Raw genomic sequence first — 101,135 nt, forward strand, 5'->3', positions numbered from 1 at the left:
TGACTAGAACCTATCCTTGTCAGGGTTGGTACAGGGTTTATCCTACACTCGTCATATAAGTATGGGTGTGGGGGAGGATTGAGGTCGTTATCTAACATTGTTGTATAATTTATATATAAACGCATTGGAATTTCATTTCTATGGTTGTCCAGAAGAGGATTAATTACTAGAATGAACTTAGTTTTCTTATTTATTTGAGAAGTACTCTGTGTGTTTTGTATTATATTTTGACGAAGTATTCAAATACAACAAATCAGTGACAGATCTCCTGTGCAATGTCAAATGAAAAAAAAAAACAGTCGTCAGCAAATGCAGCATAGATTTCCCATGCATGGGAAAGGAGAATACTTAATACATAACATCATATACAAAGTTGTTATTAATATCAAAAGAGGGGCGTGGATATTCTTTACCTACATTGCATATACTATTAGATATTGTGTATTCTCGATCTCTGTGAACTTCTCACAGATAAAGAAATAATAATAAATAAATGCAAACCATGTTAACTTATGCAATATTTGTAGCAATGTATGATTAACATATGGATCATTAATATAACATAAAATATTTCCTTTCATAGGAAGAAGTATATTTAATGAAATAAATGAATAAATGTATCCGTCTGGATTCCTTAAATATGTCATGAAGAACTAACAACAACTTACTGACAACTTTTGCTGGGATAATAACTCCTTGTCCCAACAACAAAAACAGAAACCATCGTGATAACGGCACGAAATCATAATTCAAAGCATACACAAATAACATCCGGTATCTTCGGGCATGTCTTGTTGAGATTCAAAGAGCATCAGAATGTATAATAAATTTGTTGCAATCAATTATTTCTGAAATAAATCTGTTTTGATCAAAATTGAAAGGATGGAAAATCTATAATGAAAAGGGTTTGTCACCAACGTAAATATTCTCTTTGACCTAATAGGAAGAGCATTCTAAGATCATTAAACACGGCAAACGTTGGTGGATTGCGCCAAGCAACCTTGATACCAAATTTGGTACCTCACGTATAATGCGGTACATAAAATTTCGAAACAGATAATTACGTTTTTCATAAGTTATCACTCATTTGTGACATATATAAGGAAAATTACCTCAGAGGATAATCTTCTCTGGGGTTTTAAGAGGATTAAAATAATTCCAGCTAACATCAAGCACTGTAATACAATATTGAAATTATAGCAGACCTTCTTAACATTCCAATGAAAAGAATAGTGACTAACAAATTATATTTATCTCCGATACTATGCCCTCATCAGTATACATACACACACACACACACACACATACATACATACACACAAGTACACATATACACACCAACACACACATACAAACACATACACACATAGGTATGTATATGTATGTGTGTGTATCTCTCCCCATGTATGTCTGTATGTATGTGTGTGTGTGTGTGTGTGTGTGTGTGTGTGTGTGTGTGTGTGTGTGTGTGTGTGTGTGTGTGTGTGTGTGTGTGTGTGTGTGTAACAAATGAACAAAGTAAGATATTTTAAAAGATAACATAGAAACACAAACCTGTAGATATACGAATTAGAATGTAGCAAATACATTAGATAAACGTATCTTCTACGTAGATAAAAGTATGTCCAACGAAGACATAAGTATATTCTTCGTAGATAATACGTTTTTCATTCTTTATCACTAATTTGAGACGGACAATAATCCCCTGAAAGCATAACCTCCTCTGGGGGTTTAAGAGAGTTAAAGTAATTCCAACAAACAACAAGCACTGTAATGAAATTACAACATACTTTGTTAAAATTCTGATGAAAAGACTAGTAACTATCTAAGAAACCAAATCATACTGTTGCTGCGATACTTGGGCCTCATCAGCATAGACACACACACACACACGCACGCACGCACGCACACACGCACACCCAAAGACACAAACACGTGTTGCACACACTACATACCCATACAAAAACACCCCCACACAAACACTATATGTGTGCATGTATGTATGTATGTATGTGAGGTGAGGTGAAATGGGGTTTAACGTCGCGTCCAAGATTATTGCACTTGTATAGCGACGTGCATGTACGTGTGTGTGTTTGTGTGGCTGCTTGTACTAGTCCGGACTGATGCCGATTTATAGTGCTAGCTCACTGAGATACCATGCCGCAGTTTAACATGAGTACCCCACTCAGACACAGTATACTGACTCCGAGCCGACCAGTCCTTGTTTTGGCCCCTTAATGCCGAGCGCCAGACAGGGTAACAACAAGTACCATCTTTTAACGTCTTTTGGTATGACGCGGTCGGGGATCGAACCCCGGACCTTCCGCTCTCCGGGCGGACGTTCTACCACTAGACCACGGAGGCGGTCGTATGTATGTATGTATGTATGTATGTATGTATGTATGTATGTATGTATGTATGTAGGTGTGCGCGCATGTAGGTGTGTATGTAATGACAGTAAGTGTGAGCTCTATGTCATTGGTATCACAATATGACTGCACTTCTACATACTCCAGATGACAGTATCATGTACGGAGATGAAAGTATGAAAGTGGACGATAGTATCTAGATGGCAGACTACCATCTACGTAGAAGATACTATCATACACGTAGATGAAAGTATCTTCAACGTAGATGATAGTATCTTCTACGTAGATGATAGTATTTTCTACGCAGATGGTAGTATATTCTACGTAGATGGTAGCATGCCACAAACATCACATCACTTCCAATAAATGTCTTTCACTATGTTGACACCACCCTTTAATGACGAGTGTGCGATAAAGCCTATACCAATCATCCCTTACTTAACAGTTTTGTACGTTTGTCGTCATACACAGTATTTCTCGAATTGTACATGTGAAACGCAAGCTCAACTGACAAAGATCATTTCTAGTCAATTGGCGTCTTGGACACTACGGTAGTAAGGTTATTAAGGTAATCCTCTTCTGGACAACCATAGAAATGAAATTCGAATGCGTTTATATTAGTCTTGCACCATGACCGTGGAATATATTTATTTTATGAAAAAATAATAATCTAGAAATGCATACAAAAGCAAGTCTAGCCAGCTCAAGCTAGCTCTATTCCACAGCATAGGGACTTTTTTTATTTTTAGAGTCAAGAAGGATATTGTGTAATATAAGATTTCAGAGATGTTAGTCTACGTTTATATATACATATAATTATACAACAATGTACGATAACGACCTCAATCCTCCCCCACACCTATACTTTAATGACGATTGTAAGATAAACCCTGTACCAACCCTGACAAGGATAGGTTCTAGTCATTTAACGCCTTTGACACTAAACTTATAAGGTTATTACAATTTACGTAAGAATTTATTACATTTTACCGCAAGTTGAGATTATTACAATTTACGTCAATTTTTATTACAACTTGCGTATTACAATGTACGTCAAATTGTATTACAATTTACGTTGTTATTACAATTTACGTCAAAATTATTACAATTTGCTGCAAGTGTTACAATTTACCTTTTTATTACAATTTACGTCGTAACACAGCGCCTCTGTAGCCTTGTGGTACACTCACTGGGCTATAGATAGGAAGGTTGCGTGTTCGATCCTCGGGAATATAAAGAAAATATTTGTCATTTGATTTTACATTTCAATACATGTTACAATCTGAACCGAAGTTGTATAAATAATATACCCAGGACATTATATAAAATCCATCGGATATTACAACACATTATATAGCAAATATGACTTGAATATCCTATAAAATCCCAGGGACATAACAGCGTCCCTGTTTATGAGATTTAACCCGACCAAAGAACAATAGGATGACGTCACCGGAGGTTAAAACATGAAGAAAGCAAATAGACAACCATGATACGTAGAAAATGCTACACTCGTTTGATACCATTTTTACAAAACGAGTGAACTTTGAATGCTATCTGACCGATTAAAAATCATCTGTCCCTTTATGAGTTTTAGAAGATATTTAAAATTGTCTGTTATCATTCAAAGATGGCTACCTGGTCATGTTGATGCCTTGGTCCAACGTGGAGCCCGTTATAGTAACCAACATCAATACCAAACCACTGCTGAATTCATCAAAACATAAAGAAGAAGTAGAAAACATAAAATGTCCTTGATCCAAGAAGGAATATGTAACCACCTTCAATGCATGCATTCATGGGGGATGAGTGAGTGAGTGAGTGAGTGAGTTGGGTTTAACGCCGCTTTTAACAATATTCCAGTTATATCGCGGCGTGTCAGTTGAATGTTGTGGGAAAGCCCGAAGTGATGCAGGTCTCAGACGTTTACCACTACTCCCCCTGTACTGCATCTGATTCTTTAATATCAGGCTCAAACTACTCCCCCTGTTGTATATCTGATTCTTGAGTATCAGGCTCAAACTACTCCCCCTATTCTATATCTGATTCTGTAATATCAGGCTCAAACTACTCCCCCTGTTGTATATCTGATTCTTTAGTATCAGGTTCAAACTACTCCCCCTATTCTATATCCGATTCTTTAATAACAGGCTCAAACTACTCCCCCTGTTGTATATCTGATTCTTTAATATCAGGCTCAAACTACTCCCCCTGTTGTATATCTGATTCTTGAGTATCAGGCTCAAACTACTCCCCCTGTTGTATATCTGATTCTTTAATATCAGGCTCAAACTACTCCCCCTGTTGTATATCTGATTCTTTAGTATCAGGTTCAAACTACTCCCCCTGTTGTATATCTGATTCTTTAATAACAGGCTCAAACTACTCTCCCTATTCTATATCTGATTCTTTAATATCAGGCTCAAACTACTCCCCCTGTTGTATATCTGATTCTTGAGTATCAGGCTCAAACTACTCTCCCTATTCTATATCTGATTCTTTAATATCAGGCTCAAACTACTCCCCCTGTTGTATATCTGATTCTTGAGTATCAGGCTCAAACTACTCTCCCTATTCTATATCTGATTCTTTAATATCAGGCTCAAACTACTCTCCCTATTCTATATCTGATTCTTTAATATCAGGCTCAAACTACTCCCCCTGTGGTATATCTGATTCTTTAGTATCAGGTTCAAACTTCTCCCCCTATTCTATATCCGATTCTTTAGTACCAGGTTCAAAGTACTCCCCCTATTCTATATCTGATTCTTTAATATCAGGCTCAAACTACTCCCCCTGTGGTATATCTGATTCTTTAGTATCAGGTTCAAACTTCTCCCCCTATTCTATATCCGATTCTTTAGTACCAGGTTCAAAGTACTCCCCCTATTCTATATCTGATTCTTTAGTATCAGGTTCAAACTTCTCCCCCTATTCTATATCCGATTCTTTAGTATCAGGTTCAAACTACTCCCCCTATTCTATATCTGATTCTTTAATATCAGGCTCAAACTACTCCCCCTATTCTATATCTGATTCTTTAATATCAGGCTCAAACTACTCCCCCTGTTGTATATCTGATTCTTTAATATCAGGCTCAAACTACTCCCCCTGTGGTATATCTGATTCTTGAGTATCAGGCTCAAACTACTCCCCCTATTCTATATCTGATTCTTTAATTTCAGGCTCAAACTGCTCCCCCTGTTGTATATCCGATTCTTGAGTATCAGGCTCAAACTACTCCCCCTATTCTATATCTGATTCTTTAATATCAGGCTCAAACTACTCCCCCTGTTGTATATCTGATTCTTTAATATCAGGCTCAAACTACTCCCCCTGTTGTATATCTGATTCTTTAATATCAGGCTCAAACTACTCCCCCTGTTGTATATCTGATTCTTTAATATCAGGCTCAAACTACTCCCCCTGTTGTATATCTGATTCTTTAATATCAGGCTCAAACTACTCCCCCTGTTGTATATCTGATTCTTTAATATCAGGCTCAAACTACTCCCCCTGTTGTATATCTGATTCTTTAATATCAGGCTCAAACTACTCCCCCTGTTGTATATCTGATTCTTTAATATCAGGCTCAAACTACTCCCCCTGTTGTATATCCGATTCTTGCACTGTTCCTGTCGGTCTGTGCGGCTCATGTGAAACTTGGTTCACAAATTCACGACCTTGATCGTTGATGTGGATACTTGGTATTCCATGGCGGCAGATGTTTATACAGGAAGGTTGCAACACTTGCAGCAGTTTTGTCTTTCAGGGGCTTCTATCCACTTGGCAAAATAGTCTACTAAGACAACAATGCAGCAGAAACCTTCATCAGTAGTTGGCAGGCAGGCAGGCGGGCAGGCGGGCAGACAGACAGACAGAATGACAGACAGACAGAATGACAGACAGACAGAATGACAGACAGACAGAACCATTCAATAGAATAGATGGACAAATTATCATAAAATTTATTCATAAATGCTATAAAGATGATATAGTAAAACGTTATCCATACAAAAAGATGCTTTCTACGATTAGGAATTAAAAAGAAAATTAAACAAAGTTTGTCGATATCAGCAGAGACAATCTATTATATGGTCTCTGATATCAGGTATAGCTATAAAAATATAAGATTTAGCAATACATTCATTAAAAAGAGGTGCCCTGATATCGTCATATAATACGCAGTGAAACAAAACCTCCATGATTTCACTAAAATAAAACTAACAGAAGCAGTCCACATTCGCCGCCACAAGCCATCAATCAACAGAGATCAAGGCTATTTCATCCCATCCGCCTACTATGAACTCATCAAGCAATAATTGCTTATCTTTCTGTTGTCAACACTTACTCATATTATCCCACTCATGTATGCAATTGTTGTTACTGTTAATGTATTCTGTACTATGTCCCTCATTCAGTACCGACTGCGAAATAGCAAAATCCACTAATACTCTCTCTCTCCTCATTCAGTCTTGCTCCACAACGGTATACGGATCTATACCGAAAAGTCGCTTTTTACAGTATTGAAGAAGTCGTTATCCATAAAATTATGTCTACCTAATTATCATCAAATCAAGTAATGAATTATGGTATATGCAAAAAGACGTTAGGCAAATGCAATGGAGTGAGGATTTATAACAGATTCATTTTGATATTAAATTCTAAAGTACTCTGCTCTGTCATACTCTTCCATGGCTTGTCAGGGTTGCATAACACACGTTCTGGTACATCTATACTTGTCCTTAGATTGAATACTGTTGGAACTGGGGAATACTGGTGAACATGTTCAAACAGATGCTCCAGAAGAATGTTTTAGTTTGTGTCACTTTCACACAGACAACAGATGACGCATAATGGATGACGATATGCAACATCTGTGGGAAACATCTGTTACCAGTAACCCGAAGTATTCATCTTACTCTTCATCTTTTGAATACCGATGCTTACTTAACTACAATTGATTTGAAAATACATAAGCAGACATTGGCCCGGTTTAGATGCGGTTGTCATAATTTGATAGAATTAGGAAGGACAGCTGGTATTGATAAGAAATGTCCACTGTACATTTGGTTATGATTATGTTGAAAATGAGTTTATTTCTGCTTGTATACGAAACATATATCCTCGGTTTTATAGTAACACATTATTACAATTATTTGTTAGCCTAATGAATTCTAAATGCTCTCATACAATACTCAAATTAGCTACATTTGTATTCCATGCGTTTAGATAATATTCGTCACTGTTGTGTTGTGGACACCATGTGTATACGTGTATATACTGCTGTCTCATGTCCTTTTGACCTGTGGCCTTTGACTTTATTAACTATCTATCAGTATATGAAAGGTATCTTTGGTGGTAAAACCGCTTCCTTTGGGGCGACAGGGTTTGGAATAACAAAATAAACACAAACCCTATCCTAGTAGCCAAAGCAAAGGAAAAGAACATTTGCAAGATTCCAAAAATTTATCACGGGCAACACATATACCACCTTGATGATAATGAAACTCGGACGAATAGTTTATATAACCCAGTTTAGATGAAATATATTTTTTACCAAAACGACTGCAGTAGACGTCTAAGTGATAACGCAGCTTAGCATAATGTGGTCGTAAGTAGGTGTAACTGTACACCTCTCACGCCAAGTTGGATTCAACTATCGGATACTCAAAGCGCTCTCGACTTCATGATAAGTTAGACTTGGCGCAAAGTATTCAAGAAGTATGAATTTAAGTTCGTGGCTTTATTTTGCCATAATGTTTGTTCTAATCTTATGTCACATAAAAAAACAATATCCCGCCGTTAACTTGATGCGGATTATCTTCTCTGCTTTAGTGTATTATTGTTGCAAATCTCCAATAATCGCGATATATAAGTTTGTTCGTATTTATATCCAATTCCGCCACGGTAAAGCTGCAGAGAAAATAGGTAGTCAATCGTAGATTCGAACCTCTTATTAGCCAATCAAAATCGAGTATCCACTAAAATAATGATAGAATGCATAATAAATACATAAAGATCTCTTTGATTATCTCATATGTAATTTGTTATAAAGACGTTATAAAGAATCAATTAATCTCTCATGTGTGTAAGTGTAAGTTTCTTTGAAGAACCGTACATTGTAAGGGATTTAATTTTTCTTATGATTTTTTATTATTTGGAATTGAAACCAATCATTTTACATCTGAGATATTTGAGCTGTTTTAGCTTACAGGTTTTATAAAATATTCCCGAGTCATTCAATTTATCCTATGCACAGAACAGTGTCAGCTTTTTATCGATGTTATCACTACATCGCAGAGTCTATTGGGCCAATAAACAGAACCTTCCATTAACTATGTTACCTTTCCAATATCTTGCCCAGAGTTTTGCCTCTCCCAATGTGTCCACCAATAGCGCTGGCCTCTGTAGAGCTGTCGGGGCGGTCGGGTAGCCTGGTGGTTAAAGCGTTGGCTCGTCACGCCGAAGACCCGGGTTCGATTCCCGACATGGGTACAATGTGTAAAGCCCATTTCTGGTGTCCCCCGCCGTGATATTGCTGGAATATTGCTAAAAGCGGCGTAAAACCATACTCACTCACTCACTCTGTAGAGTTGTCACACCCTTCATGGCACATCGTCCCGATCTGTGTTCGCTCTGCGTGAACTGAAAGTAGAAGACACTGTTATTAACTCTACTCTATTCTATTCTCGTGACAGATTTTAGTGTACAGAGCCACCGCATAGCAAATAAAACATAAATTGCTCAATATACTGATTTGTAAAGATGTGATTTCTGAATCGAGTTTCGTAAAATCAGCATAAGACATGAGAGTGTCATAATTTCTTTATTACCCATCATTTAAAAGCTATATTGTAGGGAATAAGTTACATATAGAGAGCCGCTGTCTTTCAACAAATAGTTAATGGCGTCAACAGCGGCAGAATCTGACGTCACCTCCATATCACGCCATAACGCGGTGGCCGTTACGTCTACAATACTATACACCCACACCCACACCCACACCCACACCCACACCCACACCCACACCTGCACCCGCACCCATACACCAACACACACATCCGCATTAATATCCAGCTCAAAGCATACAAACAGGTAAGCATACAGGACGCTCACAGCAATCTCATGCAGAACATTCACAGCAGTCTCATACAAAACACTCACAGCAATCTCATACAGAACACTCACAGCATTCTCATACAGAACACTCACAACAATCTCATACAAAACACTCACAGCAGTCTCATACAGAACACTCACAGCCATCTCATACAGAACACTCACAGCAATCTCATACAGAACACTCACAGCAATCTCATACAGAACACTCACAGCAGTCTCATACAAAACACTCACAGCATTCTCATACAGAACACCCACAGCAATCTCATACAGAACACTCACAGCAATCTCATACAGAACACTCACAGCAATCTCATACAGAACACTCACAACAATCTCATACAGAACACTCACAAAAATCTCATACAGAACACTCGCAGCAGTCTCATACAGAACACTCACAACAATCTCATACAGAACACTCGCAGCAATCTCATACAAAACACTCACGGCAATCTCATACATGTCATACATCTATACACATATGCGTCCATATACACACAACTTAATTCATCAATCGTGTATACTAACCTACATGTATAACCAGCATACATACTAACATACCAACCTACACACATACCTATATCCATCAAACATAAATCAATCCGTATTATACCTACACAGGTCCATCCATACCTATGTCCGTTCAAACACACCTCAATCCAAATAGAAATGTCATTAATGGTAAAAAGGTCTGAAAGAACAGTTTCACCGAAGTGGTAAACGTCTGAGATCCGCATCACTTCGGGCTTTCCTCCCACATTAAGCTGACACACCGTGATATAACTGGAATACTGTTAAAAGCGGCGTTAAACCCAACTCACTCACTCACTGAAAGAACAATTTGTTTTTAAAAATCGGAGCGCATGCAGCGAATCCGACGAAGAAGTTATTAATTTTGTGACCTTAGCATGGGATACAGCCAAAGGGAGGTTATCACGACAGATGTCGAATGTAAGATAAGGGGAGATTACTCCGAATCATTACAACTATCTCAACAACTGCTTGTTAGGCAGCTCCGAATTTAGGATCTTGAAGTTAGAAGCCTTCCTTCTGAAGTTTGCCTTCTGTCCTCTGATACCTGTACACCAGTCTGGATATGTATGGGTGGAGAGGTAGGAATTGATCTCTTCGAAATCATTCTTTATCTTATCAGATTCCATTTTTCTAATCGAGGCAATACGCCTACAAAGTTCTGTGTCGTCTTATACATCACCATCTCTGTAGTTCTCATGATATCCGAGAATTCATTCTTTACAAAGCTGTTTTTCAACATTGTATGTCATTATGAGAATTTCCTGCTCAAAATCCCAGTAGACGATCCTATACTGATATTGTTAAAACAACATGGGTCGATTGAAAGAACAGAGCAAATGTTTATACACTGCATAGTGGTTGTGAGATTATGACTACCTTTTGTTAGATTATCCACTCACGCTTCCTTTAAAAATCATAGACACGCATTTGTATTATATGACATCTTCCGGTCAGTTAAAACAAATTCCCCAAATACTTGGTAAATTTTGTTTTTGTACAGCTTATTATAAAATTCCCCTGGAAGGTAAATATATCTGATTTTATTTACTCACAGTTTATAATGTGCAGTTACCGAGATGTAGTGTATTGTAATTGGCGAGTCGCTGCATTAAAAACAATAGGTAACATTAATAAAACCCATCATATTATTATCACATTAGATAAAGTAACTATTTTCATATGTTTTAAACAATATAGATTTCCATTAATTTTGTTACATAATGATCATGCATGCATATCAACATTTAACATGAAGAAATATGATTGCCAAACACGTCATAGTGCCAATATAATTATCTTTCTAAAAAAATATTACAGATTTTACAATGAAACATCAGGTGCAGTATTATTTGAAATACAAAGTTAGTAAATTAAACAGAATATTGAATACAAATCTTTTCTAAGTTAAACAAATATTACAGTAAATTAAAGCGTCAGTACCATACATTATGTCAGAAAATAAAGTTGCTGTTGTGCAGTATTTATAAAGTCTAAACGAAATGACTTGATAATGTCCTTCAAATTTATCACATAAAATATTATTATGCAAAAAACCCTGGTTATTTCAAATTATGTAAATAAAATTGGGTGCAATCATCGAAAATACTGTGCTGTATCATTGTAACAATATTATTTGTGAACGACATTCACCGACTGTTGCACAATTAGTGTCAAAACACTTGTATTCTTCAAAACAAATGGGGGGGAGTCACTGAGCATGGAGAGTTATCTGAGCCTACAACGGGGGAGTCATTTGGGCCTAAGGGGGGAGTCATCTGAGCCTAGGGAGTCATTTGAGCCTCCTTCAGCGGCTTGGGGATTCGTAACCTCCTTTCATTGTGACCCGTGACGATTCTGGGGTAGAATAGGTCTTCAGCAACCCATGCTTGCCGTAGAAGGCGACTGTTCTTGTCGTAAGAAGCGACTGACGGGATCGGGTGGTCAGGCTCGCTGACTTGGTTGATGCATGTCATCGATCCCAATTGCGTGGATCGATGCTCATGATATTAATCACTGGGTTGTCTGGCCCGGTTCGATTATTTACAGACCGCCGTCATATAGCTGGAATATTGCTGAGTGCGGCGTTTAACAACAAACCAACCAACCTTTCAATGTATGTATTCACGGGTGATGGCGGAAAGCATATATAACGGCTCGCGAATTCATAACCTCCTTTCAATGTATGTATTCACCGGTGATGGCGGAAAGCAACTATACGGGCTCGCAAATTCATAGCCTCCTTTCAATGTATGTATTCACGGGTGATGGCGGAAAGCATATATAACGGCTCGCGAATTCATATGTGTGTGTGTGTAAGAGAAAGGGAGTGTGTGTGTGTGTGTGTGTGTGTGTGTGTGTGTGTGTGTGTGTGTGTGTGTGTGTGTGTGTGTGTGTGTGTGTGTGTGTGTGTGTGTGTGTAAGAGAGTGTGTGTGTGTGTAAGAGAGAAAGTGTGTGTGTGTGTAAGAGATGTGAGAGAGAGAGTGTGTGTGTGTAAGAGAGAGAGAGAGTGTGTGCGTATATATGTAAGCGATGTAAGAGAGAGAGTGTGTGTTTGTGTGTGTGTAAGAGAGAGAGAGTGTGTGTGTAAGAGAGAGAGAGAAAAAGAGAAAGAGAGAGTGTGTGTGTGTAAGAGATGTAAGAGAGAGAGAGTGTGTGTGTAAGAGAGAGAGAGAGTGTGCGTGTGTGTGTAAGAGATGGAAGAGAGAGAGTGTGTGTTTGTGTGTGTAAGAGAGAAAGAGAGAGAGAGAGAGTGTGTGTGTAAGAGAGAGAGAGAGAGAGAGTGTGTGTGTGTGTGTGTGTGTGTGTGTAGGTGTGTGTGTGTGTGTGTGTGTGAGATGTAAGAGAGAGTGTGTGTCTGTGTAATATAAAAGTACAAAACAAACATATTATGAAAACGAAACTAGAAAACTGTTTTCATAACAATGACTTCCTGAAACAGTTGTTTTTGTTTTCAAGGAACATGGGGTATTAAGTTGACACAATCATAGTGGTATATACATGATATTAATGACATTGATGTATCCACAGTGGTAAAGTTATTAATATTTTTTCATAATTAATCTTTTTAAAGTAATAACTACATACATGTGCATTGTTGTGATATTTTTTTATAATGAAGTAGATCAGTGGAGAAATGTAGATATTGGAAAACTTGAAACCTACAACGTTGTGACTGCGGGTTTTGTAAATCATGAAAAATATTTTTCTATATGAGTTACCTCACTAATACTAATTTGTTTACTCCTGAAGTCCGACACGTCAATAATGCACACTGTCCAAAAGTGCTAATATCTCCCTACACTGATTCGTAAATAACGCAGGGCGACATAGTAGACAGCAATAGTTTGATTTATGTAAATAGTTACTAAGTACCATCCATATTTAAATGAAAATCCACATCTAACCGCACCGAGGACAACATCAGAATCACGTATTAGTTGTAACACTTTGAGACCCGTGAAGATCCGGGGTAGAATAGGTACTCAGCAATCCATGCTTGCCGTAAAAGGCGACTATGCTTGCCGCAAGAGGCGACTAACGCGATAGGGTGGTCAGGCTCGTTGATGCCAATTGCGTGGATCGATGTTCATGATATCAATCACTGGATTGCCTGGTCCACACTCGATTTTTTACAGACCGCCGTCATATAGCTTGAATATTGCTAAGTGTGCCGTTAAACAACAAACAAACAAACAAATGTAACACTTTACTTTGAAATGGAATGTCAACGTCATACGGCTTTCACTCAGCTCAATGTTGTACATAGTTAGTGAGTGAGTGAGTGAGTTTGGTTTAACGCCGCTTTTAACAGTTTTCCAGTTATATCACGGCGTGTCAGATTAATGTGGGAGGAACGCCCGAAGTGATGCAGGTCTCAGACGTTTACCACTTCGGTGAAACCCACGAGCACGGGTATGGTGCTTACAAACCTAGAAACATAATTGGGGCGAACCGGGATTCGAACCCACAATCATAGGTTTTTGGAGTGCCCAAGGGACGCAACTCTGCACAGCGAATCGCGGTGCCTTAGACGACTGGGCCACCCGTGCCCCCTGTACACAGTTAGAAGTGGCGGGTGGGCGAATCAACACAAAACCATCCCTATGATTCTGCCCTTATCTTGAGTAACGAACATGGATTTGTTTCGTTAGTTTCAATAGTTGTATTGCATTTGATTGTATTTTAATAAGATATAGCTGGAGTGAGTGAGCTGGGTTTAACGCAGCTTTTAACAGTATTCCAGTTATATCGCGGCGTGTCAGCTTAATGTGGGAGGAAAGCCCGAAGTGATGCAGGTCTCAGACGTTTACCACTTCGGTGAAACCCACGAGCACGGTGCTGACAAACCTAGAAACATAATCGGGGCGAACCAGGATTCGAACCCACAATCATAGGTTTCTGGCGAGCCCAAGGGACAGCACAGCGAATCGCGGCGCCTTAGACGACTGGGTCACCCGTGCCCCAAAATATAGCTGGAAAATATAAACATCGGCCTGTCCCTTATATTCTGTACATTAATAGCTATGTCTCTTGCGGTTTTTAACAAAATGGTTTATGGCTATTTTTTTCCATTTTGAATGTTTTCTAATGAAGTTTCATAATTTTAAACGAAATCATTCAATAAACATATTGCCACCAAATGTGACAAATTTCTATTTTGTTGGAAAAGTTATATCATTTATATTACGAGTTATTCCTGCTTTTGTGCAAATGTTAGCACAGGAAAGGCCAAGTTATGTGTGACTCCACGTGTGTCCACCCATATAACTTTCTTACATGCGTATCTCGTTCATATATCTGAGAATAGTGTGTTCGCTCAAAGTTTTCTGACAAGCGTTTAATAAAAATATTTGTCGCACAGCACAATTAGGGGGCGAAATGTTTGCGCAAATTTAAGAAAAGGTAATTTTAAGACTATGTTTACTATTATTTCTCTTACATATATCAGAGACCCTATAATAGATTATATTGTATGGTCTCTGCATATATAGATATATATATATATATATATATATATATATATATTTATATATATATATATATATATATATATATGCAGAGACCATCATGTATGTAAAATATATGAAGATAATAGTTTTAGAAATTTACTTTCCCACAATTAAGTACAATTTAAAGGGGCACTGATCTAACGCAATTCCCCGGGACTGGTTGTTGCCTTTGTTATTGTTTTTTTCCCATTGAGTACCCGGATGTATAGCAGAAATCTAGACTAGTTCGCGACCTCTGCTGCGCCATTCGTAAGCGCATTAGTCACTTTTATGGGTAGTAATAAGGGCGTATGGTCACATTGATTTCGAGATAATAAGGAAATGTAGGTATCTTTGTGAGTAGCATCGGTAATGGTGACGAAGTTTTGATAAGTCACTTGCTTGGTAATTTTCGTTTACACTATTTTGACTTGCAACACAAAGTAAATATTTCACCTGAGCATATGCTTTTTTTATAGTGTGTATATCTTTTTACTGTCAAATGTGTAACGAATTTATTAAACGTCTAAATATTCAGTTATTTTACAAAGTGACTGAAAAACATTTCCATCTGTATTATTATGACAACGAATTCCAAACATTTTGATGTTTAATGTCATCACCAAGAGACTGAAAATGTTGCGTTGAAAAGTACATTTCTAAGTTGTTTGGCTTTTAATCCTACATAATAATCTGTTGTGATGTTTGTAGGCCCTTTTGATCGTCTTGATCAATCTGGACAGATTTTTTAGTCAAAATGACTGAAATATTTACACATTTTATAAATTGCCTGGGAGAATCACATTTTACAAATTGACGGTAATATATACACGCTTACAAAGGAAAAGACCCGTGACAACGACGTCTATCGCGCATTGAAGAATTTCCCAACCAAGACGTAGAGAAACAAGAACGAATCGGTTCAAATGAAGGAAAACAAAATGCAAATATCATAATTACAACCTACCAAATTTATGTGTATAAGTTTTAGGCAGCTTCCTTGTTCGAGGAATGTATCCGTGAATATCCACACAAAGGAACAATATCCCACTCGTGTGCAGCTGTACAAAGAAACTTATTCGATATCACGTCTCAGTAACAATCAAATATTTTAAAAAATATATATCGTTTCGGGATATTATAACCCGTGTTCGTTTCTCAACTGATAGCTTGGATTGTTTCAGGTGTTTTACATAGGTGTCAAGTCTCAATGGTCAGCTGAGAAAGCTCACGTGACAACTATTTTCTTAACGTCCACGGTTCCTAAAAATTCCATTGAGTGATAGATAACAATGATCAATCAATCAACGTATTATCAGTTAACCCTTTGAACAAAGTATGTTGTTTTTACATCGGCACTTCGCGCCATGATATGAGTGTATTCCCTTTGTTTTAGTAAACCTAGACATGAAAACACTCACTCTTGACATATCCACTGTGCAAGATAACAGTGATTAATCAATCAACGTATTTTCTGTTAATCCTTTGATGACTAGGAACGATCCGTTAATTTACAAAAAAAAGTAAATCAACTGATCATTCATCTCTTGCTGGACTGCCACGTGCATATTACATAACACACATTTCACCTCATTTCAAACCTGGATTTAGATTAAATAATTACCCCAGACACAATAAATGCCAAATGGGAACCTTTGTCAGGTAATCTAAGTGGTGCTACCACTAATTGTACCTGTAATAAATTCATTAACTGAGCATCAAGTGAATGACGACAAATACACAAGTGTAGGGTTATACGAGAAAACGTGGATGAAAACAAGGGAGTAGTAATCGTATTATCGACGCAAGCCGAAATCCAAAAATGCTTTCACTGCATGGATACCTTTTTTAGTATTAAACTATAACCATCTGGGGTATTTCCAAATGACCACATCCGATGAGCTCCTTTGTTCTTTATGTCTGTTTGTTTAGGCTGAAGAAATTAATTAACAAGCGCCCTTTGTCGAAATCTTTATAGATCACAGTTAACCAATCAGTGTTCAAAAATGCGTAAAACAAATATTGCCTCCAGCCTCCAAGTTTATTTAGCTGTCCTTGCAGACGGTACCCCAGTCTCTGGTCACGCTCAGTTGCGTTGCGTATCATCCGGGTACTCACGGGGGAAAAACAATAACAAAGGCAACAACCAGTCCGTTAGATCAGTGCCCCTTTAACTTTTGAAGGTCTTTCTTGCACCTGATGGTGGCACATCTTACAAAACGACAGAGAGCAGTTTGTGACGTTTCTCAGTGGTCTATCGGGGAACCCTTCGTCTAAAAATAGCGACCAATGAAAAAATATATAACATAGTGTACGTTTAATATTTCGAAGGCATTTACAGCCATCGTCTCTTTGGCCTGTACCGGCTCTTATATTGAGATATGAGGGACGGGGCCCAGCTCTGGCGGCAAGGCAGCTAAACTGGTTCCACTATTGATATGCGCCGTAAGCTTAGCGCTTTTACTACTTTACCTAGACAGGAGCCCAGTCAGAAACGAAGCCGCCCGCGATTGAAAAGCAGTTCTACTGGATAAACTACTTTGACTGAAAGGTAGTTCAACTCGATAAACCTTCCAAAATACTATTGTTATGTCACCTGTTGGTGCAGCCAGACATAGGAAGATTAACTGTTGATCCATATGTGCTTCTTACACCAAGAAAAAATGCTTTCTGTGTGGTAAGTACGATCAATGGCAATGGATTGACAAGGAAAATATTTATGCATTTTGTATCCTGAGTTCATTGTCCATATTTCGTCCACAAGTTGTAAGTTCACCACAAAATAGTGATACCGCGATAACATAACGAGTTGCCCGCCCTTGAGTAGCTAATGTACTTTGTTTACCGAACCCGTCAAAGACAATCGGCACCGATCAATCCTAATTAATGTGTCATAAAAGTTGGACACAGAACAAGAAACATTCTGCGTATTTTGCGTAATAGGTTAGTAAGCGTTCGCTATGACGTTCCATTATAAATTAACTATCGCCATAATATAACATACCATGCAACTGTGACAGTCATTGCATGGGCATCAGCTGGGCTCCATGGAGTAGGTCTATATTGCGGCTGTTGATCTACTGTCCAATATTATTCCACTGAATCCTTAGGAGATAGACATGACCATGACTAAATAAAACGTGACCTCTTTGGTGTCAGCAAATATACGGAGTGAAGTTGCATGGGTTGAGTCTATTGTTTTGAGTGGGTTGTCAATCAGAATTTACGGAATCACTGACAACAGCCTTCAAACAAAACATGGCGCTCAATACGCTCAAGCAGTTTGTTTGCTCAAGCAGTTTGTTTACGGCTTAATACTGCATTGAACTTATGAGGGTCTCTAAAGGCACGTAGCACGCCAATTTCGTAAAGAAAGCTAAGCAGTCTGTGCAAAGGTTTCGTTCCACATCACTTTTATGATATCATATCGCTCATTGTGACGCAAAAGATATGACGTCACATTTGTATCTTAAAAAGCGCCAAATAGCTAGGTTTTGTCGTTTTCAAAACTTGAAGTACATTCTCATTGTTGATTGCTGTCGTGTGTTCTGCTTGATATGTTATGCCACATATCCTTTGACTGTTGTAGTCATTTGTAACCTATGATTGTACATGTATATCATTATCTTAATATGCCTACCGACAAATGAAGTACTATTCTAAAACATTTAGCTTCCGCAGTGATGCGGCTGTCAATTTGGCTGTTTCAATCAGAGGGTGTGTATTGTGATTTGAAACCTCAGATGAAACCGGCGAGATATAGAAAGCGGATTATGACTTTGCCTTGATTTTAAAAGGACATTACAAGCTGCGGTGCACATGTTACAAGCTGATTGGCCCTACTTCTTCAAACACATCACAATACCCTATGACATAATTTGTGAAGATGTGTTGCCAGATACACCGGCGAAACAATTCCCTGTAATGTCAGGGGTCATCGAGTGGGCATAAGCTCCTCTCAGTGATCTATCATAAGCCCAGTGATTTTGAGAGTTTTCAAGATTTGTTTACTAAATATTTTATAGTACTAGTATGTTTTTGCTGAAATTATGGACACATCATGTTCAGGGAACACCTAAAATGGACTTTAGACTATGTACCCATCTAGTGAATGAAACAAGTGCTTTCTGTGTGATGAGCCAACACTTCAACCACTACGCTACCCCCCTCCCCCTTCCCCCTCCAGCTGACCCGTGAAGATCCGGGGTAGAATAGGTCTTCAGCAACCCATGCTTGCCGTAAAAGGTGACTATGCTTGTCGTAAAAGGCGACTAACGGGATCGGGTGGTCAGGCTCGCTGACTTGGTTGATGCATGTCATTGATCCCAATAGTGTGGATCAATGTTCATGATATCAATCACTGGATTGTCTGGTTCAGATATCCAGTAAACAACTTTAACAGAAGTTTCAAAGTGTCAGGAGTGACTGTTCTAGTGGTTATTGTAAAGAATTAGTTCCGCAAGTTCGCTGCATTCCGACTTGTGTATTTCACTATTTTCCTGAATTTGTGTTTCCTGGATTCTTACAAGATTTGCAGCCAGTTCTAAAAGAATTCAGTTTTTCAAAATAAAACTGCTGCCATTCACTTGTGGTGGGAAGTGTTACCTGCACTGGGTGCAACCTGACACTAAAAGTTACCTGCACTAGCAATGTTTTACCGGCACTGGTGCAGCTTGGATATAGCGAAACTGATCCCTGGTCACCTACTATACCCCACGTTCCACACATACACACACACACCACAACCCACAAGGTCCTATTCTCTCCCCTCCCCTCTTGAACAAGTAACTGTCTGAGCAGAGCTCCAGATCTGCGTAAAATACGCATAAAAAATGCAGAAATACGCAGTAAAATAAAATCCAAGCGTATCAAATACGCAAAGAACATAACAGATACGCTACAAAAAAAAAAACTTGTGCGTATCATCAAAATATTGTGAAGTAACCCTGCATATTCGATTAGCAAATCAGCAACTTATTTTGAAATTATAAACGGACATTCCGTCAATCTTGCCCAACTCCACGATGACAGTTACATCATGATCATTTGCCATCCCACTTTCTTGTGGAAGTATCGTGGTATTTTTTAGTCCTATAAAGGTCTCGAACCCACACGACACCAGTTTGCAGGGACTAGATGAATAGTGTTTTTAAATATTTAACTTAAACATGTTAAATACCCACATGTGTAAAAACTAGTGGGTAACAGAAATTTGAATACCCAGATAGAATTACTGATACCCAATGATTTTAAAATGCATGGGTAAAATACCCACAACACCAAAAGCTTATCTGGAGCTCTGTTGTATGTAGTTTTTATATCTGCAAAATCAGTGTTCCTTTCAATTCTCTTTTGTTCTATTTCCAGTGGTATTTTTAAGGCCATGACCATTTATCTTGATCAGCAATCTCAACTGTCAAAAATGACAAATTTTCTTAGCTCACGAATGTTCATTTTACTTTGGCATTAACCCTTTCCATGGTGACTCATAGATTTGAAGCTTGTTATTCCTATCAATGAAAATCTTAATATACTAAACTAAAAATGTTAGGGATCATGAATACTGTAAAACGTGACATTAATGCATCTCCAAAAGAATGCGACCGCTGGCCCCTAGCCAAAAATGCGACTCAATATGAATACGACACCCCCTCCTCTCAAGCATCAGTGGATTTCTATCTGAACAAAATGTCCTCTGTCAGGTTTACAGGAGAATCCTCACCTGAGTGAGACGTTTTACAGTTGTTCTTGTGATTGGCCAGTAAACTACAAATGTTTCTTAAGCATCTGAGAACCCATTACACAGGGATATATACACAAAAATTATCCTCAGCATGATGGGATATTGATTCTCAATAATATAGAATGAGGTCCTTTGGCCAAGAGTGCATTATGATTTTAAGATGCATGGCATTTTGATTGAGTATTATTTTTGTAGACCAATTGTTCAAGGCACAGATGTGATTCACATCATGTGTGTTTGGTTGGACTGATGGTTTGGTATATTCATCAAGGGACTGATCATTTATTATGGGGGTGATGGGTTGGGGGGGACTCAGACCTAGGGCTCCTCTCCAGTGTGTGATCTGGACTGATTACACATGTCTGTTGTTTAATGCCCCACTCAGCAATATATCACGACTATATGACGTCGGTCTGAAAAAAATCAAATCTGTAACACACATTATTTGATTCACATGAGCATCCAGCCATGCAATGGGGATATGATGACATTCATCAACCAAGTCGGCAAGTCTGACAACCCGATCCATTTAGTCACCTCAGACGACAAGCATCAGTTGCTGGGGGCCTGTATTCTTTCCCAGAATCATCACTTTGTGGCACAGACTGTTATTATGGCTGACTTTAAGGAGGATGCAGTTGATAAATGCTCTGCTTTGTCTGTCACTGTTGGCTTCAAGAACAAACTATTACTTTCAGACAATGTTGTGTACCTTCCACAACTCCCAGAAGTGAGCCGACATGACCTCTTGCGGACAGTTCCCATGAGCCTCCTCCACAACGATGGTTACCTGCCACTAGGTGTCGCTGTCAACCAGCAGGATGAGGTCAAGGTTGACCGTCTGCTACTGAAGGTAGGGCAGAATATCAGCTTGAACATCAACTAGGGATGGGACGATACACCAACTGTGCAATCTGATACATATCACGATAAGTTGTTCACGATACTTGTATGTGCTCTTATCTGTGGTGCATAAGCCATCGTTTTCATAGGCAGGATTGCCAAATACCTGGCACAGACTAGTACAAGCAGCCACACACACACACACACACACACACACACACACACACACACACACACACACACACACACACACACACACACACACACACACACACACATACACGGGCATGCACGTCGCTATATAAGTGCAACAATCTTGGACGCGACGTTAAACCCCATTTCACCTCACCTCACTAATCATGCTAATTAGTGTTTGGTGAAACAGCCATTAAAGTAAACATTTAAGGTATGAATGGATATTTTTTACTAAGTGTGCAACTGTGATCGATACTTGTATCGGGAAGTAAAATATCACAATCCACCGATGCATCTGTCTATCATCGCACCACTAACATAAACCCTAAATCCATGCTATTTTATGTACTTTAGTACGAATTAATACAATCTATATTTCACTCAAGTGAAACAACACTTTGTCAGAATTAAATTTAGTCAGCGGAAAGGGGAAGGTCCGGGGTTTGATAACGTGGACGTATCACACCAATTGATGTTAAAAGATGGCACTTTTTTATCCCTTTGAATGGCATTTAGAGTGAGTGAGTTGGGTTTTAATGCCACTTTTAACATTATTCCAGTTATATCACGGCATGTCAGCTTAATGTGGGAGGAAAGCCTGAAGTGATGCAGGTCTCAGACGTTTATCACTTCGGTGAAACCCACGAGTACGGGTATGGTGCTGACAAACTTAGAAACATGATTGGGGCGAACCGGGATTCGGACCCACAATCATAGGTTTCTGGCGTGCCCAAGGGACGCAACTCTGCACAGCAAATTGTGGCGCCTTAGATGACTGGGCCACCTGTGCCCCAAAAGGCATTGAGAAGTGATACACATAATGAAGAGAATTCACTTGATGAAGGAGTAAGCCTTTACTCCGAAACGTTGTGTTCCTCATAATAAAGAAGTTGACATTCATAAATTCTCTTCCTCCTTCTTGATCCCTGCGACCGCCTCCGTGGTCTACTGGTAGAGCGTCCGCCCGGAGAGCGGAAGGTCCGGGGTTCGGTCCCCGGCTCGGTCATACCAAAAGACGTTAAAATATGGTACTTGCTGTTACCCTGTCTGGCGCTCGGCATTAAGGGGCTTAAACAAGGACTGGTCGGCTCGGAGTCAGTATGCTGTGTCTGAGTGGGGTATTCATGTTAAACTGCGGCATGGTATCTCAGTGAGCTAGCACTATAAATCAGCATCAGTCCGGACTAGTACAAGCAACCACACACACACACATACACGTGCATGCATGTCGCTATATAAGTGCAATAATCTTGGACGTGACGTTAAACCCCATTTCACCTCACCACCTCTTGATCCACGCCTGGCATTCAGAATAAAGGGGATAAAACAAGGACTGGTCGGCTTAGTAGGAATGGGCAGTGGAAGTTTAAAGTGTATCACAATATATTGTATAATTATAAATTTTGAATATATATACTTTGCACTTCTCTCTTGTTATCCTATCTACCATATCAACAATGGATGATTATTATTCGTGTTTGTTTTTCTGAGATCTTTTTCCTCCAGGCAGAAGACCTGGACTAATCAAAACAATAATCATGATAATGCCCATTTTCGGAGCACCTTGCTTTTGGGATTATTTCAGTTTTTTTGTTTTTTTGTTTGTTGTTTAACGCCGCAATCAGCAATATTCCAGCTTTATGGTGGCGGTCTGTAAATAATCGAGTCTCGACCAGACAATCCCGTGATTTACATCATATGCATTAATCCAACCATTGGGATACGATGACATGCATCAACCAAATCAGCGAGCCTGACTATCCGATCCCGTTAGTCGCCTTTTACGACAAGCATAGTCGCCTTTTGATTATTTAAACTCTGTTTCTATTCATAAGGCCCACATACAACTTGAGATTTTTGGTATTTCATTCCAGGATGAGGACAGTGTAAATGCCATTGACTTCTATGATAGAACCCCTATCCAGTACGCAGCCCAGATTGGCAACTGTAACATTGGAAGGAAGCTGATCAATGCAGGTAAACCGTACCCAATGCAGGTATACCGTAATGAATGCAGGTTAACTGTACTCAACTCAGGTAAACCGTACTCAATGCAGGTAAACTGTACAGAATGCAGGTAAACCGTACCCAATACAGGTAAACAGTACTCAATGCAGGTAAACCACACTCAATGCAGGTAAACCATACTCAATGCAGGTAAACTGTACTCACTGCAGGTAAACTGTACTCAATCCACGTAAACAGTACTCAATCCAGGTAAAACATATAAAATGCAGGTAAACCATACACAATCCATTTAGGTAAACTGTACTTAATGCAGGTAAACCATACTCAATGTAGGTAAACCATACAAAATGCAGATAAACTGTACTCAATCCAGGTAAACCGTACAAAATGCAGGTAAACTGTAAACAATGTAGCTTACCTGTACATAATGCAGGTAAACTGTACTCAACGCAGGTAAACTGTACTAAACACAGGTAAACTGTACTCAATGCAGGTAAACTGTACTCAGTGCAGGTAAACCATGCTCAGTGTAGGTAAACTACTCAATGCAGGTAAACTGTACTCAATGTAGGTAAACTGTACTCAATGTAGGTAAACTGTACTCAATGCAGGTAAACTGTACTCTATGCAGGTAAACTGTACTCAGTGCAGGTAAACTGTACTCAATGTAGGTAAACTGTACTCAACGCAGGTAAACTGTACTCAATGCAGGTAAATTGTACTCAGTGCAGGTAAACCATGCTCAGTGTAGGTAAACTGTACTCAATGCAGGTAAACTGTACTCAATGCAGGTAAATCATGCTTAAAGTGTGCAGAAAGACCATACTAAAAGCCACACACAAAGCCACACACATACCCACTCACTCACTCACTGGCTCACTCTGTTGTACATTCCAGGTAGTAACATTGACCGTCTGGATGGCTATGGCGTGTCGGCACTGCACATAGCTGCCTGTAAAGGCCACGATTGGTTCGTGAAGCTGCTCATCAACATGGGGTGTTACAGAGATCCCACATCAAGGTAGGCATCAGCTCGACTGGCATGTAATCAGTTCATAGAGTATATCAGAAGAATTCAAAACTAAATGGACAACTATTTTAATTTATTTAAAGACGGCTGAGTGCTTGAGGACTGCTGCATGAAGGCTTGATGATTGGTGGGTGTCCCAGCTGATGAAGTTAATGATAAATAAGTTTTAACATGACACCAGGAACTAGACAAGAATGACATGAAGGGTTCACGGGTTGTTACATCACAGTAGGGAGCCGACAACACACCGGGATTCAAACCCACAATCATAGGTTTCTTGCATGCCCAAGGGACGCAACTCTGCACAGCGAATCGCAGCACCTTAAACAACTGGGCCAGCCTTGCCCCAACTACCTTGATGAACAAAAGAGATTCAAGAGAGAGCTATTGCTATGGGCATCTTTACCAGTGTATGCAGAGATGACGCAGTTTTCATTTTGATTACTGGGCAATTATTTTCCCTTTCTACGCTTAGTAGGGGTCACTTATAAAGATTATAGATTCTTTTGTAAGACCTTGTTCAACACTGTATGACTTGGTATGAAGCTGTATGACTTGGTATGAGTCTGTATGACTTGGTATGAAGCTGTATGAGTTGGTATGAAGCTGTATGACTTGGTATGAGTCTGTATGACTTGGTATGAAGCTGTATGAGTTGGTAGAGTCTGTATGACTTGGTATGAGTCTGTATGACTTGGTATGAAGCTGTATGACTTGGTATGAAGCTGTATGACTTGGTATGAGTCTGTATGACTTGGTATGAGTTGGTATGAGTTGGTATGGGTCTGTATGACTTGGTATGAAGCTGTATGACTTGGTATGAGTCTGTATGACTTGGTATGAGTCTGTATGACTTGGTATGAAGCTGTATGACTTGGTATGAAGCTGTATGACTTGGTATGAGTCTGTATGAGTTGGTATGAGTCTGTATGACTTGGTATGAGTCTGTATGACTTGGTATGAAGCTGTATGACTTGGTATGAAGCTGTATGACTTGGTATGAGTCTGTATGACTTGGTATGAGTTGGTATGAGTTGGTATGAGTCTGTATGACTTGGTATGAAGCTGTATGACTTGGTATGAGTCTGTATGACTTGGTATGAGTCTGTATGACTTGGTATGAAGCTGTATGACTTGGTATGAAGCTGTATGACTTGGTATGAGTCTGTATGAGTTGGTATGAGTCTGTATGACTTGGTATGAAGCTGTATGACTTGGTATGAGTCTGTATGACTTGGATATTAAGCTGTATGACTTGGTATGAGTCTGTATGACTTGGTATGAAGCTGTATGACTTGGTATGAGTCTGTATGACTTGGTATGAGTTGGTATGAGTCTGTATGACTTGGTATGAGTCTGTATGACTTGGTATGAAGCTGTATGACTTGGTATGAGTCTGTATGACTTGGTATGAGTCTGTATGACTTGGTATGAAGCTGTATGACTTGGTATGAGTCTGTTTGACTTGGTATGAGTCTGTATGACTTGATATGAGTTGGTATGAGTCTGTATGACTTGGTATGAGTCTGTATGACTTGGTATGAGTCTGTATGACTTGGTATGAGTCTGTATGACTTGGTATGAGTCTGTATGAGTTGGTATGAGTCTGTATGACTTGGTATGAGTCTGTTTGACTTGGTATGAGTCTGTATGACTTGATATGAGTTGGTATGAGTCTGTATGAGTTGGTATGAGTCTGTATGACTTGGTATGAGTCTGCATGACTTGGTATGAGTCTGTATGACTTGGTATGAGTTGGTATGACTTGGTATGAAGCTGTATGACTTGGTATGAAGCTGTATGACTTGGTATGAGTCTGTATGACTTGGTATGAGTTGGTATGAGTCTGTATGACTTGGTATGAAGCTGTATGACTTGGTATGAGTCTGTTTGACTTGGTATGAGTCTGTATGACTTGATATGAGTCTGTATGACTTGTTATGAGTCTGTATGACTTGGTATGAAGCTGTATGACTTGGTATGAAGCTGTATGACTTGGTATGAGTCTGTATGACTTGGTATGAGTTGGTATGAGTCTGTATGACTTGGTATGAAGCTGTATGACTTGGTATGAGTCTGTATGACTTGGATATTAAGCTGTATGACTTGGTATGAGTCTGTATGACTTGGTATGAAGCTGTATGACTTGGTATGAGTCTGTATGTCTTGGTATGAGTCTGTATGACTTGGTATGAGTCTGTATGACTTGGTATGAAGCTGTATGACTTGGTATGAGTCTGTATGACTTGGTATGCATCTGTATGACTTGGTATGAAGCTGTATGACTTGGTATGAGTCTGTATGACTTGGTATGAGTCTGTATGACTTGGTATGAGTCTGTATGACTTGGTATGAAGCTGTATGACTTGGTATGAGTCTGTATGACTTGGTATGAGTCTGTATGACTTGGTATGAAGCTGTACGACTTGGTATGAAGCTGTATGACTCTGTATGAGTCTGTATGACTTGGTATGAAGTCTGTATGACTTGGTATTGGTCTGTATGACTTGGTATGACGCTGTATGACTTGGATATTAAGCTGTATGACTTGTATGAGTCGGTATGACTTGGTATGACGCTGTATGACTTGGATATTAAGCTGTATGACTTGGTATGAGTCGGTATGACTTGGTATGCGTCTGTATGACTTAGTATGAGTCTGTATGACTTGGTATGAGTCTGTATGACTTGGTATGAAGCTGTATGACTTAGTTTGAAGCTGTATGACTTGGTATGATTGGTTGGTTTGATGTTTAACGCCGCACTCAGCAATATTCCAGCTATATGACGGCGGTCTGTAAATAATCGAGTCTGGACCAGACAATCCAGTGATTGATATCATGAGCATCGATCCACGCCATTGGGACTTGGTATGAAGCTGTATGACTTGATATGAGTCTGTATGACTCTAATGGGTTTTAGGGATCATTGAATCCTGGAAAAGTCATGGAAGAATAATGTTTTTAGAATAGTAGGGTTTTTTTCAAGTAATATGTCAGTGACAGGAAAATATATAAAAACTGAACCATGTTATTCTGAGTTAACCATGCTAACACCTCTCAAAGTTTGGTGGTTTGCTGTGATAGTAGTGTATGAAGCATGCTTGGTGACTCTGTAAGATCTGTGTTCTGTGTATCAGCGATGGGATCAGCCCTATCCACTGCGCGGCAGGCAATGGACGTACAGACACAGTGAGGACATTGCTAGAAGCTGGAGTGGACGTAAATGTCCGCGGTCCAGGGAACCGGACGCCCCTCTACATGGCTGCAGAGTGTGGCCACCTGGACATTGTGAAGGCACTAGTGGACGCGAAGGCCAGACTCAATATTGCAAGTGATTATGGTAGGAATGTTATCCACAAATTAATACATAGAGGTTATCAAGCGGGTGTTTTTGTGGGATGGTAAATATCCTGTATTAGGAATAAACATTGTATTTAGCAAGCCGGGGTGAGCTTATACATAGTGTTTATTCCTAATACAGGATATTTGCCATCCACGAACACACAAGCGTGATAACCTCTTTATCATGTAATGTCATTCTTCAATTTTGTGCTCACAAATCTATTCCCATCTCTCACAAACATTACCTAAGCATTGCAAGTTTTCCTTGTGTGCATTAATATTTATTACGTCAGAGGGTAAGTGATGTGTCAGTCGGACAGTGACAGAAGCCAATATAGTTCCAACTGAAACCTGGTCCTTAGACAGAGACATAACTACATATAAGCAAAACAACAATTGCCTACACAAATTGTTTTTACTTGCCTTTTTTGGGAATCCATTTGTCTGTCTGATAGAGTAACTGGCCTTTATCAAAGGGAAACTACTCTAACCCTAGTCTATGAGACGTCACGGCCACAGTCAAACATTGTTGACAGTCGGCCTGTCCTGTTATAATGTTATGAAGTGCAGTCAGATGTACACACAGTAACAAAATGAAACAAGGTAACAATTCGAACATATTTTGGCCAAATCCAACTCTTTTAATTTGTGGAAAAGGTTCCAAGTCGCAAAGGTCTACAAGCACATATGTGGAAACTGATTCTGTTTGGCTTGTGCCCTCGCAGAATTGTTTCCCAATTTAAATCTCCAAAGTGGCCAAAACTTGTAAAATGCACTAGCTACGTCACAGTTAGACACTGATTTTCAGTATATTAGGCAATTCTTTTGATAATGATAGCAATTATCCCAGTAGTTTCTCCAGATTCCAAAAGGTTAATTCTGACTTGATCGCTGTTTGACAAGGGCGATGCCATGTTTGTTTATAAACACTGAAAGTAGTCCCTACTTGACCTTTGCTGTTTGCATCTCTATCTGCATATCGTTTTTATCCGTTGGCTTTATCCTGCCGAGAAACCTACCCATTATATGATAAAGTGGGATATCTGTGACCTGAAGTTTTTAAATAATTTTAAAACCTAACAAGACAGTTGGGCAGGTGACACACAGATTTGATTTGTGTGATATATTGTTTAATGACAAAAATTATCTAGAACTCCATGGCCTCACTACGAGTCACTAATGTTCGCTTTTCTTTCTGACTATGAATGCATTCCTTCAAACATTTACAGGTTTGAATAAAGATAAAACTTCAGTCATCTTCAGCGTATGCATAGCCAGATCATTTTATACGTGTATCTAAGTACATTTTGCCCAGGCTACGATCAAACTATTCCCAATCAAACATTTTGTACCCAACTCTTGAGACCTACAGTGGGTACCCGGGTAGGGTCTGGTACTACCGGGGTGGGTACCTGGGTAGTAAAAACTCTTCCCAGCCCTACTTCAAGTTATAACATAAGTGAATACGTAAGTAGTCTTAAAATTATCTGTCACACTGTCGGGCAGGTGGAGGAAAGTTTCATGCGGCCCGACAGAAAAGTTACCAGCCATTTATTTCGGACACTGGTGACCTTTGACAAATTTAGTTCAGATTGGTAACCATGGTAACCATATCCATAAACATCAACAAAAATCAGTTTGTGAAGAAAATGAATGTTCCGACATACATGTCTATATGGCATGCGGCTGTTCTACTGTGTTGAATAACACACACGTCTATATGCAGGCCTGACACCGCTGTGTACTGCGGTGTTGAATAACAAGACTGATGTGGCCATCTGTCTCATCAAGAGCGGGGCACGGGTCAACAAGAGTGACTCCAAGAATAACCTCCCCTTGCACCACGCTGTCAGGAACGGGAACATCAGCATCGTCCTGGAGCTGCTTAAGTCAGGTGAGCTTCAATCTTACACGCTGAAACACACGTAAAAACTCAAAAGAAGTTAAGGATCACCCGACTCTTTCATGTTACTACAGTCGTGCCTGGTTTATACGGACACTTGCGTCATTTCACAAGAGTTACTTGCTAACGGGTGTTTTTCCTTAAAGAGACAAATTTCCCTTTTTTTCCCGTGCTGTCACTGCGTGTCGCTTACGTTTCGCTGGTTGACACAACTTTGACCTCTGACCTCCACAGACGCAATATTTATCGAAGGGGATTACATGTATGTACAATAAACAAGCTCGTCTCAAACGTAACTCAGTGTCACTTGGTTAATTGACTTCTCATGAAACAAGGGTTACCACCAGTGGAAGTTTATTGTCCGGATAAGTGAGACAATTTTGTGTGCATTTCAGTGTTTTGTGTATGAAAATGACTGTCCGGTTCCGGAAACTGAATTTCCGGATATATGGGTAAATTTATATAGTAATTATTTCATTTTGAATGACCCGACATGGGTACAATGTGTGAAGCCCATTTCTGGTGTCCCCCGCCGTGATATTGCTGGAATATTGCTAAAAGCGGCGTAAAACCATACTCACTCACTCACTCGTTTTGAATGAAAATCATCCGGGAACCGAGGTTTCCGGATATCTGAAGTCCGTATAAGCGGGGCACGACTGTATAGTTCATCATGCCATAATATAGTAATATGAAAGAATCGGATGGTCCTTAAGTTATATAACTTCTTTTGACTAGTACATGTCAAGTTCTTATAAATAAATTGCAAATAACTCTGTGGCATTTGATTGGCTAACTGAAGCAATTTTGTTTGCGTTTGCGTTTCCGTTTCCTGATTGATGATAATAGACTGGGTGGGGCTTGTGATGCATGTTTATCACTGATTTTGTACTGTTGTCTACAGCTTTTTGAATTAATGATTAAATCATTGAAGTAGTCTTTGAATTAGTTATTGTTTTTACGTTTTTATACCCACAAACACAAATAAAAATTAAAGTCAGTTTGTAAATACACTCACTTAAGAACTCACTGCAACTGCAATAATAATATTTCTAGTGAACATGAGTATCCCACACTCACTCACTCACTCACTCACTTTTATTCTTTAGCCATCGTAGGATATGACATGTTCTCAAACTGATGAGGGCAGCTCTCGATTTGCTCTTATCTACTTTCAGATTGCGATCGAAATATTTTAACGAAGAACTTTGAAAGTCCCATCCACATCGCAGTTCGAATGGGTCATGTCGGTGTGCTCCAAGCCCTCATACAGCAAGGCTGTGACGTGAACCTCTGCGAACCCGTTGGCAACGTCACCCCCCTCCATGTGGCCGTCAACGTTCACCAGGACTTTGTCGTCTTCAGTAAAATATTCTGCCAGCTTTTAGAAGGAGGTTGTATATTAAACTGGCGCGCATTTAGCACCCTAGAAACTCCTTTATACAGGGCATTAGAACTGGATAAGAACGATATCGCCATTTTGTTGCTTGCACATGGTGCTGATCCCAATCTTGCCTCACCCTTTGACATCACAGCGCTGCAGAAAAGTTGCCAGCGGCAGAAAATGAACATAGCAGAAATGCTGCTTAATTGCGGAATTCAGTGGAAACGAGAACGATGGTTGAAGCATTTCAATCAACTTCAAGGGGAGATAACTAACGATTCAAAGGTTAATGATTTGTTGCGCGAGTGGAGGTTCACAACGACCTCCTTGCAGAAGACCTGTCGGATAGCCCTGCGGCATATTCTTGGAGAGAACTTACAGTGCAAAGTCAGCCAGCTGCCGATTCCAGAAAAAATTCAGGATTTCTTGATGCTGAGTGATTTAATGTGATGCTTCCATGGTGCTGTTGTTGATGCAGTTTTAGATGTTGTTTTGATATGTTGTTGCTTAGTGGAGAGCATTTAGTGAACTTCTTCCACTGTTTGTACCTGACGCAAGCTTAGTGCCATTAGCCATCAGGCAGCAGCCAAAACAATGGTACAATCTATACCATATCCGGTTTCAGGTGCTCTTGCGTAACTTCCTTATTAGCGATGCCAAATCTGAAAAGTGAACTTCTCTGCCGATGTTAATTTCTTCAAGATATCATTTACTTCACATAGTCCACTATTTGTTTTCATTCAGTCCCGAGGACCAATGAATGCTGTATTTAATGACGTCCAATCACAGCCTCCGCCTGTCTACTAGTTTAAGTAGACAGGAGCCCAATCTAAACATTTAGCACCTTACAAACTTCTATTTTATCATACTATTGTATCCTATTGTTTGTTTCAAAAGTATTCTGAGTACATGTGACTGCCTTTGTTATAAAGTGTCATGCATTCGGAGAGTACTTTGGTAGCAATGATCAAAATTAAGGGGTCCTCGAGGTGTTCTGTAGTATTTAAATCTAGGGACCTCCTAGACTTTTGACGTTTGACATAGGGTTTATAACAAGGACCCCTTGACTTTCATGCTTAATTCTGAACACTGGGTTGTGTTTCTGGGAGGTTATCCGTATGTGTGACCTTACTACCCGTCAGGTAGGCATGGATGGTTTAAGGTGCTGTAGCTTGTTGTGCGGAGTTGTGTACCTTGTGTCAGGATCCTCTGTTTGTGGATTGAGATCCCAGATTTGTCAACTGCATAGTATTTTGATATTTTGTTACAAAAGTGATATGCCGGTGATGATTTAAAGGAGAGACATTTTTTAGATGATTTTTTAGGCTCATCTTGAAAAGGCTTGAATTTTTAGGTTGGTCTTGAAAAGGCTTGAATGTTTAGATTTGTTTTGAAAAGACTTGAATTTTTCAGGTTCATATATATCTAACAGCCTTAAAATTTTAAGTTGGTCTTGAAAAGGCTGGAATTGTTATGTTCATTTTGAAAAGGCTTGCATTTTACCGGTTCACATTTAAAAGTCTCGAATTTTTAAGTTGGTCTTGAAAAGGCCATGAATTTTGAATTTTGTCTTGAAAAGGCTTTGAATTCTGAAGATTCTGAAGAAAGCCTTGAACATTTGGCAACTGACCATAAGTCTGTATTTTCAGAAAGTGCTTTAGATGAGAACTGTTTTGGGAGTAGGTTTGAGATGTTGTTGACAATGTGTGATGAAAGAGTGAATAGAAGCAGTGTTAACAAGGTCAGAAAGTGACATTGTATTGACCTTATGACGTCACATATTTATGACAGCCAGCCAACCTGATAGCAAGATTGTATTACAATGTAAACTGAAATGGATAAATTTTTGTATAAGTTTGAGGTGTTCTCAACAAACCTAGTCGAGAGAACCTAGTCAACTGACCTTTATAATGTATATGATAATTACAGCTTTAAGAATATATGAAGTGGAGATGTGTTTTAGTTGGCATCCAACGTTATATTTGTGCAGTGCAGGTGCTGTTCAAAAGTTGTACGTCAGATAAAAATGTTAATTCCTCAACTGTTTGTATCAAATAAAAATGTTAATTCCTCAACTGTTTGTATCGGATAAAAATGTTAATTCCTTAACTGTTTGTATCAGATAAAAATGTTAATTCCTTAACTGTTTGTATCAGATAAAAATGTTAATTCCTCAACTGTTTGTATCGGATAAAAATGTTAATTCCTTAACTGTTTGTATCGGATAAAAATGTTAATTCCTTAACTGTTTGTATCAGATAAAAATGTTAATTCCTTAACTGTTTGTATCGGATAAAAATGTTAATTCCTCAACTGTTTGTATCGGATAAAAATGTTAATTCCTTAACTGTTTGTATCGGATAAAAATGTTAATTCCTTAACTGTTTGTTTCAGATAAAAATGTTAATTCCTTACTTATTTGTATCGGATACAAATGTTAATTCCTCAACTGTTTGTATCGGATAATAATGTTAATTCCTTAACTGTTTGTATCGGATACAAATGTTAATTCCTCAACTGTTTGTATCAGATAAAAATGTTAATTCCTTACTTGTTTGTATCGGATAAAAATGTTAATTCCTTAACTGTTTGTATCGGATACAAATGTTAATTCCTCAACTGTTTGTATCGGATAATAATGTTAATTCCTTAACTGTTTGTATCGGATACAAATGTTAATTCCTCAACTGTTTGTATCAGATAAAAATGTTAATTTCTTACTTGTTTGTATCGGATAAAAATGTTAATTCCTTAACTCTTTGTATCAGATAAAAATGTTAATTCCTCAACTGTTTGTATCGGATAAAAATGTTAATTCCTTAACTGTTTGTATCGGATAAAAATGTTAATTCCTTAACTGTTTGTTTCAGATAAAAATGTTAATTCCTTACTTGTTTGTATCGGATACAAATGTAAATTCCTCAACTGTTTGTATCGGATAATAATGTTAATTCCTTAACTGTTTGTATCGGATACAAATGTTAATTCCTCAACTGTTTGTATCAGATAAAAATGTTAATTCCTTACTTGTTTGTATCGGATAAAAATGTTAATTCCTTAACTGTTTGTATCGGATACAAATGTTAATTCCTCAACTGTTTGTATCGGATAATAATGTTAATTCCTTAACTGTTTGTATCGGATACAAATGTTAATTCCTCAACTGTTTGTATCAGATAAAAATGTTAATTCCTCAACTGTTTGTATCGGATAAAAATGTTAATTCCTTAACTGTTTGTATCGGATAAAAATGTTAATTCCTTAACTGTTTGTATCAGATAAAAATGTTAATTCCTTAACTGTTTGTATCAGATAAAAATGTTAATTCCTCAACTGTTTGTATCGGATAAAAATGTTAATTCCTTAACTGTTTGTATCGGATAAAAATGTTAATTCCTTAACTGTTTGTTTCAGATAAAAATGTTAATTCCTTACTTATTTGTATCGGATACAAATGTTAATTCCTCAACTGTTTGTATCGGATAATAATGTTAATTCCTTAACTGTTTGTATCGGATACAAATGTTAATTCCTCAACTGTTTGTATCAGATAAAAATGTTAATTCCTTACTTGTTTGTATCGGATAAAAATGTTAATTCCTTAACTGTTTGTATCGGATACAAATGTTAATTCCTCAACTGTTTGTATCGGATAATAATGTTAATTCCTTAACTGTTTGTATCGGATACAAATGTTAATTCCTCAACTGTTTGTATCAGATAAAAATGTTAATTTCTTACTTGTTTGTATCGGATAAAAATGTTAATTCCTTAACTCTTTGTATCAGATAAAAATGTTAATTCCTCAACTGTTTGTATCGGATAAAAATGTTAATTCCTTAACTGTTTGTATCGGATAAAAATGTTAATTCCTTAACTGTTTGTTTCAGATAAAAATGTTAATTCCTTACTTGTTTGTATCGGATACAAATGTTAATTCCTCAACTGTTTGTATCGGATAATAATGTTAATTCCTTAACTGTTTGTATCGGATACAAATGTTAATTCCTCAACTGTTTGTATCAGATAAAAATGTTAATTCCTTACTTGTTTGTATCGGATAAAAATGTTAATTCCTTAACTGTTTGTATCGGATACAAATGTTAATTCCTCAACTGTTTGTATCGGATAATAATGTTAATTCCTTAACTGTTTGTATCGGATACAAATGTTAATTCCTCAACTGTTTGTATCAGATAAAAATGTTAATTTCTTACTTGTTTGTATCGGATAAAAATGTTAATTCCTTAACTGTTTGTATCGGATAAAAATGTTAATTCCTCAACTGTTTGTATCAGATAAAAATGTTAATTCCTTTCTTGTTTGTATCGGATAAAAATGTTAATTCCTTAACTGTTTGTATCGGATAAAAATGTTAAAATGGGGTGGGGGGGGTAGTAGGCCAGCAATTTGTTTTATCTAACGTGTCAGTGATTTTAATGTTAAAGTCAATAAGTAACAGTTGTAATCATCATGTTTTCTCTTTGAAAAGAAAAAATTCACTATGGTAGATAAAACAGGATGACATCCATGAAAGATTGAGCATGGTCAAATGTCTGGTGTGCTGTGTTTTGATCAACTTTATGTAGTACTACTATGAATTGAGTGTTTTTCAAAGTGTCTTTCTAAATATCGCAACATTTTCACACTTACTGGTAAGGTACCCTAAACTTTTAGGGTGAGTTTGGATGCTTAGTTCAGCATGGGTGGAAACTGGACTTTTATGGTCAATTAATTCCCTTGCCTTGGGAACACTGTCCAACTCTATGTAGAGAAGAAGGACTATATGTCTCTATTGCTATGAGTATTGTTATGTGGTCGGGTAGCAATGTATTCTGTGTGCACATTCAAATTGTTTGGGTCACAATATGGTTGAATTATTGCTAACGTGACTTAAAATTTTAACTCAACCACAAACAATTTACAAGTTGGCTGCCGTTGAAGTGGTAGAATGAAATGATTGTGTAAGGATCAGGGCAGAATGTTAGTTCTAGGGTTATCTAGTTGCAACCAGGTTTCATTCTCAACTCCCTGGGGAGTATACAGAGGCACATTCAAACAAAGACACTTTGTGGGGCGGTCGGGTATCCTAGTGGTTAAAGTGTTCGCTCGTCACGCCAAAGAACCAGGGTTCGATTCTCGACATGGGTACAATGTTGGAAGCCCATTTCTGGTGTCCCCCGCCGTGATATTGCTGGAATATTGCTAAAAGCGGTGTAAAACCATGCTCACTCACTCACTCTTTTACTGTGGAAACTCAACGTAAGAGGAGCCAGTCAATTTCACCCGATTACTGTGCTATTCACAAGACCACATGCCTTTTTATAAGTAGTGGTTCGCTCATAAAGCTATCAAATGATTTAGTGAGTGGTAAGAAGTTTGTAACTGTTCCCATCATGAGCTTTGGTTTTACACTTCAGGAACAAGATGGCCGCTGTGCGAGCGTAATCATCTTGACCTTCAAAGATGGAAATTACAACATGTATAATATTACTAAGGGAAAACTTTTATTGATATCAGTAAAAAGTGGTATTTATATACATGTAGTTACATACACATATTATACAAGTCTTTACAATAACTAAAAAAGTCTTAAGTAATATGAAACAAAAGCTGTATTATTAGTAAAGGGTGGTAATTTTATACATGCTGTTATATACAAATGTCTGCAATGTCTAATCGTCTTCAATTCCTTGCAAGACCGCCTCTCTGGTCAGGTCTGATTCTGCATCATAAATAGGTTCAAGCTGGAGGAGTCTGCTGTCTGGAGGCAATTGTTTACCTGAATGTAGTGCTGTGAATTCCTGGGGGAATGACTGCATTTGCACTATCTAATAGAGATGGTTCTCTATTTGTTCAAAACCGTTCAGCAGTCAAGAGTTGAGTGTCTTCCGGCAAGGCCGACCCATCAAGGGACTATTCAGCATCAGCCACATACACTTCCCAGGAAGTGTACTGCTCTGCATATGGCAGCTTGGTGTATTCACAACAATCGCCACACATAACAGAATTCTTTATCTCTGTATTGTCACAGTCTTTTGTCACTGGGGTAACTGGCCAATGATCATGTGTCTGTTGTAAGAAATCCGGCCCATCTCACAAATGCGATTCCTTGATGAGTTCTCTGAGCAGTTTGCCTTGAGTAATGTCATCGGCAGGATTCCTTGATGAGTTCTCCGAGCAGTTTGCCTTGAGTAATGTCATCGGCAGGATTCCTTGATGAGTTCTCCGAGCAGTTTGCCTTGAGTAATGTCATCGGCAGGATTCCTTGATGAGTTCTCCGAGCAGTTTGCCTTGAGTAATGTCATCGGCAGGATTCCTTGATGAGTTCTCTGAGCAGTTTGCCTTGAGTAATGTCATTGGCAGGATTCCTTGATGAGTTCTCCGAGCAGTTTACCTTGAGTAATGTCATCGGCAGGATTCCTTGATGAGTTCCCGGAGCAGTTTGCCTTGAGTAATGTCATCGGCAGGATTCCTTGATGAGTTCTCCGAGCAGTTTGCCTTGAGTAATGTCATCGGCAGGATTCCTTGATGAGTTCTCTGAGCAGTTTGCCTTGAGTAATGTCATCGGCAGGATTCCTTGATGAGTTCTCCGAGCAGTTTGCCTTGAGTAATGTCATCGGCAGGATTCCTTGATGAGTTCTCTGAGCAGTTTGCCTTGAGTAATGTCATCGGCAGGATTCCTTGATGAGTTCTCCAAGCAGTTTGCCTTGAGTAATGTCATCGGCATGATTCCTTGATGAGTTCTCCGAGCAGTTTGCCTTGAGTAATGTCATCGGCAGGATTCCTTGATGAGTTCTCTGAGCAGTTTGCCTTGAGTAATGTCATCGGCAGGATTCCTTGATGAGTTCTCTGAGCAGTTTGCCTTGAGTAATGTCATCGGCAGGATTCCTTGATGAGTTCTCTGAGCAGTTTGCCTTGAGTTATGTCATCGGCAGGATTCCTCTGTGTGTCAACACATCGCCGGTTTTGTACGTCTGTAAGATTCTGGATTTCTGATACTCGAGTTCCAACAAATACTTTGTATCTACACGATTCTGACTTCAACTAAGCAAGTACAGTTGTAGAGTCACTCCACAATATCGCTCTCTGGTTTGGTAAAGTTAATTCCTTGCACAACACATCAGCTAGATGAGCACCAGTGAGGGCTGCACATAATTCTAGGCGTGGCATAGACAGCTGTTTCTTCAGGGAAACCTTTGATCGTGCCAAAAGGAAACTTATCAGGCCATTATGACGCCCGTTGTTAGGTGATGTCATAGGATAGAGATAGGTGACTTCACGTTGACTAGTGACGTCATCTGGTTTGTTCTATGTAGTTTCCATATTTGTAAAAGTGGGTCAGTGACATTCATGTCGATTGCAGTAAATTTTTAAAAACCGATGTTGTTGTTTCTTTTTATTTGATAATAAATTCCATCCATTTTAGCTGTAATAACGGTAAGGCTATTTTTCAGAGCATTTTCATTTGCAGAAGCCCTTTGTCTTTTCAACTGCCCTCATTCGTAGGGTCGTTAATGGAAGACCTCGGGCTTCTGCAAATGATAATGTCCCGAAGAATAGCATTACCTTTGTAATATAATGGAAGGGGACATAGGCAATGGGAGTCACACATTGTACCAATGTTGCAAATCGAACCTGGGTCTTCTGCACGACAAGCAAACTGTTTAACCACTAGGATATCCCACCACCTTCAAAGTGTCACCTTGAACCACTAATCAGTGTCATTAAGTTATATGAAGCAGTGGTGTAGCCCAATCATCTAAGGCGCTGCAATTCACTGTGCAGAGTTGTGTCCCTTTTGGCAAACCAGGAACCTATGATCATTAGTTCGAATCCTGGGTTGCCTGATTTTGTTTCTAGGTTTGTCGTAAACAGTTCAGACATGCATCACTTCGGTGTTTCCCTTCCACGTTAAGCTGACATGCCGTGATAGGACTGGAATACTGTTGAAAGTGGCATGAAACATTTCACTAACTCACTTTTATCAATAATGGCATGTTTTACCTTTGAAGATATTTTTTTTTATGACATGCTTGTAATCTAAAAATTCTCCAGTCACCGAAATATTGCAAATGCCACATTGCATTTTACCTCTCTTGATATTAAGGGGCACAATAGGCCTAGTTGCCTTATGTCACAGTAACTCACTCCGCAGAGTTGCATCCCCTGGCTGTGCAAGGATCTGCTAATCATGATCCTTCATTTGTCAGGAACATACCCATGCTTGTTGGTTTAACCAAAGTGTTAAATGTCTCTATAATCTAAAAGTGGGTAACATATTTTTATGGAAGATGGTTATTTATCTTGGTGTAGCTGTGTTTGTGTGAATGTGTATTTATTCATGTTAATATTCATGTTCCTGCCTGCATGTATACAAGTGTGACAGTGTGTAATAAGCTCTATGTTCTGTTGTCCATCCTAATGTAATGCTAGATGCATCGTTTGTTTCATGGAGTTTCTTGGCTAATATTAAAGAGACAGAAGAAAAAGCATAGTTTAATCAAACTACAGAGATGATATTCTAAATTCAAGTTTTTGTACTTCTACAAACTTCTCTGTACACAATTCCATGAAACAAGAAATACATTTTGTCTTACCTAATATAATGGGATTGATATATTTAGGACATAACACGTTTTCAATGTAGAGCTAGGTTACCTGCAGATTTAACCCCTCTAAATTGAATTTGAAACCTAAGGTGCAGTGTGAGGTTTCAAATGTTAAATTTAGTGAGGTCAATTTTAATCTTGACTGAAGTGATGGTAAGTGAAAAGGATAGATGAATTGACCATTCTAACTGCAGTTGAAACAACAGAAACCATGGCAACAAGACCGAACATGGGTGTAAAAGATGGCATTACTGAAGCATTGGTTGTTCTTAACCCTGATGGGTTAGTGGGATGTGGCATTCACAGTATTTAGACATTTAAAAACTAGGTCTTATCAGGGTAACATAAATATGCAATGATATTTAATAAATAATGCAATCATCATGGGATTATGTTGTCTTGGTGGAATTTATCCTGTGTTGGGTGATGTGCGATATAGACAGATCATTCAGTAATTAAACAATGGAGATGCAGTGTTTTTTTTGTTGTTTTTGAAAAAGCAAATAGCACAGGTTTCAAACAAGGAAGGCCCAAAGTGATGCAGATCTTGGATGTTTACCACTAGCGTTACAACACAAGGACCACCGGTCTCACACGTGTGGATGACCGATCTCACACAACACGTGTACTGAGTCGCTATATGGCTGAAATAATGCTGATGTGACACTACGTCTTAACTCACTCACTGTGAACTACATCCCCAATTATCCAGTGCATATTTCCATTGTGGTAGGATCAATGCCTGGACCCATTCGCCAGTAATGCTTCATCTCGGGGGGGATGCCACCATTTCTCTCCCTAACTAACCTTGCATAGAATATGACCGCCTCTGTGGTTTTGAGGTAGAGCGTCCGCCCGGAGAGCGGAAGGTCCAGGGTTCGATCCCAGGCCGCGTCATACAAAAAGACGTTAAAAGATTGTACTTGTTGTTACCCTGTCTGGCGCTCGGCATTAAGGGGCTAAAACAAGGACTGGTCGGCTCGGAGTCAGTATACTGTGTCTGAGTGGGGTATTCATGTTAAACTGTGGCATTGTATCTCAGTGAGCTAGCACTATAAATCGGCATCAGTCCGGACTAGTACAAGCAGCCACACACACACATACACGTGCATGCACGTCGCTATATAAGTGCAATAATCTTGGATGGACGTTAAACCCAATTTCACCTCACCTTGCATAGAATATCTCTCTCTTGATTGTAATCTGACCACTAACTGTAGTCTAGTGGTAGAGCGGAAGGTCAGGGGTTCGATCACCAGGCGCGTCATACCAATAGACGTTAAAAGATGGCACTTGTTGTTACCCTCGGCTTTCAGCAAAGCTTGAGTGAGTTTGGTTTAACGCCGCTTTTAACAGTATTACAGTTATATCACAGCGTGTCAGCTTAATGTAGGAGGAAAGCCTGAAATGATGCAGATCTCGGACGTTTACCACTAGGGTGAAACTCATGAGCACAGGTATTGTGCTGACAAACCTAGAAACATAATCGGGGCGAACCGGGATTCGAACCTACAATCATAGGTTTCTGACGTGCCCAAGGGACGCAACTCTGCACAGCAAATCGCGGCGCCTTAGACGACTGGGTCATCCTTGCCCCCGGCAAACCAAAGACTGGAGTAAGTACACTGTGTCCAAGTGCAGTATTCATATTAAACTGCAGCGTGGTATCTCAGTGGGCTAGCACTGTCAAATTCACTTCAGTCTGGAGTAGAACAAGCAGCCACACACACACACACACACACACACACACACACACACACACGCATGAATGCATGCATGCACATCTTTATATAAGTGCAATAACGGTGACGCAACGTTAATCCCAATTTCAACTCACCACCTCACCTGATCGTAATCTGATTTGACTGCTATTTTAGCAGTTATTTTCGTCTTTCGATTACAGTTCAAATTGATGCTATGGTAGCAAAGGGTTCAGGGTATTTTTTGTAACATTAGACCATTGAAGATCCAGGGTAGAATAGGTCTTCATCAACCCATGCTTGCCATAAAAGGCGACTATGCTTGTTATAAGAGGCGACTAACGGGACTGGTTGGTCAGGCTTGCTGACTTGGTTGATGCATGTCATCGTATCCCATATGTGTGGATCGATGCTCATGATGTCAATCACTGGATTGTCTGGTCCAGACTGGATAATTTACAGACCGCAAAACAAAACGTAACAGAATGGATTGATGATTACCATGAAATTGTTGTGAGAAGACTTAATCTTTGTCACACAAAACTGAAACATCCTCAGTTGTGGGTCAGGTGAGCTACAAGACTTCCAACACAACTAAATACACAACTTCTTTATTCATCCTGGTGAAACTAAAACAGAGACTGACCCAAGCAGGGTTGAAGCCGTGAGATCAACATCTGACTTCGAGGAAGCCATGGCAACAAGTGACCTAATGTTCAGTTGCTGACTGAGGACCAGTGTGAAGCATCTCTCAACTCTAGGAGCAAGAATCGTCACATCTTGCGGATGCCTGTGAGTTTGATTTGTTAAATCCTGAGCAGCACACTGATTCTATCCCAGCATTCCTCTCACAGCATCGCCGCATGGCATTGATCACGGACACACACGCTGACTCGACATACTTGTTAGCTGAAGAAAAGACATAGAGTCAACTTGATCATTTGACTTGCACTTCAAGATTTATTTAAAACTAAAACTACACACACAACTCGACTGCCTCTGTAGTTAATGGGACTGCCTCCATGATCTAGTGGTAGAGTGTCCGTCCAGAGAGCAGATCGGGAGTTCGATCCCCGGCTGCGTCAACCTAAGAGATGTTAAAAGGTGTCACTTGTTGTTACCCTGCCTGGCACTCGACACAAAGGAATGAAAACAAGGACTGGTCGGCTACGAGTCAGTATGCTGTGTCTGAGTGCGGTATTCATGTTAAACTGTGGCATGGTATCTCAGTGAGCTAGCACTATAATATCAGCATCAGTCCGGACTAGTACAAGCAGCCACACACATACACACACGTGCATGCACGTCGCTATATATGTGCAATAATCTTGAACCCAATGTTAAACCCAATTTCGCCACACCACACCTGTAGTTAACAGAGTGTCTGTCAGGTGAGTGGAAAGTCAGGGGTTCGATCCCCTGCCTCATTTAACAAAAAGACGTTAAAGATGGTAATTGTTGTTTCCCTGCCTGGGGGTAAAACGAGGACTGGATGGCTCGGAGTCCGAAAAGCATATCTTGTAAGAGTTCTTATTGGGAGGCCTTTGTTTTAAACTAACTGAACATCAAAAACACTTCACACTACACATGCTACAGGCATTCCTTCAAGGAATAAGAGTGTTTTATTAATATCTTCTCTTTTTGTAAGTAATCATAAATATTACTTTCACATATGCGACCGCCTCCGTGGTCTTGTGGTAGAGCGTCCGCCCGGAGCGCAGAAGGTCCGGGGTTCGATCCCCGGCCGCGTCATACCAAAAGACGTTAAAAGATGGTACTTCTTGTTACCCTGTCTGGCGCTCGGCATTAAGGGGCTAAAACAAGGACTGGTCGGCTCGGAGTCAGTATACTGTGTCTGAGTGGGGTATTCATGTTAAACTGCGGCATGGTATCTCAGTGAGCTAGCACTATAAATCGGCATCAGTCCGAACTAGTACAAGCAGCCACACAAACACACACACGTACATGCACGTCGCTATATAAGTGCAATAATCTTGGACGCGACGTTAAACCCAATTTCACCTCACCTCACCGCACTTTCACATATGCAAACTTTAAGCAGGCCTAAAAGTTATACATGCAAGTATTGTAGGACAATCATATTAATACCTTGCAAACATTTTTGTATTTCACAGGCTTCTTTCTGACAAGGGTCCCTCTTCCCGCCGGGCTTAGGCATCAATATCACCAGCTAACTGGAATGTGAAATTGAGATTATTTGAATATAAGTGAGTGAGTGAGTTTGGTTTTACGCCGCTTTTTTGCAATATTCCAGCAATATTACGGCGGGGGACACCAGGAATGGGCTTCACACATTGTACCCATGTCGGGAATCGAACCCGGGTCTTCGGCATGACGAGCGAACGCTTTAACCACTAGGCTACCCGACCGCCCCTTTGAATATAAGAAACAAAACAAATATATTTACAAACTGAAAATGATAACAACAGAAGAAGTTCATGCATTATTCAATATTCACAGTAATACATATTGTTATCATATTAATAACTTACAAAACTGCATATAAAAATCTGTTGTCATATAGGCCTATCACTTTTACAAGATCTGGGTTTTACCTCGCCTTGTAAAAATGGGTGTCATCTTGAATTGCCACATATCTTAGGGGTCATTTTCTGAATTTGGGAGTCATTCCGAGTTCCTATTTCAAACAACTAGCCGAGTAGCAGTCAGTATTTTAAAAAAGTTCTGTTTAAAAAATTGTAGGACCTCAATCTAGAAATCTATGTCATTTTATGTAATAGGATGAATAGTGCACAAGAGTGAGTGAGTGAATATGGTTTTACGCCGCTTTAAGCAATATTCCAGTAATATCAAGGAGGGGGACACCAGTAAGGGACTTCACACATTGGGAACAAGACGATATGCCTACATGTAAAAACGAAAAGAATATTTAATATCGGCAAAGTTACAATCAAATAAATAAAAAAGGTTTATGCGTAATATTCCCATATTCTCATCATTTTCATAACTGGCACATAAAAGCTGTCGTGATGAATCATTTAAATTTTATGTCATATTTATCCCCAACTGTTTTTTGTAAATTAATGGTGCTCGATAGCGTGATTTTATTGCGCTTTGATAAGTTTTTATCACCTTCACCGCTAGCGAAAACGATGACATACAGTCAGTGATAATGCCGTTCATTGGATAGATAGTTAGTATTCTACTTGTTGTTCTAGTTTCGAACAGAATATCACCATACAACTGTAAATCGAAGTACCTTTTCTGAGCACAGCATATATGACGTACAGAGTACACTCCCTTGATATGTAATATTGTCCTAACCACATATCATTGCTCAGTAACTTTTATGCAGACCTCAGTCGGCAGAGTCAAAAACAGAATAGGGGAATGGAAAGAGATAGTTTTGAACAACGTGTTCGTGCAAAGTGCAGCTTTAGCCAGGACAAGGTTCCGTTTTCCCCGTTCACTATAGTAAAAACCATAAAAGAATTAACTAAGCCGTCATGTTGTACGAATTACATTTGGAGGTGTCGGTCGGTCAATACGACTCTTGCTCAAAAGTTGTTTGATCAAGGTTACAAAATTCAAGAATTCAGTAAAGCTTTTAAAAAGTTTTATGGTAGACACGCGGAGGACATTTCCAAATTTGACGCATCATCGACAAGAATGATGTCCGATGCAATTCCCGATTTTAACTTGTAGCACATGTTGCCGTGTTGTTGTTTTTTTCAGGCGAACAATTGACTTGCCTTTGCGGACACCTAGTATCATTACTATTTGGTAGTGATTTATAAACACATGTTCATGATATAGTCGGAATCTTACAATCGGCTCTGCTTTATGTAGATATTTCTTATGGATATGGAAAGGGTTTTGTGAATCATCCAACATCACTTTCCTATTGCTTCCCGAGGTTTAATGCAGGAACCGGAATAAGCCGAGTTGGCCCGAACGTTGGGAAAGATCACGTAGAAACAGGGTGCTGCGGGGCACAGTTGCCCCCCTTTGTCCTGCCAGGCACCGATGCATGCTTCCATATATTTGTTTCTTAGAATAGTCATAGTCTTCCTCAATGTAACAAACTAATACGCCAGCCTCACTGTGGGCTCCTTCCACAATAGTCTAAAACGCCGACACACATGAAATAGTGTCAAAAGCGGCGTAAAACGTAACTCAATCACTAACAATATAGAAAACACTTGGCAACTCGTCGAGTTGGAATATTAGAGTTGGAATCATCATTAAGCACATTTTCCCATTTTCCACCATCCTTGATAAAGTAATAAGTAGTAGAATGCATGGAGATTCAATACACTGGAATGATTTGAAAGCATCCCCCACTACATCTTGGTGGATTGTCTTTTTTCCGCAAATTCTCCCCACCTGGTGTTTCGGATGTCGATGGTGTATTTCCCCGCATCACTTGTTTGTTGACGTCACACGTGATAACACGAGTTTCTCTTATTATTCTCTGGCTACGTATGCGTATACGTAAATGTAAAGAAAATGTATTGGCGCATGATAGACCCCCCCCCACCCCCCCAAAAAAAATAAAAAATAAAAAATAAAAATATATAAAAAAATATTTAAATAAATAAATAAATAAATAAATAAATAAATAAATAAATAAATAAATAAATAAATAAATAAATAAATAAATAAATAAATTTTCATAAATTTCAGTTTCATAAAAGCATCCACTCAGTCATCTTCCCAAGACAAGTGAGTTAACTGACTCTAATAGTCTAGTTTCCACCCTTGCCGAACTTGGCTGGAATTATGGAGTTACATTTTGGCTGGACTGGCGAGTCTTTGCATAGTCCAATCAAAATCGTGTAACGAAATTGACATCCGGTTCGTAAACTGCTGTGCAGATTTCGGTTGCAGGATTTGCAAACCATGCGTGCCGTCAAGTTGGCGTCAACAGTTATTTTCCAAATCTTTTCAACTGTTTAATCATGGTTCTCACATGATTTGATGCACTTTGTGAAGCAAGACCCGTTTTATTATGAATTTCTGGGCTCTATCGTTGCACCACCAGTGTCTGTTACAAGTTATGTCCCTTCTATGCCTCTCCTACTGACCATCCAGATTCCGCCTCTCATATCACTAGCATCTGCTTCAAACAAAACGGCGGCGACCAGTCAAGAAGATCTGATCGATGATCAAGATATATATTGTAATAAAACGGGTCTTACCTCGCGGGGTGCATCAAATCACGTGAGCACCTTTAAAATATAAAAAAAAATGGAAAATATCTGTCGCCGCCTAGCTGTCGGTACACATCTTTGGCAGATCATGCAGTCGACGGAAATCTGCACGTTGAAATCCATGTTTTCGAACTTTATGTCTAGTTCGTTACGTGATTTTGATTGGACTATGCATAGTGAGTGTGAGTGAGTGAGATAAAATTTAACGTCACATCGGCAATATTTCAAAGTAACTTTGAGATTGAGTCCAAGGCCTTTAGACATTTATTCTTTAAATATTTAATGTGAAGCAGAAAGGTCAAATGGTGGTCGAAAATAATACCCTTTCATAATTTAAACATGAGTATCATCTAAAATGAGTTCCGGGTCTTTGTGCGGTTTATATTTTCACCAAAATGAATGCAGTTTGTCTTAGATTTTGAGAATTTGAATCCGTTTTCTAAAAACCATTTCTGGATCTTGCCTTTCAATGGTAATAATGTTCTTGCTACGACAGGAAATATTAAAATCATCCACAAAAAGCGATCCATCAATTGAATCATTTAAAACTTTTGATAAACTGTTGATTTGTACGCTAAATAATGTGACAGACTTAATACTGCCTTGTTGGACACCCTGATCCTGATTATAATTATCAGACAGGGTAGAACCCACTTGGATATAAATTGAGGTAAATGGCCTCTCAATCCAAAATCATGTAAATCTTTTGAAAGACCGTGTTTCCAGGTAGTGTCACATGCTTTCTCTAGATCGAAAAAGATAGACACTGCATGCTGGTTTTTATTTTTCACAAATGGCGCTGACCGAACTTGTTTGTTTTGCTAACGTTTCACCCAGTTTATTTGCAATATCCATTTTTTTAGTTTATAGTCCATCTCCATTCTTAATATGGTGGATGCTAGATTTAAATACCTTACCTTTAATTTTCTGAATCATGTTCCATACGTTGGACATGTGTGTTCGTGAATTTAAGTTTGTAAAATTATTTTGCCAAGATTGGCGGTTAGTTTTTTTAAAATTTACGTCTGGCATTTAAAATTTTGAAATTGTTCAAAATATGGACCATAGGATGGCGACAGAAATAGTGTTCAGCCTTTTCCCTTACCTTCCTAACTTGTTTCCAGCCATTGTTAGACCATGGTTTACGGATGTGTGGATTTGAAGAGGACTTAGGAATACATCCATCAGCTATTTTATTTAATTCGTCAGAAAATAACTGTACAGGACCAGTAACGTCAATAAACAGACCAGGCTTTAATTTATTGGATGTAAGTATTTCCAGTTGGCTTGATCAAAACTCCATCTTGTTGAAGGAGGAACATCAGAAGGTGTCATAGGTTTTTAAATGGTAGGTTGTTGGTTGGTTTGTTGTTTTACGCCGAACTCAGAAATATTTCAGCTGTATGACGGCGGTCTGTAAATAATCGAGTCTGGAACAGACAATCCAGTGATTGATATCACGAGCATCGATCCACGCAATTGGGATACGACGACATGCTTCAACCAAGTAAGCGAGCCTGACCACCCAATCCCGTTAGTTGCCTCTTCCGACAAGCATAGTCGCCTTTTACGGTAAGCATGGGTTGCTGAAGACCTATTCTACCCCGGATCTTCACGGGTCTTTTTATGGCATCACTGTATATTCACATATGTTCACATGTATGTATGAGGTATATATTCCATATTGCATGTTTAGGCGTGTACCAATTACTTTAACCCATTCTATAATTACTACGCAGGTCACTTTTAAATAATATATAATACGTAACTCCTTTTTCGAGCAAATGTTATGATACTAAGTAATACTTACTCTTTTCTCTTTAAAACGGCCTTAAGGCCATCGGCCTAATTCATACCATGTTTTTTTTATGAGCAATGTAGTTGTGTACAGAAACACAATGAATACACTTCAACATATTTTAGAAATGAGATCAGTGATCATGAATTCACCCATGTTAATTGGTCAAAATAGTATATATATGAACAAAACACCCGTTCTTCTCTCTAAAAACACAAACATTCATGATAACATTTGTTCCAGTCAACAAAAAAACAAAACAGAAACATGTTTTGGTCGTATTTTGTTACTTTACCAACATCATTCATGCATTGTTCGACCTTTTTGTTCTCTTTTTAATACTCTAAGCTAATCCATGAAACTCAGGATATGATTTGAAAATCACCTTGTAACAGTAGGTCTTAACTGTTTGAATAAAGGTTTCTCTTAAATAGTAACTATCATTTCATACAAACTCGATTCATATAGATTATGTTACTAAATAGCTTCAGTTCTATTGACTTTCTGTTATAAATATATCACTTGCTTAATGGCCGTACACACGAGCTGTGAACCGATAACACTAATATTTCTAGACCTATACATGTAACAGCTGGTACCATCACTGCTCACCAGTCATCCATTTATATATTTTCTCTGCTATTATGCCTTTTACGCCCAATGGAATCTGTTTCGGCGGATAATCGAGACTGGTTACTCTCTGGCGTTGACGTTTAATAGTTATAGAATATAGTTAAAACTAATGAGTTCGTTGGTTAGGGACGTTTTGAACAGTAATTCAGTTATACCATGACGTGTCAACATAATGTCGGATGACAGCCCTTAATGACACAGCCCGTATAGGGTTTTCCAGTTTGTTGAGGTGAGGTGCGGTGAAATGGGGTTTAACGTCGCGTTCAAGATTATTGCCCTTATATAGCAACGTGCATGTACGTGTGTGTGTTTGTGTGGCTGCTTGTACTAGTAGGGACTGATGCCAATTTATAGTGCTAGGTAACTTGAGAAACCATGCCGCAGTTTAACATGAATACTTGAGTCAGACACAGTATACTGACTCCGAGCCGACCAGTCCTTGTTTTAGCCCCTTAATGCCGAGCGCCAGACAAGGTAACAACATGTACCATCTTATAACGTGTTTTGGTATGACGCGGCCGGGAATCGAACCCCGGACCTTCGGCTCTCCGGGCGGACGCTCTACCACTAGACCACGGAGGCGGTCATCAGTTTGTTGAAGTTCACGAGTAAGGACATTGTTACAACCAGGGAATTATAATCAGGGATTCCTACCCACGACCATTGGAATCTATGCATAGAAATTTGCAGCGCCTGAGGCGAGTGAGCAGCTCATGCAACCTCCACCCTTGGAACAAAGAGTGTATCAATAAAGACAAACACAAGATGTACATAGCAAGTCGTTCTGTATTTTCAACCACAGAAAAACTAAAATACTACATTCCATATTCTCTAAATACTGCAATAAAGCGACAAAACCCTTTCCATATCAAACAGAAATCTCTGCATAAAGCAGAGTAGATTTACGATTCCGACTATATCATGAGCATGTGTTTAGGAACCACTATCGAATAGTAATGATACCAGGTGTTCGCGAAAAGGTGAGCGTAGCCTGCTGCACCGGTGTCACCCGACACAAACACATGCAAAGGCAAGTTGATTGTTCACCTGAAAAAACACGGGAACATATGGTACAACACAAAATACCGAAATCCGAAATCATCCCTCATTGTTAAACGGCGTGGTACAGAGGTTGCCATCAGGTTAATTCCCATGTACAGATCCAGATAGCATTCTGAATATGTTTCCTCGGTTGTTCCTTTGATTTCCAAATTTGGTGGATAGAGGATGTGAAATAGGTCATCTATATATCTGAAACGTAGTTTGAACTTCTTGTCAACGTGTTCTTTCTTTGATTTGACAAAATAGTAAATGATCCCTATCGTATTCAAAGACAAACAGGTCTACTACTTGTCTAAATGTTCATACCGCCAGATTTCACAATCAGGAAGTCCAGCAACTCACATAGTTTGGTTTGTGAACATTTCTGAACACCTTACCACTCCTCTACCCCCCCCCCCCCAAAAAGAAACACTAACAACAAAAAATAAACAAAAACCCAACCCCAAAAAAACAAAACAACAACAACAAAAACCCAACAACAAAACAAAAACCAAACCAAACAAAAACAACAACAACAAACAAACAAAACAAAAACACAACAAAACCAAACAAACGAAAACAAAACAAAAACAACTACAAACAAACATTGAACAGCAACAATAAACACACAAAACAAAACAGGAGAAACAAAACCAAAAAAACCCACCAAAACAGGTATCCTATATATATGCAGGGAGTGATAAACTTCGTATAAATTATAACATCTTTGATCATGAGGCATTTAGAAGTTGGAGTACTAAGTAAGGATAAGATTTATGGATGAACAACTTCTTTATTACAATTTTAAAGCGAGACGTCCATCAACTCATCAAAGACCCCATTCAGCCATAAACCTTTTGTTTATATCACTGGCTTCACCCCTTGTTTATGTTACTGACTTCACCGATACACCGATACTATCCTTTTGTGTACATAACAGTGTCGTGCCGGGTTAGCGAAAATCCAATTTTCTCTAGTAACAGTATACGCATAACCTACATAACAGGCGACATCTGATATCTACTCTACTGTATAAACATCCCCCCCTACCTGTATACTTGTCAACCATACTCTGTATTTCACTTGCTTGATAACTGTGTTAGAACCTACACCGAAACGTCGCGTTTAATTGTAATAAAGAAGTTGTTCATCCATAAATTCTTATTCTTACTTACATCATAACAGTCATATCTTCAGTCTTTCCCACACGTATGTGCGGTGTAAACTTTTATTTTCACCATCCATACAATACATCTAGTGTCTGGTTACTCCAATGCCGCTTTACGTGTTATGCAAACACCGCCAGGCACCTGTTGCGCGTAAGTGTAAACAGCTGTAAGGGTAATAGCATTTTTGTGAACGAGAACTGGGCGAGATTGTGATATAGCTGTTCAAAATTTTTGGCGGAAGGAAAACATTATGTGAATGTTTACGGAAATAATCGCAGAACGGGTCCTCTGATCATGCGGGATCATGTCAAGTCCCCGAAAAACTCGACGAAAAGTAGAATTAGATGATGCTGTTGAACTTATTTCAAAGTGTAAGTTGAATGCGCACTCATTACACCGGTTGTCATTTGTCAACAAATATGCAAAATGTCTGCTTATGAAATTGATTAATCTTATCCAGATCTGTCTGGCCATATTTACCAGGCCTCAAGACAGGCATTTTAGATGAGAATGATTCTCCTGGTAGTCTTAATTCTAAACTTTCATCAGATCTACACGAGATGATATTTCGGTAGACAATGCATGACATGTCTTGATTGATGTTATGAGATGATATGACTCATAATCACTGCATGAGTATCGGATTCATAGTCAGACTCTTCGTGACTAAATATGAGACTGTGAACTGTTTTTGGTTTATTTGATGACATCATGGTAACACCATTTGTGATATTTACACCCATATTTCATGTAAATGCGGCTAATATTGTCGGAATGATCCGCTCATCATGTTGGATCATCAGTGACCAAACATACACTATGATGGCGTCCTGACGTTGTGTTCAGACACGTGAGACTGCACTATGGACAAAACTTATCAATAAACAGTAGTCATCTTTGATGACCAAAAGCATTTTTTACTATGAATCGTATTTTTCAAATTACAGACGTTTATTGCTATAGTATGTAGGCTAGTCTGGTAAAAACGTCTGCGTCTGCTCGCCTGAAACGCTATTATTTTTATTTTTGCATCATTTTCAGTAGAATTTATTGACTCTTAGCTGAGCGTAGTCAACCTAACAAAAATTTACAAGATTCAGCTTTTTGAGTAACGGAATAGTGGATACACATGATGAAGTCACAGACTGACCCGTGAAGATCCGGGGTAGAAGAGATGTTCAGCAACCCATGCTTGCTGTAAAAGGCAACCATGCTTGTCGTAAGAGTCGACTAACGGGATCAGGTGGTCAGGTTCGCAGACTTGGTTTAAGCATGTCATCGATCCCAATTGCGTGGATCGATGCTCATGATATCAATCACTGGATTGTCTGTTCCAGACTCGATTATTTACAGACCGCCGTCATACAGCTGAAATATTTCTGACTTCGGCGTAAAACAACAAACCAACCAAATAATAATATCCAACCCAAAATTGGCGACAGCAAGATAAACATGTCAACAAACATGGTCAACTGGATTCAATCAGTAAGGAATGCTACGCTCTCATATTATTGATCACTATATGTATCAAAGTGTATAACGCCCTGTTTATACATACACCATTAATCATGGTCATAATACACTCAGATACAGTGCCTCAATATGCCTTGGATATATATCACAGATTCCAAGTTAAGTGCTCTTTGCTCATTTTGCAAGCAAGATGGGAAAAGATCATTATTTTGTTAAAAATGGGGATTATTTCAAAGTTTTTGTTTTCAAAGGTAATTTGACGTTGCATCGAATGCAATAATGTAAAACTAAGCAAGAAAGCTCCTCCTTTTTGGCGCTGATGTTAGTGAAAAGGAAATACAAGTCACCTCATCAACATGGATGAACCATAACATTTAGTTATAGGCTAACTATAGTAACATGTATTGGGCATTTATTTATACCAATTTGGGAATCTTTACTGTCATTTTCAGTAGACGTAGGTCAGAATATCAGGATCTGAACATCATGAATAACATGAATACAGATGTATAGTGCATTTGACAAAAACAAGTTGATGTTTAGAATGTTTGGTGGGGTAATCAAGTGGTTACAGCTTTGACTTGACCCGCCCAAGTGCAAGCAGCGATAGAAATTGGCACTAGTCTCATAGTCCTTGCCAAACTGCCCAATAGATGAGGTATCATAAGGACAAATAGAAATTTGCCATTTTTAAGGGTTTTGTTCAATGTTATCATTATAAGGACTAGTGGACTGAACGTGTTAGTTTCTGTTGCTGGCCAGGTTTAATTCGCCAGTGAAGTCCAAGTCTTGGTGTGCTCTGTAATGGCTGGAATATTGCCTAGAGCAACAAAAAGTCACTCACTCAATCTGTATAACCCTCCTTTTTGGATTAGAAACATTCTAATTGGATCATTGGCCTCCTTTCAACAAGCTGGGCTTGACATTCATGGAAAATAGTCACAAGCCAATATGTCTGGTAAACAATAGAATCTGCTGGGCAAGTTTAAATACCACCTCCCGAATGTGTAAAGCGTTTCTGTTGTTGGATGTGGTATGACATGTATGAATCATGCTTATTGCAAGGAATTATCAAGAACTGCTCAGGGGCCAATATTTGGCCCCAAGTCAACAGCAAAATCATATATATTTTTTGGCAAAATGATTTTTTCCCAAATTGTCTGCCAAGAGCACTTTGATATTCCTGAATTCCTGCATTGTATTGAAAAGATATGAACTAATACAGTCGACAGTTGTCACTCATGACCATATTCTTCAGCCCTTGATTTATCCAATAAATTTGTAATGGTAGTGCATCATCCAACAAATACAGCAGAGTGCTATATTGTAAGATGATTACTGCAGGGATTTAGCTAGGATTCCAAATGAGGAGAAAATCGTTATTTTGTTGAAATTGGGATTTTTATGTCAGTTTCTTCAGATATTTTATTCCAATTTGGGAAGTTGTATTGACATTTGCTGCAAAAGGTAGGGCTGTATATCAGGTATATTGGCAAAATAACTTTTGCGATATATTTGGGAGCTTAAGTGTTTGACAGTGATTGACAGCCGCAAGTTACTCCTGTTATCAGTAGAGGACGTAACGTGTACGCGAGTCGGCTCTCCCGTCTCGCGTACAAGTGACCACCTGAGAGGGGTCACTCGTATGCGTGACGGCCTGTCAGTGAACCATGGATTTCTGCATGTTGCACAAAAATGTCTCTACAAGCGTTATTTGTGAAAATAATAAAACAAAATTAAGTACAGTTATTGATCATTACACTAGTTATCGAATGATATTAAAAATATCTTAAGAAAAATAATAAACGGTCAAATTGGGAGGAAAATGTGCAAAAATTGAGCAAAATGTTCTGTTTTTGACAGCGATTTTGTCCTATGTACATATTTTTCAGAAACTAATATGTAGTATTTTCTGAAAGCTCATTCATCGTAGAGTTACAAAATATATGAATTATTTCACGCACACCAACGCACACCTGTTTTCCATCGCGTTGAAACATGTTTACTTTCTTCAAAACTGTGCGAACAGTCTCGCGAACAAGTGACTGGTCGACAAGCCGATAAAGGGAGGTAACCGATGCCTGACTTAAATGTTCAATCGGAACATCCGTCTTGTTACACTACACTGGTTATTACAATATCTAGCATCTTCCAGCTACAAAAGTGTTCATTGTGTATCTTAACTTTTGTTTGTAATCCATTATGTTACTTTTATCCAAGATTTCATTCAATTTGGTTTACATTAACTTCAACGAAATCGTGTGTGAACTGATCAGAAAATCACATCAGCATGATCAACTCACCATGAACTCGCCTTGAAACGAAATTTCGTTTTAGGTATGATATTGGCCATGACATTAAGTATTTTTGAAACTATATCCCCCATAGATAAGGGAGAAAATGTGTGAACAGCTATATCCGTCTTATTTTACGAGACAAATACACATGTAATCTTAATCTTTGAACATGAAACATTGCCTGCCCTACAGTACACAAAAATCAATGAATTTATAAATTATCATGTCTAGTGATGTTTTATCATAAATTTTATTTTTTTATTGACCAAATTTGCAAACGGCAAAACAAACACACAAACTCCTATTACTGCCATGACCATAACACGAGATGCGCAGTAAAGCAGTTGGCATGTAAGGGGAAGTAACTGCACGCTATATTAGATCACATTTTTTTTTACGTACTGTAGCATTTCACTGCCAGGGTCGTGTTCAAGACGTAGAATATTGAAGGATTTAATTTGTGGGAAAATGGAAATACAAACAAAACATGCAGCTGACTTTATCATGATATGAACCAAGACTATTATCTTTAAAGCCCAAAGACAAAACTTGGAATTTCTTTCTTACACAATATATCGGACCACAGAAACAATATTGCAATACGGTTTGTTTGAAAACCATATAGCAGGATACTGGTAATACCATGCTGTCCTTGTCAGCTGATAGTAAAAATGCATCTCCTAGGTTAATGTTAAGGTACCATATTCAGAGCTCCAGATAAGCTTTTGGTGTGGTGGGTATTTTACGCATGCATTTTAAAATCATTGGTTATCAATAATTCTATCTGGGTATTCAAATTTCTGTTACCCACTAGTTTTTACACATGTGGGTATTTAAGTTAAATATTTAAGAACACTATTCATCTAGTCCCTGCAAACTGGTGTCGTGTGGGTTCGAGAGCTTTATAGGACTCAAAAATACCACGATACTTCCACAAGAAAGTGTGATGGCAAATGATTATGATGTAACTGTCATCATGGAGTTTGGCAAGGTTGACAGAATGTCCGTTTATAATTTCAAAATAAGTTGCTGATTTGCTAATCGAATACGCCGGGTTACTTCACAATATTTTGATGATACGCACAAGTTTTATTTTTGTAGCGTATCTGTAATGTTCGTTTGGTTTTATTTTACTGCATATTTCTGCATTTCTGATGCATATTTTACGCAGATACGCAGCTTATCTGGAGTTCTGGTATTCATGTTGATTGATTGTTCCTTGGCCTCAGTTTGTGATGGTTTGTCTGCAGGCGACTCCAGCACCAAGGTTCGGGGTAACCTTCAGCTTCAGCTGGCTCTGGACACCATCCAAGATGTGGCAGAGACAGAAGGCCTGCAGCCTGCACAGATCACCACACTGCTGGACAAGGCAGCCAGTAGTGTCTTAGGTGAGTGTGGGGTCCTTGGTATGTCACTGGGTAATACTAATAGGTGAGTCTGTAGGCTCCTTGGTGAGTCAGCAGGGTGCTAGATGAGTCTGTAGGCTCCTTGGTATGTCACAGGGTCCTAGGTGAGTCTGTAGGGTCCTTGGTATGTCACAGGGTCCTAGGTGAGTCTGTAGGGTCCTTGGTATGTCGCAGGGTCCTAGGTGAGTCTGTAGGGTCCTTGGTATGTCGCAGGGTCCTAGGTGAGTCAGTAGGGTCCTTGGTATGTCACAGGGTCCTAGGTGAGTCTGTAGGGTCCTTGGTATGTCGCAGGGTCCTAGGTGAGTCTGTAGGGTCCTTGGTATGTCGCAGGGTCCTAGGTGAGTCTGTAGGGTCCTTGGTATGTCGCAGGGTCCTAGGTGAGTCAGTAGGGTCCTTGGTATGTCGCAGGGTAATAGGTGAGTCTGTAGGGTCCCTGGTGAGTCAGTAGTGTCCTAGTTGAGTCAGTAGGGTCCTCAGTGAGTCAGTGGGGTGCTAGACCAGTCGGTAGTGTCCTAGCTGAGTCAGTAGGGTGCTAGACGAGTCCGTACTGTCCTAGGTGAGTCAGTAGGGTGCTAGAGGAGTCAGTAGGGTCCTTGGTGAGTCATTAGGGTGCTAGACGAGTCGGTAGTGTCCTAGGTGAGTCGGTAGGGTCCTCAGTGAGTCAGTAGGGTCCTCAGTGAGTCAGTAGGGTCCTCAGTGAGTCAGTAGGGTCCTCTGTGATTCAGCAGGGTCCTCAGTGAGTCAGTAGGGTCCTCAGTGAGTCAGTAGGGTCCTCTGTGATTCAGCAGGGTCCTCAGTGAGTCAGTAGGGTCCTCAGTGAGTCAGTAGGGTCCTCTGTGATTCAGCAGGGTCCTCAGTGAGTCAGTAGGGTCCTCAGTGAGTCAGTAGGGTCCTCTGTGATTCAGCAGGGTCCTCAGTGAGTCAGTAGGGTGCCAGATGGTCAGTAGGGTCCTAGGTGAGTCAGTAGTGTCCTGGGTATGTCTGTAGGTTCCTTGGTGAGTCAATAGGGTGCTAGATGCATCAGTAGGGTCCTCAGTGAGTCATTAGTGTGCTAGACGAGTCAGTAGTGTCCTAGGTGAGTCAGCAGGGTCCTCAGTGAGTCAGTAGTGTCCTTGGTAAGTCAGTAGGGTCCTCAGTCAGTCATTAGGTTGCTAGACGAGTCAGTAGTGTCCTAGGTGAGTCGGTAGGGTCCTCAGTGAGTCAGTTGGGTCCTCAGTGAGTCAGTAGGGTCCTAAGTGAGTAAGTAGGGTCCAAGGTGAGTCAGCAGGGTCCAAGGTGAGTCAATAGGGTCCTGGGTATGTCTGTAGTATTATTGGTGAGTCAGTAGGTGTCTAAGATATGTCAATAGGGCCCTATGTGGGTCATTAGGGCCCTAGGTGAGGTCTTTGAGTCAATCATGGTCTTTGTGACTAATCAGTAGAGACCTAGGTGAGTCAATAGTGCCCTTATCGCACATGCTTCAAACTTTATACCCCATTTCAGTTAATTTCCCTTGCAGGAGGGGTTCATTTGTTGTGCAAATTAATTACGTCCACTCTCAGTTTCTTGCCATAAGGACAATATTTTCAGGTAAAACCCTGAACATGAATCACTTGCAAGAACCAGTATCAGCTATGATCAGAGAGGCATGTACAGTTGCTGATCCACACCTGAATGATTTCTGTTACAGTACAAACGGTGAGCTCTCGGCTGATCCGATGTCTGATCCCGAGAGTGTTTGTCCCGGAGAAGGCGGTGGTGAAGGCAGTGTCATGGATGTGCACCAACAAACCCTCCACTACAATACAGGTTTGTTTGTTCACAACACAATGCAGTTTGTTTCTACTATACTGGTACATCATTTGGATACAAGGGTCACAGTGGTTGGTGACATCCAGGTTGAAAACTCCTCCAAATATATTGCCAGGCCAAGACTAACCTTGGGGGGATGATGATGATGATGATGATGATGATGATGATGATGAAATTAATCAGGGAACAGGATATATAGAATATACATCAATTCCTGTTACAACAAGCTGACAGTAGGTTTGTTTGTTTGTTTGTTCTTTAACGCTGCACTCAACAATATTCAAGCTATATGATGGTGGTCTGTAAATAATCAAGTCTGGACTAGACAATCCAGTGATTGACGCTATGAGCACTGATCCACACAATTGGGATACGATGACATGCATCAACCAAGATGTGTTAAATAGATGCTGAGGTAAATTCACAGATTTCTGTGTTCTAACACTTGTGATTTGCCACAGAGTCTGCTGGTGAGATGGGTGCTGCTGATCTACGACCACATGGACACCCACAACAAGCTGCACAACCTGTACGGCATCCTCTTCTACTTCCTGGAGAACCAGACCCTGGTAGGCACAGTTACCTCCCTTCAACAGATCAGGCACAATACATAGACCACAATAAATTAGTTTTTTGTTTTTATGCTGAGATGGAATCCATTTTTTTAATTAATATTTTTGCTAACCATCTATTCATTGCTATTCAAACATCTGTGTAGATTGTTGAAAGATGTGATTCACATGAATCATGAATGTTTGAAGGAGTTCATTTGGTGAACTTCAACAAAGAAGTACATACATAGTGATTTTCTTTTTTCATCTGTAAAAAAAATGTCCTTATGGTCCCCAGCCATAAAGTATGGCCGGGGATATAGGAACAGAGTTTGTCTGTCTGCTTCTCAATGGGGACAAATTTACTCAATAACTATTGAAGTTAGGTAAGGTTGGTGAAATGGGTTTTAACGTGTGTGTGTTTGTGTGACTGCTTGAACTAGTCCGGACTGATGCCGATTTATGGTGCTAGCACACTGAGATACAATGCCGCAGTTTAACATGAATACCCCACTCAGACACAGTATACTGACTCCGAGCCGACCAGTCCTTGTTTTAGCCCCTTAATGCCAAGCACCAGACAGGGTAACAACAAGTACCATCTTTAAACGTCTTTTGGTATGACGTGGCAGGGATTGAAACCCGGACCTTCCGCTCTCCGGGGCGGACGCTCTACCACTAGACCACAGACACGGTCAATTGAAGTTAGAGAAATGAACTTTTACACACTGATGCTACTGATCATGCTGATCACTATCTCAAATGCGTTCCAAAAGTGGTTTCTTAACTTCATGTTTTGCAGAGTTAAGGCCCTTGCTCCTTGCTTTTGTGCTTTGTTCACATACTGTGTGAAATGGGAACAATTTTTCTCAAAAACTACATGAAAGTCTCCATGCTCATAAGAGATACCTATTTTTGAGTTAACGGTAACTTCCATATTATTCACTCCTATATCAACAAACAAAATTTTGGGTGCCCTGGGGCGGGGCATTATGTTAACTGTTTTCTTGTTCTGGACTGTGTAGCCATGGTAACTGTCATCCGAGCTGACCAATGATCTCTTTGAAGCCAGGGATCTCTGATCATGCTGATCAGCTGTTTCTGGTGTTAATTGATATGTTTACATTGTGATGTGATAGTTTAGTTACTCACAGAATACTTTGGTTTGAGTAACTGTTCAGGGATGTATGAAGACCTGCTGTTTGTCCCCAAGTCTGCAGCAAAGGCTAGAAACAATTCCCAATTTGAATTTATGTTTTCCCATTTCCTCAGAATTTATGAAAATAAGAAAATTAAAAACATCCAATGTTGAACAATATCACAACTTTTACCCAAGCTGCCTGCCAAGAGCACTTAGTCAGGAGTCCTAAAAAATCCCTGCTGTTAAACCATTTCACCGTCTCTAAAATGAATGTCTTGATTCAAAACACCAGAATTAATTTGAAGGCATCCAGAACAGTGGTGGAAAGTGAGGGGTTCCTGGGGTCCTTGTTGGCTGCTGTGAATGTTCAGTTTGTAACATCAGTATATATGCTGGTTATGGCAATGACTAGCCTAGTCTGCTAGTCTACAACCACATAATTGTTTCTTGGCATCATTTTCAACAGATGTTTGTATTTATGTATGGACTATTGCTATAAGTTTGTTTGTTTGTTTGTTTGTTTGTTGTTTAACGCCGCACTCAGCAATATTCCAGCTATATGACAGCGGTATGTAAATAATCGAGTCTGGACCAGACAATCCAGTGATTGACATCATGAGCATCGATCCACGCAATTAGGATACAATGACAAGCATCAACCAAGTCAGCAAGCCTGACCACCCGATCCCGTTAGTCGCCTCTTACGACAAGCATAGTTGCCTTTTACGGCAAGCATGGGTTGCTGAAGACCTATTCTAGCCCGGATCTTCACGGGTCGACCATAACTAAGTGAGCGTACTAGATCAAACCAGAATTTGCTTTTGTGCTGATGGTTAAGCCTAATGTCACCATACATTGTTTGACTGAGACATTGTTTGACTGTATGATTGTTACAGTTCCCCTACATCTGCCATCTGCTGTACCAGCTGACGAGGAAGGAGGATGTAAAGATGTTCCGTGTGCGGAGACTCCTCTTTCTGCAGAATAAATATGTAAGATTTATAGTTTACATAGCCTTGAAAAGTGCTTGAATTTCAGAGTTGGTCTTGAAAAGTTAAAGTTGAACTATCATGTGTCAATGTTCCAAGTATTCCAAGGATCTCAGCCGTACACCGTAGGTCTACTGTCGCTGTACAAGTTGTACTATCAAAGTGACATGTGTCAATGTTCCATGTATTCCAAGGATCTCAGCCGTACATCTTAGGTCTACTGTCGCTGTACAAGTTGTACTATCATGTGTCAATGTTCCTTGTATTCCAGGGATCTCAGCCGTACATCGTAGGTCTACTGTCGCTGTACAAGTTGTACTATCATGTGTCAATGTTTCTTGTATTCCAGGGATCTCAGCCGTACATCGTGGGTCTACTGTCGCTGTACAAGTTGTACTATCATGTGTCAATGTTTCTTGTATTCCAGGGATCTCAGCCGTACATCGTAGGTCTACTGTCGCTGTACAAGTTGTACTATCATGTGTCAATGTTTCTTGTATTCCAGGGATCTCAGCCGTACATCGTAGGTCTTCTGTCGCTGTACAAGTTGTACTATTATGTGTCAATGTTCCTTGTATTCCAGGGATCTCAGCCGTACATCGTAGGTCTACTGTCGCTGTACAAGTTGTACTATCATGTGTCAATGTTCCTTGTATTCCAGGGATCTCAGCCGTACATCGTAGGTCTACTGTCACTGTACAAGTTGTACTATCATGTGTCAATGTTCCATGTATTCCAGGGATCTCAGCCGTACATCGTGGGTCTACTGTCACTGTACAAGTTGTACTACCCGAACCTGGTGTCGGTCCCTGTTTCAGCAACCAGAAAAGTAAGATTAGCATCTTTATAATTACATGACGTCATGTCAAGGGTACTTAATAGGTGCAGGGTTTTGCCTTGACCTACCAACCTGGAGGACACCCAATAATTAATTTCAAAGGTCCTGTAAAGTAGTGAAGAGGATTAATATACTTTACTGTAGGATTTGATACTTTATTTACAGGACCTTTATACTTTTGATGAAGAATTTGGTACAAGGAATATATTTTTGCTTCACTGGGAATCCAATATTATTTTTTCACATCCATTCTGTACATTTGTGTATTCAGGGCCCACTTGCACAAACCGATCTTAGCGCTAAGACTATTGTAAGCCAGTGTTAAAGTATGGGAGTTACGATCATCTTAGCGCTAAGATCACTTTGTGCAAGTGGGTCCATGACACACATTTCTGCATCGTGTAAAACCCTGTAGGTGTATTGTTTCATTCCTGTGGTAAAATCCTTTGCTTGTCATACCAAAGACGCAAATTTGATTTGAATTCTTTTTCACTTGTAATCACCATTTCTTGCGAGGACTTTACCATTTGTATTTTTCCTGAAGTATACCTGACTTGAAGAGACAAGTGGGTAACCATGGTAACCATTAAGAACAGATAATATTAATGATACCTGTAATCATGGTAATCAGATGCACCGCCCATAACTGGTCACTAATGCAATAGTGTTTTAATTAGTGCAACAGTAGTTAACCCACCTCAATAATAGGTGACTGTACCACATGTTTAGTGAAGTAATATTTAGAATAAGAAAGGGTTTACTAGGTTAACACTGCAAATCTTTGGTTTCAGTTTTATAATTTGAATATGGTTGATGATGAGTTTCACGTGAACTTAAAATGTCCATTGTATGCTTATCTAAGAAAGCTATATATATATCCCCCAAATCTAGAGAAAAATGTAATTTTGAACAATTCTGTTTTTTTATGATGGATACTAATAATATGATTGTTACAAATTTGTCCAAATGCTGTTAAAGAGCTATTTTGATCCGAAAAAATTCTTGTAAACGTCATATATACTGAACATGTACATCCATTACTCACCTTAACATTATGTAACCTATATATGTGGGCCATGGTCATGTATTCAATAAACTGGATTGAATTTGTATGAACAGAATGACTTGTAAAACAAGGTACCTAAATAATTGTATACACTTGTACACAACAGTGAAAAACTTATCTGTTTCACCACATACAGGGATAGAAATTAGCATTAGCCTGCTAGCCCGAGTCAGTTACTCTAATGTTGAAGTTATCTTAAGGGCTAGTAGAATTTCGAACACTTTGTTGATGTTCCTTCCTGTTATCACGATTCCAGCTAGTAGACTTTCCAGGTTCATTTCTGACCCGTGAAGATCCGAGGTAGAATAGCTCTTCAGCAACCCATGCTTGCTGTAAAAGGCGACTATGCTTGTCGTAAGAGGCAACTAATGGGATCAGGTGGTCAGGCTCGCCAACTTGGTTGATGCATGTCATCGTATCGTAACATCATGAGCATCAATCCACGTAATTGGGATACGATGACATGCATCAACCAAGTCAGAGAGCCTGACCACCTGATCCCATTAGTTGCCTCTTACGACAAGCATAGTCGCCTTTTACAGCGAGCGTGGGTTGCTGAAGACCTATTCTACCCCAGATCTTCACGGGTCTCATGCAATAACGGATGGAGTTTTGGATGATGTTTTTGTGTTGATAAAGGTGTCCTGAGGTGTAAAAGTTAAACATTGTTGATATTCTCCATGTTACAGATTTTCTTCAAGAGCCATGACCGGAAGTGGGTGGAGGTGATCAAGAGGGTGCAGGAGAAGGCGCTGTCAGAGCAGGGGCTGAGTATCACGGTTCAGGAATCCCAGCTCAGCAAGGCAGGAGCTGGCCCTGGAGGAGGAGCTGCTAAAAGGATCAATACCAGCGCAGTGATGTCGGTAAGATAACATGGCATCTCATTCTGACCTGCAGGCAATGACCCAGTCTCCTGTATCTGGCTGTCTAAGGCACAGCTTTCACTTCCAGACTTGCATCCCTTAGGTGTGCCAGAAGCCTTTGATGATGGGTTTGAATGGCAGATTTGTCCTGTGGTATTGCCATACTGAGCAGGGTTAAACCAAACTCACTCACTCACTCACTCACTCACTCACTCACTCACCCACCCACCCACCCACCCACTCACTCACTCACTCACTCACTCACTCACTCACTCACTCACTCACTCACGCGACCCGTGAGGATCCGGGGTAGAATAGGTTTTCAGCAACCCATGCTTGCCGTATAAGGCGACTATGCTTGTCGTAAGAGGCGACTAACAGGATCGGGTGGTCAGGCGCGCTGACTTGGTTGATGCATGTCAACTCCCTCAGTCACTCTATTTACTAGGGCTGTTACGAATCGCTCACGTATTTCGGTGAATCAAACCCTATCCCTTCGTGAATTGAACTTGTTAATCGTGGTCACTAGATTCAAATATTTGCAACAAAATTCCAAAGACTTGAAGTTGGCTGTTATTCATCAAAGCAAAACATGCAAAATGGAATATATACAAGACATACAGCAGTCTGTCGTGTGGGTCATCTATAACTCTGACTCCGGCTGATTGTTCATAACCATGATAACGCTCATCAGTTATTTGAACCCCAAAGGTAGCGTTATAGCAAGCGATCACTGTATTTTTTTGCAGCCATGGTTATGCAGTTATGCAGTGTGTGCACATACCTGTACCTAAAAATATCCATAAGAACTGATTGTAGGCATACGTAGATTTCTTCAAACAGGTCAAAGACTGCGTTCTTATGTATTAAATTTGACAGTAATGTGGTCACTGGCCATTTTCGCATTTGAGCAGATACTAGTACCTGGATAAATACAGTATATAAATGTATAATATAATAATCAACTGCTGACTTGTTCTATATATTCATATTCGCTACTCTATATTCGTGATACGTATCGTATCGCCTTATAGTGTATTCGTTGCAGCCTACTATTTACTCATCTATCTTTGACAGAGGTCCAAGCGGAGACGTATAATCACTCCAGCTGTGCATTCGTCATCTCTGGATGACAACAAGCAGAGTGACAACGTCCAGCTCATGATTGACCACATCACTGTGCCCTTCGTCAGGGTGAACTCCTTCAAGGAAATGCTCAACCAAATCGACAGAATTGAGGTAATGTACTCAGAAAAAGCATTAATATTGTGTTCCAATTCAAATGTCAGTGACTGTAATACAATTTTTGATTTGCATGGCCTTGACTTTTGGTCAAAGAGCTTTGAATAGGCCTTGAATATTTTACTGAAATTCTGTTGGATGCTGTCAGCTAGCATCTTCCTGAGGCAAGGGAGTTAACTGACAATAAAAGTCCAGTTTCCACCCTTGGGTGGAATTTCTGGGCTTGATCGTAGTACCGCCAGTGGTTATTATGAGTTATGTCCCTTCTAAGCCTCTCTTATGGACCAATCAGATTCCATCTCTTGTATCACTTGCATTTGCTTCAAACAAAATCGCGGCACCCAGTCAAGACGGTCTGATGAATAATCAAGATCTATATTGTGACAAAACAGGTCTTACATCGCAAAGAGCATGAAATCACGTGAGCACCTTGATTATAAACATAAAACATTTGGAAAATATCTGCTGAGGCCAAGTTGGGGGTGCACAGCCTTTGCAAATCTTGCAATCGACCAAAATCTGCACAACAGTTTACAAACCAGATTTCGATTTCGGTGCACAATTTTGATTGGACTATGCATAGACTCGTTAGTCCAGCCAAAATATAACTCCATAATACCAGCCTAGTTCCGTAAGCGTGGAAACTGGACTTTTATAGCCAGTTAACTCACTTGCCTCGGGAAGATGGTCAGCTAGTTGTAGACCTAAAACCAGTGTTAAAATCACCACACATTGAATAGTCAGCAGCGGTAACATCCACAAGTCTGAGGACACATAATGTTTAATTGACATTGTACAATACAAAGGTAATTAGTAATTTTTATTTTTTTTTAATTTGGGGACGAGAGAAAAAGATTGTTATCAAGAAAAGAATACGTACTTATTAAAAAAGTCTAGCAGATTTCCGGGATCCAATCCCTTTCAGAAACATATTTTTATCCTTTCAGATAGTAGCCATGGTAACACATTCATATTCATGCCTTTTTTTACAGTTCCCGAGCCAGATAGCGGCGGCCCTCCAGGACCCTATACTGCAACACGTGGTGGCATACTCGGCTGACCAGATAGTTGCCCTGCGGTTCAGCTACTGGCTGCAGCATACTCTCATTGAAGGTCAGACACAGATATTTCTTGTGCAATCTCCAGGACAGAAATATACGTTTTTGAACTCAAAACGATGTTTAGGCATGGCCTTTGGAATTTAAGTATGTCAACAAGAAGAAACAAACAAATATATGGCTGTATTAAGTTTTATTTGATGTTTTATCCTTCATTTGTCCATGGGGTTTCTGGATAAATAGAAAGGCAGTGAGAATAAGTGATAATGTGAAATTTAGATAAATATTGGCAAATTATGATGTATTTTAAAAGAAATGTGAATAAGTTTTCTCATTATTTTTGTGGTCAAGTCATTGTGTATTTGTGGTTATTGACATCATTTAGGTATTGGGTACAGGCTTTCAGATGGCCCTCGGTCACCGGTCATAGACCGATAAACTTTCTATTTAACCGATGGTTTGTTTAAGTTGTTGGACTTTTGACCGATAGAAATGCTAAGCAAGGCATCACACGTGTCATAATTTCATGATTAAATAGTAAATAGTAAGGATTATTCCACTTAGGGTATCAATTTGGAGCCATCGATTTTAATGCTCTCAAAAAGTATAGTGCCAATCGAGACTCAGTTGTCCTTGTGTCTGGGGGATGGGGGGTGAAGTTGATGGCAGTATTGCTCCCAGACCCGGCAGGTAACTGGGTGTGCGGAAGCTATGCCCGACTTTTTAAAAGTACTGATTTAACTTCGAAATTTTACTGCATCCGGCATCTTTGTTTAAGTGACTTATTGACTTTTGCCACTGACTTATTACATTTCTTGGGTCCAAGTCATTGACCTGTATACAGCTTTTTGTGTCAAAATCACTGGGGTAACATCACCCAGACCCATTCAGGCTTCATCATGTTCATCAAGGGAAATGTTGGCATCAGCTGTCTGTCACTCATTGTATATTTTTGAAGGATTTTAGTCCTGTTAATTGTGTATGTTGTGTTATTTTCAGAATTTTTTGATCTGCCGAGAGAGAATCGTGATGAGAAAGAAAAGTTTCTTGACCTGCTCATTAATTTCACCGACTTCCTTCAGGTGAGTGGATCCGAGAAGCTAGCTAGTTGCCATTTGCATAATTGTAAACATTATACAACCAGGCGTCAGATAACTTTTGTAGCCATTGAGTATGTACTCACATAGTCACAAGTATTCATTCACATTGGGTATTGACATGTTTTTTTGGGTATTCAATATATTTTTACTCCCTTGGGTCCAGTCAATGGGTATATTTTACCAATGAGTAGACTTTTAAAAAAAGATCTGCTTGAAATACTGTTTGAGGTGACTTCGAACAGTACCTGTTTGAATACTCCGTAAGTGTCTTTACATGTTGCAGAAATCTCAACAGCGATATACATGTCAACGAGATGTAGCACGTATGTGGTGTGTCTGTATTCAGTCAGTTTATAAAGATCAGAAAAGAAATACAGGTACAGTTAAGTCTCGTTAATCTGACATCGTTGGTTGCACATGATTGTGTCGGATTAACGAGTATGTCGGATTAACGAAATTAAGTGATTTGTGATCGAAAATCGGACATCTTCACGATAGATAATAACCGTGTGTTTCCTCGTGTAAATGCAAGTGCTACTGTCTTAACAACTTGCTTCATCTACTTAAAATAGTCTGTCAGTGTTTTCTGTTTCTCACATTTTGAAGGCACATTTCTCAAAGTCCCCTGTTCGCTTGATGTCTAGGGCTGGTGGTTCTTCAGCATCAACATTGTCGAGGTGTAATTTTTATTTGTTTCTTATAATAAAGCTTGAAATTCTTTATGATCCCGGCATCTAGTGTTAATTGTTAAAGTTAATCTCTGCAGCCAGTGCGTGTCAAAACACGGGGTTGTGTACTCGCGGGCAGATGACCACGGAGTACGCTGACCACTGTGTCGGATTAACGAGACTGATTAATGAGTGATTTCGGTAATTCGTTGCAAATTAGGTGTGTCGGAGTCGGAGTGCGAGAATGTCGGATTAACGGGACTAAATAGCGCTGAATCAATCGGTTCCCATCATTTGTGTCGGATAAAGCCGAGTGTCGGATTAACGAGTGTCGGATTAACGAGACTTGACTGTACTCAAGTGTTCATATACCTTTGGCTTTTTGGATGTTTTCATGCTTATGTGTACACAAACAACTCAAAATTAATTGGGTTTGGTGATTTATTGTGTATGTTTTACGCCAATCCGCAGGTTATCTGGACCTCTGACAACGCTGTCACTAACAAGTTTGTTGAGAACACTACCAACCGCAAATTGCTATTCAGATTCTACGTCATTCCCTAGTGCTTGTATGTTACCTGGTGATCACTAAAGGCATCATCACAACATACTGTACCGTGCTTGCTGACACACCGTCATGTAGCTGAAGTGCTGTTCTAAGTAACGTAGAACACAACACACTCACAAAAAGCAGCCCTCCTTTTCAAAGAACCTCTATCTCCATCAATAACTTGGATAATAGTATTAAGACAGTGCATTCCTCCTTGTCCAACAGCTGGCCAACAGTTAATCCCTAGCTTGTTTGTTTAAAGGGCAAGTTCACACGGAAATGAACCTATTTTTCTTGTACTTTTTCCACATTGAAAATGTTAACCTAGAAATGTCATAGACAAAAATATAAAAATATCATAATTAATTAACATATTTTTCGCATTAAAACTATTTATATTTTTCACATTAACCAAGTGTTCTATTTCCATAACAAAAACACCATGGCTTATCCCCCTTGCAATATGACGTCATTGGTGCCAATTGATAAACATTATGACGTCATCATGCTTTGTTAGAGCCGCTTCACGTGGTGTAGGTACAGGTGTGTGATTCTTGCGTCTCAGATGCCAGCCAGCATAGTGTTATGCTGAGTCACCACTGCGCCGGAGTGTGTCGTAGGCCATGTTGTTTTACCGCAAACTGGCACTTGATATCTTTTGCGTTGAGAATAGACAGGGACCCAGTTGAGATGGCACCAATTACGTCATAATGTAAGGGGGATAACTCAGGCCTGTTTAGCTCGAAAAAACGAAGGCCTCATAACGGCATATCATTTTCACACGATTGTGAGCTTCCTACTTTCACTGTGAAAAAATGAGTGTATATTTTCAAACACAGATACTAGCTAATTCTAAAATTGCGTTTTGTTTAGAAAAAGAAAGAAAGTGATTTTTGCGTGTACACTTCCCCTTTAAGTGTTTGAGCCATCTCAAAAAGTGTTTGGGATTCGTGGGGTTGGTCCCATGGGGGTTTGTAACAGAAATTAGAGACTCAAGTTTTTATCAATTGATATCTGATTCTACCATGAATTTGGAAACTACTTGATTCTGATTGGTCAGTCAGAGCCTATTACATCACAATAAACCCCCTCTGATTGAAACAACTGGTTTGACGTCTGCTTCACCGCGGAAACTAATATTCATAGAATAGTTTGTTTTTCAGTCATTGTTGGTAGGCCTATTCAAATAATTATATCTACAATTACAGGTTGCACAATGCAAAGTTGCGGTTTCTTCAATATTCCAAGAATATGTGGCAATACATTTCGTGCAGAAAACGTGATAGAAATCTTCAAAGAGAATGTATTTTAAGTTTGGGGGACAACAGAGAGCTTGGAATATGACGCTTCTCTATATAAACTTACACGTCATATCTTTTGCATCACAATGAGCCATTTTACGTCATAATGGTGACGTGCGGTGTAGAACGAAAGCTTTGCAAAGCTTCCTTAGTTTTCTTTAGGCTTGCCCACCTGATGTTAGTTGACCAAGTAGCTGTGCTCACCCGGTATATATGCTTTCAATGCCTGTCATATGTTTTATTTTTTGAGTGACGTATTACGGCGTACACAAACTGCTTGAGCATATACAATGCCAAATTTTATCTACAGTCTGTTGTCGGTGATTCCGTAATTCAGATCAAGAACCAACTCAAAACACTGGACTCAACCCATGCCGCTTTACTCAGTATATTTGCTAACACCAAAGAGTTCACGTTTTATTTAGTCATGTTAATAGAGAGTAACATAATACTCGCTCAGTTCAAAATTCAATTTAGCGCAGTTAAATCTACAGGTAACCTATCTCTACATTGAAAACACAGTATGTTTATCTCCTAATTGTTATGTTAATCATTTCAATACATTTCAATACAACACCAAACTTGTACGCATACAACATTTGTTCATGACATGAACTTGTTGGTTGGTTGGTTGCATGGATTGATGCACATGATGTCAATCACTGGATTGTCTGGTCCAGACTTGATTATTTACAGACTGCCGTCATATAGCTGGAATATTGCGTTTAACAACAACAACAACAAAACAAAAAATGTTTAGCTATAATGGAACATGCAACTAATGAGGAAAGTTCTATTATTTTGCCAAGACATGAAATAAAAATGAACATAATTACTTTTAATAAAAATGAAAGTGCCCGTGAGGCACAGTACATAAAATTCAAGTTAGCCATTTCCCATTTTATGTCTTCATGTCACTAGGGGTCGATTTTCACCCATTCTCTGTGGATGTTTAATTTTTTCAATTGGACACTGCTCATGAATCATGTAATTTCTGAGAAATTATTTAAGGGGATGGGGTCATGTGAATGGTTAACTCAAAGAAAGATATATCCCAATCATGTCGGTCGAATGACATGACCAGGGGCCCATCTGTGATGTTGTGGACAAGAACAGCATCCATATTTTCACATAAATCGCCACAAAATGAGGCAAATGGAAGCCTAGATTTATTCTCAGAATGCAGGAAAAAATGTTCAAGTGATGAAAGGAGTTTTTTTCGTAGTCCAGGGTAACTCAGTTGCTATGTGACCTTGGTATGTCCTCTTCGTGGCCTCGATCATTTATTTGTAGGCCAGTTAGTTGGAAAGGGGCAAGTAACTTTTGAAAGGAGCAAGCACTGCTGGCTGTGTACAAATTTGTTGTTAAATCTACCCCTGTGTTGGTTTTAAATATGTATCAAAACTGTTTGGAAACATGTTGTTTTTCACTGACGTACCAATTCCTATCAGTATACATATACATAAACATTTCAAATGTTTGTCTTTATTTCAGGAATAAGTTCTTGAACACCCAGCGTTAGAAACTGGCACTAGTCCTGTAGTCTTTGCCAAACTGCCCAATAGTTAAGGTATCCCAAGGACTAGTAGAAATTTGCCATTATTAAGGGTTTTGCTGTATGTTATCATCATAAGGCCTAGTGGACTAACCCCGAACACCTCGGTTCCCAACACAGATAGCCCCAGTAACTCGTGTGTGTTGTGTTACAGGAGGGCATCCCGGTGGTGGACATGTTTCTGCAGAGATTCCTGCTGACGTGGAACGGCTCAGACTACAGGCAGCATATACTCAGACTCATCTCCAGGTGTCGGATATACCCCTATGGTGGTATGTGTCAGAAAGTCCTTTGTTGTAGGTTGGGATATAACTGACAACATAATATCCACTGCGGATTCTGGATCTTTTACCATTTATTATGCATATATATAGAGAATCTCACCCGAGTGTCTTTTGATATCAAATATAGCAACACGAGTTGATAAAAGTGGAAAAACTCTGAGGCTTGCAGAGGGTGAGATTTTATTTATTATCCAACATCATTCTTCCAACTTTTTCAGTTTGTAGACAGAAATAAGCAGTGTCTTAAGTGTAAAAAGTACTGCTAACAGCTTCAGTAGCAGGGCCATTAGTGATGTCATGGTAACCATTGATGTCACAATGATCTGCAAAGCATCGTGGTGCAATTTCATTGTAGCGATATCTACATAGATATCGCTTGATCTCATGCAAGCCATATTTCCTGTGGGAGCCAATTGTGGATGATATATATATATATATATACAGAAGTTTAAATGCTAGGTTATTGTTCCTGTTCAGTTAACATGTTTGAGACATCAGAGCTCCAGATAACTTTTTGAGCAATTGAGTTTTTACTCAAAGGTTTTTATTTTAATTAGGTTATTACATTTTTCATGTTTTTCATTGGGTAACCAATATTTTTTTTCACTCATCTGTTCATCACTCTATTGGGGTTTTCCAAAATGAGCTAACATTTTGAGACTTAAAAAAGAAAAGAAATATTGTTTTAGATGTATTTAAGGGTTCTAACTAAAGGCTTGACTTGAAAAATATATTCGCTCGTACTCGTGTTTTGGAAATTAGCTCCATTGTACGCATGCTGAAAAAGCTTCATTGGGCATTTACTCATACTGTTTTTATATATTTGAATTTTCCATTTAATGCATGCGTTTCTGTATGCAAGTTAATTGAAAGTATTTGGGTTTTGAATGTTTTTTGGGGTATTTTATGCAAATATGCTGCTTATCTGTAGCTCTGAGACATGCATGTTTTCTACTCGCTCCCTAATCAGAATTGTTATCTGCTTGATCATGGTGATTTTGACAGCTTTTCGATGATTCAAGCTTCATTTCCTGTTTCAGTGTTAAATGACTATATCTTAGAACCTCTGAGAAAACTCTACTTCAGCTCAACTGTCTACTTCAAGGTGGGTATCATTGTGTTACCATGGTGACACCTGTCCATATTTCTGACCATATTTTCTAGTGGTCCTCAAGTTATCTCCCTTGTATTCCACACACCAAAGTACTCACGGAAATGAAAAAAACCTGTTTTTTCGACCTCAGATCTTAAATAAATGCAGTTAATATACAAAATATGTAAATATTCAGACAACTAAATTAGTACTAATTGGGCCGTGGCACAAATACAGCGTATCAAATGTTTTTATGCCTTTTTACACGTAAAAGTGTGTAAAAATGTGAAAAAAACAGACTATTGTGAAACAGGGCATAACCAGGGGTAAGTAGATCAAGGTGACCTATGACACCTTGACGACAGGTGAGAACAGGTGCATAATGCCTATAGTCTGTTTCTGCTATGTCAATTTGGACTTAGTTTTATTTTTGAATGTTGAAAGTGCCAACAAATTACCTCCTGTAAAGTACATTTTGTATTGTTCACTGAGATCAAACTAGCAAATCCAGACTAGTACTTTTCGAGTTGTTTTGTTATTTCGTATTTACAGCTACGTAACACTTTGTGTCGATTTTTAAATTGAGAAAAACAGGGTTTTTTTCATTTCCGTGAGTACTTTATTACTTCTAGTTTCCTTATACACTTGAGGTTGGATACCATGTTGTGTCTGTGTGTAGATTCCATGAGATTGTGATGTAATTGTGTCATGTAGTGGGGCAGTGTTGGGATACGGTTGCGAGACAGATGGCGTGTTACAGAGGGCTGATCCAGTTGTCTCTGTCTGTATGATGTTGGAAGTTGGATCTGTTGATTGCAATGTAGGCCTATATATAAATTTAATAAATGTACAGATTATTCTTACAAAGTGGAAGGGGATATAGGAATGGGTGCTGTCTGTTCGTTCATCATGTTTCGTTTCTGGAGCAGAACTAAAGAAATATGAGAGATTATTAACCAAACTTGGTACATAGATAGGACTTGTTGTGAACTAGTGCCTTTTGATAGTTTGGGATTTTTAAAAAAAATATTTTTTCTAGTTTCCATTCCAACAACTTTGACTTAGACTGAAGATGGCGGTAGTGCTCAACACAATCACATGTCATATTGGTGGGGGACATGAGTATTTCATGCTTGTTGTAGCCCCTGTTCCCTGTATAATTTCTACACACCTGTAGACATCTTGCTGTCGGAACAGACCATGAGAATGGCGTTACACCTTTATGATATAGAATACATGTTAAGATTCCCATTGCTCAACTGGTCATACACTATGGTGCCTAGTCTGTCAGTTGATTATACCCAAGTTTGGTTTAAGGAAAATCCCTAATTGAAGAAAGGTCTAGTTTGATAACCTGTCATATCGATCGATATTAAGTGGGTCAAAGGAGACAGGACTAGTACTGTCTACTCTGGTACAGGTTTCCTGATGTCAGCTTTGTCAAATTGTGATAAACGTTTACTATGGTCTCCAGCCAAATCAGTAGCCATCTACAAGGTCAAATGTTACATCTAGTTCTCTAATACCTGGGAAGGGCAGACCAATATGTATTTATGTTTGGACACGAACAAGGTAGTCTGAGGACATCCAGTGGGATAACAAGTGTCTGAAACAATGCTCAAAGTTTGCACAGACTTGAAAAATCAATAAATTTGACAGTCCGACCTTGAAATGGCCTCTAATTTGAATTTGCCTTCAACAGTCCTTAAAATTTAAAATTTGATGAATTGCCATGTGTACCCTGCTATTAAATGAATATGTGCAATATCTTTTTCTCTAACAATGAAGCAAATGATTACTCTAAAAGACTTCATTGATGAATAATCTTGAAATTCTGGTGTGTCAATGTGAATATTTGAATGCAATATTTAGAAATATGGCTATTCTGAAGTAAAACATTTAACTAACTTAAAATTAAATTAAACTTACAAATTTGTTTGAAAGCATGCCCAGGCCTTAGCCTTAAAACTGGTGTCCTTGCCTTGTAAAGGCCTTGACTCTGATAGCGTGTATTTCGTTGTGAGACCCATGATGGTGTAGTGTGTCCGTGTTGTCTGTTCTCCAGTGCCAAGTGATACTCACCCTGGTGGAGATGATCAAGAATTATACAGCATTTGAGTGGCCGCGCTACAAGGATCTGATGGAGAATGAGTCGTCTGTCAAGGGCCCTACGTCTTCGTGGTATGTTGTACATCAGTGGGCACGCCCAGGGAACCCTGTCCCACTAACTCATGCTTGTTGGATACATTGATAGGCGTTGAGGTCACCAGCTTGTGACTTGGCAGATCATACGTGGTTCATTGCTCAGGCTTTCAGTCACTGGTTGGCCTGGTCCAGACTTGCTGATTGACAAGCCGCATTGGTAGAACTGAAGTACCGTATTCGACGTAATAAGCGCCCCGCTCTAATAAGCACCCACAGCAATATTTGCTAACATATTGGCTAGTGAACAATCCCAATCAGCACCCCTTCCGATTGATCAATGTACACAAGACTTATTTATTCGTGTATAATACGCACTCGTGTGTTTTACCACCCTTAATTATGGGCAATTAAAATCTTGAAAAATATATCTGTCGTATGTAAACATTTCAGGCTGTTAGCATAAACCACGAAATTTACGATCTTTCAACTCTAATAAGCGCCCCCTATTTCTAATTTTGAGAGCGCCCTGGGCGCTTATTACGTTGAATACAGTATTGATGCCCGCAGTGTTAAACAACATTCACTCACAGGGATCGGTTTCGCTATATCCAAGCTGCACCAGTGCAGGTTAAACCATGCTAGTGCAGGTAACTTTTATTGCCAGGTTGCACCCAGTGCAGTTAACACTTCCCACCACAAGTGAATGGCAGCAGTTATATTTGATAACAGTGGCTAAACTGAATTCCTTTAGAACTGGCTGTAATCTTTTTGAATCAGGAAATAAAAGTTCATGAAAATAGTGAAATACACAGGTGGTCAGAATGCAATTAACTAACAGAACTCATTCTTCACAAATACCACTTGAACAGTCACTATGAGGTTACAATCACAACAAACAGATACTTTGAAACTTCTGTTTAAGGTTGTTGACTGGATATCAACATGTGAAAAGCCATATACAGATTTCCCCATGATAAAATACTGGAGCACATTCTCTATTTTCGTTTTGAATTTATTTAATATTCAAAATAACTGAAAATACAGTGTTTTAGTTTATGATAACATGGTGCAGCCAGTATTTTGGTGGTGCAATATGCTTAATTCTCTTGGTTGCACCTGGTGCAGGTGGTAAAACAGAATGAAATCGAACCCTGACTCACTCGATCCGACTTATTGTATTTCATTGGCTAGGTGGGGGCTGTCGGGGGGCCTAGTGGTTAAAGCGTTCGCTCGTCAGGCCGAAGACCCGGGTTCGATTCCCGACATGGGTACAATGTGTGACGCCCATTTCTGGTGTCCCCCGCTGTGATATTGCTGGAATATTGCTAAAAGCGGTGTAAAACCATACTCACTCACTCACTCATTGGCTAGGTTAGCAGGTCCACTGTGCTTTTATAGCATGCACACAGGCTTGTTCATTTCCACTCACTGCATCTGGCATCCTGCTTCTTCCCACACTCTTCTTCCCTGTACATGTGGGGACCAGGGTTGGAATACGTCCACAGCTTGTCGTAAGAGGCAGCTAACTTGACCTGTGTGGTGAGGTTAGTGATCTGGTTGACAGCTGGAACACTTCTACAGTCTGGACTTCAGCCACAAGTTTGAAGCTCGAGTTATCTTTGGTCCAGTAAAATCAGCTAAATAATAGTTCACACATCAACACTAAAATCTCCTGAAAGTGGTGCTGAGAGCCATTTCTGGGTTGGTAGATTCCAAAGTTTTCTTAGTGGACATGGTGGAGCTTGTGCAGTATAAAACAATCCACAATGTACGTTTCTCCTCTTCTTCAGGACCCAAGAAGATCCTGTGTAGAATAGATCTTCGGCAACCCATGCTTGCCGTAACAGGCGACTATGCTTGTCGTAAGAGGCGACTAAAGGGATCGGGTGGTCAGGCTCACTGACTTGGAGGAGGCATGTCATCGCATCCAAATTGCGTGGAACGATGCGCACTGGATTGTCTGGCCCAGACTTGATTATTTACAGACCGCCGTCGTATAGCTGGAATATTGCTGAGTATGGCGTTAAACAATAAACCAACCAACCAACCAACTTCTTCTTCAGCATGTCAATCTTCCAAGAGCATGGAGGGAAGTTCCGTCCTCTCCAAACCCTCCAGGACCTGATCTACTTCACGGACAGCCTGGCCACGCTGGGGCTGCAGCTGGAGGAGGACAACACCCTGCTGGCCAACTGCGTCCTCGACTACGTGCAGCTGGTGAGTGGCCATGGAGGACGAGTCAGGCGTGTACTTGCCTCTGTGTGGTCAAGTCCTTGGGACTCTGTAATAGGTTGGGGGGTGCCAGGTATGACCATGACCATGGGGGTGTCAGGCTGGTGATGCGCTCCACTTGTTACCATCACTGATGTCATATGATTGCACATACTCAAAAGCTTTACATCTACCAGAAATGGGGATTTTAATGTTAGATTGAAGAAAATCAACCTTTCCCATACTGAAATGTGAGTGTTTTTCTTACCAGAATAGAAATGTTGGTGATCACTAACCCTGAATCTGCAATTTTCATTAATTTCATTATTCAATTGGCCAATCTGTTTCACATCCCACACTTTCAATGTAAATTATTTGTATGCATTCTTAATTTGAAAACAATATGGGATGCGTTTCTTGCATTGGTTAATACCTGGAGTGAACTGTCAATGTATCGCAACGGTCAATGTCAGACATTTGGTGGCAAGTTAAAATATCAATAACCTTGGTACCCTGCTACACTATGCATAGTATTGATAGATGATTTATTAATGAAACACTACTATTAATCATTTACTTTTCCATTAGCCAAACCTAAGTTTGCAACATTTTCCCAATGAGTCTGTTGACTGATGTTTTACATTAAAAACTTTAAAATGGGTGGGGAAACTTGTACTGAGCTTGGCCTTACGCTTGATAATTTCCTAATGTAAACCTATAGAAAGTGTGTTCTGTGTTGTGATTGGCTAATTTGGGTCACATGACCAAATGTCAAAGGGTGAAAATATGATTTGCATTCCCTGAAGCAAGCAACAGGTTTGCAATATTGATAAATACTATGTGTGTGTCTATTTCCGGGATTTTATCGAGTATTTGCATCTTGGAAATTTTCATTCGAGCCCCTCAAGCTAACGCTTTCGGGTCTTGAGATGAATTTCCAAGATGCAAATACTCGATAAAATCCCGGAAATAGACACACACATAGTATTTATCTTCTAAATTTAATATGTTATTTATAATATGTAATATATATTCTTCAGAACTGATTATTTTGGGCACTGATACAGTGTGTTAGGAAACATGATCTGTGTAAAAAGAAATAGAAAGTTATAGTCACAGGCAGCAGTTCTATCCTGGAAAGGACATCATCGTGTTCTAATCAACTGTTGCTCATGCCATCAACCACAGGTTTGGCTGTCCAGACTGGATTATCAACATGTTGCTGATACGGCAGTTTTAGCTAATCCCTCCCACCCCAGCTATATCATTGTATGTCTGTGTAACATACCGTCTTCTGCTGCAGTTGTCTTCCCTGTGTCAGACGTACGGTGTCCCGTTTGTTGCGCTGTCTCCGCCGTCACTGCTGGGGAGGTTCCTGGTGGACGACTCAGTTCTGAGTGTAACCCGCCTCTGCTCCATCATGTGCAAGTAAGCATTCCTTGTGGCATGATTGCCTGCCTCTTTGTCTATCTCTTAAACTGTAAGAATGATAGGATCTCTTAAAAAGTAGAAATGTTTCTTATGTTTATTAAAATTTTCATTTTTTCTTGAGTATAGAGCACGCTTAAAAACACAGCTCTGTAGAGGGATGTGGGTATTAAAAATGCCATGATGAGTTTTGATAGGTTTTTTTCTGAACACAATGACATCAATCAAGTAATTACAGTCTGGTTATAACAAGTGTTCATTGTAAGTCTGGACTTAGGTTTGTATTCTATTTTATTAATTTTATTTTAAAATTTCTTCAATGTTGTTTACAAATTGTTACATACGTGAAAAATATCAGGCAATAGCAATCAGCTGTACCAAAGTGCTGCGCTTATAGTAATATATGTATATAGTAAAAGCTGCTAATAAAAATACAAAATATTGGAATATATTATTCCTGAGAAAGTAATAGTTTCAGATACAGTTCTTCTGATCACTGCATCTAAACTCTTTAAAGTCATGTTATTGGTATTTTTCACCGAAATCACCGGTAGATTTGCAGACGTGTCTACAGCTGATTGCTATTTCCTGCTTAGTTTACGCAAACATACACATGGTTATCTTAAAATCTCTGCATATAAGACAATGCCCAGCAGAACAGGAAATACAATTTAATTTACCTGAATTTGCTGAAGGGATATGATGTTGTTGTTTTTTTTCTAAGCATAATACTTGAAAAATCTTTTTTTTCCCCCAAATACTGAATCCCCTAGAGCAGTATGCATGGGTGTGCACTAAACTCAGGAAAATATGGTAGTTGATTTAAATATTTAGATATTTTTTTTCAAATAAAATCTTACATATACTTCAGACATTTCTTTCAAATGAAAAAAATATATAATATTTTTCAATTTGCATCTTTATGTTTAAAACAAATAAGAAAAAAGAAGTGAACTGTTTTGGGGAAACATTTACTTCTCTATCAGCGGGGCCCAGGGTTTTTCATTTGTCCAAGTTGCTGCAGTTTGCTGTGAAAGATTTTTTTTCTTAATCATGCCACATTTAAAAACTTTAAATGCTATCTGGGCTTCCATAGTGGTTGGTTTGTCCGGACCATATCTCTAAAACTAACAGATATTCTTTCATAAAACTTTTCACACACAACAGAGACCAGGTTGTCAACTGGTTCCCTTTGCTATTTAGGGATTTGTAGATTTTTAAATTTTTCTGTTCCCACGGCAACATGCTTGACATTGACTCTGGTCTGACCTAAAGATTGTCTTGATAGCTATTCACAGTGAATGTGACCTAATTAACATAAGGGACATGTTGAGTGTAGTAAGCTGCAATGTATAAGGTTTCATAAGTTTAATGTGAAAGGTGTGCCTCAGTAACTATTGATAACTACAGTTGGTAATGCAACAGATTACACTATACGCCATGTACCAACTGTGTGACATCCACTTACTCATATCTTTCGAAAAAGGACCTGCCATATGAATACAAATTCCTGAATTCAAATTCCATGGTATTGTTTTGATATACTGTTGTTTACGGACGGATAGATTACATAGGAATACTGTCATCATGTTGGACAGATCCCTCTTGTAGTTGTAGAGGGACAAACAGATTGCATAGGAATACTGTCACCAAGTTGGACAGATCACTCTTGTAGGTGTAGAGGGACAAACAGATTAGATAGGAATATTGTCATCATGTTGGACAGATCCCTCTTGTAGTTGTAGAGGGCCAAACAGATTGCATAGGAATACTGTCACCAAGTTGGACAGATCATTCTTGTAGGTGTAGAGGGACAAACAGATTAGATAGGAATACTGTCATCAAGTTGGACAGATCACTCTTGTAGTTGTAGAGGGACAAACAGATTAGATAGGAATACTGTCATCAAGTTGGACAGATCACTCTCATAGGACTTGGTGTAACAATCAGACGATTTGTCCTTTTGAGTTAGTGGGGGACGGGGGGATTTGTCATCTTCTGATGACTCTTGCTATACCATGTTGGTATAACTATAAGTAAGGGTAAGGCAATTGCCATCATTGAATCACCATTCTATTATACTGATGATAAGTACCCTGGATCCATTTGTTTGGGAAGTGATGTCACCAACCACATCAGTAATATCAGCCTTCCACAGTAAATTGGGGTAACCTCATAGTTAAAGCGTTCACTCTTCACACCACAGGCCCGGTTTCGATTCCCTACATGGGTGTCTGGTGTCCCCTACCGTGATATTGCTGGAAAATATTGCTAACACAATAGTGGCGTAAAACCATACTCACTCACTCACTCACTCACTCACTCACTCACTCACTCACTCACTCACTCACTCACTCACTCACTCACTCACTCACTCACTCACTCACTCTACAGTATATTATCTCAAAAGAACTAATAGAGTTTAATCTGAGTGGGAGCTATTTTTAGCATCATGTAATTTGAACTTAAAAAGAAGCCCTGGTAAAAAGTGGGCCCAGACATGTACCATTATAGAATAGAAATTAGATACTTTGAACAATCAAGGATGGCTGATCTCGTAATTGTTAAAAATAAAACCTTTTCAGTATTGTTGTGTCAGAAATTATAAAATTGTTTAAGGTCACTCTGACCTATGTCGATATATTTATAAATATCCAGTATTGTAGGGGGCACGGGTGGCCCAGTCATCTAAGGTGCCGCGTTTCGCTGTGCAGAGTTGCGTCCCTTGGGCACGCCAGAAACCTATGATTGTGGGTTCGAATCCCGGTTCGCCCCTATTATGTTTCTAGGTTTGTCAGCACCATACCTGTGCTCGTGGGTTTCACCGAAGTGGTAAACGTCTGCGACCTGCATCACTTCGGGCTTTCCTCCCACATTAAGCTGACAGGCTGTGATATAACTGGAATATTGTTAAGAGGGGCGTTTAACCCAACTCACTCACTCAAGTATTGTATCATAGACAAAACCTTCACTGTTCTTATATGTCAAAACATATTACTACAGAATATATGTCCATCATCGGTGATCATTACAAGGACTAGTGATCATGCGGTAGATAAGTCTACTGATTGCTGTACAGCAATAAATCAACCCACGTTTTCTGCATTCTTGTCTTTTCTACCCAGTTACAAAGGTGCCTTTGAAGCTCTCAAGTCTAGACAGACCCCAGCGGACCTTGACCAGATCGACCGTGATGGCACGGAGGACATCCAGAGCTTTAACAGACTGCTCCTGGACATCTGTAATGGGTTGTGGCGGAACAGAGCATTCGAGGCCACAGGCAGCCTCGTCTTCGACTTCAACCCCTCAGAGTTACTGTCGTCCGTTCCACGACCAAATGAAAACTTCTCCATCTACCTTCACCATGCCTTCCTGGGGTGCAGTCTGGCCTTCCTGAGCGAGGTACTTCTATACACTGACAAAGTCTAACCTTCCTGAGCGAGGTACTTCTATACACTGACAAAGTCTAACCTTCCTGAGCGAGGTACTTCTATACACTGACAAAGTCTGGCTTTCCTTAGCGAGGTACTTCTATACACTGACAAAGTCTGGCTTTCCTGAGCGAGGTACTTCTATACACTGACAAAGTCTGGCTTTCCTTAGCGAGGTACTTCTATACACTGACAAAGTCTGGCTTTCCTGAGCCACATTCTTTTATACAATAACTACAGTCTGGCATTCCTTAGCGAGGTACTTCTATACACTGACAAAGTCTGGCTTTCCTTAGCGAGGTACTTCTATACACTGACAAAGTCTGGCTTTCCTTAGCCACATTCTTTTATGCAATAACTACAGTCTGGCATTCCTGAGCGAGGTACTTCTATACACTGACAAAGTCTGGCTTTCCTGAGCGAGGTACTTCTATACACTGACAAAGTCTGGCATTCCTTAGCGAGGTACTTCTATACACTGACAAAGTCTGGCTTTCCTTAGCGAGGTACTTCTATACACTGACAAAGTCTGGCTTTCCTTAGCCACATTCTTTTATGCAATAACTAGTCTGGCATTCCTGAGCGAGGTACTTCTATACACTGACAAAGTCTGGCTTTCCTTAGCCACATTCTTTTATACAATAACTACAGTCTGGCATTCCTGAGCGAGGTACTTCTATACACTGACAAAGTCTGGCTTTCCTTAGTGAGGTACTTCTATACCACTGACAAAGTCTGGCATTCCTTAGTGAGGTACTTCTATACACTGACAAAGTCTGGCATTCCTTAGTGAGGTACTTCTATACACTGACAAAGTCTGGCTTTCCTTAGCCACATTCTTTTATGCAATAACTACAGTCTGGCATTCCTTTGTGAGATACTTCTATACACTGACAAAGTCTGGCATTCCTTAGTGAGATACTTCTATACACTGACAAAGTCTGGCTTTCCTGAGCCACATTCTTTTATACAATAACTACAGTCTGGCATTCCTGAGCGAGGTACTTCTATACACTGACAAAGTCTGGCTTTCCTGAGCGAGGTACTTCTATACACTGACAAAGTCTGGCTTTCCTTAGCGAGGTACTTCTATACACTGACAAAGTCTGGCATTCCTTAGCAAGGTACTTCTATACACTGACAAAGTCTGGCTTTCCTGAGCGAGGTACTTCTATACACTGACAAAGTCTGGCTTTCCTTAGCGAGGTACTTCTATACACTGACAAAGTCTGGCATTCCTTAGCGAGGTACTTCTATACACTGAAAAAGTCTGGCATTCCTTAGCGAGGTACTTCTATACACTGACAAAGTCTGGCTTTCCTTAGCGAGGTACTTCTATACACTGACAAAGTCTGGCTTTCCTGAGCGAGGTACTTCTATACACTGACAAAGTCTATCTTTCCTTAGCGAGGTACTTCTATACACTGACAAAGTCTGGCTTTCCTGAGCGAGGTACTTCTATACACTGACAAAGTCTGGCATTCCTTAGTGAGGTACTTCTATACACTGACAAAGTCTATCTTTCCTTAGCGAGGTACTTCTATACACTGACAAAGTCTGGCATTCCTTATTGACATACTTCTGAATAATAACTACAGGCTGGTTTTCTTGATTATGTTTTTTCTCTCCAATAAAAGTATGGCTTTCTTGAATGAGGTACTTCTATACAATAAAAGTCTAGCTGTCCCGAGTGAGGTACTTCTATACAATAACCACAGTCTAGATTTCCTGAACAAGGTCAGAACACGGAACCAGACATGAAACCATGGATCCCAGATCTTTCCTTGGCATTTAACTCTGTCGTAAGAGATCTGACTTCCATAATAATGTAATTTCAACATTTCACTGAACTTTTTATGTTTTGGGGGTTCACTTGCTCCTTTCTTGTTTCAGACACAACCTGCTGGGAAGAAGGTTCACCCGAGCCAGATCAAGGTATGTAGGTCATTACAAGGATGTATTCACGATTGTACACTAAGTGCACGCACATTGGGGAAAAGTCATTATTTTGTCCAAAACTGGGATTTTAGGCTTATAAGGATAAAAAAATTGGTTCTCAGGCAATAGCTTTTGAAATGTAGTGCGGGCGGGCGGTGCCTTTTCTTTCCTTTTTGGGGGAGTTTGTTCAAAATCAATCTCATTAAAATCAGATCTTGGTTCTCACTATGCTAAACAAAGATCTGAGGACATCCCATTAAGGGTAACGTCAGAACCATCTTTCATCCAACCAATCAGAGCGTCGCTTACCAGATCATGAAAGTGACAGTCTGAATGTGTTTTCTGATCATGCAACCACGAAATATTTAACACGGGGTCTTCCGAATGACAGTTACAGGTTTTATTATTATATCCATACAATCTAGGCCATCTATAAGCCATTCCAGAGTGTTCTTCTTATGTGTTTTCAGAGTGTTTTCATTTTTTTAATCGAGAATACGTCAAAATATGTTTCGAAGCGTAGTCGCCAGTTTGAAACTTGTGTCATAAAGCTCGAGAAAGCTGCCTTCTGATTGGCTAATGTCGATTTCTTGTCAGTCATTTCATTTGTCGGTCAAAAATTGGTCGGCCAGACTCGATGATTTACAGACCGCCGTCATATAGCTGGAATATTGCTGAGTGCGGCATTAAACAACAAACAAACAAAACAAACAAAATCAGATGATAAACAATGTGGTCTGCTATGATGATTTCCTCAAGTGTTGGGGTGATGGGGGTAGCCTAGTGGTTAAAGTGAAGGCCTGGGTTCGATTCCTCACATGGGTACACTACAGTACATGAGGCCCATTTCTTGCATCCCACACTGTGATATTGCTGGAATATTACTAAAGCAGCGTAAAATCATACTCACTCACTCACTCACTCCACAATTGTGACATTGCACATAATAAATTCGTGAGATTTGTGTCTGTAGTTGATTATAATTCAGTTGGTTGTATCTGTTAGTTCACTAAGTGACACTGAGTGAGGTTTCTTTAGCTGTATACGTAACTAATTAGTGACATTTGTGTCTGTGGTTGATTAAGATTCAGTTTGCTGTATCTTTTAGTTCACTGAGTGACACTTCTTTAGTTATACACGTAACTAATTTGTGACATTTGTGTCTGTGGTGGATGAAAACTCAGTTGGTTGTATCTGTTAGTTCACTGAGTGACATTGAGTGAGGTTTCTTTAGCTGTATACGTAACTAATTAGTGACATTTGTGTCTGTGGTTGATTAAGATTCAGTTTGCTGTATCTTTTAGTTCACTGAGTGACACTTCTTTAGTTATACACGTAACTAATTAGTGACATTTGTGTCTGTGGTTGATTAAGATTCAGTTTGCTGTATCTTTTAGTTCACTGAGTGACACTTCTTTAGTTATACACGTAACTAATTCGTGACATTTGTGTCTGTGGTGGATTAAAATTCAGTTCGCTGTATCAGTTAGTTCACTGAGTGACACTGAGTGCGTTTTTCTGACTCATACACGTAATTAATTTGTGACATTAGGGTCAGTGTTTGTGATAAAAATTCTTTTGGCTGTATCTGTTAATTCCCTATACCATGTATAGAGTTTGTGACATACGTGATTTTTACATGATAATATATTGCGCTGCAGGGGGGGATGTTTTAAATAGTTTCTTATCTCTTTCGTTTGCCATACTACGCAAAAATCTGTTATCATGTTCTACAGTCAACTTGCAAATAATCCATGGAAAATGGCTGTACTCTCTAGTAAATATATATATCTACAACATTAAATCAGGCTGACATCTAAATATAGGACGTTACACTGTGCAGGTAGTGTTTGATAAAATATTCCTGCCATGATTATGTCCGTAAATACTCTTTGGCACGAATGTCTGACCACAGAGGCGGTCAAGTTGAAAAGGATACAGTGGGTAGTGACACAGAGTGCTGTAACACCATTGGGGTTTTGACATTATGCATGTCTATTTGTATGCAAGCAACAGAAAAATTCATTAGCTGATGGTGATTTATTTCTTCATTTTCTGCACAAATAAGGGGCTTATTTGTGCTCTGGTTTGGTCACGTGTACCAACACTCAATTTTATAACTGATGTCATAGCTACCTGTATAATGATATGTTTTACGTATGCGTATGTATACCTTTCAAGATTTCAGAGCTCCAGATAAGCTGCGTATCTGCGTAAAATATGCATCAGAAATGCAGAAATACGCAGTAAAATAAAATCCTAGTGTATCAAATACGCAATGAACATTACAGATACGCTACAAAAATGAAACTTGTGCGTATCATCAAAATATTGTGAAGTAACCCTGCATATTCGATAAGCAAATCAGCAACTTATTTTGAAATTATAAACGGGCATTCCGTCAATCTTGCCAAACTCCACGATGACAGTTACATCATGATCATTTGCCATCACACTTTCTTGTGGAAGTATCGTGGTATTTTTGAGTCCTATAAAGCTCTCGAACCCACATGACACCAGTTTGCAGGGACTAGATGAATAGTGTTTTTAAATAGTTAACTTAAATACCCACATGTGTAAAAACTAGTGGGTAACAGAAATTTGAATACCCGGAGGAATTACTGATACCCAATGATTTTAAAATGCATGGGTAAAATACCCACAACACCAAAAGCTTATCTGGAGCTGTGAGATTTTCCTTATTTTGCTGTCTTCGGTATCATGAAGTGCGTTCAAATGACAGATTACCCAGGATTACAATTAATCATGTAGAATTGTTTCAATATGAACAGTTCTGGACAGGGTTAAACTGAATCTTAATTGATTTGGAACAGAGCCAAACAGGAAAAGTACACTGTGTTTTGTCAATACCAGGGTCACGTGGTGGAAGAACTGTGCTTTAGATGTGAAGTCTGCCTGTCAGGGCTTTATTTGGCTTAGTGCATTCTATAATTGATTGATATTCAGCTGGCGATTAACAATCTCTATAATCTATATCGATAGCCAGCCCTAAATTTGTGTCTGACTATACCTTACTTTTCCGCACAACAGCAATCTTTCAACACACTCAATACCTCTAAGCTTTATGTAATTTACCACACAATTAATTCCTGGGTTATATGTAGTTTGTCATCCTTTCTTGGGCTTGACGTCATCAAACTGCCATTAACTGGGATTACTTCAAAACTATGTGCACATCTTTTATGTTTTACAACGATATTTATGTAAAATCATGACACAATCTTCAGAGAGAGATCTGACATATACCTATTCAGTTTCTAAATACATCTGTGTTTTATCTTTGATAAATTTATGTGACAAGAGCAGGGCTGATTTCCCTGTATCCAAGCTGCACCAGTGCATGTAAACAATTGCTTGTGCAGTAATTGTATTGCCAGGTTGCACCCAGTGCAGGTAACATTTTCCCACCACAAGTGAATGGCAGTAGTTTTGTTTCATAAAAATGGAAAACTGAATTCTTTAAGAACTGGCTGCAAATCTTTTAGAATCCAGGAAACAAAAGTTCATGCAATTAGTAAAATACACACGTCAGAAAGCAGTGAACCAGCAGAACTAATTCTTCACAATTACCCCAAGAACAGTCACTCATGAGGTTACAATCACAACAAACAGACACTTTGAAACTTCTGTTTAAGTTGTTTATAGGATATCAAGATGTGAAAAGCCATATACAGATTTCCCCATAATAAAATACTGGAGCACATTCTATGAATTTATTTCATATTCAAAATAGCTGAAAAAACTGTTCAATTTATGATAAAATGGTGCAGCCAATATTTTGGTGGTGCAACCTGATTAATACACTAGGTTGCACCTGGTGCAGGTGATAAAACAGAATGAAATCGTACCCTGAAGCGTGCAACCTTTTTTGAATGGTGCAACTAGGTTTTCATGTCAACATGCACCTGGTGCAAGTAAAATGATCTTCCTCAAATCAAACCCTGCCTGTGCACAGCATACTGATATCGAAGCTGGTGGGTTAAATCTATCATATCACATGACATTCTTGACATACTGTCTACAGAGCTGTACGAGCAGGGACAGATAAGTGTTAATCATTGTGTTTATCTCTAGATAATAAACAGCACTACCAAGTAATGCTGTGGGGAACGTGGGGGGTGGTAGACTGGCCTATCCATACAATATCTTTGTCAGGCTAAGATTTGGTTTAATACCCCATATGAGTACAATGTTAACCTGCAATCGTGTCCATGTATCCTGTTGACATATAGCTGGGATATTAATGTGGAATATTTCTATATCCACTCCTTGACTCCTGAACAGTACACTGCATGACATTTAACAATGAACAGTGTTCCTTCTGGCTTTTTAAACTTACCAGTTCCCACTAATTTTTGTCAGTCCAAACTTCAGCAAATATAAAAACGTTTGAAAATTAGTACATTACCTGGTTTTAATTCTTTCAGCATCAGGTTCAATGTAATGACATCATCTCTGAAGTAACTTAGTTAGATCTACATGTCATTCACACGCACGCACGCACGCACACATGGACGCGACATTAAACCCCATTTCACCCCACCTCACTATTCATTTATAACTGAGGCAAAAAAAACCCATTTCACCACACCTCACTATTCAAACCAAGGCAAAAAAACCAATTTCACCACACCTCACTATTCATATATAACCGAGGCAATCTATGTCACTGATGCAGACACAGGCAACAACAACTCCAACTACTGAGGAGTCTTTTGGTGTAGAACCTTTCGTTGAAGGTCTTATACTATGTACACTGGCCATGTTTGGGTGGGGGGATGCTCCAATCCCCATCAAAAAGGGTTCAAATGATACTCCACCAATAAATATAAATTTGAGTGAATATTGGGACACGAATCCAATATGTTATTTTATTGCTCATTTAGTTGGAAATCGGGAACATAGAAATAAACACTACTCGGTCATGAGATTTTTATAATTTCCATATTCTAACAAGTATGTTGTATCATGCCCAATCCACCTATATGCCCTGTTGCTTTTAGAACATTTTACAGTTTGTTATTCATTCAAATAACCTATAGATGTACCGTACAATGCCCCCTTCACATACACAGATTTTTCTTATGAGTCCTTACGGATCGCACAAATTCACGGATCCTTACCATTTGGCCACTTTTATGACCAATTTAAGAGTTGTTACGAGTTATTTCGAGCTATTTACGGATTATTACGAGTTATTACGATGTATTTACGGCAAAATTCCACGATTTGTTACAAGTTGTCACGGATAACTACAGGCAACTTACGGGCATTTTACGAGCTTTTTACAGATTGTTACGAGTATATTACGGAATGTAACTATTCATCGAAGCTTTTACGTGTTAGTTACGACCTGTTTAAGTGTTGTGACGAAAAGTTACGAGTATATACTAGTCCTTACGATTTTTTGTCAAAAAATATATCAATCCTGCAAATCTCAATGTATCATCATTCGACAACTGACATCCAGAGAGACAATTTCAGAGTCTTCAGTGTCTTCTACATCAACAGGGTCTAGATGCGGTGGTGGTTCAGGGAAAGGCGAGCGTGTCCTCTTCTTCCGCGGAGATTTTCTAAAAGCAGCAGACTTCTTGTTGACTGCCTTCTTCTTTGGAGCTATGCTTGTAGATATTGTAGAGTAGATATGCAGAAATGTGACTTCTATGACTTCTTAATAACAACTGAAAATGAAGTGTTCAATTTTGCAGCTTTTATACCTTTTCCCAAATCGTAAACAATACGTAAGACTACAGAAAGTATACGTATCTATTCATAAAGAACTCGCAACTACACATAAAGTGCTCGTAATAACTCGTAACAATCCGTAAAGCCATCGTTACACGACCCGAATGAAATTGTAAACAACACGTAACCACTCGTAATAATCCGTAAACAAATCCTAAAGTCGTCGTAACAAATCGTAATTTTTTTTGTTAAAAGTCATTTATTAAATCTGTTTACAATCGTAAGATGATTTTTGACATGTCAAAAAGTTTGCCTCTCCTTCCACGGATCCTTAAGAGTGTCTGCGAGTTGTTGCGAGTAGTGACGAGTTATTTACGGATACCAGCGAGTTATCACGTTATCACACTGTCTGGTTACAAAAAGAGTTCATTATATATCTGGACTTATGTTTGTAATCCATTTTATTAATTTTATTCAAAATTTCATTCGACAATGTTTATATTCATTTTGGCGAAAATCGTTTGGGATCGTGATCGCACAACTCACTGTTATTTACAGCAGCCACGGTCATATTACTGCTATTGATGCCTTGAAACGAACTTTAGTGGATAGAGAATAAATATACATATATCATAAATGCCATACTTTGACTCGCTGTAAGTCATATTTGTTGTGACTATTATACGTCAACATAAAGTTTTCGCTATCGTGAGCGCGGGAGCATGGATCTGATGATGGTGAGGTCCTGAATTGGGAACACTGGCTGGCTATACCAAAACATGCCTTTTGAAATACGTCGCTGACATGAACAATCAACTTTAGCAAAATGATTATGCATAGATTTAGGTATGGAAGGTAATGGTAGACACAAATTGAGTTTTTTGTTGGTGAATAATTGTACTCAACAGATCCCCAGTGCACAGTTGGTGTTTATGAATAAATTTGTTTGACTGATAATGGTTTTCATCTGATGCAAATGCTTCCTGTAATCCCATGCATGAAAATCAGAATTAGAACGGGTCTTCAGCAACCCATGCTTGTCGTTAACGGGATCGTGTGGTCAGCCTCACTGACTTTGTGGATGCATATCATTGTATCCCAGTTGCTTAGATTGATGCTCATGATATTAATCACAGGATTGTCGGGTCCAGACTCAGTTTTTTACAGACCTCCATCGTATAGCTGGAATAGTGCTGTTACCAAGGTTATTTATTTGGGGGATCCATGGAACTCGCAGCCTTTAGTTGTAGAACTCCCAGGTTAAAAAATGGCAGTCCGAGGCTGTGCAAGTAGTCATGATGCCTAACTTGTTTTTGTTCAGTTTTTTACGCATTAAATTGTATATGATATATCCCATCTTAAACAATGGGACTTTATAGATGAGTATGAGCATGTGACGCCTGTAATTTCATTAAAGTGTGTTGTGTGCTGTAGTGAGGTCAATAGTGCTCAAAAACTGTTTATGTTAAATTTGATGTTCACCTGCTAACAAAGAACATATTATGAGATGACAATAATCACTAACTTGTACTTTTGAATGTGGACATTAAAGTTTATAGATGGGGGTCCGAAGCTACAAATTGGGGTGGAGAAATGTCAAACACTGAACTGCAAGAAGGTTGATTTTGCGCCCTGCACTGTGACATAATGACACAAAGTGACATACATGTATCCAGTTAATGCAGTAATTTCTCTGTTTCAGGCTGTGAAGGACTATTTCCTCAAGTTCCTGGAGCGAGAACACATCAAATCCATCCCTCAGTTCATCCGAACTTTCATACGCAAGTCACAGAAAAATGCAAACTCCATTACAGAGTCCACTCAAGGCTAATCACAAGGACACAATCTATGCACGTGTGTTGTGTTATTGTGGTTCTCATCATCGTCATCATCATTATCATCATCATCATCATCATTATACACTGCCAGTGTGTTCTTAACATGTGTCTGTAGCGATACACTTCATCGAGATGTGATACATATCGCGATAGTCAGGTTATGATGACATAAAGGTTACGATACTTCTTACATTGTAACAGAACACTTTTGACTCAAGTAAAGCATATTTATGAAACCAGGTCAGTTATACTAACAATGGCCGGGGTACTTACATACCATTGCAAATAGACTTATAGTATTTCATTATTTATTTTCATTCCAAATAAAACTAGTAATTTTGTTCTGAATAATGATAACATAATCATAATTTGGACATGGGTAAGGATGTTTCAGGTGAGTAGCTAATGTGTTCCCTGAAATAATCTGGCATCCTTTATTGCCTGAAATAATCTGGTATCCTTTATTGCCTGAAATAATCTGGTATCCTTTATTTCCTGAAATAATCTGGCATCCTTTATTCCCTGAAATAATCTGGCATCCTTTATTCCCTGAAATAATCTGGCATCCTTTATTGCCTGAAATAATCTGGCATCTTTATTGCCTGAAATAATCTGGCATCCTTTATTTCCTGAAATAATCTGGCATCCTTTATTTCCTGAAATTATCTGGCATCCTTTATTTCCTGAAATAATATGGTATCCTTTTATTCCCTGAAATAATATGGTATCCTTTATTTCCTGAAATAATATGGTATCCTTTTATTCCCTGAAATAATATGGTATCCTTTATTTCCTGGAATAATATGGTATCCTTTTATTCCCTAAAATAATATGGTATCCTTTATTTCCTGATATATTATAGTATCCGTTTATTTCCTGAAGTAATATGGTATGCTTTATTACCTGAAGTAATCTGGTATCCTTTGTTCCCTTAAATCATCAGGTATCCTTTTTTCCTGAAATAATATGGTATCCTTTTATTCCTTGAAATAATATGGTATCCTGTATTTCCGGAAATAACATGGTATCCTTTTATTCCCAGAAAATAATATGGAATCCTTTTATTCATTGAACTACTTTGGTGTCCTTTTATTCCATGAAATAATATATATGTCACAACATTTTACGTGTGAATTGTAACAGCCCTTTTAGAATAAAGCAATGTGTGTTAATCATTATATTTGACTAAGTGTATGATATATATTGGCCTTGTTTTTATTCTTTCAAAGATTGAACATGTTGAAATATGGCACCTTTGTACATGTGGAAACATTGAAGTGTGTCATGTGGAAATATTGAAGTATTGCACCATTGCACATGTGGAAACAGTGAAGTATGGTACCATTGCACATGTGGAAACATTGAAGTATGGCAACATTGCACATGTGGAAACAGTGATGTATGGCACCATTGCACATGTGGAAACATTGAAGTATTGCACATGTGGAAACATTGAAGTATGGCACAATTGCACATGTGGAAACAGTGAAGTATGGCACCATTGCACATGTGGAAACATTGAAGTATGGCACCATTGCACATGTGGAAACATTGAAGTATGGCACCATTGCACATGTGGAAACTGATGTATGGCACCATTGCACATGTGGAAACATTGAAGTATGCTGCATGCAAACATTGTCATGTGGAAATACAGAGAAGTCATGTGGAAACAGTGTTATATGAAAATGTTAAGATATTGCATGTGGAAATTTTCCAATATGTCATGTTGAAAATTGCAATGTGTAATGAAAACTTTTACATGTGGAATCATTGCACATGTTGTGGAAACTAGATTATGTGGACATGTGGCATCATTGATGCGTGTCATACAGGATGGCTGGTCAGTGTGTCATATCCTTTACTTCATATACAGAGCAAAAAAATCAGGATCATGAGAATTTTGGGGGATCTTTTTTTTTGTATTGAAAACTGAGCACACAATTTCATAAAACTATCCCCCAAAATATTCATGATCCCTTTTTTGTTCAGTTTATTACGCATTTAATTGTATATAATATATCCTATGTTAAACAATGGGACTTTATAGATGAGTATAAGCACGTGACGCCTGTAATTTCATTAAAGTGTGTTGTGTGCTGTAGTGTGGTCAATAGTGCTCAAAAACTGTTAATGTTCAATTTGATGTTCACCTGCTAACAAAATACATATTAAGAGATGACAATAAGTAATAACTTTTGCATGTTGTTTTACATGACTTCCGTATGCATGACCATATATGGACATTAAAGTATTTGGACATGGAAGTATATGGACAAGAAGTGTATGGATAATGAAGTATATAGACATGGAAATATATGAACACGAAAGTATATGGAAGAGACGTGTATGGACATGGAAGTATATAGACATTAAGGTGTATGGACATGGAAGTATATGGACATTACGGTATATGGACATGGAAATATATGAACATGAAAGTATATGGAAGAGAAGTGTATGGACATGGAAGTATATAGACATTAAGGTATATGGACATGTAAGTATATTGACATGGAAGTGTATTGACAAGGAGGTATATGGACATGGGAGTATGTGGAAATTAAAGTATAGGGACAAGGAAGTATATGGACAAGAAGGTATATGGACAAGGAAGCATTTGGACATGGAAGTATATGGACAAGAAGGTATATGGACATGGAAGTATATGGACAAGGAGGTATATGGACATGCAAGTATATGGACACGCAAGTATATGGACAAGGAGGTATATGGACATGCAAGTATATGGACAAGGAAGTATATGGACATGTAAGTATATGGACAAGGAGGTATATGGACATGCAAGTATATGGACATTGAAGTATATGGACATGCAAGTATATGGACATGCAAGTATATGGACAATGAGGTATATGGGCATGCAAGTATATGGACATTGAAGTATATGGACAAGGAGGTATATGGACATGCAAGTTTATGGAAATTAAAGTATATGGACAAGGAAGTATATGGACATGGACATACGTGTATATGGAAATTAAAGTACATGGAAGTACAAGGAATATATGGACATGAGACATTTTGAAGAATATATAAATATCTGAATTTTCTTTGTTTTACGAATTGACCCCCAAGCATGACTGGCATGAGATTTCATAAACAAATCTGTAGACCGAGATGTAACAAAGGTCTTGCCTCGGTTGGGTCTGTCACATAATCAGCTCCAGGAGGAACACTGGACGATGATATGCCTCTCAAAGGAAATGTTGAAGTAACCACTTATAAAACTCAAATATGTTGACAGAAATATTCGCTCTCTGACTTGTTTTTTTACTCTTTCTGTGTGCTTTTAATCAGTGAAATAGTTGCGTAAACGTATGTCAAAATTAAATCAAGAAATTATGATTTTATTTTGACATTCCATCAAAAAAAATATTTTTAAGATTATGAAATTATTTTCTAAGATTTTTGTGGATGTTTGTTCCCCATTGTATCAGTAATTCATTATTCATGTGCCATTTAAATGCATCAATAATCACCATATTTTTATCTGTTCGGAATGTGTTGATTTTAGAATAGGGTTGAAGTACAAAAAGTGTAAAAATCTCTCATTGTATCACGGTCAACTGTGGGGTTGCTGTAGCAGATATAGGTTCCACATGCATCTTCATAAATCATTGTATCGGTACACACCAACCTTATTTTAATATGGGGGGCACGGGTGGCCCAGTTAGTGGTTTATAGATGTGGGTAGAGAATAGGTCTTCAGCAACCCATGCTTGCCGTAAGAGGCAACTAATGGGATCGGGTGGTCAGGCTTGCTGACTTGTTTGATGCATGTCATCATTTCCCAATTGAATTGATCGATACTCATGATGTCAATCACTGGATTGTCTGGTCCAAACTCGATTATTTACAGACCACAGTCATAAGGCTGGAATATTGCTGAGTGCGGTGTTAAACAACAAACAAACAAACAAAAATAGTTAGTATTAATAATATACCGTATTTGACATAATAAGCGCCCAGGACGCTCTAAAAATTAAAAATAGGGGGCTCTTATTACAATATAATTTTGGTGAGAAAAAAAACAGTTGAAAGATTGTAAATTTTGTGGTTTATGCCGACAGCCTGAAATGATATATGCGTATTATAAACAAAAGAGATATTATTCAAGAATTTAATTGCCCATAATTAAGGGTGCATATAACACACGAGTGCGTATTATACATGAATAAATAAGTCTTGTGTAACAGTTGGTACCTATGATGCCTGATATTTTTTAGTATAGTGGGAGAAGTTTTAAGGCATGGACATTTATGAGAGACACTAGTACTTGATAGTAGTTGTGAATGCAAATGCATTTCATTTTGTATATTTTGAAGCATTTATTTCATTTGACATTGATTCAATGACATCACAGTTTTACTACACCAAGTTGATTTTATCATCATTTCCAGCTTTATTTAGAATCCTTTTTGTCCGTTTATGTGTGGCACCATTACCAATTTGTTGTTTGTGCTATGATTTTGCAATATAATGAAATATTTTGTTCACTTCAGTAATGCTGATTGTTGGTGGAAACAACCACTGTGTCCCTGCTTGTGTAATGATCCGTGGTTTGATGTGTTGTGGCAATGTGTGAAGTCTCAAGGTGAATAACATGGATTGTAATAATCAAAATAATACTAACAGTGCAGGTTGTGTACTTGAGATTTATGTTAATCAAAGATAATTCTGTAACCAAGACTTGTAATGAGCATAATCTGTATTAATCAAATTTATTATGTATTTTCTTTTAACTGACAGAAAGTAAGGAAGGTCAGTTTTATATAAATATTAATAGGACGTTTCTTTAAATAAATCATTAAAAAATATTTTAGTACTGCTTTGATACTTTTAAGATGAGATAGTGTCTCCTCACTCCTGTCCAAGTCAGAGCAAGATATGGAAGGAGATTTTACTATCGAACTTTATTGCTTTAGAGGTTGACTATTGTATCTTTCAGGGAGGGTTGCTTGATCACTGTATCTTCCATGGGGTGGAAACAATATTCAAACCAGAACAAAAATGGAAATAAGTGAAAAATACGTTATCAGAAGTACATCAGAAGAAGAAAAATAATTTGTGTGAAATAAAGTGAACTAACAACAAATCCTTTTGTGCAATGTAATAATGATTAGTTCTGTTCTATTGCATGTTAACAAGGGATCTTTTTAGATCCAGTGGGTAGTCATCTTCATCAATACCAGGACCTGCTGGAAATGGGTTTGAATCCCAGATTCTCCCCAAGGATAATTCTGGGTCCCCCGGAATATATTGTACAGAGTTGTGCCCCTTTGCTATGCTAGCATCTGCTGATCATGGTTTGAAACCCAGGTATGTCCTGATCATGATTCTTGGTCTGTGGGCACAATGCTTGTAGTTTCACCAAGGGAGTAAATGTCTACAGCCTGTATCGTTTTGGGTTTTCCTCCACATAGGAGGACAATACTGTTCCAGTATATCCCAGTTAAAATTCTGGGATAGGGTAAGTTTCCAGCATCTTATGCTTGTTCTGAGAGGCTACAAAATGGATCAGGCAGTTCGGTTGATTGTGTGTCATCACACCCAGACGACATGGGTAGGTGCTCATAATATCAATCACTGGTTTTACTTGACTCATACAGGCCTCCACTAATATAGCTGGACTGGTGCTCAGTGCGGTGTTAAACAACAACAAAACAAAAACACAAAACTCATCCCAGATTCCTCTTCTAAGGGTAAAATGGTCAATCTCAAAGGTCACAGAATTTAGGTGTAATTTGTGCTGATAAAATAAAGAAGAGGTATCTAATGTGTGGTTAGGATCTTGAACTAACAAGGTGTCAGTACATATATTTTACTACAAATACTTCTTTTGCCTTAAAAATAAGTCAGAACAACAAAGATGTTAATGACGAATTTAGTGTGCGATTTTATTGTTGTGATGATGGAAGGAATATTTATTTAAATTGATTAAAATTCTTCAATCTGTGATGTATGGTTGTGTCTTCTTTCAACATATAGCATCCCACAGAGTGGGGTAGAACTGGTCGCAGGAGCCGATGCAGGTGAGAGGCAACACAATAGATTAGCTTCAGTGACTTGGCTGATTAATGTCATCATACCCTCACTAATGGGACGTTGCTCTTTGTGAACACCTGGTGCTATCAATGATTTCCAGTGATCCATTTATATCATTTTCACCTCTCTTTTGCCTTTGATGCCCAATGGAATCTATTTTGGCAGATAATCGGGACTGATTATTCACTGGATGTCACATTTTATCATAATATCAATCACTTGTTTGTCTGGTCCAGACTCGGTTGACCCGGGGTACAATAGGTCTTCAGCAACCCATGCTTGCCGTAAAAGACAACTATGCTTGTTGTAAGAGGCGACTAACGGGATTGGGTGGTCAGGCTCGCTTACTTGGTTGATGCATATCATCGTATCCCAATTACGTGGATCGATGCTCATGATGTCAATCAGTGGATTGTCTGGTCCAGACTCGAATATTTACAGACCGCCGTCACATAGCTGGAATATTGCTGAGTGAGGCATTAAACAAGGAACAAACAAACTGGATGTGACATTTTCTATCATAATATCAATCACTAGTTTGTCTGATCCAAACTTGGTTATTTAGACTGTTAGAATGCTGTTGACAGCATGTGAAACAACAAACTGAATAGGATCGTGCATGAGACAGTTTCATTCTGTAGAGGTTGCTTTAATTTTATAGCAATTATTTCGCCATTTTGGTTTATTGAAAAGTAAAACCACGTAGATTCTAGTTACAGAAATGAAACAAAAAAATCACGCACATGAAATGTTAATGCTATTTTTTCCAGCATTTAGAGATACTTCAAAATCATCTTTATATAGCTAATTGTTGGATCTGACTTTCCAGTAATTAACTGCCATTATTATTAAAACCGTTAAAATAATCCTATGTCGTTTCCCCACCAAGGGCTAATTTGCCGATTGACACAATCTGTACTAAAGAATTATAATCCCGGATATCGTCTTCAGCAACACAAAATAATCCTCAGTAATCAAATTTGATTTATTTTTAAAGAATGATAAACCATGAGAACATCTTAGATTACATGTAATATGGCTCAATTCCACATGCTACATACCACATTGTTCATTGTTAGAATGCACATGTTCACTGAAAACATTGGAATTGTTTCGGTTTTGTTTATATATTTTAAATTGACCTTGTCCCCCGTGGTTGTGTTGTAATTAGTTGTACAAACGAAAGCTGGAATCCTGGTTGCCGAGTTAATTTTCAGCCGCAGTTTTGAAAAAAATTATCGCTGTGCGAGAATTGCGGTCGCACGGCAACTGGGTCAACCTCGGACTTAACAATTTAACGTAGTTATGTATTACTGAATTTTCTACCCCATGGTTTGGAAAGGAAACAGTGCTAAAAGTGTGGGCATTGTATAAACTGTTCTCGAAAAGTGTTGGAATTGTATTAAAAGTACTTGAAAAGTGGTTGGTTGGTTGGTTTTTGGTTTAACGCCGCAATATTCCAGCTATATGCATGACGGCGGTCTGTATATGAAAATCGAGTCTGGACCAGACAATCCAGTGATTGGCATCATGAGAATTAATCTACGCAGTTGGGATACGATGATATGCATCAACCAAGTCAGCGAGCCTGATCCCCCGATCCCGTTAGTCGCCTCTTACGACAAGCATGGGTTGCTGAAGACCACTTCTGTAACGCTAATATTATATTGGCTTTCGCGTAAGTGACTGTTGCGTTAAGCATTCAGAAAAATTCCGACCCGTGAAGATCCGGGCTATGAAAGAACGTGATGCATCTTGCTGCAGTCAGTGTAGTAACCTACACCTCGTTATTATAGTAACGCTCAGGTGGAGTTGTATCCGATCAGGGGATGCTTTTCAATTCAGTCGGGTCAATGGTCATCCTCTTACTAGTGGATTAACTTCATAATTTGATGCGAAGGCCACAGAGGTCTCAGTGATTGTGAAGACTGTATGCAAGGACGTGTAACACAGAACAGCTTGGGTGCAAGTCGGTCATTATATTTCCATTTATTTCATAACAAAAATATTCATTCTTCAATACGAGCTATTTATTATTATTATTATTATTATTAATAATAAATGCAGCAAAGATGGTTTCACCTTCCGATACTGTTAGTCTCCTCTTACAAGCATTGTCGCCTGTTGTGACATTATTATTATTATTATTATTATTAATAATAATAAATGCAGCAAAGATGGTTTCACCTTCCGATACTGTTAGTCTCCTCTTACAAGCATTGTCGCCTGTTGTGACATTATTATTATTATTATTATTATTAATAATAAATGCAGCAAAGATGGTTTCACCTTCCGATACTGTTAGTCTCCTCTTACAAGCATTGTCGCCTGTTGTGACAAGCATGGGTCACTGAAGACCAATTGTAACCCGGATCTTCATGGGTCTAAGGCGATCAAGAAAATAAATGTTGACACCCCACTGGTATTAGAAATATATAAATACATTTCATGTGCTCCATATTAGGTAGTTAACGCTTCAAAAATACAGTATAATTCTCTCAAATTATTTGTTTCAAGCATTTTCGGGAAAATATCTCAGACTCACTGTTGTCCCCCCAAATTGAAATACATCCCCCTCTCCCGAATACTAAATTGTCGGCCTCTGAATGGACCAGGGCCCCGTTCCACAAAGCGATCTTAGGGCTAAGTTGATTGTAACTCACTAAGTATGTGATCTTAAATTTTTGTTACGATCAGCCGCCCGTTCCACAAAGCAATCTTAACTAAGAGAGTTGTAAGTTAAGTTGCTCCGGAACAACTTAGGATTGCTAAAATCGATCTTAAATATTGTACCATAACAACAAAGATGGCGACTTTTATTATGGTGTGCAAGGAAATGCATCGTCTGCTAAACATGACCAAGGGAGGCCACTCTAAGGGAAATTTTCGTATCTTCATGGCTGAAGATTCCGATCTTTGTTAAGATAGGCTACTTGTAAAGTTACAATCGCACTAAGATCGCTTTCTGGAACGGTTGTAAACTTTAGCTAAGACAATTTTAAAATCGACGTAAGTCTCTAAGATTGATTACCGCCGTCATATAGATGGAATATTGCTGAGTGCGGCGTTGAACAAACAAACTATGGAAGCATAGTGCATATCAGCCATTCAACACAGCGTATCTTTTGCCTTATCGCGGTAGTTCCTGTTTAAAGCTTATGATTAAATACAAAAAGGAGGAAATATAGCTGCTTTGAGCAAAACTATTCATGAGGAAATAACCGACAATTGTTGTGAACAGAAATGTTTGGTCAATCATACTATGCAGCATAAATTCAATGGATCTGCAAACGTTTTCTTCGTGTTATGATAAACGACGATAATGTTAACATGAACCTACCTGGACATACAGTATTTTCCCGTTTTAGAACTATCACCCAAGACAACAATCTGTTACCTGTTTCATTTCTTGCCAACAAAACCCGTGAAGATTCGGGGTGGAATAAGTCTTCAGCAACCCATGCTTGCCGTAAAAGACGACTATGCTTGTCGTAAAAGGCGACTAACGGGATCGGGTGGTCAGGC

The 101,135-nt window shown here is 39.0% G+C and overlaps 2 protein-coding genes across 3 annotated transcripts; both read left to right on the forward strand.

Annotated features, from left to right (window-relative positions):
* Nucleotides 1-17,532: 17,532 nt before the first annotated feature.
* On the forward strand, nucleotides 17,533-40,515 carry LOC124130501 (ankyrin-3-like). Of its 2 annotated transcripts, none has more exons than XM_046493990.2 (7): nucleotides 17,533-17,697; nucleotides 21,462-21,616; nucleotides 23,676-23,778; nucleotides 24,667-24,790; nucleotides 27,939-28,141; nucleotides 29,870-30,037; nucleotides 31,225-40,515. In XM_046493990.2, the coding sequence occupies exons 2-7, from the start codon at nucleotides 21,527-21,529 to the stop codon at nucleotides 31,878-31,880; spliced, it is 1,344 nt and encodes a 447-aa protein (XP_046349946.2). In that variant the 5' UTR covers nucleotides 17,533-17,697; nucleotides 21,462-21,526; the 3' UTR covers nucleotides 31,881-40,515. The 2 variants fall into 2 exon arrangements, with proteins under 2 accessions (XP_046349946.2, XP_048246743.1); XM_048390786.1 differs by lacking the exon at nucleotides 17,533-17,697 and adding an exon at nucleotides 17,835-17,963.
* An 11,268-nt stretch (nucleotides 40,516-51,783) lies between these two features.
* On the forward strand, nucleotides 51,784-95,316 carry LOC124130520 (centromere protein I-like). Its single transcript, XM_048390717.1, has 18 exons — nucleotides 51,784-51,949; nucleotides 56,599-56,736; nucleotides 58,424-58,542; nucleotides 59,007-59,114; nucleotides 61,134-61,229; nucleotides 61,966-62,055; nucleotides 63,820-63,993; nucleotides 65,071-65,232; nucleotides 66,228-66,348; nucleotides 67,293-67,375; nucleotides 71,622-71,739; nucleotides 72,792-72,856; nucleotides 74,910-75,025; nucleotides 77,053-77,206; nucleotides 78,504-78,628; nucleotides 81,754-82,030; nucleotides 83,953-83,994; nucleotides 91,406-95,316. The coding sequence occupies exons 1-18, from the start codon at nucleotides 51,883-51,885 to the stop codon at nucleotides 91,532-91,534; spliced, it is 2,184 nt and encodes a 727-aa protein (XP_048246674.1). The 5' UTR covers nucleotides 51,784-51,882; the 3' UTR covers nucleotides 91,535-95,316.
* The last annotated feature ends 5,819 nt before the right edge of the window (nucleotides 95,317-101,135 follow it).

Source organism: Haliotis rufescens, unplaced genomic scaffold (genome assembly GCF_023055435.1).
Source record: "Haliotis rufescens isolate VD_foot unplaced genomic scaffold, xgHalRufe1.0.p SCAF_9, whole genome shotgun sequence".
Lineage (NCBI taxonomy): Eukaryota > Metazoa > Mollusca > Gastropoda > Lepetellida > Haliotidae > Haliotis > Haliotis rufescens.

Coding starts and splice junctions, on each gene's coding strand:
- LOC124130501 (XM_046493990.2), top strand. CDS start 21,527: ATGAGCCTCCTCCACAACGATGGTTACCTGCCACTAGGTGTCGCTGTC. Junction 24,791..27,938: donor TACAGAGATCCCACATCAAG/GTAGGCATCAGC, acceptor TCTGTGTATCAG/CGATGGGATCAGCCCTATCC. Junction 28,142..29,869: donor CAATATTGCAAGTGATTATG/GTAGGAATGTTA, acceptor GTCTATATGCAG/GCCTGACACCGCTGTGTACT.
- LOC124130520 (XM_048390717.1), top strand. CDS start 51,883: ATGTCAAGTCCCCGAAAAACTCGACGAAAAGTAGAATTAGATGATGCT. Junction 61,230..61,965: donor TCTTTCTGCAGAATAAATAT/GTAAGATTTATA, acceptor CATGTATTCCAG/GGATCTCAGCCGTACATCGT. Junction 72,857..74,909: donor GCTCAACTGTCTACTTCAAG/GTGGGTATCATT, acceptor TCTGTTCTCCAG/TGCCAAGTGATACTCACCCT.